The 137,609-nt window shown below is 56.2% G+C and overlaps 6 protein-coding genes across 14 annotated transcripts; 4 read left to right on the forward strand and 2 right to left on the reverse strand.

The window, feature by feature from the left end:
• The first annotated feature begins 3,468 nt into the window (after positions 1–3,468).
• SP6 (Sp6 transcription factor) lies at positions 3,469–14,269 on the forward strand. Its single transcript, XM_067541148.1, has 2 exons — positions 3,469–3,634; positions 11,115–14,269. Exon 2 carries the CDS (start codon positions 11,152–11,154, stop codon positions 12,241–12,243), a length of 1,092 nt encoding a protein of 363 aa, XP_067397249.1. The 5' UTR covers positions 3,469–3,634; positions 11,115–11,151; the 3' UTR covers positions 12,244–14,269.
• An 8,461-nt stretch (positions 14,270–22,730) lies between these two features.
• Positions 22,731–29,124, forward strand: SCRN2 (secernin 2). Of its 5 annotated transcripts, none has more exons than XM_067541153.1 (10): positions 22,731–22,773; positions 23,651–23,712; positions 24,099–24,273; positions 24,431–24,612; positions 24,876–25,075; positions 25,573–25,788; positions 26,039–26,204; positions 26,941–27,121; positions 27,476–27,645; positions 28,423–29,124. In XM_067541153.1, exons 3-9 carry the CDS (start codon positions 24,100–24,102, stop codon positions 27,632–27,634), a joined length of 1,278 nt encoding a protein of 425 aa, XP_067397254.1. In that variant the 5' UTR covers positions 22,731–22,773; positions 23,651–23,712; position 24,099; the 3' UTR covers positions 27,635–27,645; positions 28,423–29,124. The 5 variants fall into 5 exon arrangements, with proteins under 5 accessions (XP_067397254.1, XP_067397251.1, XP_067397250.1 ...); XM_067541150.1 differs by having other exon boundaries at positions 22,753–22,773; positions 23,602–23,712; XM_067541149.1 differs by having other exon boundaries at positions 22,758–22,773; positions 23,599–23,712.
• Positions 29,125–29,185: 61 nt separating this feature from the next.
• Positions 29,186–36,154, reverse strand: LRRC46 (leucine rich repeat containing 46). The gene is made up of 8 exons (XM_067541156.1): positions 36,077–36,154; positions 35,585–35,687; positions 34,851–34,959; positions 33,592–33,638; positions 32,951–33,060; positions 31,491–31,560; positions 29,961–30,127; positions 29,186–29,606 (listed from the first exon to the last, which is right to left on the reverse strand). Exons 1-8 carry the CDS (start codon positions 36,084–36,086, stop codon positions 29,200–29,202), a joined length of 1,023 nt encoding a protein of 340 aa, XP_067397257.1. The 5' UTR covers positions 36,087–36,154; the 3' UTR covers positions 29,186–29,199.
• Positions 36,155–36,604: 450 nt separating this feature from the next.
• Positions 36,605–44,928, forward strand: MRPL10 (mitochondrial ribosomal protein L10). 2 transcript variants are annotated; one of them, XM_067541157.1, is made up of 5 exons: positions 36,605–36,672; positions 37,399–37,562; positions 38,669–38,833; positions 39,870–40,014; positions 41,237–44,928. In XM_067541157.1, exons 1-5 carry the CDS (start codon positions 36,633–36,635, stop codon positions 41,464–41,466), a joined length of 744 nt encoding a protein of 247 aa, XP_067397258.1. In that variant the 5' UTR covers positions 36,605–36,632; the 3' UTR covers positions 41,467–44,928. The 2 variants fall into 2 exon arrangements, with proteins under 2 accessions (XP_067397258.1, XP_067397259.1); XM_067541158.1 differs by lacking the exon at positions 36,605–36,672 and adding an exon at positions 36,962–37,077.
• A 2,791-nt stretch (positions 44,929–47,719) lies between these two features.
• On the forward strand, positions 47,720–68,163 carry OSBPL7 (oxysterol binding protein like 7). Of its 4 annotated transcripts, none has more exons than XM_067541159.1 (23): positions 47,720–47,999; positions 55,207–55,399; positions 55,854–55,976; positions 56,750–56,803; positions 57,163–57,276; positions 57,509–57,631; positions 57,778–57,904; positions 58,126–58,229; positions 58,728–58,820; positions 59,241–59,370; positions 59,624–59,760; positions 60,490–60,594; positions 60,949–61,080; positions 62,861–62,942; positions 63,160–63,476; positions 63,955–64,092; positions 64,497–64,560; positions 64,733–64,811; positions 64,902–65,046; positions 65,285–65,429; positions 65,658–65,784; positions 66,123–66,245; positions 67,218–68,163. In XM_067541159.1, exons 2-23 carry the CDS (start codon positions 55,301–55,303, stop codon positions 67,447–67,449), a joined length of 2,793 nt encoding a protein of 930 aa, XP_067397260.1. In that variant the 5' UTR covers positions 47,720–47,999; positions 55,207–55,300; the 3' UTR covers positions 67,450–68,163. The 4 variants fall into 4 exon arrangements, with proteins under 4 accessions (XP_067397260.1, XP_067397262.1, XP_067397263.1 ...); XM_067541161.1 differs by having other exon boundaries at positions 66,546–67,443; XM_067541162.1 differs by having other exon boundaries at positions 59,624–59,748; positions 66,546–67,443.
• A 2,602-nt stretch (positions 68,164–70,765) lies between these two features.
• Positions 70,766–102,767, reverse strand: TBX21 (T-box transcription factor 21). The gene is made up of 6 exons (XM_067540907.1): positions 102,190–102,767; positions 73,733–73,887; positions 72,930–73,051; positions 72,347–72,505; positions 72,099–72,160; positions 70,766–71,432 (listed from the first exon to the last, which is right to left on the reverse strand). The coding sequence occupies exons 1-6, from the start codon at positions 102,762–102,764 to the stop codon at positions 70,766–70,768; spliced, it is 1,740 nt and encodes a 579-aa protein (XP_067397008.1). The 5' UTR covers positions 102,765–102,767.
• Between the last annotated feature and the right edge of the window lie 34,842 nt (positions 102,768–137,609).

Here is a 137,609-nt window from a genome sequence, read left to right on the forward strand (position 1 = left end):
ATTCAACCTTGATACCACAACATCATGCACCGTATCCCCTGTACATCCCCACACACCTTCTGCGACGCACAACACACGGGTGTGCCTAGTCCCCATCACCTACATGATGCTTAGTGAAAGCGGCTCCCTTTCTTCAGCCGCCCGGGAATCCAAGAGCTAAACTGGGGGCTGAAACTGAAACCAGCCAGTGGGCCACGCTGGGATCGTAGAGCAGTGTAAATCAAGAGAAACTCCCGTGGGGTTAACATGGGCTAAGCAACGAAGCAGGCCTATATCGCCCGCTTGCACTTGTTGTTGTTATTTATATTATGGTAGGGCCTAATGGCTCCAGCCAAGGTTGAGGCCCCGTTGCACCAGATGCACCAGGGGACGTTCGCTGCCCCAGAGAGTCTGAATAGACACGGTGGGGGGAGGAAGTGACTTGCCCAAGGTCACCCGCTGGCAGAGAACCCAGGTGTCCTGAATCCCAGTCCAGGGGACCGTGCTTCTGGAAGGGAATAGCCCCTAACAAGGTCTGGCGAACAAATTCCCCATTTTCAGTCTCAGGAACAGCACAGAGAAAGGGTTAATCCTGAAATTCCTCTTCCTTCCGGAACAGAGTGACCTCTGTGCCAGGTCCCGGCTGCCAGCCGGAGCCTCGCCCTGCTTTGAATGGGGACAATCAGCTGCTGCCTGTCATTTTCCTTCCCGACACAACGCAGGGGGTTCCCAGGTGTGGCTGGGCCGCCTGGCTGCAGATCTATCATCAGTTCACAGGAATCGACAGCCTTTCATCTTCCCCTGGGGTTTCCTGTGAACCATCCTTTTCATGTTAGACGTCGATGTTGGGTTGCCGGTGCGGGAGGAGAACACCAAGGTCTGGAGCTTCTGGGATGCATGAAAGGGCTTGATTCTTGGCTACAGCTACAGCTCCAGACCAGACCCTACCCACACAGGAGGGGGATTTCCAGAGCAATATGAGTTATTGACGCTAGCATTTATGATTTATTAGACTGCAAGATCTTTGGGGCAGAGGCTGGGTGCTGGGCTGATGAGGGCAAAAGGGAGGTCAATTGTTCCGGGGACCAGAACTCAGGGCTCCTTCCCCCCAAAAAAATATCTCCAGCATCTCTGTAAATAAAGTGAAATGGGAAAGGGTGAGGCCCCAGCAAATTGGATATAGTGGGGCCGCCAATTTTTCTCAACAGGCCTGTCTGGGTGTGTGCACGTGTGTGTGTGTGTGAAACACAGTATCCAGGACAATGAGGTCCCAATCCTGATTTTTTGGGTGCTACCTAGTAGAAATATTAAATACCAATCAGTGCTCTCTGTCTGTCTGTCGTGGTGTGCTCGGCACTTTGTAGTACTAACAGGAAGCCATGGTCCCTGCTACAAAGCGCACCCAGTCTAGTGACAGTCACGTCGCGTTTGTATTCCAGGAGGCTCTGGGAAGCTCAGAGGTCGCAGCGACTGAGTTTCGCTGCTGCTGTTGGAGCAGAAGGTTGCTTGTAGGTTTGCGGAGCCGGGTTGACCCTCTGTTAACAGGAAATCTGCTCTTTGCCCTCTAGCGCTCTTCCACCCGAAGCAGATGAACCCAGTGACCTAAGGGGTCTTTCTCCACAGAGCTGCCGGTACCCGACATCCTTAAACAGGGACGTTCAGGGAGGAAAATAGGGACCTGATGGTTCATTCGATTGACGTGCACCAGGCCAAGTCTCACAGATTCATAGAGTTTCAGGCCAGAAGGGACCATTGGGTCGAGTCTGACCTCCTGGACAGCGCAGGCCCAGACAACATCACCCACTTACCCCTGCCTGGAGCCCAACGAGGGGCTGACAAACGGAAGTCAATAGAAAGACTCCCACAGACCAGGATCCCAGGATGATCAGGGCCCAGGAGAGGTCTTCTGGAGGGGGGGAAGGGGGTAGGGAATGGCCGCTATTCCTGACCACAGAGGCCTGTCCCTCCTTAATAGGGCTGCCTGGCGTGTAGGTGACCCCATAAACAGCCGATAGGGCCTTCTTGGTGAGATGTATTCCAGCCAAGGGCAGCATCTCTGCATTGCATCCCAGGCCCGTGGGTCCTGCAGGAGAGGGGCGGGCTGTGGTGAAAGGACTGGGCATGTGCCCTTGCATTCAAATGGAAACGTCCCTCTGTCTCCAAACTCAACCAACGAAGTCCAGAGAGCAGAGAGGTCATTCCAACTCGCAGTGCACTCCTGCGACCTCTGCCTGACCCACAGCCGGGTTTGGAATGGGGTCAGCTGTGTTTGGCTGCGGGGCTTTCTCCAGAGTCCTACAGGAATGTCAGTGGCCGTCAGGTACCCGCTCACCGTTCAGTCTGGCTATCGGATCTCGTCACGCCACCTACCTGAGCCTCTCCTATTTGATCTCTCAAGTCTCTGATCTTCTCTCTCTATTTTCACATATACACATTATCTATCTGTCCATCCATCCATCCCTCCGTCTGTCCGTCCGTCCATCTTCACCATACACCCCCCAATATCTATCTGTCTGTCTGTCTGTCTGTCCATTCATCCGTCCATCTATCTGTCTATCTATTATCTTCACCATACACCCCCAATATCTATCTATCTATCTATCTATCTATCTATCTATCTGTCTGTCTGTCTGTCTGTCCATCCGTCCGTCCATCTATCTATCTTCACCATACACCCCCCAATATCTATCTGTCTGTCTGTCCATCCATCCGTCCATCTATCTGTCTGTCTATCTATCTATCTTCACCATACACTCCCAATATCTATCTATCTATCTATCTATCTAATCTCCACCTTGCTCACACATCTATCTAGCCCCATGCATATCTACCTGTCACCCACCTATCTGTCAGTCTAGCCCCATGTACACACATCCATCTGTCTGTCCAACCCCATGGACGCACATCTCTGTCTAGGATCCCCACATCTATCTATCCATCCCTTCTGCCTGTCTGTCTAGTTTTTACAGCACCCAAAGGTGCGCCGAGCAGGCTCCAGCGTGACCGGAAAGTGCTGGTCCCTGCTCCGCAGCGAGACACAGGGCAGGCTGACCCAGGCAAAGGCTCTGAGATCCCTGCCCGGCCAGCCCATCCGGAGGTGCAAACCATTACGCGTGACTGCAGCTCTGAACGCCAGGCGCCCTGGAACCGTGTGTCCGGCTGGGCTGTGTGGGGCTAAAGCACGTGTGGCTTGTGCCCGTCTCCTCCCAGCCCTGCCCCGGCTCTGGGGGGCAGCGATGGGCCCCGTGGAGCGAGCCGCCAGCGAGCCCAGCCGCACAGCGGGAGGGGCAGAGGCCGGTCTCTGCTCTGTCACCCCCCCTGGGTGCACGGGGAAGGGGGGATCTGCTGCTGGGAGCGTCCCGGGACGGTGTGGAAGGGTTAACCGCAGCTGGCTGGGGCAGGTGGGTGGGCGGAGCCGGGCCGGGCCGGGAGAGCCGGGGTGGGAAGGGGAGCGCGGCGGGGAGCCTGTGAGTCAGTCCCGCAGGTTTTTTCGCTCACCTGGACGCGCCGCGCCCTCTCCACACGGGCTGCGGGGACCGGCGCTGGCCAGCGGCCGAGCCAGGGGCTTCTCCGGCGGGGCGGGCGAGCCTGGCGCGCCGATGAGGACGGCTCTGCGGGGAGATCGCGGCAGCCCCCGGCCCCCGCCCTGGAACCCGTACGTAGCTGAACTTCGTGGCCCTTCTCCCAGGGGGGGGGCGCGCTCCCCTCCCCTCCCCTCCCCTCCGCCCCACGGATGTTCACGCGGGTGGGTGCAGCTGCACCGGGGAGGGGGGGACCCGGAGCCGCCCCTGCCCCCCCCCAGCGCCCGGTTTAGGGGTGCGCGCAGGGGGTCACGGTTTTGTCCAGGGGGTTTCAGGGAGGGAGGTGCAGGGAGGTCCCCGGGGCCGGGTCGCTTCTCCGGCCATCGTGGGGCACCTGCTGCTGGAGAACCCCCCCCTCGTCCCTCCCCCCCCGAGAGGTCCTGGCTCCTTCCCCAGCCAGCTGGCCCCCCATCCCTGGGAAGCTGCGCCCGCTCCGCGGGGTTCGGCGTCGTGTCGCGTTTACACGGGGGGGTATAGCAGCCGGTCCTGCCCCTTCCCGGGGGGCTTGTGTCTGGAGCAGGGGCCTGGGCCCCAGGGGAAGGCGCTGGCTGTAGCTGCGTTGGGGGAACCCCCCCCCCCCTCCACAGTGCCCAGGGGGCCATGGTGCAAACTGGGGTTTGCTGCGGAGTGAATCACGCCAGAGCCGTGGGGTCGGGGGGCTGCAGTGGGACTTGCTCCCCTCGGGAAGCCCCGGGGCGCACGGCTGAGGCTCAGGGTGCCCTGCAGAAGGGACAGCAGGCTGGATCTGTGCCGGGATCCGCGCACTCCAGCCCGAGCTGGGAGGATTGGGCCCAATCTGCTGGCCAGTGAAGTTAATGGAAGGACTGGGGTTGGGGCAGGATCGGGCCCCTGGCAGGGATCCATGGCCAAGCACAGCCCAGTTCTAGTCCCCCCCCCCCCGTGGTGTAGACAAGGCACTGCTCCGTGCCTCAGTTTCCCCACCTGTAAAATGGCGATCATGCCTCTTGTGCTCTCCTCCCCGGGGCAGGGAAGGAGGCTCGAGGGGTTTATTAGCAGAGCTGGCCAGGAATTTTTCAGCACATTGTTTTTTGCTGGAAAACGTTGACCCACCAAAACCAAAAGCGGTCGTGGGACTGGGCCAGTTTTGACGAATTTCCTCATATTGAAAAAACAATATTTGGATTTCTCTTTCTTTTGGAAATGTTGATATTTTTTGAATGAAAACGTTCCTGGTTTTGGTTCAAGAAGACCTTTTATTTAAAAGATATACGTTCATTTCGAGTAAATGAAGTTAAAAAAATATGTAAAAAGCTGAAATTGAAACAACACGTTTCAGAATGACTGAACTGAAGCCGTTGACCCAGTCTGGCTGACGTGTGTGTTCACAAACATTGTCAAGATTTCAGCTTTTCGCCCTGATTTGGGATGGGAAAATGTTGCAGACTCTCCTGGGGTGAGGAGACCGTTTCCCTCCCAGCTCCATGGATTAGCTTGTAGAGTGCTTCGGAAATGTCAAACCAGACTCACAGGCGATGTATTAGTGACACAGCCAGGAGTGTGGCTGCGTGAGTGAGGCGGGGGGGGGGCGGGGGAGGTCTGCTCTGTTAACCACATGTAGAACTGGAGGGAGGGTCCAATTCCACGCCATCACGCTGGTGTCGATCCAGGATGGCCCCTTGGAAATCAGGAGGATTTTTCCGCACCTGCGTGTGCGCTGCTGAGGTCACAGATTGGCCCTGAGTCCAGGCTGCTGTGATTTCCACCTGGGAGCCTCCGGAGAACTGGAGCGAAGTCCCTGCTTTGCTCTACGCCTGCCCTGGATCCTTTTAGCATGTGAATTAACTCCGGCTTCCTATTGACGGAGGCTGAGCGTGCGTTTGCAATGGGGACTTGCTGGGGGTGCTGGAGCCTGCCTGGGCCTCACAGGAAAGAGCCACGGAATAGCCCCTTTGACCAGTGAGGGAGGCTGGGATGGGTCACGCTATAGGCACGTCCTGCGGGGCTGGGCTCTGAGCCCTCCTAGCGGCTGCTAGACCAAATCCGGTCATGCCACAGGGGAAGGGAGGGAGTTGGGCACCTGTTCACAGACCCGGCCTGGCCTCTGACTCCATGTGGAGGGGAGAGCACATCCTCTCCTGCCCCAGCTGCTGTCCAGACAGCTGCTGGGGGCGGTTAAGTGGGCTTGGTGGGGGAGTCCAGTGGTAGTTTGGGGGCCTGATCCTGAGAGACCCCACAAGCTCCCATTGCTGTCAGGGAAAGCTGAGGGCCCTCAGCACTACGCAGCATGGGGCCCGTGGCAGCTCAGTCGGGTTGAAGGGGTATCTGCCATTCAGTGCTGGGGGGAGAATGTCTTTCTTTCTTGATTTCCCCCTCCCCCCAGTATTAACTCTTCGCTCACCCCTCCCCATCAGCAGCTGGAACTGCTCTTCTGTGGATCACATCACATCAGCACCCTGGGTACCTTCTCAATTGGCTCCTTGATTGGTTCCCTTTCCCCCTTGGCTTTTTCCAGGCACTCTTGCCTCCTCCTCCCTGGTGGTGGGAAGTCCCATGGAGTCTTGCCCAGAAAATCAGCTTCACCCAAGCAAGCGAAGCCCAAGAATCTGGCCTGAACCATGCTGACAGCAGCTTCCGGATGTGGCTGTAACTAGCAAGACTCAGCTGTAGTGCAGTTTCCCTGTCCATGCTGGATGAGGGGCTCGGGGGGAGGCAGGGAGGGGTTACTCTTTCAGCCACTCTGCTAGTGAGTTCACGTGCTGGGCCCCACCCCCTCACACGACCTGGCCGTGGGGTGGGGTTAGAGTGTTATGATTTCACTGGGTGTGTGGAAACAAAGTCCCCAGAGGTTGTAAGTGTGTCATAAACACGGTCCAGAGCCCTAAGCATGGTCCGTGTTGTGGTGCTAACGATGGCGCTGGAGCAATACCATCTGTGCTGGAGCAATTCCACGCCCAGCTCCATCTCCTCGCCAACATTTGGGAGATTTAATGTTCTTTTCTGGTTTAGGCTGATGGAGAATTGGACTCAGTTCTGAACCCTGGAGTTTGTGAGTGGGCAGGCAGTTGGCTTTGGTGTCCTGATTCCAAAGACACCAGCAATCTATTTGCTCAGTCAGGCTAGTATTAAAGCGACACCATTAACATAAAGATGAAACAAAAATAACTTCCGGCCCTGGGCCTGTCCCGATCTCCCTGTCTGTAAAAATAATTGTTTCCCCCTCTCCTGTTGCCATGTGAAAGACCCACACAAACCAAGTGGAGAACCTGACTAGCTAGGAGAAAGCCACGAAACTGACGAGACACGCAGTACTGTTAAATGCCCTGTACACCAACAAAGGAGGGGCGGTGCTTACATGATAGCTGTCCTGTTGGCCAAAACACTAGGGATTGAACCCCCCCCCTCCTTGGGTGCTACTTATAACCACAGTGCAGCTTTCAAACAGGGTGTGAATTCGGGTTTTTTTAATTGGGGTTGGGTGTCCCCTTGATATTACCACTGATCCTTCCAGTGAGAGGATCTGTGAGGGACAATGCTTGAGAAATGGGGCAGAAAACTCCCCTCGACTTTGTTGGCGAGATCGGGGAAGTGCAGGACATTGGTATCCACGTTTCTGGAGCTGTAACTTTCTGGATTTCTCCATGCCTGGGGTCCGCACACACATCTTCTTTCCAAGCCATGCCTCCCTTGGCAGTTCTCTGGCTTTTTCTCCCCGTTTTCCCGCTGTCCGAGCCGTCTCTGACCTATTCCCTGCCCCCACCCCGCCCCTCCATGCCGTTTTATGTGAAAATCGGCATTTGTTTGTCCACAGCAATGCAGGGCAGGATAGGAGGAGGTGGGGAGAGGTTAGGCCAAGAAGGGCGAAAGAATAAGATGAATGGCGCTTTCAATTTCCCTTGATTCAATTCAAATGGAGTCAGAATTACCAGCCTCCCTGGCCTGAAGGTGAGGAAGTGATTTTGCAGCGAGGACTCTGCTGTGCAATGCGGGGTTGTCTGGATTGGCTCTCCAGGGCCTGGTCATTAGCCGGAAGATGAGGAAGGTTATGGGGGCCTGGGGAGGATGTACAGAGAGCTGGGCAGCAAGAACCCAGGCTGAGCAAGACTCGTGGGGGCAGAGGAGAATTGGAGCAAAGCGAGGGCTGCGCCCCGGAGAGAAGGCCAGGTATTTCTCCTGGTGGGAAGTTGGGGGGCGGGGAGCTAGTCCTGGCAGGTGGATTTCGACATTGGGGTGGGGCGCCTCCCCAACGGAGTTTCTGCAGCTCAGCTGGGTGAGTCACAGGCTGGGATCCTGAGAAACAAGCGGGGATCCCGTGGGACGCAGCGCTCGCTGGCCCTGAACCCTGATCTCAGCTGCTGTGGAGCAGGGCAGGGCTGGCTGGCACCCCCCGCCCCGGGACAGTGAGATGGGACCTAGGGGAGCTGATGTGGTTACAGGGAGCTCTGTGTCCCAGCGGCCTGGGACAACAGCTTTGTTGCAGTGGCTGCCCCTGAACGGTGAATGGTGCTGGGTTTAGCGGCCCTAGTGTCCACAGCTGGGCCCCTGCTGGGCATCAGGAGCAGTTTAACAATTGTCTTGATTCCCTGTTTGGGAATTCAGGGTCTGGAAAAAGGCCTCTTCAAACCACGGCAGCGGCTGCCCGGAGATTTGCCCATGCAGGGTTAAACTGAGCCCTTGGCTCCCCGGTACCACCGCCAGGCGCCCACACTCCTGCTCGTTGCCCCGCAGACCCTCCGTGTCACTGCTGCAGCCTGGGGCTGCTACCCTGGGCCAGCGCCGTAAGGGGCTTTGGGGCTTGTTCTTTACCGCATCGCATTTCGCGATAAACCCCACGGCGGCAGAGCAGCCCCCGAGCGGCCGCTGCAGTGGGAGTGAGCCCAGGGGGGTCGGGTGAGGGGAGCGGAGTTCGTTGGCTTGTGAGTGGCATCCAAGGAGAGGTTTCTACTGTACCAGCAGCCGGCTGCCCACGCTGCATTCTCTCGGGTAATGGCACAGATGTGGAGCCCGGAAGGAAAAGGGATCCCAGAGACACGGCCACCAGCCTGCCACCTGGGATGTGGGCGAGTGGAAGGGACATGGCCCAGGGGTTAGGGCAGGCTGGGAGGCCCGTGTCCCATTCCCAGATCTGCGGCAGGCTTCCTAGGCGAACAAAGTCCCTAAATCTCTCTGTGCCTCCGTTGCCCCGCACGGGGTGTTCTGAGGATAAATGTGTTAGACTGTGCGATGTTCAGCTAGTACAGGGGCCGGCTAAGTATTGAAGACAGAGAGCTGATGCCCTGCTGGGTTCGTGCCGATGTAGCTGGCCTCAGAGTGAAGTCAGGTGCTGTGGGGTTGGTCCTGGAGAACAGCGGAGATCCACGTTGGACCCACCCAGTGGAAGTGGCCCGTAGGTGTCCCTCCCTCGCTGGGATTAGCTGTACCCAAGGGAAAGGGAGGAGGTTATGTTCTGCAGCAAGTGGGATCTACATTCTGGCGGCCTCCTTATGCGTGATGCAATGCAGTGACGTTCTGTTCTGTGGGACAGCTGGGCTCCTTTTTACTATTGCTATTGCTCACCCCAGCATGATCCCCGTCCCCCTAGGACTTCCCCATTGCCCCTCTGCTGCACACCGTAAACCTTCAGAGCTTCACGGTGACAGCCGGGCCAGAGCTCAGATCTTTTTGCTTCAAAAGACAAAACCTTGAGCTAAGGAGACCCTTGGCAGTATGGGGCCTATGACACACGGCTGAGCAATTCTGAGTCCAGCAAGTAGAGCCAATGAGGCATGTACCCACTGGCTAGAGACTGAAGTATAAACAACCAGGGACACAGTCCTCCGCAATAAAGGAGGGGGGGGGCTGTGTGTGGAGGCTAGTCTGTCTGGGGAGGCACCAGCTCTTGTATCTTGAGCGATGGCGGTTTGCATTTGCAGTTTCAGGGCTAGACCCAAGGGTCCATAAGGACTCCGCTCTGCCTTTCCTTGTGGTCAGCCCTGTGTGACTAGCCAGGTGGCGTGCGGAGTGGGGATGGGGGTGAGGTTTGGCTTGCTTTGGATGTATCAAGTGCTGGCCAGTGCCCAAGGCGGATACCTCAATGGGCCAACTCCTAGGGATGGCCCATACCTGGCCAACCAGCCCTGAGCCACTCCCACGGGGATGGGCCGGACACGCCGGGCAGCGCCGCGGGCCCTGTTCCAGAGGCCTTTATGGAGCCATGCCGAAGAAGGCTATAAATACCCCGCCAGGTGTCCCCACGCCCCTGCCACTCCAGGCCCCCATCAGAGCAGCTCCATAACGAAGGCTGAGCCTCCTCCATCCAGCAGCGCTGCCGATCAGACTGTAATTACTGTAATCCGCCTCTCAGAAGCCGCCTATTAGAGGGGCCTGTCTCCGAGTGCCTTTTAGGAACGGAGAATAAACTATACTTAAATCTGCCCCCCGCCCTCCTTTCTTAGGATCCTCTGAAATACCTTCAAAAACATCCTGGCCATCTGGACAGAGCTGCTAGAGGAAGCTGAGATGCTCTTCTGGGATGATATGGGGCTGGGCAGCTTGTCGGCTCTGTGGACAGAAAGGCCAGGCTTGTGCTGAAGGGAGCATAAGTTGGGACCCCTCTCCTGCGGGTCCCCCTAAAGAGCTGAGCCAGGGAGCTGTAAGGGGATGGCATCAGACGTGTCCTCCACTGTGCGTCCAGATCCTTAGAGACCCGCACCATGTGTCCAGGGCAGGTGATCACGCAGCCAAAGCCCACTGAAATGGACCTGAACATTTCCACCTGCTCCAGCGGGCTTTGGATGATGAGGACGAGGGAAAAAGACTCATGTTCTGTGACCACTTACCACCCTCCTCTGATTCAATGGCCCAACCAGACAGCCTCCCAGCTGGAGGGCACCAGCCCTTGGGGGTAGAGTCAGGGGAAAGGGATGGCGGCCTAGTGGATAGCGCACTGGATGGGGACTCAGGAGACCCAGGTGCTATTCCCAGCTCTGTGGCTTGCCCTCGATGAGTCACTGCCCTGCTTTGTGCCTCAGTTTCCCCATCTGCAAAATGGGGATAATGATACTGCCTTCCTTTGAGATCTACTGATGAAAAGCCCTACAGACAAAAAACGTAGGCTGTAAGAACCATCTTTTTTTTAGTCTGTTTGTACAATGCCTGGTGCTACAGGGTCCTGATCCCGGACTGGGTTTCCTAGGGGCTAGAGTAATACCAATAATGTCTAAGAACTAGATATTATTATTGGGGTGATGGTGTCCTCCGGCCGGTTACTTGGCAGTTGGTGGTGCAGCCATGTGAGAAAGGAGCAGTCTCTGGAATAGGATTCATCCCTGATGCAAATCCACTGAAATCAATGGGGTTGTTCCCAGGATGCGGTTGAGGCTCTATGCTTTGGAAGGGGCTTGGTGCAGAGAGATACTTGGCAGGATCCCACCCTCCTGGTGAAACGAGCGACCCGGCTCAGCCCCGTCTCTGGTTCCATGGGTTGAAGGGAAACTCCGGCCAGTTCCCAGGGAAGGCGGTGAAGGATTAATTGCAGGGGGGGGGCGTGAATGAGCGGGACTCCCCTCCTTCCGTTCTCAGACCCCTTCCTCTCCCTCTCTCTCCTCCCGACTCCAGGTCTGCCTGAGCTGTTGCCCCCTCCTGGAGTCCGGCAATGCTAACGGCTGTCTGCGGCTCTCTTGCCAATCAGCGCCCGGACACGCCGCGCGCCTCCTCCCCGCACTTGGACCTGCAGCCCCTGCAGCCCTACCAGCCCCACGGCGGCGCCGAGACGGGAGGCGACTTCCAAGCCACCGAGCTCCAGCACCTGCCCTCGGCGGGCCCCGAGGTGGCGTTCGCGGCCGCCCCCGGCTATGATCTGCACGGCTCTTCGAGGTTAGAGCTGGACGGGGAGGGCCTGCTGGCCCCCGGCACCTACTGCAAGCTGCTGCAGCCGCCTCCCGAAATGGCTCACCCCTACGAGCCCTGGTTCAGGCCCTCGCACCCCAGCAACGCCGCCGAGGAGGGCGGCGTGAATCCCTGGTGGGATCTCCAGGCGGGCTCCAGCTGGATGGAGCTGCAGCCCGCTCAAGGCGGCTTGCAAGCCCCGGGGCCGGCGGGTGGACTCCAGCCGGCCCTGGGGGGCTACGGCACGGCCGAACACCAGCTCTGTGGCCCACCGCACCACCTCCAGCACCTGATGGGCCAGGAAGGGCTGAAGCCACTCGACTCCCCTCCGGAGTCTCACGTTCTCGAGCAGCAGGCGGCGGACGGCGGCGTGAGGCCAAAGAGCTCCAGGCGCTCGGTGCCCCGGAGCGCCGGGCAGGCCGCGTGCCGCTGCCCGAACTGCCAGGAGGCGGAGCGGGCGGGCCTGTGCCCGGAGGGGGCCAAGAAGAAGCACCTGCACAACTGCCACATCCCCGGCTGCGGCAAGGCGTACGCCAAGACGTCCCACCTCAAGGCCCACCTGCGGTGGCACAGCGGGGACCGGCCCTTCGTCTGCAACTGGCTCTTCTGTGGCAAGCGCTTCACCCGCTCGGACGAGCTGCAGCGCCACCTCCAGACCCACACGGGGACCAAGAAGTTCACCTGCCCCGTCTGCAGCCGGGTCTTCATGCGGGGCGACCACCTCGGCAAGCACATGAAGACGCATGAGGGGCTCAAAGAGGGAGCCGAGGGGGAGGGCAAAGATGGGGCGGAGCCGCCGGGAAAAGGCCACCGGGAACCCGAGGGCAGCAGCCCCAGCGGTGCCGCCCAGCCCCACTGAGCCTCTCCCGGCTCCGAGACATCCCCTCCCCTCGCCGGCACCGCACGCGGGACGCTCCCTAGCCGGACCTCGGCCCCCGGGATGGGGCGTACGGGGCTGCGCCCTCTGAGCGAGCTGGTTATTTATTCTGTCGGGGCTGGGAAACGGGGGTGGGGGGCGTTACGGGCTGGGAAACCTTTCTGTGAAGGATCTGGGTTGAGGGATTGTGCTGATGGGGTGGGAGGCGGGGACGACCCCCTGCAAAGCGGTGGATGGCGGGATGTCTCCTGCGGCGGCTGAGCCTGGCCCCTAACCCCGGATCCCTTCCCGCCCCACCCCCACCTCCTCTCCCCCCCCCCCCCATCCAGCCATTTTCTCCTCTTCCTCTCCCCTTCCCCCAGCCCCACCCAACCATGCGCACACGCTCCACCCTGCAAAACGTCCCTCCTGCCCCGATCCTTTCACCATTTCCCCTTTGCTCCCTGCCTGGGAAGCTCCCAGAAGCTGGCTCCTGCCCTGGGGCGGTTTCACTCTTCACTCACTCCCTCTCTTCTTGGGAACCCCCCTTCCCTCCCGCTGGTTCGCGCTGCTATGGCTTTTGGCAGGAGGGAGGCTGTTTGAAGGCACATCAATCAGGGACCCCAAGCAGCCAGTGCCCGTCCCTGTCCGGACACGTCTGGGGCTAAAGGGGAGAATTAAACAACAACAGCTTGGGAGAAGCTGGCTTCAAAAGTGCTAACCCCAAAGGGAACCCCCTGCAGAGGGGGAGCCCAGGGGGCTGAGCAGAGGGCTCTGCCGCTCCGCTCAGACTCCCTTGGCCCCCGCCATTACCCAGGATGTTTACGAGCTGGGCTCGGCCCTTTGGAAGCTGTACGGGAGAAGGACAACCGGTCTTTAATGACCCGGCATGGTTTGTGGCAACGCCCAGGGGATGTGTGGGGAGGGGGGGGCTTGAGCTGCCTCCCAGGGTGTAGACAGGCCAACCCTGCTCCCACATTGGCAGGTTCTGGGGAGGGGGGTTCAGCTCATGGAATCTAGGGGACAGCTGGCCCCAGGTGGGAACCCATCAGAGCAGGTGGCGCTGTGGGTGTGGGCAGAGCCGTCCCTAGGTATGGCGAATCGGGGCGTCCGCCCCGGAACCTGCACTCTGGGGGGCCCCGCGCTTTGCGCTGGGAGGCAGGCAGCTGCCGCCAGGGTCCCAGCTTTGCCCCGGGCCCCGCACTGTCCTAGGGACGGCCCTGGGCGTGGGGGCAAATCCCCCTTTAGGAGCTTGGCCAAGCTCAGCCTCTCCTGTCTTGCCCCTTCCCATTCCAGATCCTCTCCCAGCTTTTGGGCCCTGCTGCGGAAGTTCAGGCCCTTGTGAGTTTGCCCCTTGGGGGTCCAGGCTCTGCCAAGGGATCTCTGCCCCCACCTGCTTTTGGCTGCAGTGGGAGTACGCCGGTGACCATCTTTATGGGGTGGGGTTGGTGAGTCCCATCATGGCTGGGGCCCGGGGACAGAGGATGAGCGGTAGAGTGGATCTGTGTCTCCCCAGAGTTGGGGCCCGGGGTGTCAGTGCCACTGACTCTAGGAACCGGCCGAGATCCTTCTTGTGGTGGGAAACCACTCGCCCGACCCCTCCACTGGGACGGGGGAGAAACCGTGATGAACCATCCGGGCGTAGGGAGCGTCCCTGTGGGGCGGGGATGCGGGGTAGCTCGAGGGGCCGCGCCGAGGCTGCCGGGCGAGTTGCGCAACGTGCCGGCCTTTGTGCAATTGCCCAACGTGCACAGCTGCTCCTTTCCCACGCCCACCCCTCTCCCGTCCGTCACCCGCTCTCCCCTGGGGGGAGCTCATGCGGCGGCGAGGGGGAGGCGAGCGTTGCGTCGGGAAGCCAGTGGAGCCGGCAGCAGCCGGATTCCGATCCTATGGCCCAATCCGGCCGGGCAGAGAGGGAGGGGAGCGTCACACTACCCTCGCCCTTACCAGCCTGGGTGGGTGGTTCTTGTTTTGCATTGGAAGCTGAATCCCGGCTGCTCTGAGCCCGGTCCCATGCTCTGAAACTCCAGCTGTATTTCTTGAATGCCTAGATTATTTGTGCTGTGGAAGCAGATGCCCTTGAGTTGGAAAACATCCCTAGAAATTCCCGTGTCGTGTGTGTCCCCCCTCCCGCACCTCCCTGCAAACCTTGCTTTCTCGTTAAACTGTTGATTTTAAACCAGGAGTTTATCCCGAAGGAAACTTTGTTTTTTCTCTGTTGCTCTGACTCTCTCTCTTTTTTTTTTTAAATGAAGTAGTTGTTTCATATAATTGTTTTCCTAAATGTCGGCAAAACCCTGGAGCAAATAAGGCTGGCTCTCCTGCCAGTGAAAATGTAACTGTGGGGGGCGGGGGGAATGGGCCTCTGTCATTAAACTTGGGGTGAGGTTTTAAAATGTGGCTCGCTCCAGATCTAAAGTGCTGGGGGCCGGATCCTCGGCTGGCGTCATTCAGCGACCCTCCACCGAGTGCGGATTGACACCCGCCAAGAAACTGGCTTGGGGATTTTGTGCAGCTGGTACCATGGTTGGGCCCATTATTAAAATGTGGGGTAATTTGCCAGATTCAGAGTGGAGTTTGGAGACCAAGCTGCCTGTAAATTCAAGGGTGTTTGGGGCTTGGAGGAGGTTCAGGCCCATCTTTGAGAAGGATCCGAGCTCTTTATTTTAGACTATTTTATTATTATTTTTATTTTTATTATTATTATTATTATTACGGTGAAACCAGGCTTGGCCAACTGGGGAGGATGGAAGCTTAGAAACAAAGCTCATTTAATGTGCATCTTTGGTGGCCTAGCTGGCTGGCTGTGTTCAGTAACAGTCCCAAGGATCGATTGTTCGTCTCTGATCCCGTCTGGGCTGGCAGCAGAACTGGGCCCACTGCAGACAGGTTTTGCTAAGGGGTCGGGGGCAGAAAAGGGGGAGAGATGTGTCCAAGCCTGTGAAGGTTCTGAGGGATTCTGTGCGCTCTCAGTGGTAGCTGAGAGCAAAGAATCGAAGCACATTGCAGGACTGAGTCTCATTGGAATGACACGCGAGTGAAGGCTGCAGGGTTGGACCTCCGTTCTCTAGCACAGTTTCCTCATCCGGTGTTAAAAACCTTTTCCCCCTAGGACCTTGGTCCATGTCATTGGCTTAGCCAGATTCCCGGAGCACCCCCTATCTCTTCCAAAGGAGAATACTGATTTTTGTAAGACTCTTCTCCCATTTTCATTTTTTTGCCCTGTTAGGAAACTGACGACAAAAACAGCCGGACACAAAACTAATTCAGATCAAATGTCACAATTGTAGAAATCGCGGTTCATCAGCCACCAATAAAATCCTCCTATTAATTGACTGATTACCAGACAGAATAGAGAGCAAAAGAGACCGACAGCTGCCTCTCTGTGTGAAAAGCCAGCAGCCTGATTTATCCCTCTATTAGCTTCTGGGATATAGTTGGCTCCTGAGGTATTTAAATTTCCCTCCTTGTAAATTTCAGTGGAGATCTTATGTTTTTTAAATCACTTTCTAGGTGGAGGAAGAAATTCACAATTATTCATATTTGCCACTGAAAAGCCCAAATCTTCTAAGCTTAGCTAGAGAGTCTGTCCCTGTCCGTGCTGTCCGCAAGGAGACTGTGCTAGATTATTACTAATAACTAGCCAAAACCAGCTGGGTTATTTATGCAGCAAAAGCAGAGTGGGTTTAGATCCAGGGTCAGTGTGTCCTACCTCCAAAAGCAGGAATTGGAGTGGGAAGATGCAGGGTTTCTTTCCATCAACGATTCTTCTTTTGGCCCATCTCTATTAAACCAGAGCCCTGCTGAACTTTGAGCGAGTATGTATCTGGATCCAAACTTCGCCTCTTAGGACATGTCTATAAAGGGACATTCAGGAAAGTTAATCTGAATTAACTAAAGGGTTGAATTTAAAGTGCATTAGTTAAACGTGAATGAAGCTAAATCGAATTATGGCCACATTAATTCAGAATAAGACTGTCCACACAGAGGCTTAATGCAGTTGAACTAATCCACTTTAAACATTAATTCAGATTAGTTTTTCCTGAATGTCCCCGTGTAGACAAATCCTTAGGCTCTGGGCTTGACCTGTCTTCCACTGATGCTGATGGGAGTTGAGTTGGGCCCCTTTGTTTGCACAGTTTAAACACACTTATGGCGACAGGCTTGGTTTCCATCCTGGAGCGGATGGATCTTTTGCGATCCAGCAAACGCTTGTCCTGTTGGCTCGCCCTGCCTGCGGGCGTATTGCTGAGAGAGTTTGAGCGCAGCTGCTGATGCTGTCCGTTCCTCTGAAAGGGGGACACTGAAGGTGCTCTTCTCGGGCCATGGAGGTGAAACTCCAGTGGCAACATCGCCCAGACACACAGACTTCAGCCCAGCTTCTAGCAGGAGCCTGACCCGTCACTGTTAGCGTAGTGCAGTGCTGGGCGTTCGAGATGATTTACCAGGCAGTTATAACCAGAAGATGCTAGTTAGCATTGAGGAAATCTCTAGGGAGCACCGTATAAATGTGGTTTATGGCGTGAGCTGGTCTGAGCTCTCCCTCCTGCACCCCACGAACGGGTCCTAGGAACACGAGGAGGGCTTGGCTTGGCATGGAATTCCTTGGCATCCGGGCTCGGCTCATCAGATCTGGCCTGTCCCCTCCATCGATAGTGGGTGAAATCACCTATTAGAATCGCTCCCACCTGGTTTCTGCCGGCGAAGGCAGGGGAGAAGCTGGGGAAGATCCCACTTTTAAACCAGAGATCTGAATTGGTTCCTGGATCCAAAGAGTCACGTATGGGTCTGTGCTGGCCTTCTGCTGTCCCAGGCCAGCTGAGCAGTTTGGAAGGGAAATCAGTGGAAGAAGCGGATTTAGGCAGCATCTCCCCCACCCCGCCACCTCCTTCCCTGCAGCTCAGAACCCAGCTCCCTCCTGTCGGGCCTTTGATTTACGGGACAAATGAAGGCTGTAAAACTGGGTGGGGAGGGACTGAGCCATGACAAGCTGGCTCTGTCCCCCACTCGCTGCAGCCAGCCCAGCCTGCTGCCTGGCGGGGATTTCAGGAAGGGCTTGCCCCTGCTGTGCTCCAGAATTGGCTAGTCCAAGAATCCCAGCAACAGGACTGCCCAGGTGAGGAACATACAGGCATGAATACCAGGCCAGCTGGGGTGGTGCCGTTGAACCTTCAGCTTGAGGGAATAAGCTGATCCCCAGCCGGGTGGTCGTGGGGGAATTTCCCCTCCCCGGGGCAGAGTATGACATAGAGTAGCTACAGCACAGGCGTGTCAGACACAGTGGGTGGTGGGATAGCAGAATCGATGGGCCTGTCGATCTGAACCTTTGGGGGTGTGTGCATGGGGGGGGGGGGGGATACTGGGCTGGGTGAGCATGTTGGTTTGATCAGGGAGATCCCGGGCAACAGGGACGAGTTGGCTTGACTCAGCGAGCGCGGACAGGAGTCTAGAGGGGACCCTGGTTAGCTCTGAAGTGGCAGGGAGGTGGGGATACCTTCTTGCCGGGGTAGTCGACAGGTGGACTATGGGCCAAATCTGGACAGCCTGACACGTTCGAACGGACCCCGCAATCTTTCTATTTGCGTATTGTTATCATCGGTGTGCTTGTTTTAATTTTCTCGGGCGTCTGGACCTCGACCAAGAAATTTGGACCCTGGCCGAAAACAGACTGCCCCTGCCTCATTGGATGGGCTGGTTGGGCGGATGAGGGAGGGAGGGAGGGACAGTGAGATAGCTGGGCTGCTGGCTGGATGGACGTGGTGGAAAGGTGGCGAGACTGGGCTAGCTGGGCCATTTGCCAGGTCCAGTGTGGGAGGAGCCGAGACGCCAGGCCAGCTGGCTCATTGCTCTGTTCCCATGTGGCAATCCCCACGCACATTACAGGCCTGGGATTTGCGATGAGTGATGCTCCGCTGCCTTGTACGTGCTCCTGGGAGGTGGCAGGGATGTTTCGCCGACTTCCAAGGCCTGGTGCAGGGCGTGGCAGGCAGGAGAGGTCGGTGCCCAGTCACCCGTGGTTGATTTGAGTCGGGGAGCAGTTGGCTGCTAGCGACACCGGGTGCTGGGCTGCTTTCCTGTCCCCCTCTCTCCCCCCGGCTGTTACCGTAGGAGCCCCATAGAGGAAACTGTTGTGAAAAGACCTGGGGTGATGGCTTGTGTTTTGTACCATAATAAAGTTGTGTGTTTTCCACATGCCGGGCTCTGGTCTCTATCTCTGCCGAGTACGGCACGTCTGCCATGCCCAGCTTAAAGAGCCAGCAACAAAGAGGGGGCTCTGAGCGCCCTACTCCCCCCACACCTCCAAATTGCTATTGTTCTGATCCTTCTCCCCCCCCCCCTTGTGTTTTTGGGCTGTGATCCATGTGGGTTTGTCAGCGGGACCTTCCCCTGTGGATCCGATTGCAGGATCTGCACATATCGACCCACCAGCTCTCCCAGGGCACGAGTCCTGCAGGAAAATAGCCAACCCGTGCCGGGAGAAGGGGAAAACGGGAGCCCTTCTATTGCAGATCCTGTGGGCAGGCTGTCAGCTCCGCTGTCAGAGGAGCAGGAGTGGGGCTGCTACGCAAGGGGGTCTTTTTAAAACTCCCTTTCTGGCGAGCCTGCCTCCGGCGCTGTCTGCACCCACCAGTAGCCACAAGCTGCTCCAGCCTCGCCCTTCATCCCCGTTCAAGAAGGGACATGTTGGATGAGCTCGCCGCCTTTTCCCGTGGCTGTCCCACAAGATTTGTCAGCCGGCTGTGGTAGGAGGGATTGCGCCGTTGCCAAACAGGTCTGGTTTCATAGCACGGGCTGTGCCTGATGAAATGGGACGCTCCACATACAAATGGTATCCTTTGACATACGCCTTCCCCAGGGTTGCCGCTGCCATCAGTCAAGTTGGGAAAATTGACTCAGACCCTGCTCCCTGCAGGCTGACTGGCTTTGATGGGTTCCCACCCTTCTGGATCATTATTGTTCATGTTACATTAGCGGCCCCAGGCACTAACCAAGATTGGGATCCGACTGCGCTGGGTGCTGTGCGGACACATAGACACAGTCTCTGCCCCAGGGAGCAGACGGTCTGGACAGAGGAAGGGAAACTGAGGCACAGCAAGGGGCCATGACTAGCCCAAGGTCACAGAGCTGGGAATAGAGCCCAGGTCTCCTGAATCCTAGTTCTGTGCCCTATCCCCTTTACACCTCGCTTTGGCAGCAAGCAACCCGATCAGTCTCCCTTCACTAAGTTTCCTAAAACCATATAAAAAAAATCACCCACCAACTAGATTTTGGCCCTAGCCTTTGTTAAGAGGCTCTTTCAGATACATCCAAGGGCTGCCAGTCAACCCCATGGCCACTTATTTGTATGTTATATCCTCGTCACCTGCCCTTCTTCTATTTCTGCATCCTTCAGACAGAAAGTTCTTTGCGGCGGAGGCTGTCTTTTCCTATGTTTGTACAGCACCGAGCACAAGGGGACCCCAATCTCCTTATTTGTATTACAGTAGCTCATACACGCCCCAACTGGACTCAAGGACATGTGGTGCTGGGTGCTGTACCACCACATAGTAGAGACAGTTCTCACCCCAGAGTTTACAATCCACAGAGACAAGAAGTGAGAAAAAGGAAGCCTTATTATCCCCATTTCACAGATGAGAAACTGAGGCACAAAGCAAGTAAAGCACAGATCCTCAAAGGTATATAGGATCCTAACGTACCTTTGAGGACCCGGGCCTAAGTGGCTGGGCCATTCTGAGTCAGAGCCAAGAACTGAATCCAGGTCTCCTGAGTCACAATCCAGTTTGTTGACTCTAGTAAAAAAACCCAACCTCTCAATAATCTGGATTGGGGCCTCCTACCAATGATTGTTATAATGTCTCTGGAATGTTAGCCTTGCCAAATTCAGTTTACCTGTGGCAAGTCCTGGTTTTTTGGACAGCCACATAAAGTCTATTGTCCCCTCCCATCTGTGTCATCCTCCCGGTGAGTTGATTTTGTGCATGGGCTTTGCCAGTCTGGAATAAATATTATTCCTGCGGAGTCCTAGTAACAATCTTGCTTTTCATCCTGTCATCCTGAAGGAGCTCAATGTGCTTTAGACACAGGGCTCACTTTACCCGCCACTGAAATGCAGCTGCTTCTGAGGTGGAACGCTGCAGCTGATTTAACAGCACACAGCAACGCCATACCACAGTGACCAATTGAAATAGCAGGGGAGAAGTGAAGGGGGTAGACTGTAATTATCCCGGGTGTAACGTGACCAGGACAATGGGGTTACAATGCTCCCCACTCTTGTAAAAATGATTAGTGAAGACCTTTGCTTTACACCTGCTCCACGAGACACAATTCCACGCACAGCCAGCGCCAGAATCTATTGTACAATGTAATTTTGGAAACATTTTCCCCCCCTTGTAGCCAAAGGCTAGCTGAAGATTTCCAAATGCCAGTGGGGGAGGAGGAAGGGGTGTCTGGAGACGGCTCAAGCATTTCCTCTCTAGATCCCACTCTCTCTACTGCTGAGTATTCTTCCCCTCAACTGTTCAGATGGGGGCTCCGGCAAAGCCAGCTGGCCTCGCCAACGCCTGGGTGATGTCCAGCGTGTCCCTAGCCCCCGTAAGATTCATGAGAGGGGTAGCATAGGTGGCAGCAGATCGCCCCATCCCCAAATGCCCTTTGACCCGACAAGTCCAGTGCCCCCAAGGCAGATCTGTCCGACTCCAGCTTCGTCTGTCGGTCCATGGCAACATTCAGGATGCTTTGGATGAGTCAGGCCTGACCCACATGTGATGACCACTCAGTGCAGAGAGTGGGGAAGGCTGTGGATGGGGGAGGGAGGCGGGAGCAAAGCCAGCACATGGACACTTTCCAAGGCCCCAGATCCTCGTGCCATAGACTGGGGCCGTGCCCCTGAACTGCGGATTGCAGCCCCTTCTTCTCATTACTCTCAGGCCGGGCCCAAAAGAGGCCTGAGCAGAGATTGCGCCATCTCTCCCTCCTTTCCCCCAAACACACGCCCCCTTCCCCACGGCAGAACCACGGCCTGGGAACCCACGTCTGAGCTCGGCCCGGGGCGAGGCCAGCTCCACTGACCTCCCAGGGCTCAAAGGGGGCTAGCAATTCGGGAGCAGCCCCGTCTCCTGCTCAGTCCTGGCTGGCTTACGCTGCACAGCTGATGCCGGGAGGGGGGTGGGACGAAGGGAAAGTCTGAGCCTGGCAAAACCGGTCCAAGAGCAGGATGAAGCAACAGGAGGGAGCAGTCGGGAGCGTGTTACAAAGCCACGAGCAGGGAGTCCGGTCGGCCACGGTGCTAGGGACTCCAGTGCTCTGGGGAGTGTCTGTCTGTCTTTCTCCACCCTCTTTCCTCCTCCGCCTCGTTTATGATCCTCTGGCCACCTTCCCACATTTCCCTCCTTCCCTGGGCCCAGTTCAGGCCTGCTGTGAGAGGGCGCAGTCCCCAGCCCGCCTCCAGGCAGCCCCGGTAGGGATTTCAGCGACGGTGTGAGTTACACAGCAGGTGTCGGCCGGCTTGGAAGCGGGCGTGACGAATGTGACTGTCACTGAGCCGGGGTGTGCACGACGTGTGTGACAGAGAGGTGTGCGGGGAAGGGAAAGCGGTGAAACAGGAAAAGCAGCGAAGACGGGGCTGTCACAGAGAAGACAAGGCCCTCCCGCCGCGCTCCGGTAGGTGCCACCACCCTGGCCTCGCCCAGGCAAAATAGGAGAGCTGGGTGGAGATGGATTTTAGCTAAGAGAGCCCATCCCTCCCTATAGGGGATGTGTGTTAGCCAGGGGGCCTCATTCGTTCCAGGAGTGCGGGGGTGCTAGCTGGGGGACCCGGTTCAATCCTATAGGGGATGCGTTAGCTGGGGGACCCCGTTCAATCCTATAGGGGAGGCGCTAGCTAGGGGACCCGGTTCAATCCTATAGGGGATGCGCTAGCTGGGGGACCCGGTTCAATCCTATAGGGGAGGCGCTAGCTGGGGGACCCGGTTCAATCCTATAGGGGAGGCGCTAGCAGGGGGACCTGGTTCAATCCTATAGGGAATGCGCTAGCTGGGGGACCCCGTTCAATCCTATAGGGGATGCACTAGCTGGGGGACCCCGTTCAATCTTATAGGGGAGGCGCTAGCTGGGGGACCCGGTTCAATCCTACCTAAGGACTGAAACCTCCTTCAGCAGAGACCTTCATTCTGCCCTGTAGTGACACCACGCAAAGACCTACCACCAGGGGATGTGCTAGCTAGGGGGATCCCAGCCAGCCTGGGTTCCCCAGTGCCCGGCGTGGGGCTGATCCGGGCCAGGAGCCCGGCTGGCTCGGGTGCAAGGGCGCCACCTAGCGGTGCGGTTAGCTCCAGCTCGGGCCGGTCCCCGAAGCGGGCAGGATGCGGGGAGGGGGTCCAGCCCGGAGTGACTCCGGCTCAGCCCCGCCCCGCTCTGGCCTTTGCAGCCTCCGACCACAGGGCGCCGCTGTTCCGAGCTGCGGAAGGTCCCGGCGGTGGGGGGGGGGGAGCGCTTTGCAGAGCCCTCCCCCACGGAGCAGAGCTGGCTGGACAGGTGCGGAGACTCGTTCCCCACTAGGCCCGTGCAATGCAGGGAGACACCCCCCCCACTAGGCCCGTGCAATGCACGCATGGGGGGGAGGCGCAGGGAGACACCCCCCCACCAGGCCCGTGCAATGCAGGGAGACACCCCCCCCCCCCAGGCTCGTGCAATGCACGCATGGGGGGGAGGCGCAGGGAGACACCCCCCCACCAGGCTCGTGCAATGCACGCATGGGGTGGAGGCGCAGGGAGACACCCCCACTAGGCCCGTGCAATGCACGCATGGGGGGGAGGTGCAAGAAGACGCCCCCGCCTGCAGTGCAAGGAGTCAGTGGCTGTGGATGAGATGCTCAGACCGGGGAGGCCTGTGGGTGCAGACAGGGTCGCCGTGTGGAGGGAGCGGAGGGGGAGACAGTGTGGCTGTGCTGTGACCAGGGGGCCCTGCTCTCCCTGGGCCTGGGTCTCTGTCAGTGGGGAGGGGGGAGCCTAGTGCATCTCTGCTCTGACAATGTAATGCGAAACGTCTTGAATCCCAGGAAAAACAGCCTTTATTTCTCGGTCCGGGGTGGCCTGCGTTAAGCTGGTCTGCCTGACGGCCTGCCCCCTCCAGTCCCCATGGGCGAGGGGCAGCCAGGAAGGACTGGGATGAGGTTAGCTCCCAGCAGACCACACCCCCTTTCCCCAGCTGATCTTTCCCTTCCCAGGGGAACAAACTAGCTCCTCCACAGGCCTGAGCCTCTATATTGGGGTGAGCTCCTGCACCCCACTGACTGGGAGCTGGGGGTGCTCCGGCCATGTGTCAGCAGTAGGGACTCTGGACCGTCCTTCTAATCCTCAGCAGGTGTTTTCTTCCCGGAGCTAATAAGCTGCTGCCATCTTCTACTGCCCAGGCCTCTCAGCTGGATTTGGTTCCTCCTTTGACTCCATGATCCACGGGCCCAAGGTCACAGAGGTGTGTTGGCCTCAGCGAGGCGGGCGGGGTGGCGGCTGCTGGGTGCGTCTGTGGGTGTCGTGGAGCCAGCTGGGGTGGCGGGGGACAATGCCATCTGGGGCAGGCAGGTCCCCTCTCCGGGGGTCCCCAGCTGGCCTGAGTCACCCACCCTGTGCTAGCGTGTCCCGGGCGTGGTGGGTGAACTGATTCCAGGAGGAGGTGGTAGGGGTTGCCCTGGGACTCCCCTGGGAAGGGTGCTGATGGCTCTCGGTCACGGGCTAGTCTGGGGCTTGAGAGGCAGCTGGCCGGGTCCAGCTGAGCGAGCCCTGGGGTAGGGAGACCCCTTGGAGATGTGGCTGAGACTGCTTCTAGGGTGGCCCTGACTTGCCTTGTCTCTTCCTGGCTAGGATGGCTGAGCAGAACCGCCCCGGGCCCTGCTCCTGTGACTGCTTCGTCGCTCTCCCACCAGCCACTGCCTCCAGGGCCGTGATCTTCGGCAAAAACTCAGACCGGCCTAGAGACGAGGTCCAGGAAGTCGTCTATCTCCCTGCTGCAACCTACGCCAGGGAGGCGAAGCTCAAGGTGAGTGACCCACGTGCCGGAGGCGGGGCGGACCGTGGGAGCCCGTTCTGGGTAGGAGAGATGGGGAGCTGGGGCCCTGCATTAGGGGAGGGTGTCCCCTTCGTTGAAGGTCCGCAGCCCAGTCCTCTGTGCTCTCTTCTCCCTGCCCTCCATCCAGTGTACCTACATAGAGGTGGCGCAGGCAGAGAAGACCCACGCGGTCATCCTGAGCCGCCCGGCCTGGTTGTGGGGCGCCGAGATGGGAGCCAATGAGCACGGAGTCTGCATTGGGAACGAAGGGGTGTGGACCAAGGAACCTGTTGGGGAGGAAGAGGCCCTGCTTGGAATGGACTTGGTCAGGTGAGAGGAGCTGGGGGCGGGAGAGAAGGCGGCAGAGGGCTGCTGCAGCCACAGCTCCGGTCCGGATCCCTTCTCCGTTGGGTTAGGATCTGATATCGTGAGCTGCCTGCTGCCCGCCTTTGTCTGCCAGCCCCCTCCCGCCGTTCCCCAGATGTGCTGGGACGATCCTCTGGCTGGGTTTGTGCCCGGGAGAGGGGCAGAGCACAGATCCGGGGCTCCCCCTGCCTAGCCCCCTTTCTCCAGAGCTGCTCTGTGTGCCGCAGGCTGGGTTTGGAGCGAGGCCGCTCGGCTCATGAAGCCCTGCAGGTGATCACGGCTTTGCTGGAGTGCTACGGCCAGGGCGGCAGCTGCAAGGAGGAGCCGACCCCTTTCGTTTATCACAACACCTTCCTGCTGGCGGACCGGACTGAAGCCTGGGTGCTGGAGACAGCCGGCCGGTACTGGGCAGCCCAGAGGATCCGAGGTGAGCGGTATGAATACCCGGGGGAGGCAGAAGTACTGGCTATACTGGAAGTGAGGCGTAAGAGAGCTGTTACTCCAGCCCCAGCTTGTCCCAGCAGGAGGTGCTGTGGGGGCGCTGTTAGTCCAGTCTCAGCAGGGATGAGGGAGAAATTCTACCAGATGATCTAGGACGTAGGGGACTGGACGGCTCAGATAAACGTGGGGCCGTCCATCTCTTGCTCACCAGTTCTAGACCAGCCGAAGCTGGTGGTTACCAAACTTTGTTCCTATCTGCTGCCTTTTTGGTGGCCTGTGAGATGAGTTTGCTGGGCCTCAGCCCAGTTTGCATCACAGCCACCACCAGTGTCCGTGTCCCGTCGTCCCGTCCCCCCCACCCCCCGTTTGTGATGCCAGCAAAGAGGCCAAGGATAGAGGTGTCTGGTCTTGAAGGGTTGCCCTTCCTATGGCTACGTTCCCACTGACACAATCCCTCTTGACCAGAGCCATTTCTTCTTGCAGAAGGGACCCGGAATATCTCCAACCAGCTGAGCATCGGCATGGATGTCACCGCCGAGCACCCGGGGCTGAGAGGCCATGCCCAGAGCCAGGGCTGGTGGAGCGGAGACGGGGAGTTCAACTTCACCGAGGTCTTCTCTCTGACCCACCAGCCCGTGCGCATGGAGGCGGCCAAGGCCCGGTACTGCGCCGGCAAGGAGCTGCTGCAGCAGCATGCAGGTGGGTGCTGAGGACGGGGGTGGTGGCCTGCGCCAATGTGGTGACTCCTCCTGTGACCGTCCAGGTGAAGAATCAAAGCCAGTCTCCTGGCTGCGCCGTGTCGCCCTGGCCAGGGGGCTGGGAGCAGTTGGTTGGCAGGGGCAGCGTCTAGGGCCATCGAGCAACGGGTCAGTGGGATGCATGAACGGGTCCCCCTCCCGGTAGTTACGTAGCCATTGATCTTCCGTCTCGTTCTCCCTTCTGTTGCGAGGCTGCATCACGGTGGAGACCATCATGGGCATCCTGCGGGACAAGGCCAGTGGGATCTGCGTGGACTCGGAAGGCTTCCGGACCACAGGGAGCATGGTGTCCATCCTCCCCCAGGACCCCGCCTTGCCCTGCGTGCATTTCTTCACAGCCACGCCCGACCCCTCCAGGTTAGAGCCCGGGCTACCTAGGGGGCCAGCTGCGGGTGGAAAGCCCCTGGTTCTAGGCTCTCAGGTGAAACTGGGAGAAGATGGGGTGTGAAGATTAAACAGACCTGTCGCGTCTATGGTGCTGAGTCCTCAAACCTCAGCGGCTTCCCTGAGGACGCTTGGCCCCTGGCAGGATCCGGCCCTTCATTGGCACATTCACTTAGCACGAGAGCCTTTGAACCAGGAGCCTGTCCTGTTCCTCTCCTGTTTGACCCTTTGCCAGCAGCAGCAGTGGAACCATCTGCTGGGTGCCCATTGCAGCTGTCGGAGGAGGATCCCGGGTAGAGACAGATCTGGGATTTGTTCGGTGACAACCCAGGGTCCCACCCTGAGTGCTCCGTGCACGGGAAATTGCTGGGAGCCCAGGGATCGAGTCCTAAAGGGGGAACCCGACTGTCCCAGCAGAGTCATCTTGGCTGCCTTAATAGCATGCAGCCCCCTTGCCCCTCTGCCGGGTTGGTGCCCCGGGCTCCCCCAGTTCTGTGGCAGAGCAGGAGTTTGGGTTGAACCCCGGCAGCGCTACCGTCCTGCTTCCCCGGGGGGCGTGAGCTGCTCAGGAAACCGATCCCTGGAAACCTCTGGCCGAAACCCACTGGCCTGAGCGAAGCTTTGCCCTGGGCAGCTCAGCAACGCCGCTGTCGAGAGTTGGGGGGCTGCGGAGATGCCCCTGATGGTCTCTGTCCTGCCCCTCCGGCAGGTCCGTATTCAAACCCTTCGTCTTCGTCGCCAATGTGTCTCCGGCCCTAAAGGCCATGTCTCCAAGCTTTGGCGACAAGGATCCTGTCACGAAGGTCCCTCGATTCCAGAGCAGAGTGGATCGGAGACACCAGCTGTACCGGGCGCATCAGGCGGCACTGGAGCTCATGGAGACTAACCAGGTAACCGGGTGTCCTGGTGCACTGCTTCCCTCTCAAATGCTGAGCGAAGCTCTCGCTGGCCTCGCCTGGTGCCCTGCCGCTAACTCCCCTTCCCCCCAGCCCTGCGAGCGTCCCCCGGGGCACTGGGGTTATCTCTTGGGAGCAGCTGGGCAGCAGAGCTCCCAGCAGTACAGCTGAGTGGGAGCACTGGGGTTACCACCCCTTCCCCTGAGATCAGTGGGCTGTTTCTGGGAGGTGGCGTGGATGGAACTAGACTCTGGGCTCTCCGGATCTACACCGTCCCCATGAGCAGCAGCTCAGGCCCAACAGGTCTCTGTGTTTCAACTTCTCTCCTCCACTGGCCCAATCCCCCAGGACCAGTACCAGAAGCTCCGGCAGACCATGCAGGAGCTGGAGAGGCAGGGCCTGGAGGCTATGAAGGAACTGCTGGCCGGCAAGATCGCCCTGGACCCGGAGGAGCTGGCCGACCTCTTGTTTGACTGTGTGGACACGGAAATAAAGTTCTACGAATAAGCCTGAGGCAGGTGGGTTTCAGGGTGGGTGGGTTGGGGAAGGGCAAAGATGCAGAGTTCATGGATTGTTGGCTGCACCCCTCTGTCTCTAGTGGGGGGACCCCTCTATTTTGCCCGGTGCTCCCTGGCTGCAGGTCTGTTTTGGGATATTGTCTTCGTAGTGCACTGATTTCCTTGTCTCCACGCAACCCTGGCTGCCCCCTTGCCTCTGGGCTCATTAACATCCTTGTCCTAGGCAGAGCTGCTATGGGAAGCGGCCTGGAATGAAATGGAGCAAAAGCTCCTGGGAAACATGGTGGCATTGCCCCATGGCCCAGCATCCATGTGAAAGGCCCGGCCCTGGGGTCTAATATCTGTCCTTAAGGGGAGGATCTGTGTGCCACTGGCTGGGAGAGTGTCAGCCTGGAACGGCCCCATTTCTTTATGGGATTGGGGAAGCGCGTCACAGAGGGGTTGCACTGGTCACATACGGGGATCTCAGTGGCCTCTTGGAAACCTGAAGCCACCTTCATCCTTAATGGAGAAATACAGTCCAGAGGCTGCAGGGCCCACCATGCAACACAGCTGGGTTGCTCAAATCAAGGCACATTCTGGGACTTGTGGTCTTCTTGCGCTGCACCATCCTATTGAGGAGAACAGATGTGGCTGAGCCATGGCCCAGCTGGCCACCCCTGGCTGCCGGTGGAAGGACCCCCTCCCATTTGGTTTGTTTCAGAGCCCTGCCTGCCCTCCTATGTCTGCTTGTTGCTCTGTTCGCTTCTCTCCCTCCCGCCCCCTTTCAACGTGCAGCATTCGAAGGAATAGGAGAACCTGAATTCCTTCTGCTGCCGCCCCTTCCGCTCGGATTCCCACCCTCGCGCCTGACCACTGCACTAACGGGACTGGAACTGCTTCTGGACCGTCGCGGCTTTGAGCCACGGGGATTATTGCTCCGGCGTGGTGCGAGGGCTGATGCCGGCATGTTGCTGCCCTCTCTAGCCCCTCAGCGTGGCATTTCCCAGTCTGTAGCTGTGGACAGCCCGCCCCAGGCACCTCCCCAGGCACCTGCCTCCCCTTTCCTTGCACTAACTGTTGTTCCCTGTAAGAGTCCAGAGCTTCAGTGGAGCCTTCAGCAGCTTGAACAGACCAGCTGTCCTGAGCCTGCCTGAGCGGGGCTCCATGGGGCTGGCAAGGGGGGAGCCTCTGCTAGCTCGATAAAGCTGAATTTGGTGGCTGGGTTACCAGTGCCCACCTCGCTTCTGCCTAGTGGTTAGAGCACAGGACAGCTGGGTTCTCTTCCTGACTTGGACTCACCTAGAGGCCTTGGTCAGATCACTTTCCCCACCTGTAGCAGGGGGATGATCCCCACCGACCTGTCGTGCGGATTACGGAGCTGCTGTCTGTAAAGAACGGTGATGCTGTGCGGCGCCAACCTCACCCCCACCCGGGAGAGCAGGACAGAAGGCCGCAGGCAGACAGACTGACGTGGAATAAAGAGGTTTTACATTTCAACCACGAGCTCCACTGTGCTGTTTCGGCGGGGCTAAGGCGGTCGATCCTTTGCAACGGGGGCTGGCTGGGCGTCTGTCATTTCTTTGCTGCTCTGGCTGCAGTTTTAGCTGTGGTGGACACCCCCCCTTTCAGGGGCTTGAGGTGGGTCCCACTCCCATGCTTGCTCTGCCTCCCTGCGCTTGGGGTGCTAGACCCTGGAGAGCCTCCTGCCTTCGGTAGGAAAAGCAGCCGAGATCCTGAGCTGGGTTTGGGGTGCGGCCCAAGCAGCCCGGGGGCTGGCAAACTCCTTCCTGCTGCTCCCTCCTCGGCTGGGCTAGTTGCCAGGCAGCCCTCCTGGCTTCCTGGCCACAGATGCCCCGGCGGCTGCATCACTCTCTGTCGCTCTGTGAGCTCCTCCAGCCGGGCCTGGTGTTCGCTTAGCACCTCCTGCCTCCTCTTCTCGGAACGGCCAGCCAGCTCCCGGTGGAGACCCACAAAGAATTCTGCAAGGGGGAGAGTGGGAAAAGTTAGAGCAAAGCCCCCTCTGCAGACCAGCAAGTGGGGCAGACTGATGAAACTGCTCTTACACGTTGGTGATCTGGGAACACTGTGCGTCTAGCCTGCAACCAGGATCCCAGGGAGTGCTGCAGAGCAGAGGGGCTTTTGCCATCCTTGGATGGTGAGGACTGTCAAATCAGCCCCTTTCCCCAACACCGATATTCATGCACACAGTTCAACCCTGTTGTCATGCCTCTGCAAATCTAGGGGCAGATGACTTTGTCTGGATTTACTCATGCGTATCAGGAGCAGAATCTGGCCCTGTGGTCTTAAGTGGCTGACGGCAGCAGCTTGATCACCTTTGTCTGCACAGAAAGGACCAGTTAGCTCAGGGATATCATCATCTTCCTCATAGTCACTGTCATCAGACGCTCCCTCCTCCTCTGCTGGGTCGGGGTCCCTCCAGCTGGAGATAAGCTGGGCATCCAGCTTCATGAGACGGGGCAAGGCCGCAAGCACCAACTCTCTGGAAAGACCAAAAGAATACTGTGCCTTTAAGCACCGAGGAGCCCAAAGTGCTTTGAAAACATGCACACTGGCTCATGTGAAGCGTTGTGCAATGCAGCTGCCTCTGGGGTGGAACACGGCAGCACACAGCAACAACTCCATATGACAGGCTAGGGCAGAAAGTGATGAATCTGCTATCCAGTTGAAATTGCCAATGGGGAATAATTTAGGGAGGCAGAAGGGCTGGCATTTGGGGAGGACACCCAGTTAACATTGTGGGCGCCTGCAAAATACGCCAGGGGGTCTTTAATGATCAGGAGAGGGTAAGATGGAAATATAGCCCCTCCTAGTACCACTATGGGACACTGGGTCAGAACTGACATGGGAAACACTGTGCCACCACATACCCCAGCTCTGGCCTTATGGGAGCTACTGTAGGAGACCAGCCCTCAGCAGCCTGTCACCACTGAGTGCAGGGGGGCCTTTCAAGATCTCACCCTGCTGGAAGGCAGAGAAGCAGATGAGCACAAGTGGTAGCAGCCCTTTTCCAGTCCTGGGATGCCGGTACTCCAGATCTGCAGCGGGCCTCTCAGCAACCCATGGCCTTCTGCAGAACTACTCAAACTGACGTGGGAGTGGCATGGGCAGGAAGGGGAGATCATAACAAGCAGGAGGAAGCTGGCCTGGAGGTTAAGCTCAACTTAGGAAGGAAAAGGGGTAGTAGAGGTGCTAAAGCTGATGTAACCCATGAAATTGGGGGATGTGTGTCTGCCTGCCTGCAGTGGCTGGGCCATATAAAGATTTATGCATCTAGTAATTCCACCTCACCCTTTTAACTCAAGTAGTAGCAGCCTGTGCTTTGGTGCTAAAGGATCTGGGATCTATCCCTGTCGATGACCCAAGGAGAGGGTTAGTTTATTATACAGAAATAGCTCAAGAAGAGGGAAATTTGAATGCAAACCACCAGGGGAAGGGTTAACTCAGGCAAGCATAACCAAGAGCTGTATTTAAAGTTTCTCTTTTAATATAAATGCAAGGCAGGGTGAGGCAAGGGTCAGGAAGAGGTTATTTGCATTTTAATAGAAACACAAAAGCGACACATAAGCCAACCAAAAAACCAATCATGAAAGGAAGAAGCCACTCGCCAGCTGTCGCCACTCTGTCCCTGGGCTTGTTCGTTACATCCCTTGTCCCTGTCCTGCATCTTGGTATATTGGAAGCCGTTTGGGGGCAGAGTCCTGCTCTCAACTCTGGGAACTGTGGCTCTGATGCTTGAAGGTCTTTAGGTGCCTAACTCCCACTGGCGTTACCTTTGAGGATCTGGGCTTTAGTTCTCCCCCATGAGACTCTCAGATGGGGAGATTTCACGCGCTCTCTCTCACCTGTAGCCTTTTTGATTGGTGCAACCGTTTCCCGTCAAGTTCAGGATGAGGAGGGTCCAGGGCAGCTCATCTGCACAGACCAAAGGAAAGAAAGAAGATTAGGAAGAGAATGTGGCCCCGGGGCTGCTAAGTAAATGGATGAGGGGAGTATCATTGCCCTTTCACAGCTGGGGAAACTAAGGCATGGGGTGACTTTCTGAAAAATCACAGAGTGATTGTGTGATAGAACCCAGGAGTCGTGATTCCCAGTGCCCTGCTATTACATTGTTAAGCTTTAAAAACCCAGGTTCCCTTGCTTATTTCTTCCTGCCACGAACTAGAGGCCTGTTGGAGAACTCCATTGCTCTGGAGGGAAGAGACAAATTGTAGGATAACTTTCAGCCCTGAGAGGTTTCATTCCACGCTTTATTTGCCCTGGGAGCACCCAGATGGATTTGTTGTTAATCTGTGCGTTGCTTTGTTTTTGAAAAGCAGAGCACGTGAGAAATGGCTACTATTCCTAAAAGTTAGACGGACACAATATTGGCCATGGCCATACCTTATTTGCTTCCTGCCCAAATGAAACTGAAAAGAAACTATAGGCTCCGATTCATCAACGTATGTGTTTACCCCCGTTGAAGTCAGTGGAATTTAAAACACATGCTTAGGTACTCTGCTGAATCGGAACTCTGATGAGGACACATAATGCAAAAGAGGCTCTAGAGTTTCATGGAAAACCATGGACTATTGAGCTGTAGCGTAAAAGCCCCGGCCAAGATTAGACCATGTAGGACTATTAGAAACTGATGTCGAATGTTAGCAGGATTCAAAATATCCTCTTTAAGCAGAAATCCTTCACTCGAACACACAGTTTTTGCTTTTAAAGAAGCTGCTTTTTTGAGCAGGAGACACAGGAGCGATTGCTGCTTTCATAGAAGAGGAAAATATTTGTCAAACGGACAAGAGAGTCATTAGGGAGAGAAATGGGAGTGTGGTCTAGTGGTTAGCATGGGGCACTTGTAATCAGGATTCCTGGCTACTATTCCCAAGTCAGCGAAGGACAGCAGTCTAGTGGTTAGCACAGGGCACTGGTAAACAGGACTCCCAGATCCTATTCCCAAGTCTGAGAGGGAGAACAGATTAGTGGTTAAAGCAGTGCAGCAATCAGGACTCCTGGGTCCTATTCCCAGGTCTGCCATGGACTCACTGTGTGACCTCTAGAAAGCATCTTAACCTCTCAGTATCGTGTAAATGGTGATATTCCCATCCCAGCACACGGGGTGGGAGTCTTAGTTCCTGCTTTGGCATCCTTGGCTGGTTACGGATGTGCACAGTTATCAATAATGGCAGCATTCAAGACGATGGTTCCGCCCTCAAAGCATGTTCAGAGCAATGAAGAATAAGCAGTAGAAGCCACAGAAGAGCAGCCAACTGTGTGTCTGAGTCTGTCCAACAGAGGCTGCCACCTGCACCTCTCCTACCAGGGTCCAGGGTCTCGATCCGGTTCTGCGACAGGTCCAGGAACTGCAGTTGCTGCAAGTCCCGGAGGTTCTCCACTGCACGGATGCGGTTTCCAGACAGCGAGAGGAACCTGCAGGGCATGAGGAGTGGGTGAGGAAGAAGCTGCGTTAGTGAATGCAAAGGGGGGAACCACAGAGGTTGGGGACTTCCACTGCGGAGAATGTATCTGATCAAACCTGCATTGTGCTCTTGAGCGAGGCGAGACAGAGCTTGTGCAGATCTCAAAGGACCTGCTCCAGTTCCCACTGAAGTCAATGGAAAAACTGCTGTTGCCTTCAGTGGGAATGAAACGAGGCCAAAGGACAGACAGAGCCGTGTCTCTAACGCAGAAGTATTTAGTTTGGATTTGTGCCCGGAAATTTAAAAGTGGAGGGCTAAGTTCTGTGTGCCAGAGAACCGGGGCCAAGTTCTTAGGGTTAAGATGCCACAAGGCTGCTGATGTCATTATGTACACTCAATCCCACTGATGAAAAGTCACTGTTATCTTCTGATCGCCACGCCCACATCTGGGAAATCTTCCCCTAGTAAAGCTGCATTGCAATGGCTGCTGTTTATACATGCTCTCTGTACACTTAATCATGTCACTAAAAGCCCCACTTACCGGAGGTTGGGAAGACAGCTGAGATTCTCAATTGTCTCAATTTGGTTCTGAAAAATTAAATGATTTATTTATTAAACACCAAACAATGGCACTTCACATGTTTGCAGTGCTGAACAAATATTAACTAACCCTCACAGCTCCCCTGATAGTTAGATGGGCAAGTTTTATTTTACAGATGAAGGAAATTGAGGCAGGGAGAGACTTGTCTAAGGTCACACAGCAAATATGGGGCAAGGCTGAGATTAGAATGCAAAAGTCCCAGATTCCCAGGCCTGGGCTACCTCTCCCACAGCCTACGTCCTTCAGGGAAACCTTTCCAAAAGGATCCCAGATTTAACCAACTTTTATAAAGACCAGGTGTCGGGGGAGGGAAGGGAGAAAGGGGAAATACAAAGGAATGAATAACCCCGGACAGGCAAAGTTATACAAATGTAAATTCCCAGTGCAGACCAACCCCAAGGCCCCAATCCTACAATCAGAGCTGCAGAAATGGACCCCAAAGTCATGGGGCATAGATCCATGGCAGGAGTGGGGCCTTAACAGGTACATGATCTTTGCCAGACTTGCCAGATGGTTGAAGCCAGAGCACCCCTCGTTTATTTGTTTATTAATCCAAAGGGAGCTCTTTTAAAGGTCAGTTTAAAAAGCAGATTTTAAAAAACCTGATATTTCCTTATCTGGGTAATTTAAATGGTTAAATTCCTGATTATTCTTTGTAGTTTAGATCATCGAAAGCAAAAGAATTAAAGATCAGATTTGCTTTTCTGTGGTTTTAGGTCATTGTTTTATTTTTTTGTCTCTCAGAGTAGAAGGCCACTGGTCATTGTGACTTCTGTTAATTGTGTCCTGGATATAATTACTTTCTGGATCTCAAGCCCTACCACAAGACTATAAGTTTAGGTGGCCATTTCTGTAGGGAAATGTTTAAAACAAAACAGTGTTAGCTGATTTTTTAAAAAAATTTCATACGCTTTTCTATTAGTAGTACATCTTAACAAAAATAAAATCTGGGCCTAATACAACCTGCCATTGTCTCTGTTTCTCACTCCTTCCTGAACACACAGTGTTCTCCAGAAACTGCTTGCCAGAGGAAAGAGTCTGGCCTTATTTCAAAGCCAAACATTGTTCTTGCTTATAGTGGAATTGACTGTCATGTGAGAAGAGAATTTGGCTGCTGTGCAAAACCAGAGCTGATCTCCAGGTGGTGCTATCTCCTAGCCTGAGACAGATCAGGTTAAAGATTAGGCTAAGTGCTTTACCTGTTGCAGGTAGAGACTGTGGACCGCTCTCAGACCCTGCAGGTTGCTGATAGCACGAATGTTCTCCCTATCCAAACGGACGGTGAGCAGAGACGCCAAGGCCTTGGATCTACGGAAAAAGGCGTTCAGAACAATATTATGTTGCCAAACTGTGGGTGTTGCTGGAATACGAGAGCTAAGGTGATCCTTTTGAGAGTCCCTTCACAATGACGGATCACAGATGGCTGGGAGAGCGATTTTCAGTTCCCTTTAATAAAGGTGCAACTTTATTTTCACACACCTGCTGGCAGGAGCAAAGCAACTAAATGCATTGTGTGAGGGTATCTGCATCAACTTTGAACAGGCCAGTGGGAGTTAGTCTAGCTCTGTGGAGTTCCCCATCCCAAGCCCTGAAACCCACTGCTTTGTGTGGGGAGGGGTGAAGGTCACCCAACCTGAGTAATTAAGGTGATCTTCCATTATTTGTGTCTCAAGTCACTATCCCGCTCTGTGCCTCAGTTTCCCCATCTGTAAAATGGGGATAATAATACTGACATCCTTTAAAAAATTATTTGAGATCTACTGATGACAAGCGTTATGTAAGAGCTAGGGATTATCATTGCTATTTTCCAAGTCAGCCCCATCTCCCTTCCAATCTGCTAGGGTCTAGGATTCCCACCCGCCCACCCCCCATTTCAAAGGACTTCCCTTCTTTGATCCCTGCCATCCCATTTCAGCAATGATCAGACACTCACACACTCTCTGGGGTCTCTTCCTCTGCAGGGCAGGGCAGGTTCCTCTGGGCGATGAGAGAGTCGGTGATGTTCCCCCCTTCCCCGGTGGGGCTCTGCTGCAGGTCTGGAAGCAAACACAGGGATCCCCGTTCACTCGGTGCAGCCCATCCTGCTCCCGGCAACGTCAATGGGCATGTGACCTTGGCCTGCATTGGAAGCAGGAGCAGGGCCTGGCTAAGCACGGTGACAAGCCCCCGGCAGTGCTATACATGGAGCAGTTCCACCCTGATCCCCCCTCCCCTCCGCACCCCCCATTAGGGTGACCAGACGTTCCAATATTAGGCGCTTTGTCTTATATATGCAACTATACCCACCCCCCAAAAAGGGGACTTGATTTTTCACACGTGCTGTCTGGTCACCCTACCCTGCATACAGCCCCTGCCCGCAACCCCGCCCCCCAGGGCAATGGGGCCCGGCCGCAGTGGGGGGAATGCCATTGCATAGCTCGCTCACCCCCCGCCATGGCCTCCAGCCGGTTTGCCAGCAGAGGGGGAGGGGACCCCTGGGGACCCCTGTACCCCAACCCCCCAGCTACGCGGGCCACAGCCCTAGGAATGGGGGTGTGAGTGCAGGGGGAGGGGCGCGGCTCGGGGTCACGCTGACACCCTGGGTGGTGGCAGAGGCTGGGGGGGGACCCCTGGGAAGGGATTGGGGGGGGCCTGGGCGGGACCCCCGCGAAGGGACTGGGGGGGGGCAGAGCCTGGCTAGGGGAGACCCCGGGAAGGGGTTGGGGGGGCTAGGTCGGGACGGGGCCCGGCTGGGGAGCCCCCCGGGCAGGGCCGGACAGGTGGCTGGGGGGGGGCGATAAGCCCAGCGCGTGCCCGTTGCTAGGAGACAGGCGGTTCCGGGGGTTCCCAGGTGGGGGCTCCCCCTGCCGGCCCGGAGGGCGCTGGCAGCCGCCGCTCGCCGGTCCCGCCCCCCGCGCCCCGCCCCCTTGAACTGGCCCCCGCCCCGCGCGGGGAGCGGTCCTCCAGGTTCCCACAATCCCCCTCGGCTACTTCCGGCTAAGATGGCGGCGGCGCTGCGCTTTAGAGGGCCCGGCAGGACGGGTAAATCCAGCCGGCCCCCTTCCGAGACCCCCCCAGAGAGGGGCAGTGCGGGCCTGCCCCGGCAGCCCGGCACCTGCCCCCCGGAACCCCCGCAGGGCCCCTCGACACCCCAGTGCCCCACCCCCCGAATCCCCACCCCCCAGCATCGGCCCCCACCCCCTGAACCCCACCCCCCAGCATCACCTGCACCTTCCTGGCACCCCCTCGACACCCCAGTGCCCCACCCCTGAACCCCCCCCCCAGCATCGCCCCCACCTCTCTGAACCCCCACCCCCCAGCATCACCCCCCTCCTCTGATCCACCCCCAGTCAAACTCCAGCAGCTGTCCCTACCCATGGGGGACTCTGTATCCCAGCAGCCCCTCTGCAGTTACAGCCTTGTAGATTTGGGGAGCCCCAGTACCTGGTGAGTTGTTGGGCTTGGGATAGGGATGAGTCTTAGCTGTCCCCCTGAATCCAAACACACTTAACTTGGCATTTCGTAGTTATTTCTGTAGAACCACATATGACCCCTGCGCTCTCCCCGCCCCCCCAGTTTCAGATCCAGGGTCAGAACTTTGCACCTCAGGCTGGTCAGTTACTGAAACTCCTCTTGGTGCCTCTGCAGTCCATAGTGGCAGGGCCAGGCTGAACTTATACCTTCCCAGGTCATTCTCCACCTTGGGATCAAAGACCCCAGGAACGAGGTGCCTTTAATGACATCATTCTTTCTTCTATTCTGTGCCAGGCTGGCTGCCCACCCTGCAGATCGTCCGCCATGCCAAGTCAATCACTCGTCAATGGAAGCCGATGCACTTTGAGCGGCAGAAACTGATGGCTGTGACGGAATACATAGCCCCCAAACCAGCCATCCCAGAGAGGTGCATCACTCCCACCATCAAAACAAACGAGGTAAGCTCTGAGCACGGGGGCTGATGTGCTTGTACAACAAGCAGTCCTGGCCTTGCATGGAAATCTTGTAGATTTTGGGTGTATCTATCCTGCGTCTGGGCGCAAGCCTCCCAGCTCAGGTTGAGAGACTTGTTACTTGGGCTTGCCCCAGCATGCTAGAAATAGCTGCGTAGATGTTGCTTTGACATCACGTCTTGGGCTCGCAAGCCCACACTGACCCTGAGCTCTGGTCTATGTAGCTATTTTTAGCACCTTAGTGTGAGCTCTGCTAACGCAAGTCTCTGGACCCGGGCTAGGAGGCTTGCTTCTAGATGCAGTGTGGACACACCTTTACAGGCTCTGATTATTCGCTGGGGATTCATGGCTCTGACAAGCTTTCTCGTTTTATAGGTGGAATTCCTTTTCTTATCCTTGCTGCTGTTGGATCTCGGCTTTCCTGTGCTTTTTTTTTTTTTTCTTTCTGTCAGCGTCTTGATTGGTAGAGTCTTTGAGTGAGCCCTGTCTCCTGTAGTTCTCAGCATTTCTACATCCCTTCTGCTTTAAGGTCTGATCAGCCCTTCTATTCACTGTGCCTGATTCATCAGTGGCGCTGGGTATCCCAACCATGCTTGCTGAAGCATGTATGAGCTGGAAGTGTTTGGCACCTCCCAGATCAGGCCTTATGCCCATGCCGTCCCTCTGGAGCTGGCCTCTTCAACCTTCCTATTCTGCTCTTTCCTGCCTTAGCTCTCCATTTGTGAAGGACCCAACCCAGCTCCTCACTAAGTGAATGGCCTGTAGATGTCAATGGGTGTGGGATCTGACCCTTAGTTCACATGGTACAATGTGGTGGCTTGTGTCTCAAATGAGTGACAGGGAGTCAGGATTCCTTGGTTCTATTCCTGGCTCTGCCACTCAGCCTCTCTGTGTCACAGTTCTCCCATCTGTAAACTGGGGACCGTGCCCCCCTCTGTGAAGCACTTTGAGATTCTTGGATGAATGGCGCTCTATGAAGACGGAGTCCTTCTGCTTAACAGCTCTCTGTGCAGGCTTCAGTGTGGCTGCCAGGTTCTCCCCAGGTCTAGGCTTGGACAGTTGTGTGTAATAAATACGTCTCTCTCTTCCAGGAGGATGGCTATACAAAGCTGTTGCGCCGGCAAGCGGCGGAGGTGTTGCGGGACAGTAAAATGATCGCTGTGTGTCAGTACAACTTTACGCCCAGCGAGGAAATGCTGCTCATGACACACCGCCTCCGGAAGCACAACATCCATGTCAAGATCTTTCCTAACGAGGTACAGTCAGTGCTGCCTGGCAGCTAACCCCAGTGTGGCAGGCCGTTCCTATTGGAGCAAGGTTTTGTTCTTAAAGGAATGCAGCAAAGCCAGTGGGTCATTGTGCATCTAGACTGCCAACAAAGAGGGGTAGCGGGGGGCTGAAGATTATTGTTCAGCCTTTGCTGTGGTGTCTGGGCTTGTTATGTACATTAAAAACAGAGCCTCATCACAGAAAGCTGGAGTAAGTGCTGTCTACCTCAAATCACCAGATTGGCTAAGACTGTGGAGGTTGGCTTCTCAGGCAAACCAGCAGTTGGCCAAAAAGATGAACTTTGCATTGTCCTGAAGGTCAGTGTGCTCTGGTGCACCACTGGAGGGCGGACATGCCTTTCACCAGAATGCCTTGTCCAGAGCTCAGCGTCTCTTGATGTTTCATAGGGAGTGAGGAGATTTGAGGTAGCTAGATCTCAAACCATGGAGGGCTTCAGACTAGTTCCAACCTGTGTCTGGATGCAGTTGTTTTCAAGTGCGCTGCTCTGCATGCAAGTATAACATGTTCATTCTGACCCTCCCCACTAAGCAGGCTTCTGCATTTCATTGCTAGTTGAGGCTTCTGAGCAGCCTTTAGCACACGATTTCTTCATTCAATTACTGGAGGATGTAACTTTCTCTCCTCTGCCTCTTTCTGGAACGTCTGTAGTGTTAAACACATTGCCACATAAGGGACCGTTAACGCTGCAGAGGGAATGTCAGAAAAACATCTAGCTATTGGGGGAACTGATGGGGTTGGCTGCTTGGTCTAAATGAATCCAATTTCAAGGTGCTTTTGTGCTGAAAATTCTGGTAGAGGGTGTCTGGAATCTGCTGGTCTCAGATCTCGAGGAGGGCCCAGGTCTGTTCTCATCTGGGCAGATAAAGGGGCTTAATTTGAATGTGGGGCTAATGAAAACAACTGTTGCTGTGGTGCCTTTAAGATGGCATCAGCCTTGTTATAATATATTGTGTGATCTCTCTCTTCTTCTTACCTCATGTACTCTTTGTCCCCCTCTTTCAGATCGTGAAACCCTACCTTTCAGTGTCCAAATACAAGAACCTTCTTCCTCTCTTTGTGGGCCACAATATCATCATAGTGAGCCCAGAAATCAAGGTGAAGGAAATGTTGCGAATACTGAAGAAAATGCCACAGATACACCTCTTAGGTAAGGATTCTCTCTCAATCAGGCTCATCTGAGGACCTGTTGGATTAACCTCCTTGGAGAGCATAAGATGTTGTTACTTATGTTACACTGGTGTCTAAAGACGCTAATTGAGATCAGGCCCTGTTGTGCTAGGTGCTGTACATACACTTTGTGAGAGACAGTCCCTGCCTCAAAGATTTATGATCAAAAGAGAAAAGACAAAGGTGGGTGGAGTAAACCGACTGAGGGAAAACAGTTTTCTCAGCGTGGTACCATACTAGTGCCAGAGCTGGTAATAGAACCCAGGTGTCCTCTGCTAGTTCAGTGGCCCACACTACCTCTGGACGCATCTGCTAGGGTAAAGTTTCTGTCTCTAGGTGGTTGGCCCTTCCACTTATGCATCAGGCATCTTTGGCCTCAGTCTGCGGTATGTGCCACAAGGCGTTTGTGTTAACTCAAACCAGGAGATAATCGGAGCAGCCCAGCTGGTGCAGCTCCCCGATGGCAGAAGGCTGGAGGGATTGCTCCTTGGGTCTCATGGATGGATGACTGTACGAAGAGGTCTCTGCAGAAGGGAACAGCTTTGAAGCAGGCTCACAACCAGCGACACTGAAGTATTCTTGGAGGGGCATGTGTGCTTGTTCTCTGGATGGCTGGAGCTCTGTGAAACTGATTGATTGAAATTCAGTCCAGGATGGGAACAATCCAAAGCCCTGACCACCGCAGGACTGCTAGGGGGCTGAATTGGTCTGAGTCCAGTTGCTAGTGAACAGGTGCTCACATCACATTAGTGAGACCTCCTCACCCCCCATACACTCCTTGTTGGCAGAGTTAAGGTTGAAGCTCCCCTTGAACTGCCTCCTTCAAGTCAGGGCTGAGTTGCTTTGGCCGGGAAGCTCACACTGCTGCTACCTGTTCCTTTCTAGGTCCTGACTACTGAATTGAGCGCAAGGCTAGGAGCCAGGAACTCCTGGGCTCTCTTCCTGACTCTGCCACTGATTTGCCACCTGACCTCAAGCAAATCATATCACCTTTTTCCTTCCCCCTCTGCAAAGAAGGCAACACAGTTTCCAGCACGTTTTAATGCTGTAAATCCAGCAGCTGTCACCAGCATTAAACTCCCAACCAAGCACCTTCGTAGCGCACCTATGGAAAATAAAAAGGTCCCTGGCTCTCTTGCTTGCTTTTGCATTGTAGCCAGTATCTTGCACTCAGCAGTGTCTGCTCCTCTCTTGTCTTTCAGGGGCCTGCATTGACAACACCATCCTAAGCAAACAGGGGGTCGTAAACTACTCCAATCTGCCCTCCATGGAGATCACCCGGGGGCAAGTCGTGGGCACTCTGTCTCTCATGGCATCCCAGACGGGCGCTGTCTTGCAGCGCAACTCTGTGCACCTCACGGCTTTGCTGGATCAGTATCTCAAACAGCAAAGTGGCGAAGCAGCGGAGACTGATGGAGGAAGGCCAGGCTGAGTTGGGGCCTGTGAAGAATTCTGTGGGCCGGGTCCTGTGATGCCAGCTTGCTGGCCCCAATTTTATTAACTACATCTTGTACATAAATGCTTATAGCCTGGAGCCAGTGTGGTGCCAGGTTTCATTGGGGGGGGGGCGCAGAGGGGGGAATTAGTGGGAGAGGCCAATTGCCTGTCTGTACCAACAACAGGATTAGAAGGAAAAGATCTAGAGGACTAACCCATCAGACTGGTGCTAATGCAGTGTGCTAGTGTGTTTGGGGGTGGGTCCAGTCACCACCTCTCAGCCTGGGCATGCAAAGCTGTTCCTCCTTCCACTGTCTGCAATGCCTCCTCTGGTCCATTGGTAATATGCTACTGATGGACCATGCTGAATTTTCCTCAATGGGAAGGATTGTTCTGTGATGTGGGGAGTGGAGCAGTTGGCAGTTGTGCTTTCCAACCGCCCGCCAATCCAGCTGTGAGAATCACTGGGCTCAGGGAGGGCAGAAAGCACATGGGGAAATTCAGAGTCCCTCTCTAAACCGGGGGAACTGCAAGGCAGCCACCTCTAGGGTGGTAGGCCCCAGCTGTTTAACACACAGTTTAGGACAGGAAGTGAAGAAAACATTGAATCAGCAGGGTCTACTAGGGACACAGAATGGAGCGTATGCCTTCACAGCAGCTGGGACGTGTAATTCTCAGTGTGGGCAGATGTCCATGTGATAGCTGTGCTTAAGCACCTGCCTAAATATAGCCGTGTGTCCTCCTGGCACAGATGATGGCTTGGCCTAGCCGCCTGTGTAGTCTCACCCAACCCCCTTGGTTGGTCCTCAAGTGGCTAGTCTGTGTGGCTGTGGTCACGAGGCAGTTTTTAGGTGCTAGTTTGAGCAGAACTAGTGCAGGAACATCTGCCCCAGCAGGGTATTGTATCTCCCAGCTGCTGTGTGACTTGAGCGCTGGGTTAACATTTGAACTGGATGAACATTTTCTATGAAGATGTTTTTGCTGATGGAAAATGGCGCTTTTTTTTTTTTTTTTGTGTGGGCAAAACGGAATTTCCGAAGGGGGAGGGGGCATCTGTTCTTATTAAACTGTGAAAGATTTTGGAGTCAATTAAATCCTGGACATTTTTGAAGACGCATCTTGGTTTTGTTGGAAACATTTTACCGGGGTTGGGAGAGAAAGAATAACTTGCCCAGCTTTAGCTAACAGCTCTGTTCTTTCGGATGGGCCCCAACTGATGAGAGCTTTCGTCTCATGTGAAATAGCTTCCAGTGCAGCATATGAAAGACCATTATGGTTATTTTTCTCAGGTGGGCAGCCCCTGCCTATCCTCCTCAGGGGAGAGCCTTCTGCTTCTGTCTCATCTGTGCTTTTAATCCTTGCCCGTCAGCATGGCAACTCTCCATTCTGCACAGAAGTTCTACATCCCCAATGCCTTCCTAAGAGCAATGGCTGGCACCCTGCCCCACCCAAGGGCTGAGTTCCCTGCCTCCCAGCACCACTGATTTTTCTAACCAGTTTGAAATCAAACCCAGTCCTGAGTTCTGTTTGGGTTCCGGGATTTGGGTGGGCTTAGCACTGTGTTAGCCGGAAGAGATGTTAGCAAAATAGCGTTCACAGCATAGTCAAGGGGCAGCCAATCTATTTTTGCTGCTGCTTGCAGGGGCCGTGTAGCGATGGGGAATTGAAAATGTGGTAGATTTTAGCCCTGATGTAAATGGGCCTAACTCCACTGATGGGAGCGGAGTTGTGCCTAGCTGAAGCAGGGCTGTGGATGGCATCCTTTGAATCCAAGGGTCTGCTGTATAAAACGCTTTGTCCTAATACTGTGTCAACACCCACCAATTACTAGGGACCCTGTTTGTTTCTTTTTTTGATGGCTTTGGCCGCAAAGTTGTGTGGGCTGGGGCCGTGCAGTGGCAGGGAAACTACTCTCTGAAAGCGAGATCCCAACTGGGGTATTCTTGTTCCCTTGGTGTAACAGCCACCTGCGAACAGCTCCTTCGTCTGTGCTGTTGAACTGCAAAGCATGAAGGCTCGACCCCAGCCTGGCTGTGGGAGCAAAATGGGAGGGCTTTCATTAATAAAGATTGTTTTCTAGAACTTCTGGGCTGGGGGCATCTTTGAGGCTTTGCTTTTAGGGTTTTTACAAAGCTGTTTCTCCTCTCCCCCCTCTCTCCCCCGTGACTCCTGTGTGGGCTTCCCTCCCCGCTGCCATGTGAGCAGCTTAGTGTTGTGCCACAAGATGCTGTCCTGAAGCCTTCTTTAGCCAGAGCACACACCTCCCTGATCTTGAGTCCAACCCAGCACAGGCAGGGAGAAGGAAGTCCAGTCTCTGCCAATTCAGTCCTTGGCCTCTGCTGAGACTCTGTGCCCAGGGAATCCTTCTCCTGGCAGATGAAGCCTGGGAGGCAGAGCATCTTACAGGCCTCCTGGGAGATTAGAGAGCTACGGCTGGTGTTTACCTGAATTTCTCCTCCACTCTGAGCTGCAGCAAAGATGCCTCTTGCAATCTCTCCAGTAAATGGGTGCAGTCTGAGTTTTATTGGGCTAAGGAAGGTAATAGTCTTTGGCCTTCTCCAGCACTCCAGGGCCTTCTCCAGGGGCAGAGGCAGTGTCGTGTCATGTCTTTCTGCTCCCCACCAACACTGACATCAGAGTTATACTTAGCTCGGGGTAACAGGATGTGGCCAGAACCTGGAACAGAACCCAGCTGTCTGCCTCCACTTCCTGTCTCAGAACCGCACGGCCATCCTTTTGCCTTAGATGGAGGGAGCTGCTGCAGCTTCTCCTGGAACCTGTAGACCTGTGTGCCTACAAGGCTGCTTCAGTCTGACTTCCTTTGTTATCACTGGTAGCACAAGTCACTTGATCTCTCTGAGCCTCAGCGTTGCTATAGGCTTCTGGGAGGGCCGATCCCTTCGCTGCTCACGGCTCCTGTTCCCCGATACCCAACCCAAGTCAAAGCAAACCGTGGTGCCCTCCTGACTAGCAATAGGGAGCATGGCTTCGCCTGGTGACCTTGGCAGGGTAGGGAAATGCGAGTGCTAGAGACAGGAGATCAGAGGGGGCTGGTGTTGACCGTGCTTATCCAAGCACAGTAAACTCACCAGGGGAACCTGGTCCCCTTCTCAAGGTGGGAAAATGCTCTGCATGACAGCCAGGAAAGAACTGTGTGTGCTATTAATGACCCTTGTGGTTGATTGTAGAACACAGACTGCCTCCATCTGTGTGGTGTAGACCATTTCCCACCCCCTCTCCCACTGATCTCAGATGGCCATGAAAGACCCTACTGGATGGTACGTGACCTGTACACACCAACAGTGGCATTGCATTTTCAGGTTGCTCAATGGGTGCCCCACGTTGGGTGGGTGAGAAAGAGAGAAAATACTTGGCACAATGCACCCGAGTGGAAATTCTTCTGCCATGGGGCTTATCACGTGGAGTTTTCTGTTGATTCCCTTTCTGCTGGTTCTCTGATTGCAAATGACTGGATTTTTTTCTCAGCAATTGCTGAATGACTAGGAACATTCCTCATTCTCCATTCTCCTTTATGCCCCTGCAATTTAGTTCTTTCCAGAGCAGCTGCTTCTTCTCTGTATCTCTGCAGTTGCAGCTGTGTCCCTGCACTGCTTTCCTACTCCCTTCTGGAGATAAGATGTTAATTCTGATCTCCAAAACACACCGGGCTATGGGTCCTGTCTGCATGGGGGAACCAACATCCTCTCTGCTTTACTTTGTGTTGCTGTAGCGATTGAGATAAGGGTGACATTTTTCCGAACTGTTTTTTTTTTCCCCACAGAAAATTGGGTTTTCAACTAAATGAAAAGGGTTTCTTTTCTTCCTGGGAAAAATTCTGTGGTTTTTGGCACAAGATCAAAATCTATAATATTTTGTCCAAAACCCAAAATATTTAAATTTTGAAAGGCTGCCGCCAGGCCTCCTGGGTGTTGTGGTTCAGGTGCCACCTGCTTCCATTTTCTGTGGGCTGGGCTTCCCGCTGGGTTTCATCTTCCGTGATGCGCTGCCTCGCCTCACCAAGAAGCGAGACCGTGATGCATCAGGGGAGACGTGCCTACAGAGGCGAATGGGAGCATGAGGCATCCCAAGTACAACTCCCATGAGGCAACGCAGCAGCATTTCAAAATAGAAACATTTTGGTTTTCGGCCAAAAATATTTCCGTTTGATTTTTGGCCCAAATCTTGACATTTTCTGCTGTCATTGAGATCAGCGGGGGCTGCTCAAGCGAGGAGGCCCTGGAGTTAAAAAGCTAAGCATTTTCGTGACTCTGGAACTGTTGTGCCAGTGGGAGAAGCAAGAGGACAGAGGGCCAAGGGGCTAAAGCACTCAAGGGGGAACCAATGCCTGACTCTGCCACGGTTTTCTGTGACCTTGGAGAAGGCACTTGACATCCCTGAACTGCAATTCCCACTTTGCAAAATTGGCAGGGGTGTGTGTGTTATACTTCCCAATTCCTACCCCACAGGTGTGTTATGAAGTTAGTTTAATGAATGTATGTGAGAATCCGACACCATGATGAGGATGACCATGACAAATCCAAAAGGGGGGACAGCCTCTTTGCAAATAGAGTGACTGGTCTCTAGCTAGGTCCTTCAGATGATCAGGCTGGATGGTCTGTGTCCGTGTCCATCCCTGGTAATTTTATCAGGCCACTGAAGTTTGTGGCACCCATATGATCCTTGGTAAATGCCTTTTGTCGTTCTTTCATGCTAATAATACGCCAACAACAAGACAGCTACCACAACTGAACCAGTGTTGGTGGGTTCCACTATTGTCTTTGCTGACCTTGTCCTGCCATTTACTATGGAGCCACTGGTAAAGACCTTTTCTTCACCCCATGCTGCCAGGGGTGCTGGAACAATTTGTATAGTGGGGGTGCTGAGGGCCATTGAACCAAACTGCAAACCTTGTATATAATGGAAACCACTTCAAGCCAAGGGATACAGGAGCACCTCCCACACCTCTAGTGGCAGCACCTGTGCATGCTAGCCCACATGACAGTGTGCGCTGTTTGGGTGAGAATCATAGAAGATTCATAGAATCAGAGATGAGGGTTGGCAGGGACCTCAGGAGGTATCTAGTCCAACCCCTGCTCAAGGCGGGACCAATCCCAACTAAACCATCCCAGCCAGGGCTTTGTCAAGCCGCACCTTAAAAACCTCTTAGGATGGATATTCCACCATCTCCCTAGGTAACCCATTCCAGTGCTTCACCACCTTCCTAGGGAAAAAGCTTTTCCTAATATCCAACCTAGACCTCCCCCACTGCAACCTGAGACCATTGCTCCATGTTCTGTCATCTGCCACCACTGAGAACAGCCTAGCTCCATCCTCCCTGGAACCCCCTTTCAGGTAGTCAAAGGCTGCTATCAAATCCCCCCTCATTCTTCTCCTCTGCAGACTAAACAAATCTAGTTCCCTCAGCCTCCGCTCATGAGTCCTGTGCTCCAGCCCCCTCATCATTTTCGTTGCCCCTCCGCTGGACTCTTTCCAATTTGTCCACGTCCTTTCTGTACAGGGGGGCCCAAAACTGGACACAGTGCTCCAAATGAGGACTCCCCAGTGCCGAATAGAGGGGAACAATCACTTCTCTCGATCTGCCGGCAATGCTCTTACTGTATGCCAATATATACCAATAGGCCGTTAGCCTTCTTGGCCACCAGGGCACACTGCTGACTCATGTCCAGCTTCTTGTCCACTGTAACCCCCAGGTCGTTTTCGGTGCCTAGCCAGTCCGTCCCCAGTCTGTAGCAGTGCCTGGGATTCTTCCGTCCTAAGTGCAGGACTCTGCACTTCTCCTTGTTGAACCTCGTCGGATTTCTTTCGGCCCAATCCTCCAATGTGTCTAGATCACTCTGTATCCTCTCCCTACCTTCCAGGGTATGGACCACTCCCCCTCGCCCCCCATCTGCAAACTTGCTGAGGGTCCGATCCACCCCTTCCTCCAGATCAGGAATGAAGACGTGGAACAAAACCGGGCCGGCACCGGGTCTATTCTATGGAGCTGGTGCCGTCCCAGGGGACCGGGTTTTCGGGCCAGTACCGGGGAGCCGGTGCTGTCCCAGGGGATGGTGTTCAGCTGATCCCAGTCCACCTGGGGTGATTGTTTGGGGTCGGTTCTGCTGAGCCGGGCCTGGGCTGGTTCCGGTGGATTCCCTGCAGCCCTCGCCCTCCTGCAGGGGCCTTGAGCGACTGCCAGAGCCCTGCCCTTCCCAGCCACACACAGCCGGGAGGGAAGGGGCGGGCGGCTGGGCCGGGCGGGTCTGGCCCGAGTTCTCCCGGCTCCGGAGTCCTCCACGGAGCAGGGGGCAGAGCCGAGCCGAGCCGAGCCGAGGCAGGATCTAGAGGGGATTAGGGGGCGAGACCGAGAGAGCCGCTTCGGCCGGTTTTCTTCCGCGTTCCGGCTTCCTCCCGGCAGCCGCGGCGCGGCTCCATCCCGGCCCCGGCTGGGGGTGCACGGCGCGGCCGGGCGAAGCGAGACGGGGCCGGCGCCGGGAGCTGTCCCCCCACCGCGCCCCGCCTGCCCAGGTAAGGGGCTGCCCCCCCCCGCTCCGTGCGGGGCCAGCCCGCAGCCGGGGCCGGTCCCCTCCGTGCACGGGGCCGGCGCTGATGCTTCGCTTCCCGTTGGTCTCCCCCTCCTCGCTGGGATCCAGACTGGTGGGGGGCTGAGGGGGGGGTCCCCTCCCTGGGCTGCCACGGGCTGCCCCCCAGCAGGGCGCGGGGGGGGGGTCGTTCGGTCCCTGCCTGCCCTAAATCTGGACTCGGGGGGGGCTAGTCCCAGCTCCGGGGGGGGCCCAGGGTGTCCCAGTCTATGGCGGTAGCCACCGGCAGCTCCCCCCCCCCCGGCGCTGGGCTGGTGAGGACAGCCGGGGACTGTGCCAGCCAGGACGCCGGGGTTCGGTGCCCAGCTCTGCCACTAGCTTGCTGAACGGCCTCGGGCAAGTCGCTTCCTTTTCCCACCCCCTGCCTCAGTTTCCCCCCACCTGGGCAGTAGGGGTAGCCATACTTGCCTCGCTGCCCTCCAGGAGCACCGGGCGGTGTTTTGGGTTACAGCCGGCGAAAGCGTATGCCTGCAGACATGACATTTGTTAGTCTTTAACGTGCTTCGTTTCTGCTGTTTTGAAAATGCAAAGGGTTCGATAAGGGCCAGTTATTAGTCGTCCTGTTGTGACCGTTCCAGAGCCCGTTGCCTTTTTGGAGGAGCTGGGGTGTTTCCCTGGTACCCACCCAAATTTAACCTCTTGTGATTACATTCTGCTTGATTAAATTCCTCCTGCAGTTTCACTTGGGTTCGGCCTTCCCCTTCCCTCCCTGTCCTGAAAGGGTCGTGCGGCGTGGCTGTTGAGTAGCCCGCTGTGTTCCACCCCAGAAGCGGCTGCATTTCAGACTGGCTGGGTGAAGCGAGGCTCTCACGTGCCGTTTTGATGCATTCACAAAGTCTTTTAGGATGAAAAGCGCCGTAGAAGTCTCAGGTATTTTTAGCAGCGGAGGTGGGTGACATCCTCGTGGGTAGACAGATCTGATAGGCATGGCTGAAGCGGCAGGTGTGGCGGAAATTTACAGCAGTGAGTGGAAGGGAGATGGGGCCGCCCCGTGGCGCCCGTGCTGAGGACGTGTAGTCAGTTTCACTAACACAGGCCTTGCTGATCTTTGCGTGGCCGCAGCACCCACAGGCCCCGTGGTGCTGGCCGCTGCACAGAGGCAGGCTAAGAGGCAGTCCTGGGTTGATGGGGGCGGCAAGGGGACGTGGGGCTGCATTGTCAGAGCAGCTCAGGGCCAGCCCCCGGCATGCACAACCTAAGCTGGATTTTCAAAAGAACTCAGCACCGTCTGGGCCTGGAACCAGAGCCCTGGTCAGGTTCAGCCTCTTTTTGGTGGGTCTCTATATAAAACAACCCGTACGGGACCCTGCACTTCCCCGCCACCCTCAAAGCCTTTCCAGGTCCTCCCCCATCTCTGCACACCCCCCCACCCCACCCCGCACCGTTTCCTGACTCCAACACCACCTCCCTCCACCTGTACAGAGCCAGGCTGCTGCGGGTGAAACCCCCCTGTAAACCGAGAGAGGGTAGAACTAATGGGGAGGGCAGCTGGGTCCAGGCAAAGGCTATCCCCGGGTGCCAGCCGAGTCATCCTGTTTTCCATGCCATTGCTGTGCCAGTCTCTGGGGCTCGGCTCCAGGCTCAGTTCTGGAAAGTCCATTTGCAGATTACCAGCCTGCGAGGCAGGGTATGTATCACCTTCGCGCTGCAGGGGAGAGGCTCCGCGGGTCACCCCAAGGTAGGAGGCTAAAGAAGGTGATCTGCCTGCGTCGGTACTGAGTTACCGCTGGCCAGGCTGGGGTGTAGGAAAGGCCGAGGAAGCAGCATGAGGCAGGGTGGGGGTGGGGAATGGAGGTTGCACTCTGAACCCGGCTGCCTGGCAGCTCCCAGGTAATCAGTGAGAAGTTGCACCTGTCAGAAGAGACACCGACGTAACTCTGAGCGGCTTTTCTCCACCCCGGTGGCAGATCCTGGCGCCTCTGAGTAATAGAGGGACGGCTTTGCCTTCCTCCGGCGCTTTCTACTCAGGGATCTCAAAGGGCTTCGCACGCGTTGGGGAGTAAAGCTTCAAAACCCTCTCTGAGGTGGGTCGGTATCATTCTTCCCAGTTCAGGTGGGGGAACTGTGAGTTAGTGGCACGCTGGAAATGAAACCTAGTAATCCTGGCTCCGAGACACGCCTCCCCCCGCTCTAACCACTGAACACACTTTCCTCCCAGCGTGAGGATTAGAACCCAGGAGTTCTGGTTCCTTGTGCCCTCTGCTCTAAACGCTAGACCTCACTGCTTCTCAGAGCTGAGACAAGCACCCAGGAGTCTTGGGTCCCCGTCTCCTGCTCTAACCACTAGACTCACTGCCGGAGACTTCTGTACTTTTTAGATTCAGATCTGAATTTATACGATGGGTGTATGTGTGTATAGAATATATTATTATTATCTGTATTACCTGTAGCACCAAGGATCCTTAGTCAGAGACCAGGACCCTGCGGAGCCAGGCGCTGTACTTTATGTGTATTTATTTTTATGTTCCAAATGGTAGATCATATTTAAAAAAAAGTGATTTAGTGAACAGAAATTTGTTCTGAAAATGTCAGTTTCCCGCCGGTTTGAGTTGCAGCAGCTGAGTTTGTGATCAGGGTGTACTGGGGCTCAGTGACACAGATTTCAGCTGGTATAAAAGCTGGAGTGTAGCTAAGAAAATGTGAATGTTGTCAGGAGATTTGTTTTTTTTTTGTAGGGGGGACGGTAGGTGTTGGCACCTCTGATTGCCCAATAGCCTCTTAACCACAGGGCATGAGGATCTCTTGTTGACTTCAGTGTGAGCCAGGGACCCCTGGGTTCTGTTCCCAGCTCTGCCACTGACTTGCTGTGGGACCCTGAGCAAGTCACATCCCCACTCTGTGCCTCAGTTTCCCCTCTCACCTTTGATCTGAAAGTGGAAAGAGGAACTAGTGACAATAAAGGGGAGGAACGAGCAGGGGTACAGGAGTGAAGTGTCGCGGGCAAGGAGGGGTGAGGGTTTGGGGTGGAGGGGGCAGCAGGCAGTGGTGGGGGCTGGGCTGAGACTGGCATTCCAGCTGCTGCATCTCAGGGCAGAGGTGGGAGCGCTGTGCTGGGTGATGGGGAGAGTCAGAGGGTGCAGAACGGTGAGTCCTGGAGAGGGCTGAGAGGGCCTGGCCGGGGATTGGGGGGCTTGGAGCTGCTGGAGGAGGCAGGATCCCAGGGTGGGTGGAGAGTTTGGCTTCTTCAGCCGTAACCGTCCCTATGTCCTCAGAAGCTGTTGGCCCAGGGAGACCTGTTAAGTCCATCTAGCAATCTCCCTGTCTCCTCCTTCTCCAAGCGGGGTGTTTGTGACCCCCACAGTGCAGCCAGAGCACAAATTTGCCACCTTTGTCCCTTTCCTACTCCCCAGTGTGGACTTATTCTGGGGAGCGGGATTCGAAAAGTGTCTCCAGCTTTCCCTTGGGGGCAGAGCATGCTGCAGGGGTCGCAGCAGGGCACTTTGAGTCTGGCTTCCGGGGTTCTGTTCCTGACTCTAGTGGCTACAGCAGGGGGTCTTTAGATCAGGACTCCTGGGTTCCTTTCCTGACTTTGGGAGTGGACCACAGTAGAGCTGGGAGGCAGGAGAGCTGGGTTCTTGTTTCCAGCTCTGGGAGGGAAGTACTGTGTGTCCACCGACTTGCTGTGTGATCTCGGGCAGGTCACTTCCCCTCTCTGTGCCTCAGTTTCCTTCCATTTGTAGCGTATTCCCCACCTTCACAGGCACTTTCCCGTCTCTGGGTGCAAGTGGTAGAAACACAGAGTTGTGGGAAGCTGGGAAATGCCACGTGCTGAAAGGGTTAAACCTTCCAGTGGCTTGTGAACGACCCTGCTGTCCTAGCATTCCAGCCAGCTTTGTGAGAGGATCAGGCTGTGGCCTAAGGATGGACAGTCGACTTGTGGAACTCACTGCCAGAGGATGAGGTGAAGGCCAAAACTGTAACAGGGTTCAGAGAGGAATTAGAAACGCTCAGGGAGGATAGGTCCATCGATGGCTATTAGCCGAGATGGTGGGGATGCCACCCATGTTCTAGGTGTCCCTAAGCCTCTGACTGCCAGGGACTGGGACTGGACGATGGGATGGATCACTCGATAATTGCCCTGTTCGGTTCATTCCCTCTGAAGCAGCTGACACCGGCCACTGTTGGAAGACAGGATACTGGGCTAGATGGACCATTGGGTTGACCCGGTCTGGCCGTTCTTATGGACCTGTAGGCTTGGTGTGCAGCATCGTACCCCATCATTTCATAGAGGTTAAGGCCAGAAGGGGCAATTAGATGATCTAGTCTGACCCTCTGTGTAGCCCAGGCCATTAATGTTCACCCTGTAAGCTGTGCCCGGGGGCCTTGCAATGGTGGGGAGTTGATTAGGTGTGGTATGTCCAGATGATCCCAGCAGGCGACCGGTGCCCCACGCTGCAGACTAAGGAGAATCCCCCCCCCCCCCCCCAGAGTCCCTGCCAATCTGCTCTGGGGGGAAATTCATTACAAACCCCACGTCTGGCAAACCCGTCTGAGCCTGAGCAAGTGTACAGGACACAGCAGCCGGGTAGCTAGAACAGAGGGGCTCTCGGGGCCACCTCAGAACACCAGCCATCCTGTCTGGTGTCTCCAGCCACGGCCGTCTCAGAGGAAAGCAGCTCCCCTCCCCTCCCAATTCATCTAGCCAGGGATGTTCACACTGAGACCTGGGAGCTGCAAGCGACTCTTTAACGCGTCTCCTGCGGCTCTTTGCTGCACAGGATATTAAAACACGGTGGGATTGAATTATGAACCAATCTAAGTTAGGAACCCGGCAGGACGCTCTTCCTGTGTTATTAACCAACTGTGGAATACTTCGCCAGTCATTTTGCTGGGAGAATAACACAGAGACGGACACAGTCCATGAAACAGTGAATTCACACGGCTGCAGCTCTTTTGGGTAATGTCGGTGGCGAATTTGGCTCCTGAGCCCCTCAGATGTGAGCGTCGCTGCTCTGGATGCTTGGGTCCTACCTCGTGGGGAGGAGAGGGGTTGAGGAGACGAAAGATCCTGGCCCCTGAAGGGAAGTTGCAAAGAGGATGCTTGAGCTGAGGTGCACCCTTGCAAAACAGGAAACTTGAGCTTGGCTGGCAGTGAAGAAATGCAACAGCCCACATTTGGTGGGGGGCGGGGACAGCGGCAAGATCAGACCCACTGGCCCTCTGTGCCAAGGATGGTCTGTCACTCCCTGGGCATCCTCCCCCACAAGCCCCTCTTGTCTTCTTCCTCTTGCTCCCCGTACCCTCCCACCACCGGCACGAGCCCCTGACCTGTTCAGTCCTGGGGAGTGTGTGGGACCTCACGCGGTCTTCATGAATCCTCAAAGATCACTGCTAACATTTCCAAGATTGCTTCAGCTAGTTCCTTAAGTAGCCTAGGATCAATTTCCTCAGACCCTGCTGACTTGAATACCTCCTCTTCCTTATCTAAATATCCTTTAATCTGTTCTTTCTCTCCTCTAGCTTGTGTTCCTCCCCCTTGTTGTTAACATTAATTGTGTTAAGACTGAAGCAAAATCGGTATTAAACACCTAGACTTTCTCCATGTCATCCGTTATTTGCTCCTCTTCCCCGCTAAGTAGAAGACCTACACTTCTCTTCATCATTCTCTTGCTCCTAATGTATTTATAGAACCTCTTATTATCTATTATGCCCCTAGCTAAGTGTAACTCATTTTATGCCTTAGTCATTCTGATTTTGTCCTTTCATGCTTGCGCTGTTCGTGTATATTCATCCTTAGCAATTTGCCCATGTTTCTACTCTTCGTGGGACTCCTTTTTGATTTTCAGGTGACTTAAAGAGCTTCTGATGGATTCATGTTGGCGTCTCACTATTCTATCTATCCTAGCTTTCCTTTGCTTCGGGATGTTTGCATCCCCGATAGTCCGTGGACCCCGGGGTCGGCTGAGTATTCTCCACAGTCTTCTGCGCTAGTTAGAAGAGCTTCCAGTGATGGAACGTTCACTCCACGCCTCCTCGCTTATGGAGACACTTCCATAAGCTAACTGCATCTCCCCCTTGGGTGGCTTCCCCCCCCCCAGGTGTTCCTTTGCTCAGCTGCAGCTTACACAGGGTGTGCTTAGCAGATGCCGCTTCTCAAGATCCTTATGGATGATGGTGAGATCTCTTCGGGCTGTGGAAGTGGTGGAAGCTCCGTCACCAGGGACTCTTTAAAGCTAGACAGGACAGAGGGACAGGAAAATGTGTTGTCAGGATCAAGCCGGCCCTGGACTAGATGGGACCTAACGGTTCTCTTCTGTGATCCCGTGGAATGAGAAGGGATCGGACGTTCCAGTGGAGACGAAGCCCCTCCTAGATCTGACGCACGTTTCCGTGCAGAAAAAAAAGCTGAAGGGTCAGATCCTCAGACAGTGTAAATCTGCATGATCCCATCGACTTGCGTGGCAGGCTTCTCATTTACCCCAGCGGGGCACTTGGCCCCATAACTGCAGTCAGGTGATACTGCAGTGAGTGCTTGTGCACATAACCCGGAGCTGAGCTGATAAAGGGAGTGGGCTGCAGGTCCCCTATCAAGCGCTGTCTGAATCTCGTGGTCTCCATGGAAATAAGCCTGCCGTTAGCCCAGAGCCAGATTTGGGACGGCTCCTGTGTGTCAAAACCAAAGTCCAGGGGAGTGGCGGGTGGTTATTGTTTGGGCGGGATGTGCAAAGTAAAAGCCTGTCCAGAGTTCTCACCTCTCAGCAAGAGGAGACGGAGGCGGAAGAGAAGACGCTGGGGTTCCCCCCTGGCCGGCTAAACTCCTCTGAAGGCAAGATCCTGCATCTGCTTCAGCTCCCGTCCCATGGAGAGCCGTAAGCGATCAGGAGGAGACGTTTGCAATCCCCCCCGTTGTCAGTGGATGCGCAGCCCTGACTGTCAGAGTGAGGACGTCAGCGCCAGCGTCCAGGCCATGTTCCAGAATAGGACTGGAATAACTGGGGGGGGGCTGCGAGTCGGGTTTGAGGGGCCCCGGCAGAGCGGTGCCAGGTTCCAGGGCTGGAATAGCAGGGGGCTGTGGGTTAGGATCGAAATGCCTGCCCCCCATCTGGGATGAGCCCGTCGTTCTCATGGGCACCGCAGCTCCGTGAACCACTGACAGGACTCAATCAGCCGGGTCTGGGTTTCTCTCCCTGCAGCTGGAGATGAAGGCAGAGGCCTGACCCCGGGGGCCGTTCCTCCCACGCTCTGGTCTGCTCCCGCGGGGACGTTTGCGAGGGGAAGCCCCCAGCCATGGGCAGCCATGAGAAGGAGACGTCCTCCCCCAGGAAGGCGCCGGGGCCTTCCAGGTCCAACAGCACCGTGTCTTCCAGGCACGGCAGCGCTCACCAGGTGCGGCAACTCCTCTCCCGCTCACTAATGCACCCGTCTTCGCGGTGTCAGACCCTCTGCTGCCCCCAGGAACACAGCCGGGCGGTGGGAGGCGGGGACGGGAAGGATGCTGGCTGGAGATCTCGTCCCAGAACTGGGTGCCCTGCCCCGCAAAAGGGCGGCCAGCCAGAGAGGATGCTTTTTGCCCCTGGGTCAGTCTGACGCCACCCACCAGTGGTTTGGGAGCCAGGGATGTTCTCCTGGGCTCGTCTGCCAAGACGGAGGCTTGTTCCCTCCCTCGGAGCCTGGGAGGAAGACGATGAGTGTGAGCTGGGAGGAAGGCTCATGTCAGGGCCGTTGACCCCCCCGCCTGGCCCTGGGGGTGAATTCCGGAGCCGCGGGGGCGGCGTTCGGGCCTGTCCGGTCCCAATCAGACACCCCACCCCCACCCCGTCCCCTCACCTGTATGTTGCAGGGCTCGGAGTGCTGGGAGGTGGTGGATGAGCCGCGGGGCAGGATCGGGCCCGGCCTGGAGCCGGCGAGCCATGAGGGCTACCTGCTGAAGAAGAGGAAGTGGCCCCTGAAGGGCTGGCACAAGGTGAGAGGGTGAAGGGGGGGAGCGATTCCCTGGGATAGAAAACCACCCCCCTTCTGCCACCCAGCCCCCCCAGGCAGTGTAGCTGGGGGACCCCTCATGGGGTAAGGAGACCATGTGAGCTCTCAATTCCTGGCTGCGCCACCCTGGGCTCTGGTCTCATGAGGGTCTCCCAAGCAAAACAGGTTTGAACTGAGCCCGCGCTCGGCTGGGGGGCTGCGAAGGGAACCTCGGGTCCGGTGGCATTGCGCCAGCAGGGGACACTCCAGCGCTGATCCAGTGCCCCAGGACAGGTGCTAAAACAAGGCCGTGCCGATGTCATTAAAGAGCCTGGGGATGGAGGGTGTCTTGCAAACACTGCGGGATTGTCCCTGATTTCCTTAGCCAGCTCCCAGCTCGGCTGATTACGTTCTATCTCTATGAGATCCCCCCCTGCAGCGACACGATTCTCCTTCACTTCCTGTCCTAAACAGCCATGCCCTGTTAAATAGCTTCCAACCCAGTCCTGGCTGCATTTCGCTGCTCCGGGAGCCCTCTGTGTGCAGTGTGGCTCTTAATTGGGTCCGGTGCTCCGCCCCAGAAGTGGCTGCATTTCGGTGTTGGGTGAAACAATTCCTGTATGTCGTTTGGAAGCTGCTTTGGCGTCTTCTCGGCACCTTGAATCCAGCCTGTGAGCTGGGTTCCTGGGGGGCAGACCATGCAGCTCTTTATCCGCTGGCATCCCCACGCTCTCCGCCCTCCTTCAGCCTGGTTTCCTTCTCCTCTGCCTCCCCCAGAGATACTTCGTGCTGGAGGAGGGGATCCTGAGATATGCCACCACGCACCAGGATGTGAGTACAGCTGGGTGCCCGTCCCAGCCTCTGGGCAGCCATGGGGCTCGCAGGGGGGCCGGGATCAGCCTGTCTGGAGTGGGTGGGCTGAAGCTGGCTTCTAAGGACTCTGTGTTTATGAGGAACCCTGTTGATCGCGCCCCCCTTTCACCACAGGTCCCCCCCCTTCCCAAGTGGGACTGGCTAAGAAGGAGTCTCTCCCTGGGGACCTCTATTCCCCCCCCCATCCAGGTGGGATGAGAAGGGTGGGGCTAAGCACCCAGCGCCGGTCACCTGTGACCCTGTGGGTGGAATTAGGCACCGCCCAGTGGCCGCTCGGTCCCCAGCCGACACCCGGCCTGCCCACCCGCCCCTTCCAGGTCCTCAAGGGCAAGCTGCACGGCTCCATCGACGTCCGTCTGTCCGTCATGTCCATCAACAAGAAAGCGCAGCGCGTGGACCTGGACACGGAGGAGAACATCTACCACCTCAAGGTGCCGGCACCGGAACGCCCGCCCCGGGGGCGCCGGGGGGGGGAGACAGCGAGCCCCACCTCTCCTGGGGGTGCGGGGAGGGAAGAGATGGGATGGGGGTCTGGGGAAAAGAGAGGGTGGGGATGGAGGAAGAGCGGGAGGGCTGGGGCTCTGGATTTGGGATGGGGGAGGGAGGTGGGGTCCCGGCTGCCCCCCTCCCCCCATCACTCTCTGGGATCTCCCCCTTGTGCAGATCAAGTCCCAAGAGGTCTTTAACAGCTGGGTAGCCAATCTGTGCTCCCACCGCCTGGTTGAGAAGTCCAAGTGCCCTGCACCCACGGGGGGCCCGACCAGGAGAGTCACCCCCCCCACCCAGGTGAGCCGCTTTGGGGGTCTCCCATCTGGGGGGTGGTGAGGGTGGGGAGATGGAACCCAGGTGTCCGGGCCTTGCCCTCCTCCTACGGACAGAGTTTTCCCCAGGGATCACCCCTAACCCCTCTTTTCTCCCCCCCTTTCCCCCAGGGCTATGGCTCCCGGAACCGCGTCCTGCCCTCCGACAGCGCCCCGGCACTGTCCGCCCTGACCAGCCCCCGGGACAAGGTGAGCAGCTGGCTGAAGGACAGCGAGGGGCTGGACAGCTGCACAGCAGGTGAGCGGGGAGGGAGGGCCGGGGCCAAGGGAGGGTCTGGTGCCAGCCGTCCCGCAGGCGGGGTGTGGAGCCCTTTGGGCGCCTCATCTCCCTCCCCCGAGCGGGCTCCACGTGCTCTCGCTCACCGCGGCTGCTTCCCTGTTTCTCTCTGTACCTGACCCCCACCCCTGGCTCCCTGCCTCCCCTCTGTGAACCCCCCTCTCCTGCCCCCCTGGTCTCAGAGCTTTCCGAGTGCCAAGGGAAGCTGCAGGAGCTGAACAAGATGCTCCAGAGCCTGGAGACCCTGCACCGCATCCCGTCCGCACCCCTCATCGCCCACAGCCAGGTGACTGGGGGGGGCTGGATCTTTCCCATTGGGTGGCGCTGGCTCTGGGGAGGGAGCTCAGTGTCAGAGAGGCCCCAGTGGGACGTCGCCCAGATCGGCGCATGCGTTGCTGAGATCGGAGAAGGCCCCAGATCACAAAGGGGAACCTCAGGCCCTGACTCCATGGAGATGGGCTCTGCCCGGGACCCGAGGTCCAAACCCATCCACATGGGCGCCGTGGGTCGGGGCGTCTCCTGGGCTGTCGGCAGCGGGTGGGACAGGGCAATGGGGGCGCGGATTCACCAGCCGTTTGCTGCGTGGCTGTTAACTGGGCCCCGTGCTTCACCCCAGAGGTGGCTGCATTTCACACTCAGCAAGCGATCCCTGCGCACCACTGGCTATGGTATCGCAGCCTTGCCACCCGTCTGCCCCTGCCCCCTCCCCCCCCCACACACACGTTCCCCATCCCTAGTTCCTCCCCCTCTCCCCAGGTTGCCTCACACTCTCTCTTCGTTACAGACCTCGGCGGCTACAGAGAGACCCAGAAAGGGGAAGCGAGCCACCAGGATCTGGTGCACCCAGAGCTTCGCCAAGGACGACGCCATCGGCAGGGTGAGCAGGGCTGCAGCCTGCCCCCCGGCCCAGCAGCTTTGGGGGGGAGGAGGGAAGGCCTTGGTAGCTTGACTTTCCACCATGCGCTGCTGGTTAGAAGGGCAGAGGGAGGTTGGACCCGGCCATAGGAGAGGGAGGTGCCCTGACCAATGGGAGGGGGAGCTGAGGGAGACCAACGCATGAGACCCCCCCCCCCCGGGGTGTCGCCAAGAGGGACAGTCCCAGGGCGTTCCCCACCCTGACTCATTGCAGGGACACTGCCTTGGGAAATCTCCCCCCCACCCCCCCGGCTGGGGGTCTCTGCTCTCTGGGAACAACGCTAAGTCCCTTGGGGGGTCACAGCTCAGGCTGATGTAGGAAAGGGGGTGCTCGGCGAAGCCCTAACCCCCCCCCACCTTCCCGCTCTGCGTCCCCCCCCAGGTGGGCCGGCTGCACGGCTCCGTCCCCAACCTCTCGCGCTACCTGGAGTCGAGCCAGAACCAGGCAGCCTTCAGCTTGCCCCCGGAGTACAGCCAGCTGCAGCGGAGCTTCTGGATCCTGGCCCAGAAAGGTGCGATGGGTTGGGAGGGGAGCGGGTCAGTCAGGGGAACAGAACCTGGGACCTGCTGCTCCGGGGTGGGGGGGGACCAAGCCGCTATGGTTTGAGTTAAAGGACCAGACCCGTTGGATCGCCTCCATCCTTGGAGCCGTGCAAAGCGCGTTACCTGGTCCAGCGCCGGGGTGGGGGGGACAAAGCTCAGCACAGGGTGAATGTGGGGGGCAGCCTGACCTTGTTCGCTCGCCTTCCCCCGACCCCTCTCCAGTGCACGGGTCCCTCAGCAGCGTGGTGGCCGTGCTGACCGCAGAGAGGGATCGCCTCCAGGGCATGCAGCAGGCGCTGGCTTTGCAACGCTGCGCGGGCAGCGTCAGGAACGCCGCAGCGGCTGGGGTAAGGAACCAGGTGCGCCCGGCCACGCGCTGCGCCCTCCGTCTCTGCCACCGCAGAGAGCTACGGGCCAACCCCAGCTTTGCCCAGGGGCTGCCGGTGTAACGGCCCCCGGGATGGGTCACGAGCGGGGAACCGGACCCAGCTGCTCTGGGTCTGATGCGTCAGCTGCTGCTGCTTGAACGGAAGGTCGAGACCTGGGGAAGCTGCAGCCGTTAGAGGGAGACAGAGACTTAGGTGCTTGCAGGCATTGTCCCGGCTCAGCTGCGGTTCACCGGGGTTCAGACAGGAGCGGGTGTCCCCGGGTAGGAGGTCCCGTGCTCCCCCCTCTCCCCTGGCACCGCCGGAGCTGCCAGCCGTGAGGTCCTGCTGGCTAACGAGATGGGGAGAAGCTCCGGGTCCCGAGTTCGAATGCCGCCTGGGCCATTGGGTGGCTCTTTCCAAGATGGAGGGAGTTCCGCCCCGTTCCCAGTGAGCATCCTGGGCCCCGCGGCAGCCTCTGCCAAGGCCTGGATGGGCTACGGCGCTCTCACCTGCATCAGCAGGGTGGCCTGGGGGGGCAGGCTGCACTGTGCCGCGTTGATCAGCAGAGCCCGGCAGGTGCCAGGTGGCCCCTCGCCCCAGGGCATGCAGGGGGCTTCCCGGTGGGGGTGCCAGGCCGGGCCCTCATGACGGGAGGGGGAGGAAGAGACGTGGTCCTGGGAACGGACCCCCTCAGCGTTCCCTTGTCTCCTCCCGGCCCAGGCTTCCTTGCAGAACCTGGACCGTCCGGAGTACCTGCGCCGGTTCCATTCCCTCTCCCTCTCTGATACCACGCTGGACTCGTTCGCCTCGCTCAGCCCAGACAAGGTCAGGCCCCATCGGGGGCGGGAGGGAGGGGAGTGAACGTGGGCTGGGGGGGATCAGATGAAGGAGGGAGCCCCCCATCCTCTCTCACGCCCTGGCAGGGGACACCTCTGGGTGTCTGCCGGGGGCCATGGATGGAGCAGAGGGTGGGTGTGTTGGGGGGGTGGAACCCAGCATTGAATTGATGCAACTTCTTCAACTTCATTAGCCAGCCCTACTGCTCCTGGATCCTTTGGGAGTCAAACCTGCCCCATCGTGGGGGGGGGGGGGGCCTGGGCCCTGTGGTGCCCCCCCAGCATAGCCTCTGAACTGCCAGCAAAGGGTTAACGCGACCACCCCCTTCTCCCCCTCCTGCAGCCTGACCCCCGGCTGCCCCAGGGGCGGGAGCAGCAGCTGTCCAACCGCAGCATCGTTTCGCTCTCCGACTCCCACACCGAGTTCTTTGACGCCTGCGAGGTCTTCCTGTCTGCCAGCTCCTCCGAGAACGCGGTGAGGGGCAGGGTCCGGGGGCGGGGGGGTGTGTGTTTGGGGGGGCGGCAGGGGATCCCCGCTGCAGAGCTCCCCTGTGCTGATTGCACTGGGCCCCAGGCGCCTGATCCTGGACCCTGCAGCTCGGGCTGTGTCAGGCATCTGTCCGTTCCCTCTGGGCTCCTGTTAGTCGGGCCAGGGGTTTCATTGGGGCCGGCATCCCAGCGCCCTTGCGGCTGCCAGCTGACCCCCATGGAGTCCAACCAGCGGCGGTCCTGGATCCGTTGTAATACGGGGCACAGGTCTGGGCCAGGAGCCGTGTGTACCCACAGCGGGGCCCCGATCCGCATGCGCAGGAATGCACAGCCATCGTATGCCCCGAGCGTGCATCCACTCGGCCTGCAGGTGCACACAAGGACCCGTCCGCACGTGCAGGCGCAAGGTGCCAACGTGGCCCTCAGCGTCCCAAATGACAGCGTGATGGGGGGTGGGAGGGGCTCAGAGAAGGGGGAGGGGCCAAGGAAAGTGGGTGGGGCTAGAGGAGACAATCCCATGCAAAGCCCTGGCTGGGCTTTCTTTGCTGCTCTCCTGTGGCTGGGAGTTTTGGTTTTTGTTGCACTCATCTGGTGTCTCTCTGTTCTCTCTCTTCCGTCCCCCTCTCTGCCCTGGCCCGGCAGCTGGCCGAGAAGCCCCTTCCTCCCACCCAGCAGTTACCCCCCGCCCCCCAACCCCCCCCTTCATCCTCATGAGCTTTTCCTGGTGTAGCATCTCATTAGGAGCGGGTAGACACCACCTTGGTGCATAGAATCATTATCCCTAGAAACCCCCCTGGGCTCCCACTGCCTCTCCCCACCCCAGCTTCTCCCCACTTTCAACCCCCCTCTCCATTACCTCCCTGGGCCCTCCATGGCGGAGCCACTGAGCCCCCCAGATCACCCCCTTCCCCATCACCTCTGCCTCCACGCCCTAGACTCCAGCTGCCTCCTGGGTGGGTCACTCTTGTCCCAGGGGGTCTCGGTCCTTAATCCTGAGGAGACCCCCCCCCCCAGTTCTAACCGCACCCCCCCTTTGTCTCCCTGACGGCTAAGAAGCCCCCCAGCAACCTGTGCAGGGTCTGGATGGTCTGAAATCTCACGCCCTGACCTCTGGCTCTTGCCCAGCCGCTGGCTGGTCTGTAGCCCCTCTGCGTGGGCCTGGATCCGGCCCTGGCCGTGGGACACTCTTGATGTCCCAGCAGGCCCCATAGTCGGACGACCCTGCTCCCATAGGGAAGAGGGTTCCCCAGGGCCTCTCTCTGCCCCATCCCAGCCCCGGGGCCCTGGCGGTTCTCCGGTAGGAATCCTGCTCCCTGCTGCAGCTGGCGGGCAGCTCCGGAGACCTAGACAGTCCCTGCTGCCCTGCCTGTGCTTGGGGGCCGGGGGAATCGATGCTCCCAGAGGCCCTGGATTCTGGCTCAAGGGAGCCTGGGTTGAGCCAGGCTCCCAAATTAGGAGCCGGGTGGCAGGCAAAGGCAGCTCGGGGGCCAGCGCCCAGCCCTCTGCCCCCCTGCCCCCCCATTGTCAGGAGCAAGCTGGGCTGGCCAGTGGGTCTGACCTGGGGCCGTGCCGCTGGCTTGGAGGGTGGGTGGGGATTTTGCCCCACCTGCTCTGGGGACAGCAGGGGAATTGTGCTTTTCACCCTCCCCCCCCCAGTCTCCCACCCCATCCCCCCATCCCGCACCCCAGCCCAGCTGTAGTCGCAGGGTGCCGGCTCGGGACCCTTAGTTGCCAACCCGGCCTCTGTGCCCTTTCTGCCCCTCCAGGCCTCAGACGATGAGTCCTGCATCAGCGAGGTCACCAACAGCCTCTCCGACGAGGCCGGGGGCGACGGGCGCTTCCAGAGAGGTACCAGCCCCGGGGAGGGGGTGAGGGGGGAGGGGGAGGGGTACCAGCCCTCGGGAAGGAGCGATCACCAGGAGTTGAGGGAGGGAGGCGCTGGATGATGGTGGGGGACAGATGGGGGATGGTGACGGGATGGGGAGAGGGTGGGCTGGGGACGGGGGGCAGGCCAGGGGGGCGATGGAGGGGAGGGCCCAGGGTGACAGCACACGTCTGCTTCCAGCAAGCCGAGGTGCTGCGGCCGGCGGGCCTGCCCTGTGTGCGTCCGAGACGGGAGGGGGGTCGTTGCCGGCTCCCCTGCCCATGCTGCTGCCCACAAGGCTCCCCCACCGGAGCTGCCTCCCGGCCCCCAGCATCCCCGCCGGCGACGTCAGCCTGTGGAACATCCTGCGCAACAATGTGGGCAAGGAGCTGTCCAAGGTGTCGATGCCGGTTCAGCTCAACGAGCCCCTCAACACGCTGCAGCGGCTCTGCGAGGAGCTGGAGTACAGTCCCCTGCTGGATGCCGCCAGCCGCAGCGCCGACCCCTGCGAGCGCCTGGTACCTGCCCCCCCAGCCAGACCCCGCCTTTAGTCCCCGCCCGGAACGACCCCCTCCATCCCATGCTCATCAGAACAGACCCGTTCTCTGGGGTCCTAGCCCATCACTAGGTGTTTCATGGGAGGATGTAAAAACCACACAGTGCTGTCCGGCTGGCTATATTCCTTCCTGACCCTCCCGTCTGGGGTTCGGCTCAGGCCCTGAAGCATGAGGATCGAGAACCCCGGCAGCTCCTTCCATAGACCTTTGTCCTCGTTCCTATAAACGTCTACTCTAATCCATTCTTCTCGACACCCTGTGGCAGGGAGTTCCGCCTATTCATAGCCCTCACCTCGTGGTCCCTGCCACCTCTAGTAGATGAATGGGACATGTCTCTCCCCGTAGCTGCTCCCTTAGGCCCGCCCACAGCACCATCTGCCCTGGGGACTGGGCGTCATGGCTGGATATGGGCCAGGCCCCAGTGACTCTCTCCTCCCAGGTCTACGTTGCTGCCTTTGCTGTCTCTGCCTATGCCTCTACCTATTACCGTGCCGGCAGCAAACCCTTTAACCCCGTCCTGGGCGAGACGTATGAGTGCGTTCGGCCGGACAGAGGCTTCCGATTCATCAGCGAGCAGGTACAAAGCCAGCCAGCCAGGCTGGGGGGAGCAAGGGTGGCAGTCAGCCACTGTAGCACACTGACTTTCCCAGTGACACTGCTGCCCTCTCCTGGGTGGAATCCGAACTGCCTGCTGTGTGTGTCACGAGCACCGTACTGCTCACAGCTGGTGGGGAGTCTCCTGGCATTATTTTGTCTCTCTCCCCCCGCCCCTCCCGGAAGAAAACCAGGAGCACAGAGGAGAGATGTCCATAGCTGGGAACAGGGACGAGGGAAGCTCATGGGGTGGGGGATGCAGAGGAGAAAGCTCTTGTGTAGAGGGTTAGCAGCTTGTGCCTTCCCCCAGCCTCAGCTCTCCAGACAGAGGGCGGGTGCTGGCCTGGGTGAGGCATGGCTCTTCCTTTCTCGCCCCACTGCCTGCAGGTTTGTCACCACCCGCCCATCTCCGCCTGCCACGCAGAGTCGGACAACTTCATCTTCTGGCAAGGTGAGAGGCGGGGACAGAACTTGGGGCTGGGTCAGAACCGCCCTCCCTGCCCTCTGTGCTCAGGGGCTCGGGACTGGGGCTGAGTCAGCGCCTGTGCCCGGGAGCACGGGTTTGGGTCAGAACCGCCCTGAAAGCGATACCGTCTCTCCAATCTTTTTTCTGCTCCTTCCAGACATGAAGTGGAAAAATAAATTCTGGGGCAAGTCCCTGGAGATCGTTCCCGTGGGGACCGTGAATGTCAAGCTGCCCAGGTGCGTGACTCTCCCCCCCCGCGCCCCTGCTCATCCTCCCCCGCCCCACCACACCCAGCGCCCCGGTAACCGTCTCTCTCGCTGGCTCAGGTTTGGGGACCACTTTGAGTGGAACAAGGTGACGTCCTGTATCCACAACATCCTGAGCGGCCAGCGCTGGATCGAACACTACGGCGAGGTCCTGATCCGGAACGCCCGGGACAGCGCCTATCACTGCAAGATCACCTTCTGCAAGGTAGGGAGGGGCCGGATCCCCCCGTGACTTTGGGCTGGACCCTGCCCCCCCAGGCCTACCCTCCCTCACCCTGCCCCTCCTTGCTCCAGCCCCTCACTTCCTCCCCCCCCCCCCCCCGTTCACCTCTCCTCTCCCTGGTCTGACATTCCCCCTTCTCCCCCTTTTCTGTCTCCCCCCTCGCGCCTTCACCTCCCGTAAGGCGGCTGCTCCCGCCCTAACCCCTCCCCTCCTCCGGCAGGCCCGGTACTGGGGCTCCAGCGTCAACGAGGTGCAGGGAGCCGTGGTCAGCCACAGCGGACAGGTCATCCACCGGCTCTTCGGCAAGTGGCACGAGGGGCTGTACCGCGGCGTGCCCCCCGCCGGCCAGTGCCTCTGGAAACCCAGTAAGGACCAGTGTGTGTGTGTGTGGGGGGGGGGCAGTGGGACGGCTGCTGTCGCTCCTTGCCGGGGTGAGCCTTCTTCCTGTAGGGACAGCACCCCCAGCGCTCAGCCTCACGCCCCCTCCTGAGCCGCAGGCCCGTCCCCGGCGTGGGGGTGACCTTCGCACTGCGGGGCTGGAGTGGGAGGGGTGCTCAGGGGCCGGTTCTATCTCTGCCCCCCCCCCCCCGCAGACCCCATGCCCCGGGAGCACGAGAAGAACTACGGCTTCACCCAGTTCGCCTTGGAGCTGAACGAGCTGACGCCGGAGCTCAAGCGCTTCCTGCCCTCCACGGACACGCGGCTGCGCCCCGACCAGCGGTGAGTGCGGCACGGGGGGTCCCCTCCCCCGGGCATCCCCTCGCCTGTGCTCCTGGGGGGTCTCACGGGGCCAGGCTGGCGCAGTCCTTGCATGTCTCCTGGGGACCTAGGGCAGATGGGGGCGGTGATGGAGAGGATATAGTGGAGACCCTCCAGCGTGTTGCAGGTGTGATTTCCCCCCCCCCCCCTCGACACTTAGGCGTGGCTCAGACCCCACAGCTCTCCGTGGGATGATTTCCCCCTTCCAAGCACCTACGGAAGGGATGGGTGGGAGGCAGGTGTGGTTGAGACCCCACAGCTCATCGCAGGTGTGATTTACACCCCTCCCCCCCTCCCAGGTACCTGGAGGAAGGCAACGTGCAGGCGGCAGAGTCCCAGAAGCGCCGGATCGAGCAGCTGCAGAGAGACCGACGCCGGGTGATGGAGGAGAACAACATCCTCCACCAGGCGCGCTTCTTCAGGTACTGCCCGCCCGTCCCCTCCCGCCAGCTCCCTGCCCTGCTCCGAGGAGGGGACCCGAGGGCCCGCGTGTGGGTCCCCAGGGGGCTGGGCGCAGCTCTGGGCTCTCGAACTCAGTGCCGAAGCTACTGCGTGACCCCAGGAAACTGGAGCAGGAGAGGCTCAGGTCTGGGAGGGGACCCTTGGAAATAGGGGGGCCTGGAAGCTGAGGAGCCCTGGGCTCCATCTTGGGATATTGGGGGCTGGGGGAGCCAGTGCGTCGGACACTGGGCCCCGTTTCCTCCTTCCCCTCTCCTCGGCAGGCGGCAGACGGACCCCGGGGGCAAGGAGTCGTGGGTCAGCAACGACACCTACTGGAAGCTGCGGACGGAGCCTGGCTACACCAGCCTGGACAGCGCCGTGCTGTGGTAGCGGCGGGCTTCCCGGGGGCTGCCCTCCCCGGCTCCCTGTCCCCCGAACTCAGAGCTGTAGGGACCAGTGGGGCAGGGACGGGGGATGCTGCAGCCATCCCCCCCGCTGGATAAGGGCAGGGGCCAGCAGCAGGTGGGCAGGGGGCTGCCCAGCGGCTCCCCGGCAGCCCCACCTGGGAATCCACTCGGACGTTCAGCCCGGCGCCCCCCAGTGGAGGGTGTGAAGATGCCGCGTGTGAAAAGTGTCTTGGCCCTTCCGCGGGTCCACCCTGCTCCCATCGCAGGCCCCTCGCTGCTGCCTGCTGGCCAGGCAGCCGGCGCCAAGCTGGCACCGCATGGACCGTTGGGGGTGCCGACCCATGCACTTAGTTCTGCTCCCCCCCCCCCCCGCTTTGCCCCCAGGGGGGCACCACGGTCGGGGGGTGGGGAGAGGCAGCTTTTATTTTTCAAATTCTTTGTATTAATTTAAATGAAGCTGTGCACCGAGGGGCCTGAATTTGGATCCCAGCTCAGCCCGGGGGGCGTGGGGTAGAGAGAACACCCCTTAAATCTGCCCCCCTCCAGCCCCCAGGCCAGAAGCGGATGGGAGTGTCTGCACAGGAGAGAGGATGCAGCGGAGCGTCTGGCAGGAACCAGTATCTCTCTGCAGGGAAAAGCCTTTCCGCAACCTGGCCATGGCCTCGGAGCTGTGAGAAACCAGGCAATGGACAGAGCAGCTGGGGTCCCTAATGGCTCCTGGGTTCCAGTCCCAGCTCCAGCAAGGACGTGGGGTCTAGTGGTTAGAGCAGAGGTTTAGGAGCCAGGACTCTCGCTCGGTTCAATTCAGGGCTTGGCCACTGCCCAAGCCACTGACGGGGGGTGTCCCCAGCCGTGAGCGGGGGCGGCCCGTGGGATTACAGACCGGCCGGCTGTAGACCAGTCAGGCGCCCGTCTGTTTGGGGGCCGTGTGTTCCCCACAGCTCACCTGGGGCCTGTTCCCCTGGGGCCCCCAAATCTGCTCGGGGGCGGAGTGAGCTCCTTTTCTCTCCCTTGTTGTTGGGGGGGGGCAGAGGGTGGAGCATGGAGCAAGGGGGGGCAGGGATCCCTGGCTGGGCGGGCACTGGGGGGGGCGCGGGGTTGACCTGCAGGCGGGCGGACCTTGCCCCCTCTCTCCAGGCCGTGCTGTGGCTCAGGGGTGCTCCAGGGGCGGTTGGGCCTGCTGTGTGATGGAAACGCTGCACCCCTGTAATAAAAGGCTCCGGAAGAACCTGTGGTGCAGTCTCCTCCTTCATTCCCCTCCCCCACCCAGCCTGGGAGGGCGTCTTCCTCTGTGCACACCTGGTCCCTTCCAGCCCACCCGTGGGCTCTCGGCTACACAATTCTTCTCTTCCTGCAATGCAGCGGTTTCGGCCATGCCTTACTGAGTGCACGGGGCGTCATGTGGCCTAGGGGTTAGAGCAGGGGCAGCTGAGAGTCAGGACGCCTGGGTTCTGTTCCCAGCTGTGAGAGCGGAGTGGGGGCTAGGCGTGCGTTGATGGGGGGGGGGGGGGGGGCAGTCAGAACCACAACTCGTGGGCTGTTCTCCACTTTGCCTCTGGAGGCAAGGCACTCATCTCTGCCTCAGTTTCCTCCCCAGGCTTGTTAGGGCTAATTAACCCGTGTACGGTGCTAGGAGACTCCCCCAGTAGCAGGTGCATGAGCCGGGCAGGTGCTGGGTGCAGCCCCACGCCCACAGGTAGGTGCCTTCCACGCAGCTGGGCTCGCTCCACCTCACGTAGGCCTGCGCGGAGCCACTTCCCTGCAGACAGTCACCACGCACGCCTGTACGCGCGTGCACTCACACGTGTGCATTCACTGCACACACACTCAGCGCCGTGTGCCCGCCGGCAGGCACTGCGCACACACACACACAGGTGCGCACGCTAAGCTGCTCAGAGCCAGGCTCACACCAGCACCCCCCCCCCCCACACACACACGGATTTCACCCAGACACTCTCGCACACTCCCCGCACCCACACGGGCGAGACACTCACTGCAGCCCTGGGCATTCACACACGCGGCTCAAGCACGGCAGGGGTGGTACACGGGCCCAGCCCTCCAGGCCCAGTTGCACACCCCCCACCACCATGCACATGGAGCTGGGGGGGGGGGGGGAGGGGCTCTCTTGCACGCTCATGTGTGCGCGCACACACACACACACACACGCCACTCCAGGTGGGCACACGTACATGCGGCCCATGGACATGCACACAGACACGCTCACACCACATACACACGTCCCTGTGCCCAGCTGCGTATATTGCATTCACACACACACACACACCACACACACGGTCAGGCACCGATCTACACCCATACGTAGCTACTGCCAGCAGCTGCATGCAGGGACGCAGCACAATCACACAGGGTGTGGGACCTGCGCCCATCCAGCCAGCCGCTGCGGCATAAGCCGCCCCCCCTCCCCCCAAAAACCCCCTCTCCAAGCTGGAGAAGTGTGTGTGTCTCACACACACACACACACACACAGTGTTAGCCACAGCTTTACAGTTTATTTAAAGAAATTCTTAAGCAAAAAAACCACGGCGAACCTGTACACGTTTCAATAAATATTTTCAAAAGTAAAGATTTTTCTTAAGGAGGGGGAAAAAAACCCCAAAACCAACCCTGCACCGGTGCCCCCCCCCCGGCAGCACAGACTCTGCCCGCTTCGCTGGCTGTGTGGGTCGGCCTGTAAACAGTTTTGGAGCGTGAGGGCGGGCTGGCACAAGGCCGTGCCCACAGGAGTTGGGGGGGGGGGGAGCGCCTGGCACGGCAGGCTGCGAGGAGGGCCTGGCCTGCGTCCTAACAGGCTGGCACCTTCCTCTGATTGTCTGGCTGGATAAATCCACCGCACGTGTTCCCAGGCGTCAAAGAGGGCCGGGCCGGGGGGGGGGGGGGGGCGGGGGCCAAGAAAAATAAACTGTATTTAACGTCTAACAAAAAATCCTTCCCCACCCCCCGGCCCCAAATCTTGAGGTGCAAAGCTGAGCCGTTCGCTGGACAGGGACACGGCAGGGTGGGCTGGGGGGGCGCCTGGGTGGGCAAGGAAACCAGCGGCTGGCCCGGGGGGCAGGCGGGAAAGCGCCTGGCTGAGCCCCTCTGCTGGGCACGGGGCTGATCTGCGACAAGGGGGCATCACGTGGCCCTGCCCAAGCGTGCTGCAATCCTCCCGCCCCCCCCCTTTGGATTTGCACATCAGGGCTGGAGTTGGTTGCTCTAGGGGGAGCTGCCCTCTGCCCCTGCAGGCCCCCCCCCCCCCCCCCAGCAGCCCTGTGTGGCAGAGCAATAGTTCCAGGACGTCATTTCGGGGGGGCGCTGGCTCTGTGCGCTCCCTGGTGCTGCCACAAAAACCAAACCTGGGGCGGGGCTGGACACGGCACGGGAACGGGCAGGCAGCCAGGCTGGGTTAATGGGCCGCCTGGCCGTGAAAGGAAATGTGTCCCGTCCCCCCCATCCCCCCCAACCCAGTGCAGGGCGGCCGTGGTGGGACAGGCCCATGGTGTCAGGTTTGTGCTGGGAGAGGGGGAGTCTGGGGGGGTCTCCCCCAGCAAGGCAGAGTTTCGGGGGGGGGGCAGGGCTGTACCCCTCCTCAGCCGGAGGCAGGGCCCTGCTGGTTCGACACCATGAGCGGGGCAGCCCCGGGGAGGAGGTGATGACAGACCGGACCTCGGCCGCCCTCGGGGGTCAGCTCCTTTTGGGGGGGGCCTGTGAGGGGCACAGAGCAGGCCTCGGCGCTGCCCGACCCCCACCCCCCCCTGCTGTAGGGCTGCGTGAGGGGTGTGCTCTGGCCTGGCGGTGGCAAGGCGGGGGGGCGCCCAGGAGCGGCACCGGGGCCGAGGGGGTCTCTCCCGCGGCTGTTCGCAGCCATGGCACTGCGCTATTGGCATTGCGGGCTTGGTTGCCCCAGGTGGGGGGCACTTGGGGGGGGCGGATGGAGGGGGATGGTGGGATTGGCTAATCAGCCCAGAGACGCTACAACCCCCCCTTGCCCAGGACCCCCTTTCCCTGGAGACACCTGATATGGGGGGGGGGGGCTCTAGTCCAACAGCACCTGGCAAACACTCCCCCCCCCCCCCCCGGTGCATCCCCCCCCCTCAGTTGCCGTAGAAGCCGTAGTAGCCGGCGTCGGCCCCCCCCTCCTTGTCGTAGAGGTCCCCGTTGCGGGCGGGGGGCGAGCTCTCGGCGCTGGAGGCGTAGGGGGACGCCTGGCGCCGCTTCCACTCCGCCTCGAAGAGCCCCGAGTCCGCCGAGTCCACCGACTTGACCGAGGCCGGCTCGGCCCAGCCCTCCGCGTCCTTCCCCTTCTCCTCGCTGCCGCCGGCGGCGGGCAGGGGCCGCCAGTCCCGCACGGGCCGGAACCAGCCCAGCGCCCCCGGGCTGGGCTTGGCGGGCGGCTGGCCGGGGCTCCAGCTGGCGGCCGGCAAGCCGAAGGGATGGGCCTCCTGGTAGTAGGGCAGGCTGGGGTGGGGCGAGGCCGGCAGGGGGAAGGACTTCACCCCGAAGGAGACGTACTTGTTCCCGGGGTAGCCGCCCTCGTAGGCGCCGTAATCCAGGGGGGCCGCGGGCGGCTGCTGGGGGGCGAAGTACCAGCGGGGGGGTTCCTTGTGGGGCAGGGGCTCCCCGTTGTAGAAGCGGCTCTGGGGCAGCGGGTACTGCTCGTGCAGGAAGGCCGGGAAACGGCCACCGGACAAGAGCTGCTGGCAGCTGGTGGCGTCGGGCGGGGACGGGGTTCCCCGGTCGCCCTCGGACGGCGTGTACATCCTGGGGGGGCAGGCACAAGGGACGGGGGGGGGTCAGGTGGGATGGGTGGAGAGGGGGGGGGTCCTGCGGCACGGGAGAGGAGCTGGATGGTTGGCCCACTGGGCCCTGGGCCGGCTTCAGCGGCGCTCTGGTAACTGAGCTGAGTTGGGCAGGTCTCAGCCCCGTTCCCAAGGGCTGGACGTCCTCGCCCATCGCCATGTGCTGGCAAACAGCAGAGACACTAGGTGCTGATGGGCCCCAGCGGGTGAGCGAACCCTCGTCCCTCCCCTTCCCCCTCCCGCGGGAGGCAGGTTAGCCAGGGGGACGGGGCTGGGGGGAAGCCTGGATTGATCCTGGGCCTTCAGTCGCCGGGGGGGCAAGCTGGCCCTCCCCCTGGGGCTAGTCTGTGCACACGGCCCCAGGCCCCAGCATTCACTACACCGCCCCACCAGCGCCCCCGGCGCAGCGGGGACCCAGGGCGAACAAGGGACACCTGGCAGCCACCCAGCCACGACCCCCTGAGCGGGGCCAGGCTGGGACCTCTTGATGGCTTTGCACGGGGCAGCAGCTGGGCTGATGGTGCATTAAAACAGACCTGCCCCGGCCCCGCAGGGCGGTGGGGAGAGACCTGGGGGCAGAGGTGGGGGGAGAATCGGGGGGCGGGGGGGGGGGGGGGAGGCTACTCACGTGTCAAAGTTGTCCCGGAAGCCCTTGGCAAAGGGGTTGTGGTCTATTTTCAGCTGAGTGATCTAGTGAAACACAGGACAGAGTCTGGGCACAAGTTCACGGGGGGGGAAGCGGGAGGGGGGAGAAGCAGGGATCCAGGGCAGACCCCATCTCCCTAGTGCCCTCTCCTTGGCACAGCGCCCCTCCCCCCCCCCAGCGGCTGCCCCCACCCCAGGAGGCGGGTTTCCAAGGGGCGGCCCCGTACTCACGTCGGCGTTCTGGTAGGCCGTGACGGCGATGAACTGGGTCTCCGGGAAGACGAAGGTCTGGGTGTGGGCGGCGGCGTAGGCCTCGTCCCCGTCCCCCTCCTTCACCTCTACGACGTGCAGCCGCGGCTGGTATTTGTGCAGTGACTGGAGCACGATCATCTGCAGAGGGAAGGGCGCAGCGGCGTCACGGGAAAGACGTCCAGAGCAGGGGATGCGGAGACCCTGCCGGCGTGCTCTGCAGCTTGCAGGGTGGGGAGGGACCATGGGACAACCCATGGTAGGGTGATCGCCATTGCTCTGCGGGTCAATCTATGGGGGGGAACCATGGCAGACTGATCCCAACTGGGGGGTACCATGGCCCACTGGGCTAAGCCATTGGGGGATTCATAGCTCTAGACAGCTATCATGTGGCAGGGAGTGCCACAGGTTAACTATTGGGCACAGGGCAGATCCTGGAGATGGAAGGAAAGCGACAAAAAGGACGGAACAGAGAAGACACAAGGAGCGGTCCTGAGAGCCAGCCCCACGCCGCAGAGACGCTGACGGTGGGGAGTAGGTAGTGATGTGGGGGCGGGGCGGTTACCTGTGTGATGTTGTTGGACGCCCCCTTGTTATTGGTGAGCTTGAGTTTTCCAAAGGAGATCTCCTGGCGCATCCAGTGGGCCCCGGTGTTGGGCGAGTCGGGGTGGATGTACAGCCGGTTCCCTGCGAAACAGCCCCTTGCTTAGCCCCACGCCCCTCCCGTGGGCCCGCCAGGTGCGACCCGCACCCCCTGCCCCTGGGCCAGCCCGGCAGAGCCCGGCACAGTGTCCCCACCCGCCAGTGCCCCCTCCTGGCAGGCGCCCTCCAGCTGAGGGCTCGGAGCAGCACCCGGGACCGTCTCATCCTCCCAGCCACGGGAAGCGAGTCCCCCCTCCTCCAGCTCAGGGCGGGAAGTGCTGGCGGGATAGCCAGGGGGCCAGCTCTGCCCCTCACCACGCCGGCTGCTTTCCCTGCTGGGGGGAGAGGGGAAATAACACATCAACATCCTTCCACCCCAGCCCCTTGGTGAGCTATGCCGGCCAGGGAGTCCCTGCACCGCCTGGGCTGCCCACGAGAGGGCTCCCTGGCTCCCGGGAATGCAGTGAGTGCTGGGGAGCAGCGGCAGGGGTGCAGACAAAGGAGGGGGAGTCCCAGCCTGTCCCAGCAGGAGGCGCTGTAGGACTTGGTGCAGGAGCGCTGGCTGGGGGGGCGCTGCCCCCTCTCTCACAAGAACCGGCCATTCCCCTGTACCCAGCGCCCTGGCTCCCTCCGGTCAGGATACAGGTCCTCAGCCCCAGGAATGAGATAATGGGAGTGGTGGTGGGGGGCTTGGGGAAAGAGGGGGGCTGGATCTGTCCTTCATACCTGGCATGTTCCCCTCGGCTTTGCCGCACTGGACCCATTTCCCGCCTTGGTACCTCCAGTGGTGCTGATCCACCAGGATGATGTCCACGCAGACTCTGTAATGAGCCACGGGGTCCAGCCCCGAGATGTTGAAGCTGAGAAACGGGAACATCCGCCTGGGGTGGTGGGGGACACAAACACAACCCGTTGTGTTACACCGGGGGGACGACGACACCCCACATCCCCAAACCACACAGCAAGAGCTACCCTTTCCCAAGGGCAGAGGGTCCTTCGGCCACTGAGACCCGCCACGTGGGGAGGAAGGATCCCACCGGCAGGCAGCAGGCTCGTGTGTGGCGGTGAGATCCCAGCCCCACGCAGGGGACGCTAGAGCTGTCCTGAGGACGGATCTGTCTGACCTGGGCTGTCCTCACGCTGCTATTTATTAGGTGCATTACGGTAGCACGGAGAAGCCCCCTGAGAGATCAGAGTCCCGTTGCGCTAGGTGCTGTACAAACACACAGCAAGAGGTCACAGCCTCACCAGACAAGACGCCTCCAGGATGGGAGGGGCGACGAGCACAGCGGGATGTGCCCTGCCCCAGGTCAGCGGCAGAGCAGGGAATAGAACCCAGGTGTCCTGATTCCCCGTGCAACACAGAGCAGAGCCTGGGCTACCCCTCAGCCAGCCTCAGCGTGTTACCCTGTAACTACCCTCTCCTAGACAAGGCCAACCCAGGGCTGGTTTCCCAGCCCAGGCAGCTGGAATGCCCCGTTCATTCCTGAGCACCGTGCAGCCCCCTGGGGGGGGGAACAAACCGGAGATCAGGAGAGGGATGGGGGCAGAGACCTGGGGCCCAAGTCAGGATCGGGGCGCCCCTTCACACCACGCACCAGATGTACACACGCAAAAGACGTGGGGCCTGCCTCCAGAGAGCCGGTAATCTGGGCACAGCAAGGGTCGAGGGAAATGGGGGGGACCGGAGGAGAGAGAGGCAGCTGGGGGCGGCGATAGCAGTAGAGAACGGAGACGACGGGGTGGGGGCGAGGTGTTGACTCAAACACCCCACGGTAGCACTGAACTGGTTACAGCCTATTTCCCAGGACAGGTGGCAGCTCAGCTCCGGTCCCACTTTTCCGGTTCAGAAAACCAACACCGTTTCTATTCTCGGCTCCGTCTCCGGGCCAGGGAAGGGCAGAGGCGCAGGAGCAGGAGCGAGAGAGGCAGGGAGTGACAGGGGGACCGGAGAGGGAAGGGCGAAGAGGAAAGAGGCCGGGTCGGGTGAGACTCAACGCTTCAATTTCAAATCCCAGTTTCAGTCCCACTCCTTAGCGGCCTCCCCCATCGTCAGAGCAAGAAGAGGGGCCTGAGGTAGGCAGCTGGGGCACAGGGAACACCGTCTGCCCACTGCACTCAGGGCACTGGCTTGGGAGCATCTGGGAGGTCCCGGGGGGCCAATACAACAAACCATATGCCTGACAGTCGCTACCAAGAATCGAACTCGGGACCTGAAAACCTCCCGGGCGGCAGGATTTGGTGGCTGGTGGTTGTAGACACCTGGGCCGGCCACAAGAGGGAGACATGACCACACGGGTGAGGCGCTCCTCTAGGGCGTGTGAGCATGGCGCTCCCTAGTGGCTGGCTTTGTGGACTGCCGCAGGCCACTATTCCCAGCCGACATCTCATGCCTCGTAAGCAGCAGTGGCTGCTTCGGTTCTGAAGGTCGCAGGTTCGAGCCAGGCGAGCGGCCATATTGGAGCTGGCCAAAGGTCCATCTAGCCCAGTGGTTCCCAGCCTGTGGCCCAGGGGGCCAAAAGCGGCCCACGGGGGCATTCAAAGTGGCCCGCGGCTCCCCTCCCGCTGGCTGCAGAAGGGAGCCACTGCCTAGGGATCCAGGTGGAGCACATGCGGCTCCTGGCTGAACTCCTTCCGTCTGGCTGCAGTGGGGGCGGAAGGGGCCTGCGGACGGAGACTGGTGGCCCTTCAGGGTTGTAAAAATGATATCTGCGGCCCTCGAGCCAAAAAGGTCGGGAACCCCTGATCTAGCCCCGTATCCTGTCTTCCGACAGCGGCCGGGGACAACGTCTCTGTGCGTGACGGTCTCGTTAGACCAACGGTGGCAGCCGTGTGAGGAGAGAGGAAACCCAACAACCTCCGCAAACGCGGCATGGTTTTGCAGGCCCCGTCAGCAGACGCTGCCCATTGACCTCGCGTGTCGTGTGCTCCTTTAAAAGCCAGGGGGAGCGGAGGAATCTGGGGCGGACGCCCACCACCCGACTCTTGCTTCAAACACATTTCGGTGGGAAGAGGTTTCGTTTGGCTCTGTGAGATAGTTCAGTGCAGGGCCAGAACCGCAGACGCCGCCAAGGGAATGAAACTAACAGGAGGCAGCAAATGGAACTGGCCGGTCTCCCAAAAATGAGCCCAGGGGCACACAGCACCAGAGGCCTGATCTTCAGCGGGTGGACGCTTGGCATAGCTCCATCCAAACAACGGGGTAGAAGAGAAGTGAGTGGGCATCAAGTCAGAACGTGCTGTTTACAGGCAGCCAATTGATTATTGTTAATTATGATTCATACCCAAATCCTGCTTTCACTCACCCTGCGGTAAATCTGGAGTATTGCATTGACTCCAGATTTACACGGGATTTACATAAAGAGGAGCATCCATATAAAGCCCTAACTGGCTTGACAGCAGTTAGCTACAGATGCGTGTGAGCGCCAGATTCTTCTCTTGCTGAGGCTGGGTTTGCACAGTGGGGTCACTCCTGATTAGCGCGAGGGTCGGCGGGTCCAGGCAGGCTGATGTAAACTGGAAGCACCCATGCAACCCTTCTGATCTGATTCCAGCCTTGCCAACTCAGTAACCAAACCCCTCCCTCCCCATGAGACAGGCTTAAAAATCTTGAAATTTAAATAAAACAAATTGATGCTCTTTTTATTTGCCTTCCGGATCTTTTTTTTTTTTTTAAGCATATGCACAATGTGCCTCGGGCAGCACGTGGCCAGGATCCATCACCCAATGTGGGTCATTAGCTTCCCCGGCCCAGCCCAGGTACAGATGGAGAGCGCGACATGAACGCTGATCCGTGCCCCCGGCCTCCTGGACTGTGAGTCTGGAGGGGTCATGACGGCTCGCCTTGCTCTGCCGCCGTGGGGGCTAGACACTTACTTTTCGTTTGTTTTAAATGGAAGCCGAGAGCCTCAGATCGTCACTGGACTCCAGGAGCTGGGGCTTTCAGAACGACAGGAATCACGAGCAAATTGCCAGAGCAAACATGCCAGGGCTGGAGAGCCTGGGATGCTGCTCTGACTCACCCCAAGAGGACTCAGGAGTGAGGCTGCTGCAGCCGATGGCGTAAAGCTGCTGTACAGGAGAGTGAGGTAAGCTCTTGGGGCTGGGGACCATCATTCTGTTCAATGTTTGTACAGCACCTAGCGCCGTGGGGTCCTGGGCTGTAGCTCCTACGCGCTACCACGATATATAGCTAATAACAACAACGCGCGAGGCTACGATTCGGTCCCGGAATCCGTGACTTCTGGGGCAGAGCTGGAGCAGCTGGCAGCCCCAGGGTGGCCGGCCCCGGGGCCGTGGAGCAGTGGCCACCCAACAGCTGAGCAGCGGCCAGCCTGCCGGAGCAGCGGGTGAAGCAGCTGCATGCCCCAGCTGCTCTGTTTTCCCCCGTCCCCCAGGTTATTCTAGGTAAAAGTCAGGGACCGGACGCGGCTTCCGTGAATGTTTGTTTATTGCCCGCGACCGGCCCCTGACTTTTACTAAAACTACCCGGGACAGCACCTGACCCGAAGGGCAGAATTTAACCCACCTTCCCCTGCTCTGCTCATGTTCCTGCCGACGTCAAAGGCTGAGGACCTCGGGACACAAGCTATTGCCAGTTACGTCAGTATAAAATCTGCCCCGCCCCGCACTGGTTTCACTGGGGGCAGACCTGGGCCGCCCAGAGAAGGCACAGCCACGGTAGGGCTGGCCTGGGTTATCTCCACCCAGCGCCTCGTCTCGCCATAGCTCCCACGATCTGCCAATCAAACATAAAACCCCCCAGGAGAGGGTGTGAATATTTCACTAGCTAGTGAATAAAAGATGGGCCGAATGGGGGGAACCCAGCCACCGCCCTGGGCAAAACGCCTGCCCCTGTTTAACTGGCTGAACCGATTGCTGACAACACGCCGGGCTCCAGGGACGGGGGAAGCAGAGGTACATGCAGGGCAGCGGCACGTGATCTCTGGGCTCACACAGGCAGCACCCCGGGCCCCCCACGCCTGGGTGGGGTGTCAGGGAGTCTTGGGATCGGCTCAGACACAGCGCACCTGTGGTTTGCACGGCCAGTCAGGCAGGAGCGTGCACCGAGAGACACGCCCGAACACGAGCGACACGCGCAGTCGTGCCACGGCTGCACCCGGGGCTTGTGAGCGAAGAATTGCTCTGTGGGGCTCCACAGCCCGTTGGTCTTTCACCGCCAGAAGCGGGTCCAATAAAAGCTACGACCTCGCCCACCCTGTGCGTCACGGCCTGGGGCTAACACGGCTCCGACACGGCTGCAGATCCCCTGGGCTGAGCACAGCCGTCCGCACCTGCTGCTCACCCCCCTGGGGGCACGACACAGCCACCGAACAGTGGCTCGCACACACGGAGCGCGTCTGCACAATGGACACCTACGCACGCAGCGACACTCACGCCACGCCCCCACCCCCGTGCGGAGTCACGCACCAACAGCGCACGGACACACTAAACCGGTCGCCACTAACACATAACGTGGTGCGCGCACGCACACACACACACACACACACACGCACACAGGTGCACAGCAATCCCTGTCCGCACGGCGGGGCCGCGTTTTCCCTCTGCGGTGCCGCTCTTTAAACACGAACAGCCTCCTTGAAATAGTCGTCCGTGCTCTCTCCATCGGCCGACGCGCGCGGGACCAAGGGGGCGTTTTGGGACCCGGGGCCGGGCTCCCCGAAGGGCCCCAGGCCTGTCTGAGCGGAGAGGCGGGGAGGGGGTGTTATTAAAGAGCAGGGAGGCAGGGGCCAGGAGCTGAGTCAGTGGAAGCACTGAGTTGGTGGGGGGTGGAGGGAGTCCTGCCAGAACCAGCCCCACTGGTACCGATCCGTTAGCACGAGGGAAGCCAGGGCAGCTTCCTCCCGCCTTGCCGGCCCTGTTCTACCGCCCTGGCTCAGCTTTCTCCCTCTCAGGGATCTCCCTCTCTGCGTTCCCCTTTCTCCCCCTCCTGCCACTGCGCTTCTCTTCCTTTCTCTCTCTCTTTCCTCCGCTTTGCTCTGTCTTTCTCACTTCCTTCCTTCCTCTGCTTGTCCCTGCTCGCCACAGCGCACGATGCTCAAAAGTGACAGGCCAAGTCATCGCTGCTCTGTCCCCACGGCCTCCCCCACCACATCCCTCCGCGTGGGAGGAGGAAGCCGGGTGGAAGCGGGATGGGCTTTGAGCCTTCAGGCCCCGGGTTTCCTTGAAGCGCCGGCGTTTCTGATAAAGCAGGGACGGAGCTGAGTGATCTCAGGGCCGGGGGCGACAGCGGGAGCCCGGCCCCACTTCTCAGAAACAGCTTGGGAAAGCCCGACCCAGGCGTCGCTCCTAGGGCCGGGCCGGACCCAGGGGGCCAGGCCCCTCCCCGCCCTCCGCGTGGAAATCCCCTTCCCCACGGGCTCGGAGACCAGCCCTGGGGCGTCCCAAGTAGTCACTGGGAGCAAATGTCATTTACGAGCCACTTCTTCCTCCTGCCAGCCAGCCTGCCCCAGGCCCAGAGCCGTCCCACGTCTAGCCTGCCCCAGGCCCCACGCCGTCCCACGTCTAGCCTGCCCCAGGCCCAGAGCCTTCCCACGTCTAGCCTGCCCCAGGCTCCACGCCGTCCCACGTCTAGCCTGCCCCAGGCCCCACGCCGTCCCACGTCTAGCCTGGGAGGGGGAGAGGGGGCCTGTCCAAGACCTGGGCTTTTTTAAAAACCGAAATCCTGGAAAGCTCCCTGGGTTTCGAAGGGAAATCGACGTGTCTGAAAGAAACGTCCGGGTCTGAAATGCCCGGGGTTTCTGAAATGCAGCAAACCTTGATCTTGGAGTGAGAAGCCCCCGGAGGGCTGCGGTGGGGACTGAGGCGCGGCCGCAGAGCTGTGAATATGGGGAGCCTGGGGCTAGGACAGCAGGGGGGGCTGTGGGTCAAGATTGAGGCGCATCAGCCAAGGAGAAGGGGAAGCACCTTGCCCACAGCTGTAAATGCTCCTTATACGAGGACAGACCCGCTTGCCTCCTCGCACACTGATCTGGGCCGGGATGTTGCAGACGGCCCCTGTGCAGAACTGCCCCGAACCAGACCCGCTGCCCCGCTTTCCAACCCAGCTCTCAACCAGGCAGCTCCAGCAATAAAGCCCCTCCCGTGACACTTCCATTCTCCTGCTGAAGCTGAATCTGGCCCGTCCTGGGGGCATTCTTTTACCACAAGCGCTATAGTTCATTTCAGCTCTGACGTGTCAGAGGGCGAGCAGAGGCCTGGGTCGTTTGGATCCCTCATGCACCGGGATATTTATACCAAGTGGTGCACCGTGACTCGCTGCAGATCAGGCCGGGGGGTGGGAGAAAGGGGGGCAGAGGAGGGAAGGAAATGCACTTAACTGAGCAGCTGTCCTGGGTCTTAAGATCTTTGGCGCCCCCGACTTGCACAGAGCCAAGCGGGCTGGATCCTGAACTAATGTAAACCAGCTTCACGCCTGCTGAGTTAAACGGCGCTTCCGTCCGCTGGGAATCCACTCCCAGGATCCCAGCGAGGCGAGACGATGCTGGTTTCCTGCCAGCTTTCCTTGCTTGATCAGGAAAATGAATTTCCCAAACGCTTGCCTCGAGCTCCCCTGGGCCCAGCGAGCGTGAGGAAGGTCCAGGAAGGTCTCTGCTCCCAGGGCACCAGGAACTCCCCTGGGTAACTGCATCAGAGACATGGTCTTCATGCGGAGGGAAGAAGCTCTCTCAGCGTGTGGCTTCTGGCTTTGCCCAGCAACAGGGAGGAGTCTGAGGAGGCTGTTTTAGCAATCTATTGCCCCATATGCTTACATGGCAGGTGGGGCTGGGGCTTCTCAGGCCTGATCCCGGTGCCATTAAACTGGAGTTTTGCTGGGCACGTCAAATAGAAGCAGGAGCAGACCCTGAGTCGTAGCCGGTGTGTAGCCAAAGGCAGCACATGTGCACTGAAATGCAGCCACTTCTGGGGTGGAGCATGTCAGCAGCCAAACAGCTCACAGCAGCAGGAAAACCCCCTGCCTTAGAGAAAGAACCCCCTGGAGCACATGGGGCCAGTCTATGGCATGGAGCTCAATGGGCCTGTCTCTCCACTCACTTAAACTGGTTTCACGCCAGAATCCTTGCGCGAAGTCACTCCTGATTTACAGCAGGGGGAGGGAGAGATGAATCAGGCCCACAGAGTTTTAAACCCAGTGCCTAGGGTTATGCCCTCTCTCTCTCTGCTATGGCCCAGGCTTTTGGATCTCAAGGCATTGAGGGCCTCTAGACGCTTATACAACCCCCTCACTCCCGCCATAGTATCTGAGCACCATATGGTGGGGGTGGGGCGTGAAATCAAGCCCCTTAACTATACGTCCTCCCATCAAAGATCCTGAAGCCCATTAATGAAGCCTCACAACCCCTGCCTCAGGAGGTGGGTATCATTTTACTAATGGGGAAACTGAGGCAAGGAGGCCGGACTATGGCAAAGCTGGGAGTAGAGCCCAGGTGTCCTGTCCACCCAGCCCCTATGCGCTAACCACTGGGCAACAGCAGGCTTGGGGCTTTTGGTAGGCCAATGCGGCCCTCGTTTGCGGGGGGGGAGGGGGGGAAGGAAATTTGCCGTGTAAGGTCTCGCCTCCCCCGGCCCCCCCACCACTGTGACATCGCTATGATCCTTCTCTCCAGCCAACAGGCATTTCCACTGCTTCTCAAATCACGTTAGCAGCAGACCCTGATATGGATGGGCTGGGACTCCCCGTCCGTTTAGAGTGGAGATAATCCCCCCTGCTTGGCCTTCCCAAGGACAGATCTTTGGACAGAGCAGGTGGGGGGGACAGACGGGTGAACTCTTCACACCTTCCTGTTGGCAGCTTGTCTGACAACCGCCCCCTCACCAGGAACAAAAGGGACACTGCCGAGGCCGTTTCCCTTGTCCACTTCAACGGGAGCCGTCAGCTTTCGTGATCATTTCGCCGGCTCGCTCACAAAGGCGCCAGTTTGCACCAGCCAGGGATCTGACCCTTTCTATTACAAACCATCCCAGCTCATTGCTTTTCTATCTGTATCCCTGCCCCATCACACCACCTGCGGGTGACTGCACTCATGTTGCACCGCCGACGGATCGGTGCAAGCGACAACCACTTGGAAACTTAGTTTCCCAGCCCATGCACACAGGAGGCCTAATCTTGGTTGCACTGGTGTCAACCAGGAGTAACTCCGCTTGGTGTTTGTACAGGGCCTAGTGCGACGGGGCCCTGATCTGGACTGGGGTTTCTAGACTCCACTTTAATACAAATACATAATAATACTGTAAGAATAGAAGTTAATAAAGTGCAGGGAGGAGCTGAAAAGAAACAAACAAAAGAGACCCGTTCAGTTACATCACATGAAGACAGACAACTAAACATTGAGAAATTTGCTATGTGTTTGTATGCAAATGCAAGGAGTTTAAACACTAAGATGGGTGCACTTGAGTGCCTGCTATTAAATTGGATATTGCTATAATAACCATCACAGAAACTTGATAGACCGATGCTAATCCACGGTAATACCAGGGTTAAAATCTACAGGAATGACAAAGCAGATCACGCTGGTAGGGAAGTGGCGTTCTATGTGAAAGAAAGCATAGAGTCAAAGATAGCAAAAATCTTAAATGAATCAAACTGTACCATAGAATCGCTATGGATAGAAATTCCATGCTTGAATAATAAGAATATAGCCGCAGGAATCTACTGACCAGGATGGTGCTGGTGACTGAAATATTCAGGGAGATTAGAGAGGCTACAAAACCAGAAACCCCAATAATAACGGGGGATTTCAACTATCCCTGTATTGACTGGGAACATATCACCTCAGGATGAGATGCAGAGATAAAATTTCTAGCCACCATTAATGGCTGCTTCTCGGAGTAGCTAGTTCTTGAACCCACAAGGGGAGAGGCAATTCTTGATTGCGTCCTAACGGATCCAAGAGGGGAATATAACTGAATGACTCAGTAATAGTGACCAGAATGTAATTACATTTAACATCCTTGTAGGTGGGAAAGTACCAGAGAAGAGCAGCACAGCGGCATTTAACTTCCAAAAGAGGAACGGCACGAAAACGAGGAGGCCAGTTAAATGGAAATTGAAAGGAAGAGTCACAAGAGAGCAATGCCTGCAAGGAAATGTTTTAAAAACACCATAAGAGAGGCTCAAACTATATGTAAACCCCCAAATAAAAAAAAAAAAATTAAAAAATCAGCGAGGAGACCAAAATTGCTGCTGTGGGAAACAGAGTAAAAGAGATGGTTAGAGACAAGAAGACGTGTTTTAAAAATTGGAAATCAAATCCTATGGAGGAAAATAGAAAAGAGCATAAACTCTGGCAAGTCGAGTGCAAAAATACAATTAGGCAGGCTGGAAAAGAATGTGAAAAGCAACAAACAAAAGACACACGTACAAAAATTTGCTGTTGGTTTTAAGGACAACAGATGCAGGCAGCCTGCTAAACAATCAGTGGAGGCCACTGGTTGATTGAGGTGCTAAAGAAGCACTCAAGAAAGACAAGGCCGTTGTGCAGAAGTTAAATGAATGCTTTGCATCCATCTTCACTGCAGAGGAAGTGAGGGAAATTCCCACCCCAGAGCCATTCTTTTTAGGCAACAAATCTGAGAAACTGCTCCAGAATGAGGTGTCAATAAAGGAGGTTTTGAAACAAATTGATAAATTAAATAGTAATAAGTCACCAGGACCAGATAGTATTCAGCCAAGAGTTCTGAAGGGACTCAAATAAGAAAGTGCAAAACTACTAACTGTGGTATGGAATCTGTCGCTTAAGTCAGCCTCTGTACCAGATGATTGGTGTTTAGCTAATGTAACGCCGATTTTTAGAAAAGCTCCAGAGCTGATCCTGGCAATTACAGGCCAGTAAGCCTAACTTCAGTACCAGGCAAATTGAAACTATAGTAAAAAACAGAATTATCAAACACATAGATGAACATGATATGTTAGGGAAGGGAAAACACGCCTCACCAATCTATTAGAATTCTTTGAGGATGTCAATAAACATGTGGACAAGGGTGATCCAGTGGATATAGTGTACTTGGACTTTCAGAAAGCCTTTAACAAGGTCCCTCACCAAGGGCTTTTAAGTGAAGTAGGCAGTTATGAGAAAAGAGGGAAGGTCCTCTCATGGATCAGTTAAAAGATAGGAAACAAAGTGTAACTATAAATAGTCAGTTTTCACATTGGAGAGAGGTAAATAGTGGGGATATGACGGAGGTCTATAAAATCATGAGCAAGATGGAGAAAGTGAATAGGGAAGTGTTATTTACCCCTTCGCATAACACACGAACCAGGGATCACCCAATAAAATTAATAGGCAGCAGGTATAACACAAACATAAGGAAGTACTTCTTCACACAAGCCACAGTCAACCTGTGGAACTCACTGCCAGGGGATGTGGTGAAGGCCAGGAGTATAACTGGGTTAAAAAAAGAATTAGCTCAGCAGCTATTAGCCAAGATGGGCAGGGACACAACCCCATGCTCTGGTTGTCACTAAACCTTCGACTACCAGAAGCTGAGACTAGACGAACACTTGAAATTGCCCTGTTCTGTCCGTCCCCTCTGAAGCATCTGGCACCGGCAACCGTCAGAAGACGGGACACCGGGCTAGATGGACTCTTGGTCTAACCCAGCTTTGCCATTCTTCCGTTCTTATCGTCAATGGACTACAGGGGTCAATTCTCCTCCCACTTGCACCAGGTTCACATCGGTGTAACTCAGCTGACCTCATTGGCATTATTCCTGATTAACACCAGTGGGTGTGCTTCGGTGTAAACACCCGTGTGAGATCACGCTTGCTTTCCCCATGTCATGGTTGCCTCTAGCCCACTGGGCTAGCGGAAATGTGCCTGGCTACAGGCTCTTTCCACGGGCACGTGGAACCGCTTGCCAGGCCCACACCCCCAGGTACCATCCACCTCACTCATTCCACCGCAGCCCCGGCCCCACCTCTTCCCCCCACACGCCTGCCGGGCTCCAGCACCGCCAGCAATAATGCTGTGTCAGGGAGTCGCTCCCCGTGGGCCCTTTGTAGCATTTCAAACTTCCTCCCAGTCTGAGGGTTTGGCTGTTTTTTCCACTGAGCTCCTCGCACAGCTGGGTGGCGGCAGCTTGAGTGCAACAGATCACATGCGTCCACACAGGCCCGGACACACCCGCACTCAAAACCGAACACCTGCACCGAACGACAGAGGAGTCGGTGCTTCTGCCCAGCCCTGCGTGATGAGCTGCAAAGGGGAGACACACTGGGGAAAAGGGGCCTTAAAATTAGAGCCGGACCAACAAAACAAAACTTTTTTTTGTTTTGTTTTGGTTCCCTGGCAGTTTTGAAAGGTTACAAAAAAAATTAATTTCAGGGCAAATGCAAGGTTTTGTTTGACCCAAATTGTTTCCATGTGCAGCCTTTTAAAAGATCTTTGAATTTGAAAAGAAAATAAAGGAAGTTTCAAAACTGAAAAAAAAACGGAGGGGCGCAGAGCCTCCTGCGGCCCCCGCCCTCCGCCCATCGTGAAAGGCCGACCCAGCGCCCCCTGTCCAAGCCCGGGGGGGGGGGTAGGCTGCCCCCATCCGAGCCAGCACTGGGCTGTGGAACTGGAGTGGCAGGTAAGCGCACAGGGGGGCGCCAGGCTGGCCTTTCATGACAGGTAGGAGGCGGGGGGCAAAGGAGACTCTGAGGGGTGCTCCTCTTCGCCTTCCCCCTATACGCATCATGAAGGGCCGGCCCAGCCCCCCCTCCCCAGCCTGGGGGAGGTGAGGCCACCCCATCCGAGCCAGTGCTGGCCTGCGGCGGGGGGGCAGCAGAGCCAAGCCTACGTTTGCGCCCCCCAAGCCTCACGCCTCCTTCCTGCAGGTAAAGCCCCCCCCTCCTCCCCGGGGCAGCTGGGGGGTGGCACCGGGACCCCTCCTGCCCTGCACGGGGAGGGGGCATGCCACAGATGTAGTCTTGGCCCCTGGGCGCCGGAGACCCTCGTTATGCCACTGCCCTGGCTGGCCGATCGGAAACGCTTTGATGGGTCTGAAAGGTCGTGTTCTGACCGTGTGGGAGCTTCCTTAAGCCTCAGATTTCAGCAGGTTTCTGGCCCCCCCCCCTTATCTTTCATGCAGCCTGTTTGTCACCACTGAACCCCCAGCCCGAGGAACAGAAACCAGGAGTCCCACGTTGTGGGTCCCCTGCTCTCACCACTAGACCACACGTGCACGTCCACCAGCAACATTTCGTCTTCCCTGACCAGTGACTTCAACAGGGTGACAACCCAGGGGGGATCCAACGGAACAAGGTGGAGGGAGGGGATATGCACACACAGCCGGGCCGGGCAGAGGAAGTCTGCACAGCTCACTCCACGCCATGGCTGGAGGTTTAAATGCAGCACGTATCTCCCCTGGCCGGGTGACGGTGTGAGCAGGGGGGTGGGTGAGCAGCCGTTCCCAGCCTGGGGGGCTGAAGTGCCGCGGCAGGGAATTTACAAGGGAACAGATTCTGCTCAGACCAGACCAGCTGTCCCCCAGGGGGGCAGCAAATTAGCAATCCTGTGGGGTGTCAGAGGCCTTCTTTTCCCCAAGGAGACAGCTCAGTGCGGAGACGGATGAATGCGCCGGCCTCTCAGATAGACTCAAGGGGCCAGAACCTCAGCTGGTGTAATTAACGCCAGTGACAGACTGGAGTCCCACTGGGTTATCCCCCGCTGAGTTTCTGGCCCCCTTGGAGTTTGAGAAGTCCTGGCAGGATTTGTCTAGTATCTGCTTTCTGCCATGCATTACGGAGCCTGCTAATATCACTGGTAACCACCCCGCCGGACTCCACGGGTTTGGCCCTGATGGATTTATTGACAGCAAAATAATAACCCATCGTGGGCGTGAGCGATAAAATCCAGTCCCAGAGCGGGATCCAAATGTTTCCACGGTGGGCTAGGATTAAAGGGGCGAAACTGAGATCTCGAGTTGGGCCCACAACGGAGTCAATCCACAATCAGTGCCACAGCGTCTAACACGCATCCCCGAGCCCTTTACGGACTGATAGAAAACGATTCTCCTCACCCACTGTCGGAATGCAGCCCTCTCTGGGGGTGAACACGGCGGCTGTTTAAGGGTCGGCTCCAAAGCCCGTGGGAAGAGTTCAACAGGGCTTGGATTGGGCCATCACAGCACCCAACTGCTGCACAGTGGTTTAGGACAGGAAGAGTCGAGTCACTGAGCTTGAAGAAATACGGGCAGATGGGCCATTTTTAATTCTGGAGCAGAGCAGGAGGGGAGATTTTAGGTGGTTTCGGACAATTTTTTTAAAAATTGCCAGTTAAAACTCATCAGCTCGTCTCGTTCCATGGCAGGGAAATTTTAGAGGCAGGTTTTCTCCCCGCCGCGTTAGCCGGGGCCTTATGCAAACATGTGTGTTTGAAAAACAGAAACTCGGTAGCTGCTTTTTAAACTCCGAGGGCCAGCCTCTCATCTGGTGGAAACCCACGTAGCTCCATGGGTTTCAGAGAAGTCCCCCCGATTTACGCCCGCTGAGAACTTGGTCCCTGTTTGATAGTGTTTTCCATTCACTTTCCACTGGTGTAAACGGAGGGGACCCCCCAAACCCGACGGAAATCGACAGAGTGAGAATGAATCAGGGTGGCTATTTTGACTTGGCCTTTCCTATTTAAATGTTTCCTCCTGCAGGTAGCTGTGTCTTGCTACCACAGTCCTTATTAACGGCTGGAGTGCCCCCCCCCCGCCATCCCCCCCAGTGCACTGGGACAGCAAGAGACACTGCAGGATCTCTCTCCCCCACCCCCACAGCAGGTCAGCAGACGCTATGACGGTGCGAGACTCTGGGTTCTTTGCCTGCCTAGCGCAAAGTCTGATTCTTCCGTGACAGCTGCCCTGCCTCAGGACACGACTCCAGTACCGACCTTTGGGGACCGGGCTGTGCCGAGCTCACAAAACTCAACAGGAAGCAATTGCTGACATTAACTCTACCCTGTACTGAAAGCCAGGGAGCTGTGAGCGTCACGGGGCAGCGTGGCCCAGTGGCTAAAGCACAGCCGTAGGTTCTAATCCCCTCACAGGCAGAAAACTTGAGCAAATCATTATCTTGGGGTTTTATTTCCACTCCTGTCAATTTATGCTCCACGCTCTTTAGCGCACAGACTTGTGCAGCATCTCGCATGATGAGGGACTGCCGTGCTGGGTGTGAAAACATCTGGCTGGAGCTAGAACGCCTCAGCTGTGTCATAGAGCCTGAACCCGTGGCTCTCCCTAAAATGACACAGGAGAGGCCCCTTTGCAAGGTATCGGTACCAGATCCTCGGTGGGCGTCGCTCAGCCCGGGTCCAGTCAAGGCGAGGGAGCTATTCTGACTGACACCAGTGGGGATCTGGCCCAGGTCTCCAAGGCAGGGGACCTCCCAGAACGATCACCGGCCCCTCATCTCTCCTGGCCAGTGAGTTCGGCGCTGTGCAGACCCACCACTCACGGGCCAGATCCTGATCTCAGCGATACCAGTACGAACCCAGAGTCCATCAAGCGGAGTCCATTGGATTTACTGGTGTAACTGGGATGGGAATCGGACCCAGAATACTCAGTGGTGGCCCCCCAATGCAGATGAGTTTCCTCTCACTCACTAAGGGGGCTCTTCACCAAACCCTGCTCGCTCTGATCTCCATGGCACCACGGTCCCTTTCTGGTTGTCAGCCGGTCTCTTTCAGCACCACCCGCCCGCCCCTGCCCTCTCAACCGGCCCCTCCGCTAGTGCTGAGGCCTCCTCTTCTGCTCTCCCCCCTGCTTTCTCTTCCAGTGACGCTTGTTGATTCCCTCCATGCTCCACCCTCGACGTCTCCTTCTCCCTGCAAGATCCCAGCCCTGGACGAATCCCGACACCTGCTTCCTCCACTCTTGCCCTTGTGCCTTCTGGCAGAAACTCCGTGCCCACGCGGCCCTTCCTCCACCGCAACGCCCTCCTTGCCTCCTCTGGTTCGTCCGTCTCCCGACCAAGCTACCTGCCTCTCCAACTGGGCCGCCTCCCATGCCCGCCATCCCGACTTCTTGGACTCCCTGCTCAAACCAGCCCCCTCCCGCTTGCCCCCGCTTCTCCCGCTCCGTGGGATCTCACCACTTCCTCCCTGCCATCCAGGCCCCACAACGCAAGTGACACCTTGGACTCAGTCCACTCTTCAGACCCTCCCGTCTCGGCTCGACCTGAATCTAGGCAGTTCTCGCTGCAGAACATCTCTATGGCCAGGTCTACAGGACCCACCGATATGGGTACCACGACGCCAAGCTGGGGTGTGAAAAACAGACACACCCCGAGCGACGTAGTTATACCAACCTGACCTGCCGTGCAGACGGCGCCACGTGGACGAGAAAGCTTCTCCCGCCGATGGCTGAACTATGCGGATGGGAGAAGCTCTCCCGCCGGTGTAGGATTGTTTTCACCACAGCGCGGCCACTGTAGTGATGTGCTTGGAGAAAACCCTAAGCCTTGGTCTTCCCTCTCCAGCCATGCACCTAAAACTGCCACCTAGGCCAGTGTTTCTCCAAAGTGCCTAGCGGGGGATTCTTCTGCAGCCATCAGAGACTCCTGGGTAGAGATTTGGGGTGGGGGGAAGCAGTGGCCCCTCCCTGCAGCGCCCAGCTCCTGCTCCTGGATGTGCTGCCTTGGTGCGTGCAGGTGCTGCGAGCAGGGGATCGGCGCCCTGCACCACGCAGCCTCCTGGGGGCGATGGGCAGCACCTCTGCAGAAACAGCGGGGCCCAGGGGCGATGGGAGGTGGGGGGAAGCCCAGGGAGGCGTCGGGGCGATGGGTGGAAGGAGGGTTGGGAAGACAGCGGGGGCCGGGAGATGGATGGGGGGGCTGGGGGAATATTTTAAGAAAATTAATCAGAGTGGCCGCCTGCCAGAGTTGGTGGCCACACTCTGAGGCCACCAAAAAAACAGAAGCCCTGACCGAGGCTCTCATCATCTCGGGTCTTGATGACTGCAACAGCCTCTCCTTCGGCCCTGCCAGATGCAGGCTTGCCCGGCCCTTCCCCAACCAGACCGCCGCTGCCAAGATCCCTGCCCTAGCGCATCCCTTGGACCACACCATCCCTCTCCGGATCTCGCCCTTTCTCCAGCACTTCAGACACCAGCTGTCTGTCCTCACTTTCGATTCCCGGCCAGTCCCAGCCCTAATGCTCATCCCCTCAAAATGCCAGCTCCCACCTTCGAGGGCCAGCCTCCAACCCCTACTTCTTCCATTTTCAAACAGCCTCTCTGTGCGCTCTCCCGTGCTGCCCCTCACGCGTGGGAAGAGCTCCCTGTAAACAGCCACAAAACCTCCTTCAATTCCCTCCTCAGCGCCCTCCTTTGCCCGGGTGCCTACAAAAATCTCAACAACGCTGAGGCAGCTGGCGCTGAGCTCGCAACGTCACCCGCTGACCGGTGCCGTCTCACCATTTCCCTGTATCCCCCCGTCCGGATCCAGCTGTTATCTCTTGTCTTAGCTCATAAGCTCTCTGGGGCAGGGGCCCTCTTTTTGTTCGGTGTTTGTACAGCGCCTGGCACAATGGGTCGCTGGTGAGCCTCAAGTTGGGTCCCCCAGATGATACTGTCCTACCAGCGACATCAGGCCCTGCTCCTGGGTGACGTCTCTGGATGCTCAGCTGGCGTGAATCGGAGCAGGTCCCCTGATTTCAACAGAGTCAGGCCGATTCACACCAGCCGGCGAGCTGGCCCAGATGACAACAGATTCTCCAAGCCAGAGTGCAGCCCCCTGGGGGACATAGACTAAAGGGAGGCACCAGGGTTAAACTACTGGCAGCACTTTGGGGCTGGGTTTGGGGATGTGACACCAGGCGCTGCCTTGGATCATTGCAATGCTTCCAAGCATTGGGGTGGGGAGAGGGGAGCATGCCCTGGAGATAAAAGTCCCACCGTGCTGTAATGTCGCATTAACATCAGCGGGCGCTATGAGTGGGCAGGGACTGGCCCCTTGTTTGCAGCATCTCCTGCTTTTTCCTAAGGGGATCGGAGAGGGTAAGGAACAAAATTCACTGGCCCTGAGCACTGAGCATCTTCTGGCAGCTGAGTCACATTTGCCACAGAGGGCTGGTGTGTCACGGCTGGCGCCCGGCTCAGCCTACCCAGCATCTAGCACAACTGGGTGTGGGTCCAGGACCAGCACTGTGGCAATACAAACCATAAATAATCATTCCCTCCCCACCCAGGGGCACCTGTGAACAGATCCCCAGCAAACGCTCCAGGTTCTTAGACGAAGCCTCGCCTGTGCTGGAGCATCCACCCCCACGTACGTGCTGCAGGGGAGGAAGATGGGGCTTGCACAGAGGCACCTGGCCCTGTTGCAGGGTCTGTATCAATGTCGTGCACCGGTGCCCATGTCCCCTAGCCTAGACAAGCCCTAGGCGTGTTTCCACAGTCTCTGGGAGAGTGCAGGCTCCTGGGTGTTCCCAGTAGTCCAAATGCTCCCCTCCTCCTCACCCGGCCCATCTTGGGGCATGCACGAGCACAAGATGAGCCTGGGTGGTTTGCAGGAGGGACCCCGTGCGGCGGCGCTGGGGGAAGAGGGAAGAAGACGGCCACGCAGCGGACACCACCGAGAGGAGTCGCTCTGGATCCAGCTCCTGAGAATCCTTCGGGACCCTTCTCTCTCCCCAGCTTCAGCGGGAGTTCTGGGGGGCAGCCGGCACGTGGCCCTCGTTATAGCTCATCCGTGTTAGAAGTAACACGCTAAGAAGCCAGAATCTCAGCTGGCATAAATCCATTGACTTCAACAGAGCAACGTGGATTCATTCCTCACCAGCTGGGGAGCTGACCTTCAGGTCAGGTGGCTTTTTTGCCCTCCCCTAAACCCCATTAATGGCCTGTCTGCTACTCTGCGAAAGAAAATCCTCCGTTACCGTGGGGCTGCCAGCCTGGCCATGCTATCTCTGCTTGGACGGAGCAGCCCAGAGCTCCTGGGCCTGAACAATGTCCTCTCCCCACATGTTCACCCATGGCCTTTGGGGCTGGCCAAGTCATCCTGGCTCTAAGCTGGACGTGGGAGGGGGCTGAGCCATCCAGGAGACCACCTGCGAGACCCAGTTTCCCGCCATTGGCGCTTCCCTTTTCTTTTAACTTTTCTCCCCTGGAAGGGGCATTTTTGTTTGCTTTCCAGCTAGGTCTGAGCCCAAACCTCCCTCTCCGAAGAGCCCCAAACTTCGGGGCAGCTCAGATCCCATCCTGAACGTGCAGACCCCCATCCCTCGTATATAGTTTAAATGCCTGGGACATCATTATTCTTACTTACTATACATCTTGTGCTAGCACCGAGGCGCCCCACTCATGAACCAGGGCCACACACCCCCCCCGTGCTAGGTGCTGTACAAACACTGACCGAAAAGACAGTCCCTGCCTTGGACTCATTTTAAAGCCACTGTCCTAAACATTCTCCACCGCAGCTCAGTGTTCCCCAGAGGGAGGGCTCCATAAAACAAACACAATACATAAACACCTGTCTGTCAGATAAAGACAGGAGCAGGTCAATGTCCTGTTCCGCTAGTTCTTGTGTTTAGGGCGGGCTGGCTTCTTCACGGGAGGAGGGGTTGCCTGATGTTCAGTGTAAATAAAGTTTGAATATAAGAACTAGCTCTTATGGGGACTGAAGGGACACAGTGCAAGGCGGCCACACGTCAGCAAAGCACTTGAGCACACGCTTAAAGTCAAGCGGGTGTTTGAAGTCCCATTTTGCTGAAGAGGTCTGCGAAATAAGGGCCTTCGTCAGGGCAAAACACGGCGCAGCAAAGATGGGCGTAATCTGCGCGGCAAGAAACATGCCTCACCAGAGATCCAATTAGTTGCGGATCCTCTCGCTCCGGGGCCCAGTCTACACAGCAATCAAAGGTGTGACACCAACACAGGTGTCATAGAGTATTAGGGGTGGAAGGGACCGCAGGAGGTCATCTAGTCCAACCCCCTGCTCAAAGCCGGACCAACCCCAGCTTTAATCTACTACCTCGCGCAGGTTCCAACAGCGGTGAAGCCCTGGTTTCACGCTCTTCCAATATCTGAGCTAGCTAGAGTGGAGCCAACTCAGGTGCGTCTACACCTGCTGTGATCACACCCCCAACTGCTGAACAGTCCATACCAAATGCTGCGGTGGAAGACGCACGAAACCACCACATTAATTTAGGCAGGGCTCCGCTAGTATGGTGGGGAAAGACTGAGCTAGATCGATATTGAATAACCTGCCCAGTTTCTTCCCATTTCCCAGTGGTTGATCACTCCTGAAGTATGAAGGATTAAAAGGTACAATATTTTTATCCTACCTAACATAATGGGAGGCCTTCACATGTTGTTAGTTTTTGCCGTTATTGCAGAAATTGCCCTGAACATGTAGCTTTCCTCTCTGTTTGACAACCAAATACGGAGACGTTCCAACAAACGGGCCAGCTTATCAGCTGGCGTCAAGAGGCATAGCTGCATGGACCGCAATGGAGATGAGTAGATTTACACCAGGTGAGAATCTCGCCCAGCAGTACCAGGCCCCAAAATGTTTATAAATAAACATAGCTCACAACTGAGCAAGGTTCGGGCGCGTGGGGACTTTGATGTGGTTGGAATTTTAACCTGTTGCCCTGCAGGGGACTGTTTTATCTCAAATATCATGTAAAAACATGGACAGAAGAACGATTGAAGACCCTCAATTCTAGCACGTGCCAGAGGCAAAACCCTGTCTTAAGCAACCAGCTACGGCCAGCCACCTCTTGGAAACCAGGGCCGTGTTGTCTCAGGATTACGATAGTGCCTTAATGCTGATTTTGGACTAGTACCACTATGTCAGCTAGGGGGTTCATTTTTTTAAATTGGTCTAGTTATAGTAATACAACTCCTAGCATGCACACAGTTACATTGGTACAAAAGTGACTCAGGCCTTGTCAACACAACAGACCTCATTGGCAAAGCTGTGCTTTTGCTGGCATGGATTATTTTGCTCCATGGGGCTGGAATAAGCTCTACCTGTAAAGCCTTCCAAGTGTAGACCTGCTTCACACTGGTATAATATATTTCCCATCCCATATGAGGCTAGTTATGCCGGTATAAAGCACCTTTATATTGGTAAAAATTTAACTACACCATGTTTGCATTTAGACTACTCTTGGGGTCTCAAACAGATCTGTGCAAACAGACACAGTCTAGACTGTTTTGTTTCAAAAGGGGTGAAATCCTGGCCCTACTGCTGTCAATGAGAGCTCTGCCATTGATTTCAACTGAGACACGCTGTCACCCCACCAATTTCAAAATAACACCTTTGATTTACGGTGGTGTTGTAGCCGCGTTGGTCCCAGGATATTATAAAGACAAGGTGGATGAGGTAGTATTGTTATCGGACCCACTCCTGTTGGTGAGAGAGACACGCTGTCCAGCTACAGAGCTGAACAAGATCTCTGTGTAACTCAAAAGCTTGTCTCTTTCACCAACAGAAGTCCGTCTGATCAAAGATGTTACCTCACCCACCTTGCCTCTCTAATATTTAATTTAAAAACAGACTAACGAACTAACTAACTAACTAAAATTGTTACAAGCAACATCGAAGGTTACTGTTAATGAGAGGAAGTGGAGAGAGGGGAAAAAACCCAAACACATTTTTCTACATGTTTTTCCACATTGTTTACTTTGTGCATTTGACAGCACTCTGTGTCTTGTCAGTTTCACCATTTCCTCTGTATAGGCAATTTCACTGGGTTCCCCTGTAGAGTCTATTTTCCCGGATTGTTGGTGTGGGGGGTCTTTACACACAGAATGGAGGAAAGAAAATCTCTTTCAACCCCCTCCTGTATATAAGAAAACATGATTGTAAAATATGGCAGGGACCGTCCAGGTTAGGGGTAGGATGTGAAACCACTTTTCACTTCTTTTGTTTACACGGACTGGAGTTTGCGTCGATGGTGTCTCTCTAAGCTGAACATTCCTGCTTTGATTTCAGTGGGAATTCTGCTTAAAATTGTTGGCACAACACCAGGGCGATGGAACTATTCTAAAGGCTCGTCTACACTTAAAACGCCACCAGTAGCTTCAGCGTGGCCACGACCGGAGGGATTCCCTTGTCGGCGTGGGCAACCCACCTCCTCGAGAGGCAGCAGCGAGGTCAGTGGAAGAATTCTTCCAACCGATCTAGTGCTCCCGTAGACAGATCGACCCAGCTACATCGCTCTGGGGTGTAGATGTTTCACATCCCTGAGTGGTGTAGCTGGGTCGATCTAATTTTCTAGCGTAGACCAGACCTGACTTACACAGATGAGGACCTGACGCATGGTTTTTAGCTAAAAGTCAAGCTAAATTGCACTGGGAAGTTCTGAGTTTACTTTAAAGTGCTTGCTCAGGAAAGGAGGTAACTTACTGCTATGACTTCTGCGAGAAACATGACTCCTGGAAAGGGGTGGCCCTCTGTCAAGGTTGCAATATATTGTAACTTGCTCATACATTCCCTAGCATCATACCACACTGTATCACACTGCTGTGATCAGTGCAGGGGTGGAGACCACAGAGGAGGCGTGTGGTTCTGAAACAGCCGGGGAGGAGTGGGCTGGGGTTAGGGTAATGGCTGGCTGCTAAGGACAGGAGACGGAAGGCTCTGGAGGGCGATGCAGTGGGTGCCGGTGGAAGGTTACGTGGGTGCTCTAGTGGAAGGATGTTTTGGGCCAATCTCAGAAGTGAGTAAGTCTGTCCAGAGGGAGTCTGGAGTGTGTGTTTCATGCCAATCCAGCCTCCCTTGCGTGCCAGTAAGTAAAGTGTGAGTAGGCCTACGGGAATCACCGAGGGCACCCGATGGTAGGCACGGCCTCTGAATGCACTTTGCTCACAGGCATCTCCTACACCGCGATTTGGGAGGACAGATCTAGAATCCAGGAGCTGGTGCAAAGGGATGGAAGGATGCTGGGTGCTGAGGTGGGACTCAAAGGGGCCTTATTTACAAACCCATCCCGCCACAAAGCCATGGGGGCCAGGTTCCCAGAGGGCACAATGCTCAACAGGCGTAAAGCAGCACAGCTCCCCTGACATCACTGGAGCTATGTCCATTTGCACGAGCTGAGGATCTGATTTTCCCCCTCCCCAAAGCTTCCTGCCCTCCAGCAGACAAGGGAGCTGGGAAGATGAGATGTAGAAGTGGATATTCCAGAGTCCTAACCCTGACCCTGCCGACTCCCTCTCTGGCTGGGACAGCACACACTTTCTGTGCCTCAGTTGACCAGTCTGTAAAATGGGGATGATCCTACTGACCCTCCCTGCAGTGCTGTGAGGACTTAACTCAGTGGACCAACTTCATGACAGCTAAGTTTGAGCATCAGGGGTTTGCTGAACCCCCAGTCCGCCCCCCATCCCCCACCCCTTTTCCACCTCCTAAGCACAACCACCGCCTGCTCCCTCTGGTTAAAAAACACCCATGGCGGAGGGGCGGCGGGTGGGCTGCTGATTTCCTGAGTCGTCTTGTCTCCCAATGAAAAGCCTGCCGCTGAGTCTGAGCTGATGAAAGGGCGGGGAGCCACAAGAACCACGGCCGTGTGAGAGACAGAAGAGTAAGGGAAGGAGTCAAAACTAGACGCTGCTGCTCACTTCCCCCCACCCCGGCCCGCTAATACAAAACAATGGAGAGAAAAGCTCTTTGCAGAGTGAAGTTGCACAGGCAAGCCCAGCTGACTTCGGTGGAGTGTGCGCCTCGTTTTACAACGGGGGAACAGGGGAAGAATCAGGCCCATCGACTCCTAGGAGGATTTAGCCTCTGGGCCAGTCTATCCTGGGATTGACTTTGCACTGGACACACGCATCCGTGCAAGGCAGCGCTTGCACCAGTGCAACCCACTAGTGCTAGTGCAAGCTCAGTTTTGCCCTAGCAGATGAGGGGGGGGTCGCACTGGAGCCTCTGCCTCCATGGAGATACATCAACCCGAATTTCCCCAGTCTACACAAGCCCACAGCAAATAAAACTAAGGAAGACGTCTCAAGATTTGGCTGTCAGATTGCAGCAGTGTTCTCATGGGGCAGAGCGCTCTGTGGCAGTAGCGGGGACCACCCCACATCCTGTGAAAGGATGGGTCTGGCACCGGATTTACCCCAGACGCCCGCTAAAAAGAAAATTCCTGTAGTGGTGGGCCAACCTATTGTGCCAACCCTATAGCAAGGAGCTGTGTTTGGGGCTGAGACGTGCTTCCTCTAAAGTATTTAGGCCACTGACGTACCGTGGGTCTCTGGTGCCCAGGGGCCAAGCCTGCATTTACCTCCCCCCAGGCCTCACATGCCTGCCCTCTCACGCAGGGCAGGAGGGGTCCCCTACCCCACCAGACAGCACCACCCCCCCAGCTACTCCAGGGAGGGGTGGCTCTGTATCTGGGGGGGATATGCCACCCGGCGCCAACTCGGATGGGGCAGCCTCTTCCCCCGGCCTGGGGGGGGGGGGGCACCAGGCCAGCCCTTCACAACACGCAGGGGGTGCAGGAGGCTAAGAGGGGCGGCTGCTGCCAGCTGCCGCTCAGAGCCTCCTGCAACCCGCACCCCCGCTGCATGTCGTGAAGGACTGGCTCCGTGCCCCCCCGCCCCTGCAGGCCAGCACCCCGGGGCTTATCCCCCCTCCTCGGTACACCACTGATTTAGGCCCCTCAATCTCACTGATTTCAACAGGCCTCTAAACACCTTTGAAGATCGGGGCCTGAGCCACATCCGCTGAAACCATGGATGGGTGGGTGAGATGGGGGTTGTTCCTCTAAATAAAAGCGATCACGTCCCTTTGTTTTCAGCTAAAAGCGGGGCGGGGGGGAAGGAGGGCTCACAAGTGGGTATGGAAGAACCACCCCCCCCACGAGGATCTCACGAATCGGTAACCTTTTCCTCCCTAACACCAGTCCAAATTATTTCCCACAACAGCTACTGCCAACGGGGCGCAGCTTCTGCGGTGCTTTCCCCTTCCGTCACACGCAGCGTCCGTGGGCCATTCCTCAATGATTTATCTCACGGTGCCCCCCAAAAAGGAAGGAGTTAAATGATAGGCACCCCAATACAGGGTTAGGCAGTTAGGCTCTGCCCTACACAATTACACCCTCCCCCCCCCCATGCAAGAGTCACCCCAAACTCAACGGTCTGGCTCCATTTCAGCCCATGGGTTGCAGAATTCTGTATTTGCTTTCTCATAAGGGTGTGACCTGCCTTGGCAGAAGCCTGTATTAAAAGACAGCCACACTGCATGTCCAGCCGGCTTTGTTTCACTGTAGCCCTTGGGTGACGGCTGCTTCCAAGGAGCAGACAGTGGGACCGTTAGCATGGACCCGTGGCGAACCTGCACAAATTCAAGCCTAGCTCGGTGACCGTCACTGAGACACTGGGCTTCCCTTCACACTAAAAGGCCACCAGAACCTGGTTCTTTGCTATTTAGATTGCAAATAAGGGGGTGGGGGAGACTTAGCCAAAAAATCTAATGAGTAACTCCTAAAAGCAACAGAGACCAACTCTCTAAGGCAATAAAATCCTAAATTGCCGGGAGGGAGGGGATTAATCTAGGGCTTGGTTCTGCTCCCCTGAAGCCAACGTTGGTTGTACCATTCAGTTTAAGGATGGCAGGGTCGGGCCCATGGTTATGGAAGACGTTTGGGCTGGGTGTTAATTGGGGAGTCTCCAGATTGATTCATCTGAAAGGGGCCTAAACCCTGAGCCACCCCCTGCTCTGGGGGGGCCTCAACCCGAAAAATCATTAGCCGCTTCTGAAAATCCTGGCCTACCCATTCAGACAGCAGCTTTCCAGAAGAAGGATCTCAAAGCACTATCAAAACCAACCGGCTTTGCTAACTAGACGGCCCGATCCTGCTCCCCCTGAAGTCAGTGACAAGTTTCCAATCTAGTTCAAGGGCAGTAGGATCGGGCCCTTTCTACACATGAAGCATTTTAAGCCCCTCTGGAATGCAGCCACCTCTGGGCAGCATGTGTTTAACGCTGCACAACAGTGGATGAATTTACTCAGGGTATTCAATGGAGTGAAAGGCTCAAAGAGGTGGAGTTAATGATGCGAATGCATCCAGTGGGCATCCGAAACGTACAGTTAAAACTTGTTTGGAAGGGGACTGGTTCTGGGCTCAGAGGAAAGAGGAAGCTAAATCTTCTGGTGATATTTTAGTTGGTTTCTATATGACCCCAGCAGTGGAAAAAAAAAAATCTCAGATGCTGAAAATCTATAATCAAATATGTTCCACCCTCTGATCTGAATTTAAATTTCCAAAGAAACTGAGTCTCTGAGGTTTGCTGGCAAAGTGCAGACGGGGCTAGGAAAGCAGTGAATTGAGAGAATATTAGCCAGGGTTTTTTCTCTTGCTTCAGGTGCTTTAGGAGCTATCTGGTTGGGGTTTTTTTCCCCCCCCTCCCCTTCCCGTGATGGTGATGGTATGTTACTGAATCGCCCTGAATGCTCTGCAGAGGGCATGCTCCACAGGATCGCAGGCCTGGAAGTCTGCGTGGGAAATGAACCGGCTTTAACACGTTTAGACTTTCAACACATTAAGCAGGTTGGTTTCAGCATCAAAGTGACACCGTCTGTCTGGGCCAAAGAAAGAACGAAAGAAAGAAAAAGCCGATCGGTGCTGAGAGCTCTTGGTGAAAAGGAGATGGATGCCCCATTACAGCAGCAGCCAAGGAGTGGCAAAACCACTTTGTCCGCCTTAGATCAAGTCTGCGTTTAAACCGTTTCCGAAGCTATTATTTTGCACCAAGGCGCTGATTTGCTGTGGCAGCTCCAGCTTTTAATAAGTTATCAAAAAAGCATGTTACAAAATGCATTAACCCTGGCAGAAGATGGGAGAAAGCACTGAAAGGGGAGGCAGGTTAGGTTAAAATACAGGGGGAAAATCCTGCGCTGGTGCAAACCGGCATAGGAATAGCCTAGTCGACGGAGCTCTGCTGATTTACACCCGCGGGAGACCTGGTCCCGCCTGTTAAACAGACACTGAAATATGACAGTGCCTGCAGGAAGCAGGCCACCGCTCAGAGAACAAATACAATACAGCCCACAGGCCCCATCCTGAGAAGCTAAGAGCGCTCAACACCTTCCAGGCCCAGGCTCTGATTTTGTAGCACCTCTTCCGTGCAGAAATGACACTGTGATCTTTAGGGCGCTATAAGCACAGACAGCGCTGGGTGGAACATGCCTGATACCAAATTCTTTAGCCTCGACAACTTACAAACCCTGCACGCACTGAATCATAGAATCGTAGGTCCCCCTCGAGTGGTCATCTAGCCCAGTGGCTTCCATCCCTTCCAGACTACTGCGTCCCTTTCAGGAGTATGATCTGCCTTGCCTCCTGCCCCCAGGTTTCACCTCACTTAAAAACTACTTGCTCACCAAAGCGGACACAAAAATACAAAAGTTTCCCATCCCACTACTACTGAGAAACTGCTCGCTTTCTCATTACCACCATGTAATTATAAAAATCAGTTGGAATATAAATATTGCACTTCTATTTCAGTGTACAGCATCCAGAGCCATATGAGCAACTCAGTGCCTGGATGAAATTTTAGTTTGTACTGACTTTGCTAGTGCTTTTTATGTAGCCTGTTGTAAAACTAGGCAAATATCTACAAGTCCATGTACCCCCTGGAAGAGCACTGCATAGCCTGGTTGAGAAGCACGGATCTAGTCCAGTCCCCTGCACTCAGGCAGGGCTAAGTACCATCTGAAATCAGAGGCACTCTAGAAGTGGCCAAGGGGGCCACAATAGGGCAAAGCATCCCCCCCCCCCCCATCTGCAGGACGGGGGACCCTGCGACAGGGCGGTGGCTGCAGAGTTTGAATTCATTCATGCTTGTAAAGCGCTTTGAGACGATGGGGTGGAAAGCTGGACCAAAGACAGTCATTCTACAACTTCAAGGCACGTTAGGGTTCAAATTCTCTGCTGGCATGATGCCACTGAAGTCAGCGGTGTTATGCCACCGGAGACTTTGGTCCTAGGTTGTCATCATCATCATCATCATTATTAAAGATCTGCAGCATTTTGAACTGATGAGGCCGGGAAAGGGAGAAGCGATCTGAGTGTCAGCTAAAACTCTGGATTCCCTTGACCCCGATCATGTGGTGCCTGGGGACCCAGCCTGTTTAGGAGCCTGGCATCGGTTCAATTTGCGTCTCCGATTCCCTCTGCTTGTTGAACTAGCTGGCATACTCTCTGAGCCAGCCTGCGAAAGGGAACAGAGAGGAAAGAGCAGCTGCCCTCGGGGCGCTGGCCTGGCGCCTCGGAACCTGCCCAGTCATTCTTGTGTGGACATGGCTCTGGGACGCAGTCCCCTCAGAGTACCTGCCCAGAGAATGCCCAGCCGGCAAGGGCGGCCGAGGACGGCTGGGCACCCAAGCAGAAATACAGGCTGTGAGCTGGGAGACACGGGGCAGAGATGGCCAGGCTGAAAGCAGATTCAGAGCCTGAGTTCTCCAGGCAAAGGCCAGAGAGTGGAGAGAGAGAAAGAGAGTGTGTGTGTGTGGAGGATCAAAGTAATCAGACACACACGTTCTCGGCAGGGCCAGATTTTGATCTCAGTCACACCAGCGAATGCGATGCACTTCACTCACTAGTATGCATGAGTTGCATGCCCGTGGTATTGATGAGATTGAGTCATAAGCCCAGGCCGCCATGGTGCTAGGGGCTGGACAAACGCAGAACACCGCGGCTCCGGCTTCGCTCCGGATGGGGCTGAGATCAGGATCTGGCCCCTCGACAGGTTACCCACTGGCCGCCGGGCCGCTTTGGCACTCATTTCCCCCCCCCCTCCTCCTCCTCTGCCCCCAGTCGCGTTTATGGTGTCCGGAGCGAAGGGCGCCCAAGACAACTCCGGAGTCACTCCGGGTACAAAAAAAAAAACAAAACACTTGCCCGCCGGCAAACCAACACCCAGCGAGCGGGGGGGGGGGGGGCAGCCAGAGACACTCCCCCACTTCTCCCACGCCCTTGGTGTCCCACACGGGACGGGTCCGGGGTCCACAGGTAGGAGGCCGGGGGGGGGGGCAACCAAGGGGGGCGCGTCCTGGTTCTGCCAGGGAAGTTTTAGGGACTCCTAGGATCCCGGAGAGGGAAGGAGGGGGGGGGGGGGGACAGGCTAGAAATGGGATCGCCCTACGGGGAGGCGAGGATTGGACTCGAGGTCTCCCCCCACCTGCAGCCCCATTAAATCCCCCCCCCGCCCCAAGCCCAGTCTCCCCCCCCCAGCCCCGGCCTCACCTGCCCTGCTTGGTGATGATCATCTCGGTCTGGTGCTTGTGGAACTTGGCCCAGAGCGGGTAGTTGTTGAGCATCACCTGCACTTTGCCGGCCAGCTGGTAGCCGGGCCCCGGGTAGAGCGGGCCCCGGGGGAAGACGGGCGGCAGGGCGCCCGGGTAGCAGCCCTCCCCGGCCGCCGGGCTGGGGTACAGCTCGCCGCCGGCGGGGTAGAGCTCGGCGGAGAAGCCGTGGCTGGCCGGCGGTGGGGCGGCGGCGGCGGCGTTGTTGGGGGGCGGCGGCGGCGGCGGGGGTCGATAGGAGGAGCCGCTGTTCAGAGCCGGCCCCAGGAAGCGGCCGGCGGCCGGGCCGTTCACCCCGAAACCCGCCGGCAGCATCGGGGCGCCGTAGGGCAGGCTGAGCGGGCAGCCCTCCTGGCCCGGCCCGTCGGGGAAGTAGAAGCGCTCCTGCACGCCCATCTTCGGCTCGCCCGCCTCCTTGGCCCCCGCCAGCTCCAGCAGCGCCGGCGGCTTGGCGAAACTTTGGCTCTGGGTCCCATTCAGCATGGTGGTTCCGGAGGCTGGGTCCAGGGCTCCCATCGACCGGCTGGGGGAGGTGTGTGTGTGGGGGGGGGGGGAGTTTGCAAAGGGGGGGGTGGTAAGGGGAGCGGAGGTGTGTGTGTGTGTGTTGGGGGGGGGTCAGCCCCCCGCCGCCCTCAGCAACTCATCGGGGCTCGGCCAAGAGAAAAGCGACTCGCCCCCTCCGCTCTCCCCACACAACACAACACACACACACACACACACACACACGCGAATTTCTCGCCGCCGCTGGAAGGGCTCCACCCCAGCAACAGTCGCCTTCCCTCCCCTCCCCCCCCTCCAGCGGCTCCAGGTCCGGCTCCGGAGTCCGTGTCACACGCGGTCCGGCTCCATCGCCGGGCTTCCCACGGCACCGAGAAGCGCTGCTGAGACCCACCAGCCAGGCAGGGAAAAAAAAACCCACCCGGGGGGGGGGGGACCCGCCAAGATTGTTTTTAAAAAACCATCCGAAGATCCCAGCAGGAAACAAGCTCGATCCCAGGCGGCAGATGCGGGGGGGGGGGAGGTCTTTCCCCCGGCACCCCCCCTTCTTTCCAAGAGGACCGGACGGGGGGTTCCCCCCCACTCGTGGGAGCTGCCTCGCCTGCCCCGCTCGTCTCACTCCACCTGCTCCATCCTCTTCGCCTTCAAGACGAGCGGCTGCTGCCTCCCTCTTATTAAAAGAGCAGCGCTCGGCCTGAGACGGCTCCTCCCCGCCGGCTGCTCACCGCACCCCCTAGGAGGGTGCGCAGGGAACTTCAGGAGAGTCTCTTTCTTTCCCCCGTTAAAGCCACATGCACCGCCACCTCCCTCCCGGGCTGAAGGGGGGGTTTAAAGAGACACTTCGGGCAAACACGCAGGCACCTGCTCCACTTTTAGCAACTGGAGCGGTTGTGCTAGCTGGATTGGTCCCAGGATAGTCCAGAGACCTGACCCGCCTCCTCCAGTTTCACCTTAAGCATGTGACAAGGGGACAGGCAGCTGGGAGGGGGGCAGATTTGGGGGCAGCAGATTCTACCCCGCCATCCCCCATCGTGGCAGGCCACAAGGCCAGTCACTCAAATTTGGCCCCTCCGTCGCCGTGGGAGGGCAGTCGGCTGGGCCAAACCCGCTGCCCTGGGCCTCCGGGGAGGTGGCAGGCCCGCTGCGGTTTTGCCAAAGGCAGGAGATTGTCTTGAGCAGACACTGGTCCCCTGGAAGCCGACAGAATGTCTCTCACTCCTGTTGATGGTGAAGCCAAGCACAGGCCGGTTGGCAGATAGTCCTGCAGGCGCATCGGGTTTGGATGTGACTCTTTGTAATCGCGGCGGAGCCGTTTAGTCACTGTTATGTCACATGCTTCTGAGAGAGACGAGCACATGACAGTGGCCCTTCCGCTCCATTTTCCCTCTTTTGGTTTTTCTGACACTCCCCCTCCCCCAAATCAATATGGTCCTCGACCGTCACCTGGAATCTTGGAGGTGAAGGGCTGCGGCTGCATTCAGAAGTTAGCATGTGACACACAGACAGGAGGAGAAATGCCATCCCGGGGAGTGGAAGCCCTTCGCAAGCTCAGCCAGTGAATCGGCCGGGATATCCAGCCATGCCGAAGGAGCACTTTAGCAGAGCGTTCTTCCTGTGGATGCAACTATTTTGGCCAAGCTGGTGTAGGAAAACCAAACAAGCCGTACCCGTAAAAGCACGGCTGCATCTACACTAGAGACGTCTGCCCATGCTGCTGTATCAGTCAGGGATCCCACCTCAGCACACCCCTGCTTAACATAGCTGGCAGACGTCTGCGGGGTAGAAAGTCTAACAGAGTCAGGCCCTCAAATCTCACTGGAATTGGGCCGCTCATTTGGGAAATCCCAGCCGAAGGCTCCAGTCCTGCACGCACTTAAAGCGCACGCTTAACTTCATGCATGCAGACTGCTTTCAGTGGTGCCACTCCTGGGGCGTAAAGTTAAGCAACTGCATAAGGGTTTGTAGGATCGGAGCCTTATTTGCTTCTTTCAGGATGCAGAGCTCAAGCCGCTTCACAGACCTCACAATCGCAGGGATCAGGGCCTGATTGTTCCCCTAAGATAATCACCCCCAGTCTACAGGGGCTGAACAGGGAGAAGAGAAGCTCCTCCCCAAAAATCAGCTTCACCCATGAGTCATCACGATGCCCTGCTCAGAGCAGTGGTTTGAAATATGATGGCGCAGCATTGACTCCAGGGCAGGCTCCTTGAACTTCAGGAAGAGGGGCATCTCCTGAATGCCACCCTCTTGAGACCCCAAAATCCCTCCCAGCAGACTGTGCTTTGTTCTGTGACCCTCCCGCTCCTTGGAGAGATTAAATCGTTAACACAGCTAACATTTCAATTATCACCTGAGTTAACCCCTCCTTGAGATGAATGGGGCTCTCTAAGAGCTACTGGCCCTGGCTCTCTGCAGGCCCCCCTCCTGGATGTCTAGAGACTGGCTTTTTTTAAGTGAAAAATGAGATTCTGGGGAATAAACTCACATCTTCAAAAAGGTGCCGGTACGTTGGACGGGACACATTCCAGCCCATGGTCAGTGGAACTGGAGTCAGAGGGCCGAGGTTCCCCGGAGGAATTATCATTGAGGGGACCCCAGGGAAGAGAGGATGGGGGAATATGGACACTGGGAATTCCACTTAGCCTGCATTCAGCTTCACTCGGTGCGAATGAAGCAGCCCAATCTAAGCCCTGCATCAAGAGAACAACAAAACTAATGTATTCATTAAATCGTAATCCCCCCAGGTAATAAAGACTATGGGCATGATAAAGAGGTGATTTCCAGGGACTTTAAGGGCATTGGATCCAAACTTAACACACTGAGAACTGAAAACACTGATATATCTGTGTCATCCTAGTGCCCAGCAGCTTCAGTCATGGATCAGGACCCCATGGTGCCAGGTGCTGTACAAACAAAACCAAAGGATCGTCCCTGCCCCAATGAACTTACACTCGAAGTATTTGACAAGAGACAACAGACACAGACCAACAGGGGAGCACAAGGGAACAACGGGACAGTATCGGTCAGCATAATAGTCCATTTTACACAAGCAAGTAAATCAACACACTTCACTGACTTTAGGGGGATTATTGGCATGAACAAAGCTACTCAGGTTTGTAAAGTGTTTGTAGGCTCAGGGTAACTTACATCAAATAACAGTTTTGTTACTTTGGGAGATCTTTAAATATGATTTTTCCCAGGAGGGTGTAAAAAAATGCCAGGATAGATACAGAACTTGCTAAAAAAAAAAAGGGGGGGGGGGGAGAGAATTGTTTGTTTTACAATATTTTCAGTTTTTCTAATGTTCCAGATTTTTTCCCCCATAAGTCTGTGGTTTTGGGGCGTGATCCTGTAGTCCTTGAGTTAGGACTACGTATGTGAATAAGGGTGTGCAGCATAGATTATGGGAAGATTTGTGTAGGTGGGTGGAATAACAGGGAGAGTTCCACTGATTTAATTGATACTGCTGCTGGTTTGAGGAAGCAAGAGTTAATCAAGTGGGTCAGGGTTCAGGCCATCCAATACTCCTGTGAGGAGAGCCATACAAGGATAGATAGATAGATAGATCAGGACTATTGTCCACATAAACCTTATACAATCAGAAAGCAACATTTATTCCTACGGTACTTTCAGATATTGCAATTGAACAAATAACATTTCCTTTCCGCTATCTGACTTGTACAGTTCCCTCAGTTTGGATATTGAAACTAGTCTAGGCACTTTAATTTTTTTTCTTGTCACTTTCACCTTCCACTTCTTAAGCATTATGCTGTGTATTATCATCAGCGCTGGATGTTAATTATTAATTAATTTATTTATTACTATTAATACTCGCTACGCCTGTCACCACTAAAGGTACAAGAAATTAACATCAGCAGTTAACAACGACACTGCAGGAAAATGTGTAAACTGACAACAAAAATATGCACTCTGTTCTGATTGAAATTTTAAAAATAAAACTCAGAAGCCTTTTCAGAATCAAAAATCGAAATAATCAAAAATCAGAACTAGAAGCATTTTCTATTTATATCAGGTTTTGTAACTGCTACAAGATTGAAATGCTGAGCCTAAAACTCCTTGACAGCACCTTTTAAAAAGTGTTCATGGGAAGGTATAAGAAAAAAATTTCAGTTATTGCTGGGGAGAAAAAAATCACTGAGATGTAATATAAGGGGCACAAAAATCAGCTCCCCACAAATCTGTTGGCCTGATTCAGTTCTCATTTACACCAGTATAATCAGGAGTGACTCCACTGATGGGCAATTATGTAAAATTTAAATGATAGTGGAAATCACACCCTCTTCCCCCTCCGCCCCCTCCTTCAAAGAAAGTAGTGATAGCCAGCAGAGCCTTCCCCCTGCTGAACAGAAAGTCATAATTATCTCAGGTTAAACGTGGCCTGGTAGGAAGTTTGCTCTGAAAGGAAAGGAGGGGGTGAGGCTGGGGGAAAATCCTGGGAGAAATGTCTGAGGTCAACATGATGTTTAGTTTTGTGTTTGTCTCCCAGGCAGAGGTTCCTGGAGTGCCTGGTCAAGCTCTATGCCACGCGTACTGGGATCCATTAAGTGCAGCTGGAGGCCATGCAGAGAGGATGTTGTTTTTAATACTTTTATAGGTTCAGGTTTTCTTCTCTGTTGAGGGATTTTGGTTTTTTTGGTTTTTTTTTTTTTTTTAACGCTCAAGAAACCTGAAAAATCCAGTCCTGCCTTAGAGACATCCGTTCCACCCTCTGCCCTCCAGGTCATTCATTCCAGGCCGTGCCCACCCCCACTCATCCCAGGGCCAGGCCATGCCCACCCCAAATACGCTTACAACAAGCAAGAGACTGTCCCTTCAGTACATGTTTCCCAGGGGCAGAGCTGTACCAGCTGTAAAGGAAATCACTGTCTCTTCCCCTGTAGTGACCAGCGTTGCTGTGGCCACGTCGGTCCCAGGATGTTAGAGACACAAGGTGGACCAATTTCTGTTGATGAAAGAGACAAGCTACATAGAGCTCTTTTTCTTCCTTGGCAGTTATCCCAGATAAATGCCTGTCAATATTTTCCATTCCCAGCGGGAGCACAGTATGCAGAGGACGGTGGACAGGGATCGGGGCTCCCTCTCACCCGTCTGACTGTGGGATAACTGCCCCCCCCAAAATACACCGATCAGAAGGGTTCTTACTAAGCAATTTATTTCCAAATCTCAGCTGAATGCAGTCAGCCTGTTATATTCTCTCTTCTCGTTAGAACTCTGAATTTCACTCACCTAGGAGATCACACTGAATAGATACAGAACACCAGATACCCGTCACTCTTATATGGTTTTTTCCCTTTTCCCGACTTTAACACAAACAGCAATTGCTATCGTTATTGATAGCCCCCTCCAGGCAGGACCTCTGTTCTCACCATTAGAGGTGGAAATATCGTGACAGCCACTCAAAAAAAGTTTAGACAAGAAAATTAGTATCGGTGCCAGGTTTTCACAAGGGCTCAGGACCCGATCTGAGCAACAAATGTCTTTTTCAGTTCACAGGCAATTTTGAAAATTCAACAACAAATTAATAGTTTTGGGCTGGCTGGAAAAAATGTCCACATTTTCCGTGAATTGAAAAGCCAAAAAGAGGCCTTTTCAAATGTTTCTGATTTAAAAAAAAAAAACCCAGAAAGTACATTTTGAAATAAAGAGTCATTTCCAACCACCAAATGAAAACGTTTTATTTTGACGATGTCAAAATTGGCCCATTGGACTTGTTCAGATTTTTTTTTTTTAAAAGGTTTTTTTCTAAAGGAAATACTTGGTGAAATCGACGCATGTTCGAGAAAGGTTTCAGTGTTGCTGAATCTACATTTTTCACTGGAAAAAAGTCGAGCGGGAAATTTTTTCCCCAGCTCTCATCAGCACCCAGCATTCCTAAGAGCCTGTATCTAATGCTAACTGAATAAAGCTGGGGAGAGCACATGCAATGTACGCTTAGAATCATAGAAGATTAGGGTCGGAAGGGACCTGAGGAGGTCATCTATGCCAAGCCCCTGCTCAGACAACCCCAGCAACACCACCTGAGAACACGAGGACAAGAGAAGATGGAGGCAGAAGAGAATCCAGTTCAATTGCACTAACTGCTGGTCTGCTTCATCCAACACGCATTAGCAAGTTTCTCTATACACATTCGGTTTGTGCAGGTAACTGACACTTGTTTACATCTTTGTACAACCCTTTGTGAGTAGCTAAGAATTCTAATATGTTAAATAAAATATCTTGGAAAACCCTGTCAGTAGAGGGTATGAGCTGAGAAGAAATGAGAAAAATATACGGAAATGATTAGATTACTGTCTTAACAGTGGGACATTTCAGTCGTCCACGTCGCTCCATTGTGGTGGAGCATCGGAGGATCTGGCAAATGATTCTTCTGAACGGTCTTTATTTTTTTGTTAATCTGCTCTGATAATAATCCTAAAAATGTTCTTTAATTTGTAGCCTAACAATTCAGTTATTAAATGTAACTACTCATTGTAATTGTAGCGATAACATATTAAAATATGTTTAAAAAAAAAAAAAAGTTACTCTGTCTTCAGCCTCACTCTGGTGCTATCCATCTTTCCAAGAAACTTTCTCCCACTGCCTCTTCTGCCCCGGCCATGGTGTGTGTGTGGTCGTGTCGCTCACCAGCAATTACAATAGCCCGCGAATTACTGACATCCACAGGTGCCCTCTAGCTGAAATGGCAAGGGCCTTGTATGTTCGCTGCTGGGGGTCCGATCATGCTGTCTATATTCATGTGATCAGATTTCCCCTTCCATCTCCGCTGGGACTTCCTATCTTACCTTTCCCATCTTAGTTTCCCACACGACTTCGATGCTGTGGCAGATTAGGGACCGCACGGGAGCCAATGTGTTTTTCTCCTCCACTTCTCCAGGCCAGAGGATTCAATATTAACAGCTCAAAACCCTTTGACGGGCATTGCCTTTTTACTCCCATCCTGGATCTCAAAGGGAGAAGAGGCTGCTACTCTGTTTATCCATTGAAATAGCCAGATATGGGACCTCCCCCCGGCCCTGAGGTTATCTACGGCCTGATTTTCAGAGGTGTTGAGCTTCCACCAGGCTAGATTCTGATCCCCTTCCTCTGTACCCTACTCCACCAGCAAGAGCCCTTGACTTCCCTGGAGTCCGGTGCTCTTCAGTGTGAGGGCAATAGAATCTGGATGTGGCTGTGAGACCTTTATTAATATTCATGGGAATCAGGGACTCTTTGTTCTGTGTTTATACAGCACCTAGCACAATGGGGTCCCTGGTCCATGACTAGGACACCGAGGGCATGTCTACACTGCGGTAAAAGACCCTGTAGCACCAAGCCTCAGAGCCAGGGTCAACTGACTCTGGCTCATGCTGTGGGACTAACAATTGCAATGTCGAGGGTCAGGTTTGGGCTGGAGCCCAGACTCGGAGACCCGCTCCCCTCACTGGGTGTCGGACCCTGGGCTCCAGCCAAGTTTGAATGTCTACACGGCAATTTTTAGTCCCGCAAGCCCGTCAGCTGACCCGGGTCTTTTTAGGGCAGGATAAAAGTACCTCTAGGCACGACTTGAAATACAAATAAATAATAAACGCGTGCACACACACCCCCTCTCTGTTTCTGTGTCCCGAAATCCCCTAGCCCTGCCACATCCCCGTGCACTGAAATTCCCTCGCACTGCACCCATTGCCTGTTGGATTTATTGGGGTCTGGGGGCCAGGAGAAGTGATACCCAAACCATCTCCCTGCATCGGCTGAATAGAGAGGCCGCCCTGGGAACAAGGCGGTGGATCTGCAAAACCCCCTTCCCCGCAGTGGGGACAGGGCCGAGCCCAGCTCCGAAGAGTCCACCTCTCGGGACAGAGGAAATGGAGAGTTAAGGGTGTGCAAGGCTGGGGGGGAGCAGCAGGGGGCTGGAGGCGAATGTGTCTGGCTGGATGGGGGCGACACCCTCTGTGATGGTACTGAGTAGCTCCGGCTGATGGGCCTGGCTGCTGTCTCTATAGGGGGTTGTGTATTGCCCCATCAGATGCAGCTTAGCAGTCATTTCAGTCTTTTCACAAGTTGAATGGTTTAGAAAGGCTTCCCTTCCCCCTGTTTAAATCTATATGCAAAATCTCCCGAGCTCCTGTTCCGGCTCCCTGCCAGCTCCTCCCAGCTCTGTAATCCCCCAGGAATTAGAAGAGGAAAGAATTGATATTAGGAACATTTAAGCAGCTTTAATTCAAGGATTTTACAATGGGGGCAGCCAGACTGGGAAGGCTTTGGAAATCCAATATCCTGGTTCAAGGATATTGATCTGTTTCACCTGAATCATGGCAACACCTAGACACGCACAGGGACAACACAGACATGCGCATGAACACACGCTGAGGTGCAAAGACATTGCTTTCCTATGCACTTTTACCCAAGCCTCGTGTGTGGCTCCCCAGATCCCCATGAGGATCCTCAACTGTGTTACAAACTATACACTTCAGCCACCTCTGGGGTGGAGCGTGGCAGCTGTTTACCAGCACCCAGCAACACTGCACATCTGAAGCAATGGAGGCCCCAAAGAGGGGGAAATAAATACATCTCTCATTAAAGTTCATATCAAAAAGGAACTTTCCAGCCAGTTCTTCCATCAGGAAAACTTTTGTTAAAGGAGAAAGGGAAAAAAATAAAATCCTCAAACAACTCATTAAAAGGAGAAGAGAAGAAAGTGCCGCAGCATGGGTTCCTTTGACGTCACCACGTGCTAATTCATTCCTGATTTACCATCCCCAGCGAGGATAAATTCACAGGCACACGCCCCCTCCTGCTGTGAGATCAACCCTCCTGGCTAGGAAGGAGAGGAAGACAGAGACAATTATCAGGCTCACCAACTTCTCTGCTGGTGCCCTGTCAACCCTGGCAGCACGGTCCAGTGGCCAAGGCCCTACGCTGGGGCCCAGGAGGCTGGGCATTGCTCTGACCTTGGGCAAATCATTTCCCTTCTGCTTCCTTCTTCCATTCTTTGGAGTTCAAGTTATTTTAGGGCCTTGTCTACACACAAAAGTTGCATCACGTCGACGATCTCGGTATAGCTTGAAGCCGGACAATTCTCACTAGTGTAGACACAGCTGTACCAGTATAAAGGTGCTTTGTACAAGGACAGGCTACTCCTGTATGGGAAGTTGCATCGGTATAAAGCACCCCATCACATGTTGTACAGCACCTAGCACAAGTCGGTCCTTATCTTAGTTATGGCCTCTGGACACTTGCTGTATGCAATTCCAGTAGAATTCTGAAGCTCATGGGTCCCTCTACTCCCCAGGGGGGGCTTTTACAATCAGAGATAATCCAGATTGTGACCGGGAACACTTCTTATCATTTGTTTTAAAGAAGTATCTAGAGGCCCCCAGCTGAGTTTGGGGCCCTATCGTGCTAGGCATTGTCTGAATCCCGAGACAGCCCTTGTCCCCAAGCGATTACAATCGAAATAGACGAGTCAGACAAAGGAAGTCTATTATCCCCATTTTATAGATGAGGCCCAGAGAGGTTAAGGGTCTCACAAGAAACCTGTGGCAGAGCCAGGAATAGACCCAGAGTCCTAGGATGGTTCCCTAACCACAACACCAGCCTGTCCTCTCAGTGGTTAGGTTTTGGTCAACATTAAGATCCTGACACAGATCCCAGCTCCTGAGAGACCTCTTCACACCATGTTAAGGACACTCAGCAAGCACGACACGCAGTCCATGCCCGCAGAACTTTGTTATGGCTAAGGTGACCAGATAGCAAGTGTGAAAAATTGGAACAGAGGGTGGGAGGTGATAGGCACCTATGTAAGACAAAGCTCCAAATATCGGGACTGTCCCTATAAAATCGGGATATCTGGGCACCCTAGCAGAGCATTTGCTTAGCTACAGATCAAGTTGAGAGTCGCTTACTGTTTAACATCCGCCTTTTCTAAGTCCTCTCAAACCCACATTTGGCCTCGGGTTGACTTGGAAAGTGCTGGACTGAATCAGAGTCCAGGGAAGGGTGAATGGTCTAAAATTGGGGCTGTTTGAAAAAGTGGTTCCCGAGATACCCCTAAAAAGAGACATCAAAATGTTATGGTTCTTATATGTGTCTATATATGCCCATATCTGTCTGTACAGATAGAAGCCTGAGGATGTTTGTATATGAGTTGTGGATGTATAAGCCCATATCTGACCTGAAGAAGAGCCCTGTGTAGCTTGAAAGTGTGTCTCTTTCACCAACAGAAGTTGGTCCAATAAAGATATCACCTCGCCCACCTTGTCTCTCTAAGACCATAGCTGTCTGTATGAGCTGGCGTATGTACGTATGGGTCTGTAGCTATATGGATAAATCTGTATCCAGGCCTGCAACTCTGCCGTCCCTCCCTCTCTGTATCAATATTCTTCTCTCTACAAACTGGACTGATGCAAACAGAAATGAAATGTGAGGAGTGAACGCCCCAGCGCTCGGGATGCCTGAAGCTCGACTGGACAAGACCCTAGTCAACAGTCAGCTGAGAAAAATCCCGCAGTGCCCCATCTGAGTCTATGGACCAGATTCCCAGCAGGGAAGAGTAAGTCACACCTGGATGTTGGTTCCTGTTGGCTTGCAAGGAAAAGGGCCAGAAACGAATGCTATTTTTTTAAAAGGAAGCTTAGCTAGATAGCTGGAGAGATAAAACACATGCTCAGGGCAGAGCTATGGAACTGATGTCCCCACCCAGGTCTATAGGTACACGGACATCTTAGGTTATTCAGTCTTTTCTGGCACCTGACAAATAAATATTACAGTCCTGCCTGCAACGTATTGTGAGTTGGTCCCATAGGAAAGAGCAGAATTAGGCTGTGTCTACACTATCACTTATGTTGATATAACTTGTCGCTCCGGGGTGTGAATATCCCGCCCCCCCCCCCCCCCCCGAGCAACACAAGTCACACCGACATAAGCCCTAGTGTGCCCAGTGCTATGTCGGCGGGAGAGCTTCTCCCACTGTGGTACCGCTGCGTCACTATCTGTGTAGACATGGCTTTAGAGATGAATTCAACAGGAAGGGGAACCAGTCCCTCCCATTTCACCACGACACCAGCAAAAAAAAAAAATCCAGCATGTCTCAGCCAAGAAAAAACAGCCAGGATAGATAGCGAAGGGTCAAAGTGGCCTATAGTGAACATGACGTTCAGCTTTAGGTTTATTACAGAGGCTCTTATGAGCCCATGATGACGACAACAAAAACCCCAGACATTCCAGATTATCTCCGAGAGTTGTAAGGACTGGACAGACGAGTGTAGGCTTCGAACGTCGCGAGATATGGCTGCAGTACAGCGATTCGAGGGCTCAGAACGGCATCGGAGGGAAACGAAGCGCTGTTCTGAGCTGGCGAACTTAGGGCATCAATGTCCCGATGAGAAGAGAACTGAGCTGTCCCTTTCCAGAGCCCTGAAAGAGGCGCTTCTGTTGCGGCAAAGGAATTCTCTGACTCGTGATGTCTTCGGACCAAAAGTGCGTGGCTTTCTGGAGGTGTGGCCTGGTGGACAGAGCGCTGAACTGGGACTTAGGAAATCAGCTTTGCCACCGGTTTGCTGGGTGACCGTGGGCAAGTCCCGTTCCCTCTCTGTGCCTCAGTTTCCCCATCTATAAAATAGGGAGAATGCTACTGCTCTCCTTTGTAAAACACTGAGCTCCACTGATGAAAAGTGCTACGTAAGAGCGAGGGATTCTTATTGCCAAGGTATATTTTAGTCCACCCCAAGTGGTTGGACTCAGTACAGGGTAACTAGATGAATTCTATGGCCTGTGATATACAGGAGATCAGATGCTGCGGGGATAAACTTGGTAGAGATTGTGAGCCACTCAGATACAAGGACAATGGGGACCACACGGGTCCCTAAAATAGACAGACAGACACCAGAATGCCGGGTGGGAAAAATGGAAAGAAAAGAAAGTGAGCAGGAAGGAGAGACAGAAAAGGAGAGAGAGAAAACGGCTGGGGACCATCAAGAGAGCAACGAAGGCGTGTCATGTCTCAACTGCCCTGTCCTAAACTCGTCCGGTTTCCTGTGCTCTGTGGCACCCGGGCGCCCGCTGAGGTGCGGCGGCCGGGAGGAAACGGCTCTTGACGAAGGATCTGCGCAGGATATGATTGTGGTCTCGGGGCTTTTGCATTTTCTGTCTCTCTCTCGCCCTGTCACGCTCCCACCTCAGGAAGTGCTTGGTTCTCGCTCTGGCAGAGCAGCTGGCCGAAGAGCTTTGCCCGCCCAGCCGGGCGGCTGCCAACGCCTGCGACTGTGCCGCTTTGTTCAGCGGCGGAGGTGAAAGGAGGAGTTCGGGGGCTGTCCGAGGGTGTCATACACACGTGGTGCCGCTAGGCAATTCTGGTCAGTGCTTGTGTGCTGTACAGCTGGGCATGGCCATCTTTCCAGCAGCTGTAGCCCTGAGCTCCTGATCCGTAACGATGATCTCAGGGAGAAGTTTTCTGAAGAGGTCCCTTAGCCACATTCCACCTGGAGTATTTACATTGGGCTGTGGATACAGGATTCTTCCTTCCTTACGCCGCCCTGCTGCCTCCTGTTAGACAGAGGTCACCTTTCAACCCGGCTCTGGCTGCGTTTCAGCTGGAGGTGGATGGATTTTTGATTTTTTTTTTTTTTTTTTACATCTAGCATGACCATAAAATTGTGCTGATGCAGCTATGATCCCGGGGCTGGGAATCAGGCAGCCGGGAACGTGACGCCGCCCCGGGATAAGTCACGTCATTCACCCGGGCCTCAGTTTCCCCAGTGGCAAAATGGGGATAACGAGTCCTACCTGCCTTTGTAAATGGCAGAGGAAATGTACTAGAAGTAAATTCATATTCTTACAGATCTTTGGGGGTGGAGGTGCTGTGCATAGGATGGGGTTTCCAGCTTTTTTTGGTGGGGGGGAAGGTCAGACTCACCCCTGTCTTTGAAAGCTGAAATAGACTTAAATGGTGCATAGGCGTTTTGTCTGAGGATGACCCCCTGCCCAAAACGAGTCGCCGCCCATACGCACCCAATGCCTGGCTGAGAAACTGTGTCAACTCAGTCTGGACCAGCTGGTATCAAGCAGGGTCGCTCCGCTGAGACGTAAGGACTCTGATGGAGCCACGCCCATTGACACCAGTTGAGAATCTGGCCGAGAAGAACCTAGGCACGGTACTGCAGGGCCCAGTCCTGCCATGGGGGATTCATGCCAGATTCTGACGACTTTATTCAGACAAAAGTCCCCTCGAGAGCAGTGATCTCGGGATTTGGGCCCCTCTAAATATATTGCCGGATCCTCAGTTTGTATAAATCAGCATAGTCGCCTTTCAGGTCAGTGCTAGCCTGCCACATTAACACCAGCTGGTCCATATGTATTAGGGGCGGTGCTATTATGCACACCCGTATTTTAGTTTCAGTCCACACACACTTTACATTGAAGTCCCATTTATACACAATCTATAAAAGGTTAATGAATGATTCATAGACGTGTCAATAACTGGCTAATAAATTGTTAGGCGAATCCAACAGATTGTTTGTTACCAGGAGGTATAACCATCTTTAACACTGTCTGTGCTTATAATTCTCTCTACTACACACAACCCCAGTCTGGAACATGCTTAGAACATCTGTCAATCATTTATTAACCTCTCCTCTGCCGTGCTGCCTGCAAAAAAATCCACAGTGGGTAGGGAGCGGGTGTAATGAGACCACTACATAGCATCAGCATAATAATATCCAGCGCTGATGTCGTGCTTTTCATCAGCAGATCTCAAAGTGCTTGACAGAGGAGGGTTGTATCATTATCCCCATTTTCCAGATGGGGGAAACTGAGGCACATATCAATATTGTCTCAATGATTCCATGTGCTCCCCCAGAACAGAATTTCTGTTCTGTGAGAAACGCCAACAATTTTGGGGGGGAGGGGAATCATTCCACACTGGAAAACAAAACAAAAAATAAATCAAAATTTCGGAATTTCCTGCAGAATGAAAATTCCAAAATTTCTGATTCAGGACTAATGCCATATTTCATTTAATTAAGGTAAAAACACGATTTCAATAATGTTGAAACGTTATGCTATAAAATATGAAAATGAATATATTAAACGTAATATTAAATCAAACTTAATATTAAAATAATATTTAATATAGCATGAAAGTTGAAACGAAACGACTCAAAATGAGAAAGTCGAAAATGAAATGTTTTCGTATTATTGAAATAAGAAAGTCAAACGGATTCGTGTCCCTGTTGAAAATCTCATTTAAATTGACACATTCCCACAACCCCTTTTGATTCCAGCAAAATGGAAAACTCTCCCATCACCAGTTTTTCCAGGAGCAAACATGTGCCTCGGATGGTTAGACAGCAGGGGGCCAGATGCTCAACTGATGTAAATCAGCATAACTCCAACAATTGCTGATTTACACCAGCTGAGGACCTGCGCAGATCCTGTTACTACTACTAATAATCCTCCATTTATAGAGGGAATCCTGGTATAAAGTGTGGTCTTAAATTTGGCAGCGGTTCAAGTCTAGGCAGGAACACACAGGCCTGTGAGACTAGCGGATAAACGGGTGGGGGGCGTTTCTGAATGAATAACTTTGTTCCTTTTTTCATTATTAAAACAAGAACAAAATAAGAAAAAGGTCTAAATTTGGCCTGAGGGAAAAAAAAATATACCCCATCGGAAGAATTTGCATCTCACTTTTGCTATGAAGCCAGCGCTTGTACGTAGAAGTTCAGGGAGGCATGACGGAAAACCGCGGCCTGGCAGAGCTGAGCACTCGCCACCTGGCAAAGCCCCGGGGAAAAAACCAATAACGCCAGCTGGAAATACCTGCACAGTCATTACACACACACAGGCACCAGCCACGCCCAGAGAGAGACACCCAAACACGGAGCCCTATCATCACTGTGCGTGTATTGCACACACAGGGGGCCTGGTTTTGTGCCTGCTGGCGTCAGCGGTTACTGGAGTGTGCCCACAGACTTGTGGATAAACGCACACATATTTACAGGGCCAGAGCCACAGCTGGTGTAAATCATTGCCACGAAAGTCAATGGGTGCTATGCTGAGTTACACCCGCCGAGGATGTGGGCCTGTTAGCTTCACAGGTATGAATCACTTTCCTCATGGCATTAAAATGCAGCCAGCTCTGGGGTGGAATGCAACAGCTGTTTAACAGCGCACAGCAACACTACAGAATAGTTTAGGGCCGGAAATGAGGAAGGATCCTGCGCCTATGAAACCCTGGCCTATTGCTTGGGGGTGCTGTTGGGGTGCAACAAACGACATGAGTGTGCAATCAGTTTTGGAGACATGTCGGAAAAGGCCCTAAAAATGGCCCGGGCAGATTGTGAAATCCGGGCTTCCAGCTCCTCGGCCTTCACAGAGCTGCTCTGAAGCTCCCTGGCCCAAAAAGCACACCTGTGACAGTTCAGGTGACAGTGGCTGTTGGCAGTGAGTCTCACGAAGCTAATGACAATGAAAAATCCCTGCAGTGTAGACATTCAGGCTGCGGCTGCAGACTGAGCTCTGTGACCCTCCCAACTTGCAAGGTCCCAGATCATCTTTGGTCCCCTCTGGAATACTGCCGGGGATGGGGGAGCCAGATCGAGAAGTCAGGGGGCCAGGTCCCCAGTGGAATAAATCAGCGTGGCTCCACTGGAGTCCGTGAACCAGAGACCATTTACCCCAGCCGCAGATGTCGCCCCGTGTGTTCTTGCATGCGGAGTTAAAGGCGGCTCTCCCGCAAGCCGCTCTTTCCTTCTGACTTTCTTCCTTTGTGAAGCTTTTCCCAGTGGGCCTCTCCCAGGGCGTTCTTGCTTTTGAGCCGTCACCCTGCCTATCTCCTCTGTCGGAGGTAATGTTCAGAGGACCTACAGGCCCCAGGCAGGGATCTCCATTGTGTTCGGTGCTATGCCAATCTTCATTAACGACAGCCCCAGTCCAAAAGAAGAAGCCAGCTAACTATCGGGGATGCAACATTTCTGGGCTAAAATGTACAGGGGCTGGGGCAAGTACCTAGCCCCTGTCACCCGAAGACGTTAATATGTCTGTTGACTCAGTACCATCACCCCCATTTTACAGGTAAGGGAAATGGAAGCAGGGAGCGGCTAAGTGACTTGCCCAAGGTTTACACAGGAAGTCTGTGGTGGAACAGGGAATCGAAGACAGGTCTCCCAAGTCCCAGCCTAGTGCCCTAACCATTGGACCATCCTCCTCCAGCGACCTGCTCTGGGACCTTGAGTGAGTCACTGCCCCGCTCTGTGCCTCAGTTTCCCCTCCCATCCTTTGTCTGTCTTTTCTACTTCGCTCGTAAGCTCTTTGGGACCGGGACTGTCTCTTAGTAGGCGTACGTACAGCACCTAGCATAATGGGGCCCCGATCTCAACGGGGGGGGCCTCTCGGTGCTGCTGCAATACAAACAGCCAACAATAAAATGACTGTCACAGCTGGCCCGGGTGCCATTAGTCTCGGTGCAGAGACATTAACGTCCGGCTCTCCCTTGGCTGCTCGGAGTGGACGATGCACAGATGACTTGGGGCGCACAGGGCGACGGGTGATCTCTCTGCATGGCAGATCTGGGTGGCAAGAGACCACGTGTGGCATTGGCAAAGGGGTGGCCTGCAGCCTCTCAGCGGGTTGGAACTAGGCTGACCCAGGCTGCAGCGCCAGGGCTGGAAAGCGCCATGGGGAAAGGGTTATTTCGGGTAGTGAAGGCCTGGCTCCCCAGTTAGCACGGGCGGGGGAAAGCAGAGAGCAGGCAAGCAGCGCCCTCGGTTTTAGGTTAGAAGCAAAGCCAGGGGAGAGTGTGTGTGGTGGCAGTGGTGGCACGAGGAGGAGACCATCTGACATTAAATGTAACCCCCCTCATCTGCTCTGCCGGTATCATGTGTTAGAGTCATTTTCCCTTGCCCTGGTCCCCTACGGACTCACAGCTCTGCCTGTGAAGAGGCATTGTGGATTCAGCGCGATATATCCTGAAAGCAGGCAGCTGTTCTGCCTGAGAACTTCCCCCCCATCCACCCCGCTCGCAAGAGTTGCCAGTTAATTATAACGTTAGGAAATGGCAAATTATTCAGTTCTGGGGCTGACATGTTGACTCACTCTATGTGTGTGCGAATGCCACCTCCTGCCTGGCCCCCCCGGGAGCTCCAAGCCCTGGGCCCTGGCCTCTCTCATCCCTTCAGACAGGAGCCTTCACATTCGATCACAAAGGGCCGTGGAAATCAGGCTCCGAAATGTACAAATCCTCGTTTGCTTTCTGGGTCTCTGATCAGCGCCGACCCCAGCACCTCAGAGCTTTAACCTTCTCTCTGATCAGCCTTTGGCCCCGGGCCGGGCAGTATCTACCTGCTAACCCTCCCGTCTCATGAGGCTGAGATGTAATTCCCTGGTAGGCCCCTTGTCCTATTAGTACCATCTCCTGGTTTGGTGATTAGCTGGATAAGTCATAAAATAGTTCTCACATCTTTTTTTGAAGTGAGGTTAGCTCCAGCGTACGGGGGCAGAATTCCATGTTGGAAATCTGGCCAGGCAACCAGCCCTAATACGTGCCAAGGGATCTTTAAGTGGTATGAGTGGCTTAGAGACTTGGATCTTCTCATCCAAAAGATGGCACCACCAGCCCCATGGTTAAAAAGTGCTACCTACCAATCGTCCAATACCTTATGGGCTTTCCCTAGAGGTCTCTCATCCAAGGTCTGACCATTCCTGTCTTGGGAGTTCTAATGGGATGATACCTTGGGAGATCTAACAGGCTCACTCCTGACTAATGTGAATAATAATAATAATAATAAAAAAAATCAGTATTGTCCATAAAAACCTTTCAAGATACAAGCTCGAAAGCGTGTCTCTCTCACCAGCAGCAGCTGGCCAAAAACCAAGGTATTACCTCACCCAGCTTGTCTCTCAAAAGAAATGTAACATTTTCATTCCATTTCAAAAATTGTATTTGGGTTTTTTTTTTAAAACAAAAACAAAAAAAGCGAGCAATGAAAAAAAAAAAAAAAGGGTCCATTTTCTTTTTACCTAATCCTCTCTTTTTTCCCCTCTTTCAATTCCCATTCACAACACGGAAATAGGAAATGCGGAGGGGGGGAGGGGCCGACAAGAGTGGGGAAACTCAGAGCCGGCTCTAAATTGCAACTCCCCCGAAGTTCGGCTCGAGGGTTTCAATTCTGGCCCATCTCGGAGAGAAAAACAAACCAAGAGAGCAATACTCTGCTGCCAAGCAATACATTGTACAGTCTGTACCTGTTGCCCTACCAAACTTTCCTTCTACTGCAGACAGCAGCACGCCATTTACTAAGCGTGGGGGTGGTGAAAGAAGGGCTAAACTAATAGCTACTAGGAATAAACATGCACGGCTTCTCTGTCTCCGCCGAGACGTCTGTGCTCATTCTACGATCTCTGCCATTCACTGTCGATCTGCTTTTCAGTTGCAACTAGCTGGCATGTCATTCGTTCGGCGTGACAACTACATTACACACACTTTGCCCACACACACACTTGTGTGCACACACACACTTATACTTGCATCCAGAGACACAAAGGGACCGCAATATTCAATGGCGGTAGGTATAGCTGGGTCGGTCCCCACTGTGAATACCTTTCCCAGACCTGAAGCAGTCCTTGTTTTTCTCACCAACAGAAGTTGGTCCAATAAAAGCTATTACCTCCCCCACGTTGTCTCCCCAGTATTCAATGCACTGTTCCCCCACCACACACACACGTTTGGCTCCCTGCAATCACGGGGCTGGCTGGGACGTGGGGCTAAACCCCTTGAAATGAATCCTGTGCGTTTCGCAGAGGCCCTGCCCTCTCGTCCCAGCTGGCCAGGCAAGACTGAGGGTTCTAGCAGGAGGTTTAGCTGGGCCCCTCTCACTGGGGCAGCAGCAGAGGGGACCATGGGCCAGGAGGGCCTGGAAAGAAACGACCCTGAGGTTATCAATCCCTGACTCTGACCAGCCACCCCCGGGCCCACGGGTTTAGCTCCTTGTCAGTGTCCCAGCCAGAGAGGGGGGATGAGCAGAGGGCTCCTTAATCTTCGGGAAGGAAGCAGGCTCTGGTTACCCGGCAGGAGCTTTCAGTGTAAATGGAGAGGAACAGGAAGCAAAGCCATTAACATGTTTCAGCTGGTGCCATCCAAAAATGGGCTCTCTGATCAGCCCTAGACCGGGCAGCATTCCAGCGGGTTAACCCCTTCCTGGCTCGGCTCCCCCGACTCCAGTGTCAGGGCCACTCACTATCTTCCCGCCCCACCTGCAAAAACACCCTCCTCGGGCCAGTATTTCTCAACCTGCCTCCCCCTCCCACGACATCAATCCCCTCTGAAAGCGGGCGTCAGGCGTGGCACGAGATGCCTTTGTCGAGACCCGCTCTGGGGTTCTGCAGTGCTCCCCATCCTAATACAAATCCAGCACCGTGAGCTGGCTAAGGGGAACGCATCACTGCTACCCTCTACTGGATGAAATCGGAACCACCGCCTCTGCGTCAGACCCTCTCTACTGCCAGCGGGTTAGTGGAGATTCTCCTTTAATCAAAAGCAGCCACAGTCTTGGCTTTTAAGAGCTGGCAAATCTAATTCCATCTCCGCAGCTGCCAGCACAGTGACAACTCTGAGTTCTTAGATGGCCACGGGTAGGTTAAATTATCTTGTCATCACGCAGCGCCTTTCATACCAGAGGATCTCTAAGAGCTTTGCCAAATGACTCTGGCTCTCCCTCTAGCTTAGCTATTCCCAAGGCATTTGAAGCATCAAAGCGCTGAGGGCTGCAGCTGTTTGACGGTGCACAGCTGTTTAGGACAGGAAGTGAAGAGGAATCCCAGCCCCGCTTGAAACGGCCAGGGAAGGTTTTTTTGTGGGGGGAGGCAGCTCGCGGTTCTCCAATTTGGAACGTGACCCAGACCCTGAGCTGAAGAAATCTCTTGCAAAATGCTCTGCGGGCATCTCGAATGGCCCCGAACGGCCAGGTTCAAGATCTCAAAAGCACAGCGGAAAAGCTCCGTCCCTGGGCACTGGGTTCAGATGTGGCCCGGGTGGAAGAGCGGCCCCTACTGAATAGCCAACGCCACTTCCCGCAGCTCCTCTGCGGGGCAGTTGGAGTTAACGGGCAGAAACAAGAGGTTTAGGCCAGATCCTCAAAGGTATCCTGCCGGTCAGACACAGGCACCCAGGGAACGCTGCTGGCTCCTTTACAGCGGTTAGGAAAGATGCACGATCTGTTGCAGAAGATGCTGCCAACCTTTCAGGGTTTCCCGGCCATTGTGTTTCCATGAGCTGCAGCCTGCAATTGGATTAGAATGTGGTGGACATACGTGTGTGTGTGTGGGGGGGGCAGATGGAGATTAGATAGGATATGGGGGGCACAGCTGGATCCTGAGCAGAGGGGGTGAGGGGGTGACGTGCTTGGAAGGGATCCAGCCCCGAGTTATGGCATGAAGAGCATGTGTGGCCAATTCGCCATGCAGTTCTAACTTGGGGGGGAGGGGGATGGGAAAGGCCACTGGGTTTACCAGCTTTCCTGGAAAGAGGCGGGGGTGGGGGAGGGCAGGGGTCTTTCCTTCACTTATCCCACACTCCCTGGCTAGTCAGATTTCAGTTCGGGCTTCCAGCAGCTATTACACATCTGGGAAAACCTGTCAACCGCTCATTCCTGCCCTGCCGTCCCGTGCCGTCTTCAAGGCCGGGGTTGCTATTCCGTCAGAGCCCCCACCCAGGAGCAGAGACAGCGCCTGTCCCGAAGTCCAGACGGGTTGATTCTAGGGTCTTAGCTCCACTGGGCCGGGGAGGGGCGGTTAGGCACTGGCAGGGGTTAGACAGCGGCCCGGGCGCAAAGAAATCCCCTGGCCCCGGGGCACCGGCGCAAATCACTCCTGTGTGCTAAGGGGCAACTACAGCCATGCACGAAGACCCCCGAGAAGCAGCAATGCAGGGGTGGGAGCAAAAGGCCACTGCAGGGGGAAGAGCGGAGAGTCCGTTTCACCCCCCCCCCCCACCCCGCCTCTCCCTGACCTCCTGTCTGATTCCTGTAAGACGCAATTTGTTTCAGAGGGAACCAGATTTTCTCTGAAAACAAGCTTTCCCCTTCACAGCGCTCCTGGGGTGTCTCCAGTCCCTGTCTGCCTGGCTTAGCGTAACTCTGGAAAGCCAAGTCTCTGGGCGGATGGCCAGGAGGGCTCCTCCTTCATCAGAAGGATTAAAAGGCACGGAAGTGATGTGTGCTGACCGCCAAGGCAAGCTGGTAAACACAACATGTGTTACATCTTCTGACAAAAAGCAAGGGTCAGGGCTCCTGTCATTTGCCGATCTGCCAGGGGCCTGGGGGGATATGGGGGGGGGGAAGAGGGAGAGAAAGATGGAGTGACAGAGAGTGGGAGGAGGAGGGGGAAGGAGAGAAGGTGGAAGGCAGGAAGAGAAAGGAGGGCAGCCCCGCCGGAGCGGCAGCGGAGGTGAAGGGAGAGAGGTGCAGGGATGCTAAGACGAAGGGGGCCTTTATGCCCAGGTGAGGTGTGGGGGGGGACCACAGGGGGTCACGTGCCCCCCCCCAGTTTCTGCCAGAGTTTATATGTCCTGCCCTGAACCCCGCTGCATACCAGCAGAACCTGCCCAGACACTGGGGAAGGATCGGGGCCAGAGTCCCTGTGCACAGATTCTGCCTTGGACACGCACAGGACCGAGCTGACCTCCAGGGTCCCCGAGTCCCAGCTGGATAAAGCCCTCTGGGAAGAAGGTTGAGGAGGGGGGCTGCAGCGAGTGGCTGGGAATCCTGGGACTCTACTCCCAGCCCTGCCACTGACTCCCTCGGGCAAGTGACTTCCCACCCCCCTGCCTCAGTTTCCCTATCTCCCAGTGGAATATTTTTGCTTCCCTACCTCAAAGGGGAGGCTTGTGATGCTTCAGTCTTGTCTGCAAAGGCACTTTGAGATCCTTGGGTGGAAAGTGAAAGGTGGTGTTGTGACAGCTAAACAACTTGCATCTGTCTGGTGCTCCAGTCTGCCATTACTATGATAGCAGCCACGCAGGCCCCACCTGAGATCAGGGCCCCCCTGTGTCAGGCGCTGCCCAGGCATGGTGCAAGAGACAGTCCCTGCTGCACAGAGCTTAGAGGTTAAATAAAGCAGACCAACAAATGGTTGGGAAACTGAGGCATACAGCAGTGTCATAACTTGCCTGAAGTCAGCACGGCCAGGACTAGAATGGAGGTCTCTTGAGTGCTAAGCCAGGACCCTACCCACTGGACCACGCTGCCTCCCTCCACCAGCCCGTCCACACGGTCACGCGCCGCAATCTGTCGCTTTCCAAAGTGCTTTTGGATTTTCACATTGGTGACCGAGCGGCCAACTCCCTAACTCGCCGCCCTGACAAGGAAACAGCGTCTCAGCGGGACTTAACATTTATCTAAACGCCACCACCCTGAGTGCCCCCAGAGAGCCCTGCAAACACACCACCAACCACACTCCCGTGTGTCACACACTCTTGTCAATGCAGTCCTGCTTCGTTTCAGGGGTGCAGATGTTGACAAGTGGGGAGACACTCAGAGAAGATCAGGGGGTGGGGGGTGAAATCAGGAGTGGGGGATGAGTTGTACGTTAAAAGTAACTAAAACCCTGTATTGTGGCTAAGGGTATATTATTTCCATTGCTATGAGCACTCAGGCAAGATCACGGACCCATCATGCTATGTGAACGCACAGCGAGAGAGCCGCTGCCCAGAAGAGCATGCACCCTACACAAAGGCACGGAAGGGGAAGTAACGTGCGCAGGTGGAGGTAGGATTAGAACGCAGGTCTCCAGCCAATGCCCTACCCACTGGACAACACTACCACTCTGGTATAGCAGACGAGGAGAAAGAGGCATCCGAGACAATCCACTGAGGTGTTATAACTCGGAGAAGGGAAAATATAGCGTGAAAATTAGGGAAATCTTCCCAACCACGAGATCTAAGGCGTGGCGGAACCGTCCCAGCCAGCGAAGGGCAGAACGCCCCCGGGATCTATCTGGGTGATAAAGCCCCAGAGGAGAGATTGCAGGCACTGGAAGATGGGATCTCCAGTTCAGTGTCTTTGCTGCCATGCGTTCCTGGCCTGACTGTGCTAAGGCGACGCCCGGAGCTAGGGGAGGCCATCGCCCCACGCCGAGAGGAGGAGGCAGGCCTGGCTCCTGCTCAACGGAAACCAGAACTGGGTCGTTCCACTGCCCTTGATGGACTGCCCAGGTGAGAGCTGCCCTGAGAGTGCAGGCTATGCCCCCCCCAGAGTCCTCCTCCCCCCCCCCAGGCACAGCTCACGCTTCAGCCAGCGAAGAGATTGTATAACAGCACGGGACAGCTGGGGACAGCTAACCCTGTAGGCCCTAGAGGGAAGAGAGCAGGGGGCCCTTCTCTGCCGGAAAGGGCAGCGCCTGCCAATCCACGGCTCTCTGACCCCTGGGCCTGCCCCAGTTCTGTCTGTGCCCCTCTCATGTCCCCACGGGACAGTGGCGCCATAGGAGGAGCCAGTGCAGGAGACCTCAGCAGCTAAATGCACCTTGGGGACCCCTGGCTCCGTCAGCAACCCCTGCAGCTCCCAGCTGCACCTAGCTCCCGCGTGGCCAGGAAGCCCAGTGGGGAAGAGGCTATCCCACACACAGCCCGTATCTAGAGCAGAAAGGGACAAATCTTAGGGCCTGATTTCCTTCTTCAGTTTTAGAAATGGGGAAACCGAGGCACAGAACCATAAAGTGACTTGCTTCAAGGGTAGCAGCAGAACAGGGACTAGAACCCAGCTGTCCCCCGTTCTACAGCCTAGCCGCTAAACTACCTCTGAAGCTCCCTGGGGATGAATGGATAAGTGAGGGCAGAATCTGGGCCACTTCATTCTTCCCTTGTTTAAAGGTAAATCCAATTTTCTCGAGCCTCCCTCTACCAAAACCAGCCGCAAAGGTCTGAGTGTCCCACGGCCCTGTGTGACATTGATATTCTGGTCTCTCCAGCACACCACAATCATTTTTTGAGGGTTTTTTTTATCTAGTGTCTTTTCTTTGTGGGTGCAGCTTGGCTGACATCCCATGAACATTTGGGCTGGGAGGAGGGGGGGGGGGAAGTGTGGCTATTCTTCCGCATCCCCCACAGAAGAAGCCTCACCCCTGAGAGCAAAATGCAGCTCCGCTCACATCAGAGCGTGCAGATGATTAAAATATGAACGCGCCGCTCCCCGCGTTCAGGCGTCACATGGGACCGTGCGCGTCGCTTTGTGCGAAGAAACCGTGCAGCGATCTCTCCCAACCACCACCACCAGCCACTTAGGGCACACGTTCTACTGTCCCTCCTCACACGTTGTGCTGATCTGGGACCCCTCCCTCACCTACACAGGGAATGAAATAGTTATCTCACATCACGAGCCCAGGGCAGCGGAGTTAACCCCTCACTGGGATGAACAGGGCTGTCAACCCCTCTCAGAGCTACTGGCCCAGGCTCTCCGCAGAATTCCCCAGCTGACTCCACAGCGGTTACATTCAGGTCACATTTTTGAAGGCTTCCGTTGCAGCCACGGCTAGAGGATGTTTTATTTGTAAAGATGAAAGCTGAGATTCTGGAGATCAAGCATCAGAGAGGCGCTGGTGGGCAGCAGAGCCTGGTCCAGGTCCAATCTGCACTCTGGGGCCCAGAGCACGCCCTTGCCCGCACATGGCATGAAGCTGATGTCCTGACCCTCCCCCTACATGGGTCATCAGGAGGGTTTGAACCTTGACCATCAACACAATGCCTAGGCCTTGCTCGCTTGAGCTTAAAGAACAACCCCATTAACCAAGATGCAAGTAGTAGGCTGTTATCCCGCAGGCAGTCTAGCCCCGGCACACTCTGTAAGCATGTTAGAGGAATGTGATGTGAGCAAATTCTCACAGGGGGTAGACGCAATATTAGCAGCGCAGCGTTACCAGCCCCCAAAACTCACACATCAGAAGGTCAGGCGACAACCCCTTAAAGGTGAGTCATTTTAAAAATTACATTTAAACGAAAACACATTTTCTTTGCCTCTCATGCCGGAGTCTTTAGGGCGGACGCTGGTCACGTTTTCAAGCTTTCTTCCGCAACCGCAAAGGCTAGAAACGTGGCTTTCATTTTTTAAAAAAAAGGGAGATTCTCATGTAAGTCACAGGACTCCAGCAGGTGGGGCTTCACGCTGCGCATCTAATCTCACCGGAGTTGGCAACGCGGCGGGGAACATTTGGCATTCCTCGCCCAGCGTTGGAAGGGAGGCCGGGTGGCAGTGAAACGTACGCTGACGCTGCGCGGGCTACACCCATACACTGAAACCTTTGAGCCCGACGCACCCAGCGCTGGCCCAGGGATAGCAGAGAGGCAGTTTGCCTCTTCCTTATTCAGGGACTTCCTGGCCATTGGGACAGCCCCCTAGGGCTGCCCTACCTTGTCCCCCCTCTTCAACGACAGCGTGTGGGGCTTTGCAGTGCCACAGAACTGCCACGGTGAAGATCCAGCCCCCCCACACCCGTTGGGCCCACTCTGCCCCAGAATGGCTCATGGAGCATAGAAGGGCTGTAGGGTGATGATGCAGCTAGGGGGGATGAGGTGGGCACATTGGCAGGAGGTGTGTGGGGTGGGGGAGAGAGAGACAGACCGACACACACACCCCTCCCCATTTTATACCTGGGGGGTGGGTATCCATGCTGTTTGGATTCTATGGCTGCCTCTCAGTCCCAGCGGTTAAAAATTCACAAGGGAAGTTTCACAAAACAAAACAAAACAAAATCTTTGTAAACGGATTCTCCCCCCCACCGAGTTGCAAAATTGTCGATTCTTCACTCAAACGCAACACCACCACCACAAAGGAAAGAAAAACCACAGCTCTGTTCTGGCCCACGTCACCAGATCAGAACAAATCCGCACCAAAAATAAATACAATTCATCTATCCACACACACCCTCCCCACCCCAAATTCAAAAGAAAGAAACCAAAACCCTCTACCTAAAAGCCAGGGATCGGCTCACTCTGGGAGAGAGCACGAGCGGGGGAGAGGGGGCTGCTGGAAATCCAAAGTGACAAATGATGCCTCGCGTGCATTAATTAATGTGACGCTGGGCTGACACCACAACCCCGCGAGGGGCAGGCGTTCGGGGAGAGAATCCAATCAAATGTTAAAAATAGGTCAGAGAGGGAAGGAGATAAAGCCGTTTTAATTTCAGCAGCTAGTTAAAAGAATCTGCCCCTGGCTACAGAGCGCTTAATGCAAGCCCGGGCGGTGACATCAGATCCCCAAACCAGCACAACCGACAGGGGGTGAAAAGCAGCAAGCGAAGCAGGTTGCGGGACACAGGGGCTGGGCTTGAACTTGGGAAGCTGGCTAAGGGCATGACTTAGCCCGGAGGGGAGGCACCTTGGAGACCACAGAGCATTTAGGGTCTGGGCACAGGCCGCTGTTGGGATAACGGCCACCCTTGGATTAAACCCACCACCCCTCGCGTGTCCCAGCTATGGGACTTTTGCAGCCCCTATCATAACAGCGGGGCAGCCAAAGCCTCTAACATATTTATCCACCCACCACCCGGGAGGCAGTATCCCCATTGTACAGCTGAAGAACTGGAGCACAGAGGCTAAGTGACTTGACCAAGGTCACACAGGGAATTTAGCCCATGTGACCCTTTTAACCTCGGCGGAGCCTGCCTAATTTGTGCTAATGATCATTGCGATGGGGGTGGCGGGTGGGCAGCGTCTGTTCCTGCAGAGCTAAGCTTCGCCCACCCAGCGACCACAACTTTACTGACCTGATTGGACAGGGGCGTGGAGGCAGAGCCCTAGCGCTGCAGGAGATCAAACAGAACGGAGCGCTTGGTCTCCCATGAACAAAAAAGCCGCTTTGTAGCTCCTGGAGAATTTCCCAGCACTGAGACTCCAGAAAAGTGTTTCCTGGCAGAGTTGGTGACTTTCTACAGCCAGGATGCAGGTAGCCGAGCAGGGATTCTGCTCCCGGGAGCACCCTGAAATGGCTTTATTTTTAGATCTCTTCGGGGTACCTCACTGGTCATCCGTGCGTGGCCCCGCCGCGCTCATGTTTGGCGGCCGCTCCGGCCTGAGAGGGTCACAGGGAGTTCAGCCTGGCAGAGACACCGCTATCTTTGTAGAGACGGGACGGGTGACTGGAAGCGTGCTGCCATGGGCGACGTTGAGAGAGACACAGCTGCAGCACCCCGAGATGAAGAACCGGAAGCAGTTCCAGGCTGATGAATTCGCCAAGGAAAAGCTGAGCAGGGCACGGGGCTCCCTGAGGCTGCCAGCCGGACCAGCTGGCCAGCCCATGAGAGAAGACTAGGCTGGAGCCTCGCGCAAGCTTCCCGCTGTTAGCGTACAGAGGAACTAGTGGGGGACTCAGCCGCGTTAGGTTCATTTCCCACTTCTGCCACCGACTCCCTGGGTTTCATTGAGTTCAAGGCCAGACGGGGCCATTAGATCAAGTGATCTAATGACTTTGGGCAAGTGACTTTCCCTGTCTGTGAAACAGGAATGATAATTAAACAAGACAGCATGGCAGACAGGAAGTTTTGTCGGAAAGCGATTTGGGGCAGGGAGTTTGTACCGCACCTAGCACAACGGGGCCCAGAGCTTGTCCAGGCCTTCTAGCCAGGATTGCAATGCGCACAATTTACAACCCCAATCAGCGAGCCTAACCTGGGTGCTGAGGGAGTATCCATTAGCTGGTAGCACCAGTAGGCTGTTATCTTCTCCGGGAACCAGTCACTAGCTGACAAAAATTTTCCAAAGTGGTTCCACACAAACCTTCGGGCCAGGCCACAAACAAGTAGCAAGTGGCAGCTCTTATTCTTTGCATATACCTGGGGGAACTAGATGTAGGATGGAGTTCCACAGCCCTTAAAGACTGGCTGGCTGGGAAGGGGCAGGAGCAGGGCCAGCCTGGATCAGACAGCAAAGACGGCCCAATGATTAAGGCAGGAGCCTATGACTTAGGAGGCGTGGGCGCGAACATCTGCACTGCCCCGGACTTCCTGCGTGACCGTGGACAGGTTACTTATCCTCTGCGCCTCGGCTTCCCACCTGCCCAGTGGGAACAGAAGCACGGCTCTGCTGCACAGGGAGCTTGTGAGAGGCCCAGATACCGAGAGACCAGGGGCCATATAAGAACCTTCACTAGGCAGGGTCAGGCCCTGCTCCGACTGGAGCGGGGTGTGGACAGTGTAGAGGTCAACGTTTGCCTCCTCTCTGCCTTCAGACTAGCTGCCTCGATTGCTCACCCGAGGCTGGGCCAGCGTGTCTCAACGCATCACGCGCCGTCCCGACGGCTCGGCTGAGCAGCGGCCGCGAGCGACGGAGCGGAAGAGACAGTAAATGCCCAGCTCTTGATGCATTTCACACCCGAGCCTTGCACGCCAGACTCCGTTTTGCCCAGCCCCTCCGGTCTTCCGCCGCTAGCCTCAGAGTCTGTATCTGTTGCAGCGGAGGGGGGAGGGAGGGGGCGGTGGATGGTCTCTTCCTCGTCTCCTGGGGCTGCAGATCCCTTATGAGCCGGTAGAGGACTGGCCGCTTTGCTACGAAGTTAATTGGAGCCGGGACAGGCCTGTGTAGCAGGCAGCATCAGGCCCGGGAAACGGATGGAGGCAAACCTGTGGTGTCACAGCAGGAGGTGCTCCTCCTCCTGAATCTGTAGCGACTCTGGGCCCCACAGCTGCGCTGACTGTGCAGGGCCAAAGCGTTGTACAAATCCAGCAGATTAAATAGAGTGGCTCTGGATTTACACCAGTGCCCGGCCCAGAGAGCAGAATCTGGCCCAGCGTCTTCCTAGAAACTGCAAAGAAAAGCCCCTGACAAAACACTGATCCCATGGGTAGGGGCCTGGCTGCAGGGTGCTTTGGGTAATTACCTCATGCCCTCTGCCCTTTCTACCCAATACATGGGTCTCCTGGACTTCCAGTCCCAAACCATTATGCTGACTGCCGAGTGCTGCTTAAATCACTGCCACGCTCCACCCTAGAAGTGGCTGCATTTTGCAGCAGGTGAAACAATTCCCCCTCTTCGGTAAAGCTAGTCAAGAATTTTGAAGGAGGAAAGCAAGATATTTATTACTGAGCTGAATCTGGGCGTCCGCCAGTGCTGGGGATCCTGACAGCAGTTTCTAAACCCGTTTCTCAACTGATCCCCCACAAGAGATGTGTCTGGCTGACGGCTCTCCCCTATCCCACCAATTTGTCCCGAAGGCTGAAGAACTCAAAGCCAGTTTGGTGAAACTGTTCACGGGAGAATGGCCCCCAGCAGGGATGGGGAAGTCGCTGGGAAGGTGAAATAGCAGGAGCAAGGGGACTGATTGAGGAATGCGAAGGTGTCAGAAATTAACACGTTTTGAAACAGACCCAAAGCGCCAAGTTGGCGGCTGGATCGGACGTTCCCAAAAGCTCATGGATGATCGGACGCCGGGGTTTGGTTCCGGCCCAACTTTAAAGATAGCTGAATAGAAAAGCAGCAAAAGAAGATCCAGTAACGTATCTGCCAGAGGGTAATGAACGAGGGGCGTTTGTCACAAGAACACTCCGAGCTACGCATGGGGTGATCACAGAGCGAGCTGCAAACCCAGGGCGACGTTGTCCCCGTTTTACAGACGGAAACGGAGACACAGAGATGAAGACAACACAGCCACACTGAAATCCCAGGTCTTCCGGTTCCCTCCGCCATGCCCTTGTCATTAGGCCACGCTACCTCCAAGCGTCAGGCCAGATGTACGCTAGGGACACATGGGGCAGGTATACTCCACTGGTAACGTGTCCCTAGTGTGGACACAGCTCACGCCAGCAAAACTGCGCTTTGTGTCAATATCATTTATTCCAGCCCCAGCTTCTATAGGTGCCAGCAGAAGCCTGTAGCGGAGACCTGGCCTTAGAGCATGAAGCCAAGCGCCTTGGCCAGATTTTGCCGGAGTAAACGCCATCATGCCTCCCCGACACGCCCCCTCGGGACAGCTACACTGCGAGCAGAGGTGTGATAGCAGCACAGGTTGACGTAGCTAAATTAAAGCTAGTCTGGGTAGGCCAAGCCAGGGTACAATCACACCTCTGCTCGCCGTGCAGCCACGGCTCAGCGGCACATGCCCAGTCACAAGCGTTTATTTCTATGACTCCTTCGCAGTAGTTACAGGCGTAGCAATCCTCGGACTGCAGCGGAGAAGCAGCCGGGATTACGACACTTCATGGTATGCAAAAAACTACCCAGTCAATTAAATAAATGAATCCCAGCTACAAAGAATCCCCCAACAGGAGAGATTGTCTGTTCAAAATGAATTCAGTGAAAGAAAGAGGGTTTTTAAATTGGGATTCTGGCCATACAAAGCGAAAGGCACCAAAAACTATATTCAGGACCCAAAACAGAAAGATCTGGATCAGAACAGCAGCAAAAGCTACTCTCAGTCAAACCACGGACCCCATTGTGTCAGGTGCTGCACGGAGACTTGGCAAGAAGCTCTCTTTGCTTAGCATGTGACAGCCCCAGTCCTGAGCGCAACGTCTCTGCCCAGCCGTAGTGAACTATAGTTGCAGAACTATCAGAATCTGACGGTTCACCCTCAAAGAGCTGGGAGTCTCCGCAAAAAGCAACACCACCCAAAAACAAACAACCTCGGGGAAAAGGCCTCCAGGTACAGCTGCCTCCCCGTCCCTTTTTTGTTTTTGTTAATTGCCAATTTTTCCCAAGCTCTCTGTAGCCACAGAAGGAGACGCGTGGTCCAACCCAGCCAGCGTCCATCGGGGTGGGCGCCTCTGATCCAGCAGAACAGAGGGAGGTGTGGGGTGTGTGTGTCTGGCTGGAGTGAAATGGCTTTCTGATAGATAAAACACCCTTTGATGTTTGATATGGGTGACCCCGAATTTAACCCCACTTATTGCTCAGGAAAACGTTCCCCCAAACACAGATCGGCTCTGACAGCCGAGAACTATCCCCCCGGCTGGAGCTGCCGAGCCGTTGACCGCAGCGGCGGAGAGTGAGAAGGGAGTCATGTACACTCATGTCACCCGGAGTTCAGTCCTGTCACCTCCCCCTGGCAAGATCCCTCACCCCCGTGGGCCCCTGCACGCGCGTCAGCAGGGTCCTCTCTGCTCGGGTTTTTGGTAGGATCTGCTGCTCCCCCAAACCGCAAAGCCTCACTCCTCTTTGTTCTACAGCCACTGATCAAGCTGGGCCCGTCGCCTCTGGTGCCGCGATTCATTTGTCGGTCCGCTCGCCCTGAACTTTGGCAGCATCGCCCCTTTTTAGGGACGGCGGCTGTGCTTGCCTGAATCTGGCGGGCCAAAATAGAAGGGAACGCCTGCTCCAACGCCAACGGCAAGAGAGAGGCTGCTTCCGATGCCCTGCCTGCTTCGCGCAGGCTGGGCTGCAGCTGGTGAACCTTGGCAGGGGTTCTCCGTCTCGGCACAGACCTCCGCAGCCGTCAGCCGGCGGTGATCAGCAGCACAGCTGAGCGAGCGGGAAGTCAGGACCGGCTGGGTTCTGTTCTGAGCTCTGGGAGGGTAGGCGGCCTAGTGGTTCTCCCCCGGTTCGTCGCCCAGCAGCTTCTTTTCAGCTGCGAGTTGAAGAGCGCGGGAGTCACGGAGCAGAAGAGACCCCAAAAGGAGGGCGCCGCAGATGGCAGGGCGGGTTGAGGCGCTGTAGGGCCAGCTCCAAAGCCCAGTGAATTCGGAGGAAAGATGGGCTCCCGTAGAGGCTCCTGCTAGAAGGTTATTCTTAGCACAGAGCTGGGGGGAGAGGCTCCTTTTCTCCCCCCATTTCTATGTCTTCTTCCCTCTTCCGCCAGTTTTCCTGAAGTTGCAGTCGCCATGAAATCCCAGCAGCTCAGGCCCCGGCTTGCGCTCTCGGTCGCAGCCCGGCAGAGAGCGCACAGCCCGGCTAGCGGAACGCACGGCTGGGTGGCCACCTTGGGCGACGGATAAGAGAGACATGCAGGGCTGGTGGGATTGTAGCAGGCAGAGGGCATGCCAGCCCGGGACTGCTCCGTAGCACCATATCCTGGGCAAGGGCCAGGTGGCCCATAGAAGACAAGTGTGCGCTCAGCCCGGGGTCAGGCCCGGGCAATGTAAGGAAAGCTTTGGCCACCGGTGCCCCTCTTCAAAGGGTTCCACACCCCAGGGATATTCATGCACACACGCACGCCTCTGCACCTACCGCTCCAACCCCCCCGTGTCCAATGCACCTCTCACCCCTATGTGGGGTTTTGGGGAGCCATGGATCCTTCTAGTTGCAGAGCCCCTGGCCATGCACCCCCCTGCCCTGCAGCTGCCCATCGCCCCTGGGACTATAAAAGGATGGAGCTCTCCTCCCCTGCCTCTAGGGAGAGTGGGGCGGGAGGGAGCAGGCTGCACTTCAACTGCTTTTGTGGCTACGCTGGGTGGAGACATGAACTCCCCCCCCCCACCACCACCACCACCCCTGGTCATTAGCTGCAACCACCAGATCTTGACTTCATTCAGCCCAGTCTTAATGGGGGAGGGGTAAGTGCCTCCATAGCGAAAGGAGTATGAGAGAGGAGATTCAGGATCAGAGATGAACGAAGCCATCGTGACCAAGCCCGAGTCTGAGCAGCACAAGAGTCTTTCTAGCAAAGATCTCACAGCTGTCTGGCCAGAAGGAGTCGTCTCTCTCCCGACCCCCCCCCGGACTTAAGGACCCCATCACCCTAGGCTAGGGTTTCACAGCTGATCCATCCCAACCCGCAGAGGGGTCAAAGGCGAGCGGGGCAGGGGACGGCGGTCAGAAGGCACTGAAAATTTGATTACAATCTAAAGCAAAGTCGATTTCACTCCCCCCTCACCCTTATCCACCAAGGTTACGTTCCTTGGGCAACGTCTCAAAACAGACCCAAGTTACCCAGGCTTAGCGCTGGTCTCATTGCGACATTTACCCTAGGACAGCGAAAAAAAACCCCATCAAACATGCAAGGAGGGTAACGGATGGATTCTGACTTTGAATGCGCAGTCGCCATCCTGACCAGGTGGAGAAACACCGCCTGAGCATCGAGGAATTGAACCCGGGCGTCAAGTTCCAGCAAGCATCCTCACCACTAGACCAGACTGCCTCTCTGCGCAGGTGAAAGGGCCAGGAGAATTCGGAGCAGGGCCACGGCGGCGTTGTGGGGCACCAAGCCCCTTTGGCATGCGACAGCAAGAGGAACTCCTCACGTACCAACAATAGGAGCAACTGGGGCTCCCCCTGCCACGGATGGGGTGGGGACCCCCCCTCCAGTAAGCGTGCTGGAGAGCCTGGAAGGGCGACGGAGCTGCCTCTGGCTCGGCGGAGTGGATGAAGGGGAGGAACCAGCCTAGAAAAGAGGAGATCTAAATGGAGTCTGCTGAAGCAAGAGATGGGCAGACCTGTCCAGGCACCGATGGAGAGAGACGGTCCAGCTAAGGAGAGCTGGAGAAGGCAGGAGGGTGAGAACACCCAGCCAGGCAGCTGGAAAGGGATGGAGAATTACAGGGGGCAGGAGACCAGCCAACTGGGGAGATCTGGAAGAGTCCAAATCAAGGACCGGCTTTGAGCCCAGGTCCCCTCAGCCTTCACCGCAAGGCATGATGGCCTCATGGAAATGGGGCCCTACTGGGAAATTCAGATCCAGAGGTGGCTTTGGATTTTGAGCCCTTCCTCCGTGTTTGGGGCAGGGCAACTGGTTAGGGCCAGGGATGGAGGGGGTGGAATTTCAGGCACATCTCCGAAAACGGGGCCTCTGCTTTGCAAGCGGTATTGACCACCAGGCCCCCGACTGAGCAGTGCTAGAGAGCGCTGACACCTCGCCCTATTCCAGACTCCTCAGAGGCGGCCAGAACTTGAACCCACCAGCACCTTCCTCCCCTTTCATCCGGGCAAACGGAGCCAGGTCAGTGCTTTATCTCCATGGATGAGCCAAGTCTCCGGCTGCCCTGCAGCCCGTTACCACTGGGAGGAGCGGCGGGTGCTGCTCCGGGGAGCGCTGATCTGACCTGACAGGGATGGAGGTCTCATGGCGAGATGGCAGCCTGCACCCCCCCCCCCCCCCGCCCCTCTTCTCCCTGTCCCCAGTGGCTCATCAGCACCTAGCATCCCAGCGAACGTGCTAATAGGAGCAACACGTTCCACTTTCTCACATTAGTCAGGGGAAGGGTGACGGAGCCGAGCTGTGATGCTGCAGAGTGAGAGAAGCGCACGGATGCTCTCCCCCCCTCCTGGTGCATCATCACAATCTGGGGGGGAGGAAAGCCCCCCCACTCCCATATTACATGGGTACTTTTTAGGCTCCTGGCCACACTCACGCCTCCCGGAGGTTGCTACTTAAGGAAGCGTCGTTTGAACACTGCTCTCCTTTGGCACCGACCCTGCCGAAGGCACTGGAGTGAAGAGATGGACCCAGAGAACGCCAGGCTGAGGCCACAGGGCGCCGGGCTAGCACACGGACACTGCATGCTAAGGACGTGTCTATACTGCAGGCAGGAGGTGCATCTGCCGCTCGCGTAGACCTACCCCGAGCTGTGACTAACTCTCCACAGGGCACAGAGGGCTGCTGGGGACAGACCGAGCGAGGAAAAAAAACCCAAAACACAAACCTCCGTTCAAATTCTCTTGGGGAGGAACCTCTGCAAAAGGTCAAGCAGCTGGCAAGAGCGTGCGAGGCACGTGGGGCGGGGGGGGGGCCAGGGAGGGAGGGCGATTTATGAAGCTGCATGGGATCTGGAGGAGGAAGCGAACATAAAAGGATGGTTTAAAAGGTTGGTGACAGGAGGGGCGGGCAGGACCCCTGAGCCCTAGCACTGCAGGCCCGGATTCTCCTCTCTGTTACAGCGGCATAGGTCAACGAGGCAGGAAGGAGGAGGAATCACTCAGCGAGGCAATGTCTTTTTCACAGGTGCACGGGCCACATACTG

Source organism: Emydura macquarii, unplaced genomic scaffold (assembly GCF_026122565.2).
Source record: "Emydura macquarii macquarii isolate MOO-44397 ecotype Brisbane River unplaced genomic scaffold, CSIRO-AGI_Emac_v2 contig_629, whole genome shotgun sequence".
Taxonomy (NCBI): Eukaryota; Metazoa; Chordata; order Testudines; family Chelidae; genus Emydura; species Emydura macquarii.

Excerpts from the sequence above, each read along its gene's own strand:
- OSBPL7 (XM_067541159.1), top strand. The coding sequence starts at position 55,301 with ATGGGCAGCCATGAGAAGGAGACGTCCTCCCCCAGGAAGGCGCCGGGG. Across the intron at positions 56,804-57,162 it reads ATGCCACCACGCACCAGGAT|GTCCTCAAGGGCAAGCTGCA; the intron begins GTGAGTACAGCT and ends CGCCCCTTCCAG. Across the intron at positions 59,761-60,489 it reads CGGCTGGGGTAAGGAACCAG|GCTTCCTTGCAGAACCTGGA; the intron begins GTGCGCCCGGCC and ends CTCCCGGCCCAG.
- LRRC46 (XM_067541156.1), bottom strand. Across the intron at positions 33,061-33,591 it reads AGCTGTCTTCCCAACCTCCG|GTTCCTCTCGCTGTCTGGAA; the intron begins GTAAGTGGGGCT and ends CATGCCCTGCAG. Across the intron at positions 29,607-29,960 it reads TCCTTTCTGTGCAGACAAAG|AATTCTTTGTGGGTCTCCAC; the intron begins GTGATCAAGCTG and ends TCCCCCTTGCAG.
- MRPL10 (XM_067541157.1), top strand. The coding sequence starts at position 36,633 with ATGGCGGCGGCGCTGCGCTTTAGAGGGCCCGGCAGGACGG. Across the intron at positions 37,563-38,668 it reads CCACCATCAAAACAAACGAG|GAGGATGGCTATACAAAGCT; the intron begins GTAAGCTCTGAG and ends TCTCTCTTCCAG. Across the intron at positions 38,834-39,869 it reads TCAAGATCTTTCCTAACGAG|ATCGTGAAACCCTACCTTTC; the intron begins GTACAGTCAGTG and ends CCCCTCTTTCAG.
- SP6 (XM_067541148.1), top strand. The coding sequence starts at position 11,152 with ATGCTAACGGCTGTCTGCGGCTCTCTTGCCAATCAGCGCCCGGACACG.
- SCRN2 (XM_067541153.1), top strand. The coding sequence starts at position 24,100 with ATGGCTGAGCAGAACCGCCCCGGGCCCTGCTCCTGTGACTGCTTCGTC. Across the intron at positions 24,613-24,875 it reads CTTGGAATGGACTTGGTCAG|GCTGGGTTTGGAGCGAGGCC; the intron begins GTGAGAGGAGCT and ends TGTGTGCCGCAG. Across the intron at positions 26,205-26,940 it reads GCCACGCCCGACCCCTCCAG|GTCCGTATTCAAACCCTTCG; the intron begins GTTAGAGCCCGG and ends CCCCTCCGGCAG.
- TBX21 (XM_067540907.1), bottom strand. The coding sequence starts at position 102,764 with ATGGGAGCCCTGGACCCAGCCTCCGGAACCACCATGCTGAATGGGACC. Across the intron at positions 73,052-73,732 it reads AGCCGAGGGGAACATGCCAG|GGAACCGGCTGTACATCCAC; the intron begins GTATGAAGGACA and ends GCTGTTTCGCAG. Across the intron at positions 71,433-72,098 it reads TTCCGGGACAACTTTGACAC|GATGTACACGCCGTCCGAGG; the intron begins GTGAGTAGCCTC and ends CTGCCCCCCCAG.